The following is a 142,724-nucleotide window of genomic DNA, read 5'->3' as shown; positions in this document are numbered from 1 at the left end:
CTGTCCTCTTGTTGCTAAAAGAACGTTTTGGGGGACTACACTTCGAGCAGCTTGGAATCCCAGTGATTGAAATCAGAATACCTTGCCTTCCGGAAAGCCAAGTGTGATCTCCAAGCTGTCCTGGAGTAAAGCCCCAAAGTTGATGACTGAAAGAAGCCGGTGAGTGCTTAGTCCTGGGGTCCAGCCTGATGACTCAGTGACTAAACCCTCACCTTGCAAGCATCAGGATCCCGTGTGAGCACTAGAGGATACACCAAAGCCTTGGGACACTGCACCAGTGTGAGAGACTCAGAAGAAACTCCTGGCTCCTGGCTTTGCAGCCACTTGGGGAGTGAATTAGTGGATGGAAGATCTCTGTTTCTCCTTCTCTCTGAAGGTCTGAGCTGCCTTTCCATTAAAAATAAGAAGAATTAGCTACGAGGACCACTTGTTTTTATGCTGCAAAAAGGCAACAGATTAATACCCAAGTACTGGAAATAAGTATCTTTAGGGTAATGATTAATTAGAAGACTATAAAACAATGTTTTAAAAAGTATAGATTGCAATAAAAATTAAAATATATGTATATATTAAAATATGTGTTTGAAAGCGAAGCAACAGAGAGAGATCTTTCATCTCTGATTCACTCCCCAAATGATCAACCAGGGCTAGGGCACCCATAAGGCAGGAGGCAGGAATGCCACCCTAGTCTTCTGCATGGGTGGCAGGGGCCCAAGCGCTTGAGCGGTCATCTGCCACTTCCCCTAGGTACATTAGCAGCCGGGACATAACCTGGCATCCATATGGGATCCTGGTGCTTGCAAGGTAAGAATTTAGCCATTGATCCGTTGACCTGGGCCCCAGGAGGTAGCTTTCTTTATCTGCTATGCCATACTGCTAGCCCCTTTGATATCTTCTTTTCAACCAAGCCATTTTTAGCTTTTGGGTTACAGAAAGATAGGTAACTGGTTGTACAGAAACAGACAAAGGGCTGAACTGGCTGGGAATGTTGTGGTTTGTTAATCCGTATCCTAAAGACTAAGGTGCTATACAGTAAAACTTTCTTTTAAAGAATGGTTAGGTCAGTTTACATTGTCAACATGGCATTACTTCCTTCTTTGAGAGTAAAATCAATCATTTTGCACAGTGTTTGGAAATATGAGAATCGAATTTTTTAAAATTTTGACTCCTCCTCAATCCCAGAGCTCTTCCTTCCCCCTCACTGGCTCCGCAAAACTGACAGGACCTCTAGGGACACTGCTCAAACCAGAGGTCTTCATCGGATGCTGAAGGCTCCATGAATTTCATGTAAAACTTAGAGGGTGGAGAGAGTGTGCTTCGGGAAAAGTGCTCCATACTGGTAACATATTCTCCAAGCATGAATTCATGAGCCAAAGCTTGGGTGGCAAGTGTTGGCTTGGTTCTTTTCTGCAGCATTCTTCCCGTCTGCCACAACCATGGACCGGGCTTTGCAATGTGCCACCTAACAGCATCCTAACAATGGAGTAAAAACAGAATGTCACCTCTGGGTTGACAGGTGCCCCGACTGGCTGGAGTTCACAGTCTCACTGGGTACGCCCATGTGTATGAAGTCCCTCGGCATGCCCTGTCATTCCTCCTCTGGTCTCTTGTTCCCTATCTCCTTTTACTTTCCAATACCTGCTATCTACTAATTCACATTCCTTCCCTCAACCCACAATAAAAATATAGATTAGCCTTCTCATGAGCTTCTGTGTCTACTCCCATCATCCTTACCTTGAAGTATTATATTGCTAGCTAATTTGCCTGTGTTCGCCTGACACGCTCCTGTGGAGCTGGGACTGTCTTATTCCCTGCTTTAGCCTCCATGCCAACCAAGTCTATGCACAGCTGACTCCAGAGTAATCATTTGTTAAAGACTTATTTATTTTTATTGGAAAGGCAGATTTACAGAAAGAAAGATCCTCAATTCGCTGGTTAGATCCCCAAGCGGCTGCAATGGCTGGAGCTGAGCCAATTTGAAGCCAGGAGCCAGGAGCTTCTTCCTGGTCTCCTACAAAGTGCAAGGTCCCAAGTCTTTGGTCCATTACTGATTGCTTTTTAGACCACAAGTAGGGGACTGGAAGGAAAGTGGAGCAGCCAGGATATGAACTGGTGCCCATATGGGATCCCCGTGCATGCAAAGTGAGGATTTAGCCACTGAGCCATCATGCTGTGCCCCACAGTAACCATTTTTAAAAATTTATTTATTGTTTATCTTTTTATTTAATAGAAAGTCAGAGTTTCAGAGAGATACCAACAGACAGAACGAGAGATCTATCTTCTGGTTCTCGTTCCCCAAGTGTCTAATGGCTGTAGCTGAGCCAGTTCAAAGCCAGGAGTGGAAAGCATCCAGGTCTCCAGGTCTCCCAGGTAGGTGCAGGGGCACATGCATTTGGGTCATCCTCCACTGCTTTCCCAAGCCCACTAACAGAGAGCTGGAAGAGGAGTAGCAAGGACTCTAACCACACCCATATGGGATGCCAGCAGTGCAGGCGGTGCTTAACCAGTTTCCACCACCACAACAGCCCCCAGATTAACCACTTGATGAACCTGTGAATGAAACCTTACCCAGTCATTTGTCCAAGCATCACACATCTTCATGCCCTCGCATGGCATACAGACCATTTCCACATTAGTGCACAGTTCCATCCTTGTCAGTGGTTCCAGTGGCAAGAATTCTCCTCACTTCCCAAAGCAGATGCTCCCTTCTCCAAACAGGTGCAGCTCATGTATGTATGTAACATCTTGTAAGATTCTAAACATCCCTAATGCGGTACTTCATGTGAATCATCCTGTGCTACTGTAGCCTAGCAACACAGGAGGCACTCGTCTGATTATTTATTGACTCCTTATCAATAATTCATGCCCTTTTGCTCCGACTGACAGATTCTATTGTTCAGGAAGACTCACCATCTCTAAGCATACGATGGACTCCAAAGGCTTAAAAAAAAAAAGCCATTATTTCATAAGACAAACTAGGAGGCAAGATGAAGTGTTTGCATATCAGGCACTGAGATCTCCATGGACTGCCACCTTTTGTGAAGGTTCCAGAGCATCTTAACAGCACCTTCACAGTGAGAAACAGTAGAGTTTGCTCACTCCTTCCTAGCACTCTTCTTTTTTAGAATTTTATCCTTTGTTGAAATCTGCCTAGAGGGTTGAGGTTGATCATACATTGACCCTGGAGGGAGACAAGGACTGGAATTCTTAGGAACCAAGAAAGGCACGTGTGTAAGAATATGGCTGAATTGCTGGGGGAGGCGTGGGAGACCTGCATGTGTCTGTGTCTCCATTAGGCAATCTGCCTGCCCCCACCAGGCTGGCAGCTCCACTACAGCTACACTGCACTGCTCGCCTAATATGGCTTTATTGCCTAGAGCAGTTGCAGGTAGAACAGATGCCTGGTAAATATTTGATGAGTTGACGACTACTGGGGGAGATGTCTCCAGCACATATTGAACCTGATCTCACCTCTGTCTCCCGGTTGGTCTCCCGCGGGCCAGATCTGATTGACTTTGGGGTGCAGAAAATGGTCTCCCCTAGGAATGAGAGCCAAGCCTCCCATAATGGAGCACACCTCCCCCAGCTCAGTGACTGTGGAGAGCAGGTTGGTTTCTCAAACATCTTGGTAGCAGCTCTTAATAAGACATCAACATCCCATGAAGATACAGCATTCACCCTCGCCCACACGTGCCTGTAACCCTGGTTTCACGAAGAATAGTCCTCAAAATTTTCTAATCTTTTAGTCTTCTATGATCCTTATTGTCATTGCTATGACTTCGCTGCCCTCACCCCCTCACCAATTCCCAATGGTAGCCTGAAGTTTAAAGCACACAGATGTGGAGCAACCCTGTTGCTGTGGTGTGTTTTGCTTGTCAGCTGCCGGAGGCCTAGGCAAAGATGATAGAGGGGAGAAAGAGCACAGACTGTAGGCATGAAGTCTTGAGTGCAAGCTCTAGTTCCAGGAGGGGGAAGCTAGGGAGCCACTGATTTCAGTCCGAGCTACCTGCCAACAGGAGGACCAGCCGCCTGCATAACTGGAATAGGAGGATGGGCATATGGGCGTGGAGGTTGGCTGAGGACTCCATGGAAGGTCAGACCAGGGATCTTCACGCTGGCTCTTGGTGCTGGGGAATTCTTGGTTGTGGGAGCTGGCCTGAGTGTTGTAGGATGCCTGGCAGGCTCCCTGGTATCTATCTACCAGGTGCCAGGAGCAATGTCCTGCAGGAGTGGCAACCAATGACCCCCTGCAATTCCTTATGAGGTCTCCCCCTGGGTCAGGGGCAAACAGTGAGAGTCATCATGTAAATAAAGTGTTAGCAAGACTCCCTGGCCAGCTGCTGCTGCTGCTGCTCCCCAAGTGCGTCTTGACTGGTAGACTCCAGTTTGGTCCCTGGAAGCAGACAGAGAGGAGCAGCGCCATCACAAGTGAGGACATGCGCACCACAGTGGTAGGGAGGGCATTAGCTGTGACATCATGATTCCAGCGGCGCCTGTGGGGAGAGGAGAGGAAGAGGTGTTTTAGATTCCATTGGCCCCAAAGAGCATTTAGCATTAGCCTCTGCCACCCAGCTAATTGGGAAATCCATGGGGTTTTGCTGAGCACTGGAATGGGAAACCAAGGGGACAAGATCAAAGGCTCGGGGTGGCATCCCTCCTTGGACCATGGGAAGTACTGGGCGGTGGAGAAAGTAAGAACGCAGCAGCCAAGGGGGGAGTGGAGCAAAGGCAGAATCTGCAGTGTGGCAAGGACCCCTTTGACAGCCCCAGCAACCCATCGTGGATGGCAGTTGCAGGCAGCCACCTGGCCAGTGAATGAGGATGCTGGAACACCTCTGTCTTTCTCTGTGTGTTTGTGATTTTCAAATACAGTGGAATAAATAAATTAAATACATATATATGTATATATGTATATATTTTAAAAGAAATGCTTGGATTAAGCCACTGCTGGCATCTCATCTCCAAGAGCCTATTAGAGTTCTAATTGCTCCAATTCTGATCCAGCTCTTTCTCCTTGGCAAAGTAGCGGGAGATGGCTCAAATATTTTGCCCCTGCCACCCACTTAAGTGGGAAATCCAGGTGGAGACCCAGCCTTGGGCCGTTGTGGCCCTTTGGGATGTGAGCCAGAGGATGGAAGATCTCCGTCACTCTGCTGTGGTGCAGGGTGGGAAACTGCCACCTGGTGCACCAGGATGCCATATATCTGAGTACTTGTTTGAGTTTGGATTGTTTTGCTCCTGGTGCATCTTCCCGCTGCTGTTCCTGGGAAGGCTCTGGAAGATAGCTCAAGTTCCCTGCCACCCATGTGGGAGATCAGGCTAGAGTTCCTGGCGTCAGCTTGGCTCAGGCTTTACTGTTGCAGGGATTAAGGGAGTGAACCAACAGATGGGAGCGCTCTCTCTTTCTTTCTCTCTCTCTCTCTCTCGTGTCATTTTGCCTTTCAAATACATAAACATAAAATCTAGTTCAGAGTATCATAACGGAGTTTACAGTAGCAAGTCTTACCTGTACTACTCTCCAGGGAAGTGGGTGTGAAATCTTGGCCAGATAGAGTTAGTTCCTGCAAATCAGTTGGACGGTGCTTCCCCATAGCTAGGCCTGGGTTTTCCCCTGGGATGTACAACTCTGAGGAGTATGTGACCCTTAAGAAGCCTGCTTCCCATTGTGCCTTTGCACACTGACAAAGGAGTGATTATATCTCTGTTATTCATTATGTGAAGAGAAAATTTGCATTTATCCCCCAGTATGGGTTGTATAGCCTTGACATTGAGATAGCTGGTAATGACATTGTTTCAAGACATGGCAATAATAGATTAAAAAGTGCCAGCAACTTCGCCTTAGAACTATGCTGTGTATTTTTAACATTTTCTTTGGGAGGGAGGGAGAAAGAGTCACACACACACACACAGAGTGTGTGTGTTGCCATCCTGGTTGCAGCTGGAAGTTGAGAACTCAATCTAATTCAGTTCTTGCCCATGTGTAGCAGGGATCCAGTTACATTAACCATCACCTGCAGCCTCCCAGGGAGCCCAGCCCGGGACTGTTCCCACCCCTGGACAATGTTTTAGCATTTTTCTTGCCAGTTATTTGAAGTTAGGGCCAGAGTTGTGTCTTTCACCTACAGGAGATGGATGCAAAGGGAGGTTACACCATGCTGGTGAGACCTTGACCCTGTGCATATTAACAGTACTACCCAGGAGCTCAGCCTGAGCAGTTCCAGGCATGCTGTGAGTGGGTGCTGTTGATGCCCACCCACTGTTGCTCCAACTCCATGATCCCAGTCAAGCCCTGGGATCTCAGGCTCTTGGTACTTTCCAGACTCCTGATACCTCAAATGTAATTGTGAACCTCTCAGATTGTCCACCAGGCCTTAAACTATGGGTTCTCGTGAATTATTTGGGATACTTTCTGAGACTAAAGTATGTGTATAAGGCAAATAGGAAAGATACACACATGCACACACAAAAAGAAGAAGAAGAAGAAATAATTAGAACAATAAATTTTTTTTTTTTTTTTTTTTTTTAAAGATTTATTTTATTTTTATTACTGAGAGGAGGAGAGATAGAGAGGAAGTGGAGCTGCCGGGATCAGAACCAGCGGCCACATGGGATCAAGGCGAGGACCTTAGCCACTAGGCCACGCCGCCAAGCCCTAGAACAATAAATTTTGAAGTATTGGATTGGAATTGAAAGTGACAACATAACTCATGATACTTTTCAAAAGATTTAGCTCCTTGGGCGCAGTAGTCTGATGGCTGAAGTCCTCACCTTGCATGCGCCAGGATCCCATATGGGCACCAGATCACATCCCAACTGTTCCACTTCTCTTCTGGCTTCCAGCTAGGGACCCTGCACCCACGTGGGAAACCTGGAAGAAGCTCCAGGCTCTTGGCTTTGGACTGGCTCAGCTCCGGCTATTGCAGCCACTTGAGGAGTAAACCAGCAGAGGAGTCAACCAGAGATAAAAGATCTGTCTCTCCTCATGCAAATCTGACTTTCCAATAAAAAAATAAACAAATTGGGCACCGGCGGCATGGCCTAGCGGCTAAAGTCCTCGCCTTGAACGCCCCGGGATCCCATATGGGCGCCGGTTCTGATCCCGGCAGCTCCACTTCCCATCCAGCTCCCTGCTTGTGGCCTGGGAAAGCAGTCAAGGACAGCCCAAAGCCCTGGGACCCTGCACCCGTGTGAGAGACCCGGAAAGAAGTTCTTGGCTCCTGGCTTCGGATCGGCGCAGCACCGGCCGTTGGGGTCACTTGGGGATTGAATCACCGGATGGAAGATCTTCCTCTCTGTCTCTCCTCCTCTCTGTATATCTGACTTTGTAATAAAATAAATAAATCTTTAAAAAATAAATAAATAAACAAATACAACTTTTTAAAAAGAGAGGAGGAACAGTGATTGAAGCAGGCACCTGGGTTAAGGACGTAAGCATCTGAAGCAGTGGTTTAGCCTGCTGTGTCCCGGTGCCCTGCTTCATGATTTTTAATTTGAACAAAAACACAGCCATGCATTGGATCATGATGAGGATCTGTTCTAAGAAGCACATCATTAGGTGACTTGTCACTGTGCAAATGCTGTAAAATGTGCTTGCACAAGCCTCGATAGTGCCCATCTATCACCTGGCATGGCCTTTTGAGGCAACCAAGAGAGGTGCTACACGTGAGAGACCTGAGGCTGCTACCAGCACAACACCACACACCATGTCACAGGAATACACTCTAAGGTAACTACAAAGGTAGACTAAGTAAATACATGAAAAGTATATATACATATGGATATATGTATATAGTGTATATACTATAATATGCTAGCACTGAGGATTAGTGTAGGAAGACAATTGATTAGGGGACAATGGGGAACCTCAGCAGTAATCCTGGGAAAAGCTCAGAGAACTCAGGGCAAAGGTCCTGAAGCAGTTGTAACAGAAAAGCATGGGCACAGGAACTCCCTAATCAACAATCTTTGATAACAGGTCTAAGAGAGATGCTTCTTTTCTTAAGATTTACTTATTTTTATTGGAAAGGCAGATATACAGAGAGGAGGAGACACAGAGAGGAAGATTTGATGGTTCACTCCCTAAGCGGCCGCAATGACTGGAGCTGAGCCAGTTCAAAACCAGGAGCCTCTTCCGTGTCTCCCATGTGATTGCAGAGTCCCAAGGCTTTGGGCTGTCCTTGACTGCTTTCCAGGCCACAAGCAGGGAACTGGATGGGAAGTGGAGCTTCTGGGATTAGAACCAGCACCCATATGGGCTCCTGGCGTATTCAAGGTGAGGACTTCAGCCACTAGGCAACTGTGCTAGGCCCAACTTCATTATAATCTTACAGGACCAGAGTAGTCTGTGCGGTGCAGTGTGGACCACGTTGTCATCTACACAACATCTACATTATAGGTCTGTATTGGAAATAGATGTGGATGGTGTGTGTGTGCATGTGTGTAGCCATGCATGTCCCAGCTCTGCCTGCTGATAGAGCCCAGCAGCAAAACACATTGGAAGTGATAAGCACACCTAGCTCCCCAGTGTTTGTTGATTGAATAACATTTCATGAGAGCCATCCAAGAAAGGACAGATCCCAGGATTGGGGTAGCGGAACTGCAAATGAGCCAATAGCATCTGTCTGTATCCCTGAAGGAAGTGCTTCCAGAATGACTGGGATACATGAGGAGGATTCAGAGGTCAGCGTTACTTGGGACTCAGAGTTGAATGCACACAACTGACACCTGGGGGCAGCCAGGGTCATGGCAGGAGGAAACAGAGCTCAGCTTAGACCAGCACCCACCTCCTTGCAGACTACTGACCCCACACAGGTCATTGTCCCTCTTGGGACATCATCATCAGAGCTGTGGACATGTGCACATAGCGTGGAGGTGAAGGGTAACCAGCCACAGCCCAAAACGTCTTCAGGGAAGCTCTGCTAGAGGGGCTCAGCTCAGGGGCTTCAGGAAGTGACCTCACTTCCTGGATGGGACCTCACAGAACTGGGTGCCCAGCAACCAGCACCCACATTCCAGAGCTCACGCTGAGCCAGCACAGCAGTCAGTTTCGACACTCAGGAAGATGATGCTATGTTGTTTCCCCCAATGTCGAGGCCCAGGACCCAGGAAGCCCCACTCTGGGCGCCTGGCGCGGTGCTACAGGCGCTGGGCCAGCTCACACCCCAGACACACCTGCTGCCACCTGCAGAAAAAGGCAAGGGCCACCCTGATGTCCAGGGCAGATGTCTGTGGGCAAGGTCATCCCTGAGGCCCCACCTGGGGAGCCCATAGCCCCCTGGGGGTGTGGACAGGAAGGGGACACTTTACCCTGAGAGGGGGAGGAGGCTGGGATAGCAGTCCATGGGAATCTGAGGCCCTGAGCTGGTGTGGGTGTGGAGTGTGGATGGAGGGAGCCCTAGGATGGCAGGCAGCTCCCCTGACATGGCCAAGGTCCCTGCTTGTCTCTCCCAGCGTCAGGACGCATCAGCCCCACGCCTGGTGCCACACAGCAGCCTGGGGTCTGCCGTGATCCTGGACATGCACAGGCCACCTACGCCGGATTACCTGTGTGTGGTGGAGCAGTGGACAGAGATGGCCATGGCTCAGAAACCTCCGTCAGCGTCCTGCCCTGGAGCCCTGGAACCTCCTGACGTGGCAGTCGGTGACTCAGTCGTGGTGAGGGCACACATGCAGCATGGGAGGCCTGCAGATGCTGGGGCACCAGGGCCTGAGGGCTCTGCCTGGGACACAGTGGACATGCGATCAGGGCCATCCCAGTCCCTAAACCCCACAACAGAGACACAGCAGAGCCCTGACCTGCCAGCTGTGGCCTCCCTCAGGTCACATGAGGATGTGGTTGGGGATGCTTGGGGGACAGTCGTGCCTCGAGGGGCCAGGAAGTGTCCAGGGATGGCCTCGACTGGAGAGGATGAGTCCAAGTTGGCCTTGGAGCTGTGGGGCTGTGAGGCAGCTGAGTCAGAGGCCAGTGTGTCCCCAACCGCCACGGCCAAGGTGGCAGGAGAGGCCAAGGCAGCTCTGGCCCCAGCCCCAGCCCCTGTCCCTGATATTCCTGTGCCAGACCCCTCCCCAGTGATAGCTTTGTGCTCTGTGTTAATTCCCATTTTCTTGATGTTCTATTCCATGTTGTTCATGTTCCTAAAGAAAACCTAATTTGTTTGCTCAGTGTCAAGCATATTATTCAGGGCTGGACATACCATACCAGACTCTTTGCAAAATGGGGATCCCCTGGCTCAGGATATGGGTAACACTGGGGAGGACACTGAGTAGCTCCTTGGGGATCTTCTGGGCTGACGCTCTTTGGACAGGGAGCGATGCGTGTTGGGTATTAAGGATAGCTGGGAACCTGGGACACTGCCGTGGGCTTGGGTGGTTAGTCCTCATGCTCAGAGACCCTAGCACTATGTTGTTTCCAGTCAAGCCTCAGTGTCCTCATCTGTGAAATGGGATGGCAGACCTATCCATATGGCAGCAGGGGGGACATGGGAATGAGACCCACTGCATGTCCTTGCACACACTGGGGGCTCCCAGATGCCAGCCTGTGGGGCACATAATGGGCCATGTGGAAAGCATGGTGATTCCTACATTTAAGGGTATATCCCTGGGCACCTACCTGTACAGCATTGGCGTGGTGCTGCCTTCTGTCATAGCCATTTGAGGTCTAACCTTACCTGTTGCTTGACCTCATTTTCTAGCTGTCATCCATGCATACATCCCCAGGAGAGACCCCTGGGACCTAAAGACCCCACCAATGCCCTGGTCGCTTTTCCTGCAGGAAGTCCAAGTCCTAGCTCACAGCTCAGGTGCTAGGCTGTCTGCATCCAGGTCTCTGACCTGGGAGAGCAGTGAGGAGGAGCCGCTGTGGGCCCAGGGAAGGGCACGTCACCAAGCCTAGAGGAGGGTCATGCCGCAGCAGGAGGCCATCCAGCAGGGAGAGGACTGGAGGGGGGACGGAGGGGAACAGCAGCGTGCATGATGAAGAAAGTCCAAGAGCTGCTGATGACTTTCGGATGAGAGGGCCAGCAAACACTAGGACATGGGTGCCACTCATGTCTGAAGCAACCCTAGGGATCTCCCAAGCTCTAATGGGCATCTGAGTGTGGGAGGCACAGGTCAGTGAGCCGGGCAGACACCTGGTGCCCAGGAAAGCCCTTCCTGACCAGCCAGTGTCAGGGTCCTGCCTTCTCAGGGTCTTCCGAGTACTATATTCCTTTGATGGAGACTTGCTCTCAGGGAAGAAGACTGGGTAATGACCAGCTTGTGAACTCTGGAGGAAATCCCATGTCTTGGGGTCCTTGGGCCTTGGAGTGGGCAGTGGTGTGTTCCCTGGCCCTCCATCACACCTGGGCAGGGAGACCTACCTGGGACAGGCAGCTGTGGGCACTGCTCACAGCCCCATCCCAGCACGAGGGCCTGGCCTCACATCCCTGCTGCAGCTGTCACTCCTGGGCCATGAGGGCATCCTTCCCCGAGGGAAGTTCCTGTGGTTGGGATGCTGGACAGAAACCGTCTTCCTCCCCAGAGTCCCAGCTGCTGTAGCAGGTGCCGATTTCTGCTCATCTCCTTTCTCACTCTCTATGCACCGGGACTCTAAGGGATCAGAAGTGTGGGCTGGGCAGAGGCAGGGCTTCAGATGCTTGCCTGGGATGCCTCAACCCACACTGCAGGGCCTGGGTGGAGGACACCTCTCCACTTTCAGTGGCCTCTTCCTGCCAAGTCACAGCCTGCTATGGAGTTCCGGACTCTTCTGCTTTGGCATCGTGCACCCCAGCTGTGGAGGGCATTGGGAAGAGTGAATGAGATCATGGCAAGTCTCTTGTCTTTAGGCAACAACTTAAGAGAGTTAGGAATGTTCCAGAAATCTCTGGTTATCCATAGCAGAGGGTCCCCTTTTTCTTTTAGATTTATATTGGAAAGGCAGATCAGATTTTGCAGAGAGAAGGAAAGACAGAAACATCTTCCATTCCCTAGTTCATTCCCAAATGGCTGTTAACGGCCAGATCTGAGCTCATCCGAACCCAGGAGCTTCCTCCAAGTCTCCCACTTGGGCGCAGTGTCCCAAGGCTTTGGGCCATTCTTCACTGCTTTCCCAGGTCACAAGCAGTGAGTTAGAATAGAAGCGGAGCAGCCAAGACATGAACCAGCGCCCATATGGGATCCTGGTGCTTAGAAGATGAGGACTTAGCCATTGAAGCATCATGCCGGGCCTATGGGGCGGGGGTGGGTGGGTATCCCTTTACAGTGCATGGCCTGCTAGGCACAGAGGGGCCTTGAATCCTTTCAATGCTGACAATTGCTCACAACCTTGGAAGCCACTATACTTGGTGCCTACAGGTTGACCCAGGAGAGCTGCTCGGCTTGCTTCCTCCTGCCCTGAGGACCTGTAGTGTTTATGCACCTAGTGCTGACATGGCACTCAAGAGTGGGGTCACCAGAGAGGGTATACCTAAGAAGCCGTTGGACTTGACTGGACAATAAGATGCTGGACTCTATGTTTGGTATACGCTTGCAATGGGGGAATCTCAACTGAACTTGAGCTGTGGTTATGCAACAAGGTGGAGGAATCCACCATGGTGGGAGGGTTTGGGGAGGGGTGGGGAGAACCCAAGTATCTATGTAATTGTGTCACATAATACAATGTAATTACTGAAGTTAAATAATAAATATATAAAAAAAAAATAAAAAAAAAATAAAAGTTCAAAAAAAAAAAAAAAAGAAGAAAAAAAAAAAAAAGAGTGGGGTCACCTGGGGTGCTTTTGCCCTTGGGGGGGGAGGGCAGAGAAGTTGTAGCACCAGCAGCCATGGCTGTGGGGTCCTGTATGGGAGTAGGGCTCTTGCCTGGCCTAGAGGGTTGGCTGGGTGCCAGGCTTTGTGCTGAGTCCCCATACAGTGAGTGGCAGCACTATGGGCCCTCCCAGAGGGTGCAGGCACCCGACCAAACTGTTGATGGCAATGCCCACTGAAAAAGACCCACCGGAAATGGGTTTCTGGAGATTGGGAAATCAGCCCAACTTAGCCCCCATCACACCCCAAAAGATGGACTCCAATACATGAAGTGAGTGAAAAGTGAGGTTTTAATCACTTCGAGAGCAAGAACAAAGCATTTATTCCCTAGTGCGCAAGTCCCTCCCCTCATTTCCTCATTGGCTGAGTACTCAGAAGGTCACAATCTTCCCGATGTGGTCTAAGATGCTCCCCTCACCCCCCCCATTGCCCCTCCTCACCCCCCAATCCTCCACTCCACTGTTCATGCACAGCCAGCAGGCTGATTGAATTTGGCAGGTGTGGAAAGACAGCCACTTGGATCGTGTCCAACCCACCTGTGTTAAGTTTCTTTTTCCCCCTTGAGAGCCTTCTATGAGCAGCAGGGGCTGGCAGCTGGGGCAAATGCTGACTGGTCTTGGCACACGGCCCATGGTCAGGCTTACAGAAGCAGTTCTGTGGTTAGACGCGGCACTCCAGTTCTTCTGTCTGGGGACTGGGCTGCTTGCTCTGCTGTGTTCCCTCACCCCCCAATCCAGCTCGTTGTGACATGCCAACTAATGTTACCTTCACTTTAATACTGTGTTGCGTACGGCAGCTCCGTGGTCATTGCCACACCTGCAGCTGGCTGTGATTTTTCACTCAGAGCTATGTATTTTATTCTATAAGAAAGAGGCCCAAACGAGTATGAAAACATGAGTTGTTTAAAAACACTGGATCACTGGATTAAATCAACCAGCTCCCAAACTGCCCAGTGGTGTGCCTTAGAGATAAAGACCATTCTAGGCACGGCACAGCCAGCCAGTCTGCTTGGCACTGACTGCCCCCCGACCCTTTTTCAACACTTTGCCTTTGAAAATGAGCCGCACACTAACAGCGCTTAAGGTATTCTCAGAGAAGCAGCTCTTAAGGTTACATATAAGCCGACAGGTAACTGCCACCAGCACTCAAGCACAGGGTGGTGGCCAGGCCACAACCCCTGCCCCACAGTTGCTGGACTGGGACAGCACTGGCCTTGAGCACCCTGGTTCCCTCCTGGACTTGGCTTCGTGAATATCCAGACCTGCTTTCCAGCTCACTGGCCAGGCTCAGGGGAATTTTCTCCCACTTCTCTTGCCTACGACCTCATCAATTTCAGAAGGCCACAGTGACAATGCCTCCAGCCTGTGTCACAAGGTTTCTTGAGGGTTGTGGGTCAGGTAGGCCGAGGCTCTGGGAACCAGCTCTGCAGGTGCACCAGTGTCACTTCACCACATGGGGTGTAAGAAGCCCATGTCTGCCAGCTGCAGGAAGGGACAAGCACCTCTGCCCGTCCCCGGAAATCTCCCTGATCCGTAGTGAAGCTCAGCTAAGCCCCCCTCTCTGGGTGCCACATGCCCATGGCCTGGCTGCCACTGCCACTTCGTTGCCTTCTAAGTGCCCTGATGCCTTCAGGTGGCTGCTCCTTCCTGGTCCAGGGTTGACACACTGCAGAGACCTGACGCGACATTCTTAAGCCAGTCCTGCCACACCGTCTTGATGCTAACTTGATTTCCACTATTTTCTTTAAAGCTCTCCACCATTTCCTTAGAAAATAGTGTGCCAACTCTCTTCCACCTCCCCCAAAGTATGAAGTGAACTTATCCTTACCTCACAGTATGTGTTCCCACCACCTCTGGCTTCTCTCTATGCACCACGCCCAGTCCAGGCCCAGCTCCTTGCTTGCAACTTCACTCCAGCTCTGAACATCATCTGCGTCTATGGCGTTACCCATTCAGGAACTGGATGGAAATGAAAGTTCACACACAATGACCTAGGACATCTGGCTTCTCTCGCTGACTTCATGCAACCTTTCTGTGGTCCATGTGGGCAGTTGAGGGGTGTAGACCCCGCTCCTGTTCGCAGCTGAGTGCTGCTCTGGTGTCCAGAAGCCCCTGGTTGTGTCTTTCTCTTCCTCTGCAGGGGATGCCAAGGCTGTACCTTCCTGTGGGGACACAGTGCTGCTTCCTGGGCATGCGAGGGACCACTTCTCTGCTCAGACGAGTCTCAGGCCTCTTGGGACCTGCCGTGGATTCCCCTTCTCCTTCCACACATGGGGTGGGTCTCTGTGTCCTCCCTGCTCTTATCTCCTGACCTTGTTGCAGCGCGGACTGACGGCTCCAGGCATTGGGAGGCCAACATCTCCCACAGGAGTCCTGGAGCAGGCTCCAAAGGAAAGCTGTGTTACTCATACAGAGAGCAAAGAACAAAGCAGTCAGGCAGCAACATGCCCTTGTGGCCCATGGAGCCCCCTTCCTAGGATGACCCATCGAGAAACCCAAGGAATCACCATGGGTGGACCGCCAACTCCTGCCCTAAACCATCTCCCAGCCTCTTCTCCCATTGTCCCTTCCTTACATCGGCCACCACCTGAAGCCAGGCCATCTCTAGAAAGAACACAACTGGAACCTCCATGGGATTCGGCCCACTGACGCACAAGGACCATGGACAATGGGAGGCTCCTGGAGCACACCAAGCATGCTTGGCTAGAGTCCTGTCCCTTAGTCACCTTGGTAGGTCACCCCATTCCCTCAAGGACTGAATGCCATGGCCAAGGTCATGCGGTGCTCACATCAGTGATGCACACAGAAAACGTCCATCCCTAGAAGTCCAGGGAGCAGTGAGCAAGGGCAGGGGCCACACAGCTGGGGACACTGCAGGCCACTCACTGACCTCTGTTCCTCAGAGGGCAGGGCCCTGTTCCCAGCTCCCCTGGGAGGCCCAGTGTGGCTCAGCAGCCCCTCCCTCTGGTCACATGCCGTATCTGCAGAGCCCTCAGGGTCCCCCAGGGCTTCTTTTGGAGTGCTGAAGGATGAGGACCCAGGGTGTCCAGTAACTGACAGTTCCACAAGATAGCAGTCCCAGATGTGCCCTGGGGCCATGAACCTGGACAGCAGTGGCTTAGCTCTGGTCTTTAGGTGGAACCAGTTCCAGGAGCCTGTGGGTACAGCTGACCTCAGGATATTGCAAATGGGGTGAAGAGAACATACACAGCAGAAGGGCTCCCACCCGGGGAGGGCTGAGGGCTGTTGCTCATCAATTTCCACATCTGGACAAGGAAAGGCACCTGCCCGCCTCTCCTAGGAAGAGATGCCCAGGGCCCAGAAGGGAGACACAGCTGTCCTGAGAGGGTCAATGACCTGTGCAGGGTCAGAGTTGACAAGGAGGAGGGTGCAGGTCTGCTTCCAGCTGTGCCTTCTCCTGGCTGTGAAATGGCTGCCCCCTGGAGCAGGTGTTGGTAGTGTTGGAGCAACTGTGGACAGAGGGGCACACAGCATGGCAGTGTGGGTGGGAAGGGAGGAGGGAACAGCCCATCAAACCTTTGGAGGAAGTGTTTTGTAACGAAGATATCCAACTGGTGGTCCTCTGCAGGTGAAGTCACTTCCTTGGTGACCCCCTCACATATTTTGGACACCCCGACATTAAACATTTCAGAACTGATCAGAGAAAGCATGTACTTTGGGGATTATTAAAGGAAGCTATTCCTCTGTGGCTCCTGTAAAATCAAGTCTGGAGTTCCAGCAAACACCACTGCGGATACATCGTCCAGTGGTGGAGATGCTGGGACAGCTACCACCCATCACACTCCTTGCACTTTCACCAGAAAAAGGCTAAGGTCATCCCAGCAATCAGGGCAGGTCCCTGTCAGCCGAGGTACCCTCCCACACCTTTAGCCTTGGGGTGTGTGTGTTTGTGTGGTGGAGGGGGCGCATGGGCAACCAGGAGCCATTCCAACCTGGGCAATAAGGATCTAGTTGGAAATCTGAGGTCAGAGCCTGGTGGATGGGACAGGTTGGAAGAGACCCTGAGTGTTTCTACTCAAGGTTCAAGATAAGTTAGCCCAACATCCAGAAGGAGCACGGCACGGAGGTGGGGTGGGGGGTGCCTGGCCATCAATCCATCCTGAGATTTGCTTGTGTGCACCAGCAGTGGGTGGGCCTGCCCACAGACCCTGGGCCTAAGTCAGGGTCATTCCCAAGAGCCTGTTCCCCACCTGAGGTCCTACAGAGGCCTACAGGTAGCAGCAGAAGTGGAGCCAAGGTGTTGCCAAAGATACCCATTTTGCAAACGGTGCTAGGATTGGGAGGTGGGGGGGAGCACGGGCACCCAATGGCTCTGCCTGTGCCACAGCTGAAGCAAGGCCAAGGCCATTCCTGAAACTGGACCTCACAGCTAGATTGGGGACGACCCCTGAGTTTTCAATAACAGCCGTGTTGCAGCCATATTAGTCATGTGCAAATGAACACCTGGCAAGGGGATGCAGAGGGATTACTGAGACCCTGGTAACTGGTCAGGGGACAGGAGTGCTGACAGCAGAGGATGCACAGGCGGCATGCTACAGCCCTATGTTTTGCAGGTAGGCTGGGGACATGTATGACCGGAGCTGCAACCAATCAAGTGGCAGCAGTAGCAAGTACAGCTTTGGCCCCGCCCCCAGACCCAGTTCCTTAGATTCACTGCACTTGGTTCCAACACATCCTTCACCTCCCTTGTAATAATTTCTCTGTACTCTCTCATTTTTCTCATTTTCTCTGCCTTGTTTTCCATGTTCATTAATAAAATGTAGTTTTTTCACCTGGCAAGAAGTGTACAGTTCAGCAAACTGAGAGACTCCCAGGCCGTGACTTTGCCGCCCTAATGTGCACTAGGGGCCCTGAATCCAAGGGCCTGGGTCATCACCACTGCGCCCTCCCTAGGGGCAGAAACACAGCTGTCTGTCTCCTCTCTGGGAGCAGTGGCTGCTGCAAAGGCCAAGGAAGACAACAAACAGGGAGACACTGCCACAGGCTGGGCACAGACGCCTGGTGGTCAGGACCAGGGGCTCAGGTCAGACAACAACAGCCTCAGTGTCATCCTCTGTGAAATGGGACTGCAGCCCTGGCCACAAGCACCATAGGGACAGAGAATGTGATACTCTGCACCTCCCTGCACACACTGGGAGGCCCCGGCTCCCAGGTTGGGGGTGCCCAGGGATGGGGGAGCTTTCTTCCACTGAGAACACAGCTTTCTGGGTGCGGGGACCATGGCACCAGAGCCATCACAGTGCCTGTGAGTGTACTCACCAACAGGATACTGGCAGAAGCCCAATCGTGCAGGCAGATGTCCAAGGCATAGGAGAGGAAGTGGGCCGGGTCTGTGACCTCCATGGGACCCTGTGCTGCCAAACGTCCAGATGGACCCTGGGTGACTCCATGACCATGACTGCTCCCTTTGCTGAGCCCCTGGGAGCTGGGGGTGCCTGGCTAGACCTGGGGCACCACAGCTCAGCCTTAAAGAGGCCACTGTTGTCAGCCCCGGCTCACACATGAGGGAAGCATCTGCCCAGAACACAGCTGTGCCACAAGCTGCGACCTCCCCTCTGCACACTGAGCCCAGCCTGTGCAGAAGCCTCTGTGACCCCGTGGGCAGACACAGAGACCAGCGCCCATTGGCTGCTTTGGTAGAGAAGAGCTCCAGGTCACTGTGCCCCCAGCACTGGGCCTGGCAGCAAGTGCCATGTGGACGGACACCCAGAGTGAAGGGGACACCAGATGTCCACATCACAAGGTTGTAAGGTCATGTTGAGTCACAGGTCCTGGGGGTCTGACAGTTGCAGCCCACCTGTGGAAGCCCCAGGAAGCCAAGCTGAGGCTTATCTTAACCGTGACTGTGGACAGAGCCTGACTGCCCACTGAAACTGTGTGTGGGGTTCAAGAGACAGGCGGACTGCCTGGCACAGGGCTGAGTGGGCAGAGGCCAGAGAGATGGCAGCCCCAGGCTTTTGTGGAAAGGCGTGAACATGAACAGCTGAGGTGCTGGGCCCTGGCAGGCTTGTGTCCTGGTGTGTGTTTCCCTGCACCTGACACGGATGGGTGACGTTTGCCCTGCACTGATTTGGTGTCCGAGGCGAGAGGTCTTGTTCTCTCGGTGCCTTATGCATAGTAGTCCAGAGGTGCTAGGACTCTCCAAGGTTTACCCAGGAGCCTTGGGAAAGATGTCTCAGGCCTTGTAATTCTCTGCTCTGGGTGCTGGGGAGAAGCTATGTCCTATCACACACATTGACCATTCTTGTGACCTGCAGAGTTGAAAAAGAAAAGAGGATACACAGAGCCCAAATTTGAGTGGTGAGTGGGGCATTGGGGACGTTAACCTGACTTCTAAAAAGCCTGCAGGTCAGGAGGGCGTGGACTCTGAGGGATGCTGAGATCTGCCCCATGTGGGTCTCAGTGGGGATTGTGGACAGGAAGGAAGGAGCTCAAATAAGGAGGGCCCGTGCTCTGCCCAGCTGCTAGCCCTGGCCAGGCTCTGCGCCACTGTCTCATCATTAGTGAAGTGGAAAGCAACCAGGTCTTGCTGGACAGAATCCCCTGGGGGGAAGAGACTTGTGGGGATCTCGTCCTGGGTCCTTTGCCCCTGATGAGCCACCCAGTAGTAGGTCACAAGGTCCTCTGGGCTCAAGGGTCAGGGAAGGCCTTCCAGAGATATTCCTTCCTTCTGCCTGGCGCAGCAATGTTCTGCATGACAGGAGGGGGAAAGAGCAGGTGCAGGGTGACAGTCCCCCCAGGAAATAGGACTCAAGAGTGGGGCAGACAGGGAGATGGCCGGAGCAGAGTCTGGGCTGGGCATGCTGTGACCTGTCTCCGCCACTCGCCCCACCACTACCCCGAGAATGCTTCTCTTGACTTCATTCATCTGCCCGTTCATTCCTTCTCTAAGCAAAGAACTCAACGTTGCTGCTGTGTACGCACATTGAGGCTTCCTCAGCAAGCATACCGTGCTGTTGGTCCTGCCCTTGTGGCACCCATGCCCAATCTGTCCTGACATCTGAGGGACGATGAGCTCCAGGAATCACTCACAGTACTGAAGGAGCAACTGTCACCATGAAGAATGACATTGTAAGTTATCAGTGTGAATTGTATATGCCACAGAGTATGGATTGTAACCATGAGTAGGTACTGACTCCAGGAACCCATGAATACTATGTTGGTTGGAGGAATATATTGATTCAACTATAATGAACATTACTCTGATTCAATTATAGAATTATAACCAAAGTCTTCTTTGGCCTATTGAGTTTTCCTGAGGACTCTGTATTGCTGATGTATTGAGGTGTCACCCTCTTTGTTGGCTGTCCTGACTGTAAAGTAGCCTAAATCTGCCAGGATCTCCTCCGGCCCTAGCCTTCCCTGGCCTGGGGGCAGGCTGTTGGAGGGAGCCTAGGAGAGTTTACAGCCCTGACGTTAGGCCAGATATAAGGTGCACTGTTGCATATGAGCCCAGAGGTCCAAAGTAAACATGTACTGCATGAAGAGAGAGGGGCACGGCCAGGAGAGGGAGTGATCAGGGCACCATGGGCTGGGTCACACCATGACACCTCTTCCCACAGGACAGGCAGGCTCTGTCTGTGTGGGGGAAGAGCACCCCAGAGCTTCACGTTTCTGCAGTGCTGACCAGTTCTGATGGCAGACAATAGACCCTGAAGTTCCTGAGAGGGCCCCCAGACAGAGCAGAATGGTTGGTGGATTCTGAGGAATCCTACTGGCCCTGGGGGCAGCTGCCCTGGATGCAGGTGGACTGCAACGACAGGGTCCTGAGAGCATGGCCACGTAAGACTCTCCCAACCTGCGGCACATTAGCCACAAGGTTACATTGATAGATCCGGAATATAAGACAGACACATACATCTTGAAAACCTCTGGTGATCTACAAGTTTCTGTGCATATGGAAGCCTGTGTTATTTCAGCAAAGACAAGAGAAGGTCTTTTCTATCTACCCATCCCTGAGGAAGGGTGAAGACTTGCCCTTCTTTGCAAGACCCAGGAGCAGGCCCAAAGAAAGGACTACCCCGCGGAAACTTCTGAACATGTCAATGGACTAACAGACATCCACATAGCCATCAGTGAGAAATCTCCCTCACAGCTCAGATTCTCAGTACATAAATCCTAAAATATACATCAGCATGGAGAATCTGACTGAGCAAAAATAGAAATCACTTAGAAGAAATTATAGATCATCATAACTTTGAGGGAGCTGCAGACTTGGGGTGCATTACCACAAGTATTATCCAAAAAAAAAAAAAAAGATAAATGGTAATGAGGAACCTCAGTGTTTTCTGCTTTTGCGGTTTCTGCCTTGCTTCTTCAGCTGGGGGGCTGTATGAACTCCAGGACTGACAGTCTACGTGATATCTGACAGGTCACGCTGGTAGGCAGAGCACTCCTCAGGAAGGAGGCCCTGGTGTGCTTTTTAGATAAGACTCGCTCACTACCCCACAGCCCACCCTTTTGTATTATTTGAAGGTTGCTGGCTTCAAAGCCACCAACAGAAGCCTGCCAACGTGCTCTTTTTAAAAGTTAACAGTCAAACTGACCAATCATGAGTGTGGAATTGTGTGGAATTGGCCTGAAGTGTATAAAAACCCTGTGCTGTCCAACCTGGCTGCTGCTGCTCCCCCGGTTCCACTGGACTGGAGGCAGCTGGGAGCCCAGACGAGTCTGAATAAACCACCCTTATGTGTTTGCATCGACTTCAGATTCATGATGATTTCTAGGGATCTCAAAATCTGGGTACAACAGTAACTCCTCCAAATATAGAGTATTTGTGATCCCAGAAATGCATTATCAAAGTGAAAACAGAACCATGGATAAGGACAAGCTATTTTAAAATCATGTATATGATTCAGAATGTTTGTTTAGATAATACAAACAACTCTTAGAATTAAACTAGCAGAAAATCACTAACATAGAGCCAACCGAAGAGTAAAAGGTCTGAATCCGCTCAACAGCGTCTGGCCCCAGACAAAGGCACACGGAAGCCGCAGTGTGACACCCACTCATACTTACTTGGGTGGCAGATGTCACAATGATGGGGAGCAACAAGTGCTGTCAAGGGCTAGAGCAGAGCGACACTCGCCAGCGCAGCCACTGTAACTATCAAGCAGCTGGCCAGACAGAGAAGTGCAGAAGAGTTCCCGGAGAGCCCTTAAGAACCCCACTCCCAGGCACAGGCCGTCCTCTAGACGACTGAAAAACGACTCTGACAATCCTTAGGGCCGTCTGGCAGCAATGGACTTGTGCACAGATCCAATGATAATATACATGGAATACCGACTGACGGTCAAAAGCCATCAGACTTTAAGGACTGTAGGCACAAGCATTGAGTCTGCGGCATTTATCAACAAACAGCAGGAGGGAGTCTCCTTTCCTTGGTCTGTTAGTTCCTGTTTGGGGGGAGGGGAGGGAAGCACCTTTTTGTGTCAAATGATAGCCAATCAATTAGTTTTATGCAGATGATATTCAATCAATTGTCCTCCACCACACTTGGGCCAGATGTCCCTAGGGCACACAATTCCACCTTGGTGTATCGAGAAGAGAGCGGTTGATACCAGAAACCTAAATCTATACCGCTGCTGAGAGGAGCAGACAAATTACGAAATAAAAAGTACCCAGAGGGTGTGGGCGCCTTGGTATAATGCCTCTGTCTAGGGCACCGGCATCCCATAGGGGCACCGGCTCAAGTCCTGGTTGCTCCTCTTGTGTTGCGGCTCCCTGATGCTCACGCTTGAGAAAGCAGCAAAAGATGATCCAAGCCCTTGGACCCCTGCACCCACGTGGGAATCTTTTGGCTCCTGGCTTTGGAATGGCCCAGCTCTAGCTGTTGTAGAAATTGGCAATGAAGAATGAGTCAACAGATAGATCTCTCTCTACTCCTCTTCGTAACTCTCCTTTTTCTCTGGAACTGCACCCGGTCACAATGTGCACATGATGCACTAACTGCTCCTATTGACGATTATTAGTGGGTTGCGAAAGAAATCAAAATGGAAAAAAGAGCTAAATATAAGACCTAAAACATCAGGGATTTTATTCAGGGCAATGGAATGGACAAGGATTTCTTTGACAGACCCTCCAAAAAGCACTCCAATCCCCCCAAAAACAGATAAATGGAATTTTACCAAAGTGAAGGGCTTCTGCAGAGCCAATGACTCAAGAAAGAATATGAATATAAGCCACACATCTGACAAAGGAGTTAATGAAGCGAACCTAAAAGAAACTTAGCACGACAAATCAGAAAACCAAAACAACAAATCATTCAGATTAGCAAATGGCAGGAAGTGTATATAGGCATTTTCTAAAGGGAAACACATAAAAGTGAACAGTGAGAACTGGAGGAAAAGGCTTTTTACTTATGTAAGAAGTTATTCGAATATCCCACCGTGGACTCAGCGCCATTTACTGCTCGTCACAGCTCACGGAATTTGTGCTGGTCCACCAGACTTCACGCATTTAACCTGAGACTCCCTCTCCGCTCTCCCAGCCCCTCCCCAAACCCCGCCCACTTGCCAATCATCCTTAGTCAATCACCTGTGACAGTTTCAGGCACCAATCCCCTGGGGCCTGCCCTCAATCCTTCCCAGTCCCAGTCCCCACATCGTGTGGGCTCACCTGAATGGCATAAAAGAGCCCCCAGGCGAGGTGAGGCTCTTTTCTGTCTCCCTCCTCCCTTGGCCCCTTGCCCCGCTGGAATAAACCAACTAAGGTGGTGCGTTGTGTCTATTGTTTTCGCTCATGGAAAGAACCAGGCAGTAGAAGAACCAGGCTGTGGGAATTAGCTACACGTAATAGTGTAACAACTGTAAGAACTTTTAAGTGCACTAAATAGCAATTTATCTCACAGAAATGCCAGTCAAAGCCATAATGAGCATCATCTTCAAACTGACCATTATTGAAGACAAAAGGTGACAAGTGCCGGCCAGGAAGTGGGTACAGAAAAGGGAACCCTTGCTCTGTGGGTTGGGAGTGTGAGTAAAGTTATTGTGGAAGATAACAAGGAAGTTGCTCAAAAAAGAGAAATAGACTTGCCACCCAGTCCAACAGTCCCATCCCTGGGCATCCGCCCAAGGCGAGGAAGAGATGGCCACACTCCCATGTGGACGGCAGTCCTGCTCCCAGAAGCCAACAACTGCTCACAACCTACATGTCTTCCCTCAAGGAATGGATAAAGACAAAGCAGCACATAATGCACGGTGGGACACTACTGGGCCATAAAAAGGACAAAAATCTTGTCCTTTGTGACAACATGGAGGAACAGGAGGGCCCTGTGTTACATGAAATAATCCCACCAGAGAGACCAACCCCACGTGATCACTCTCACAGGCAATGCGGAAAGTGCTGGTCTCATGCAGGCCGAAACCCAGAGGCCAGCGAGGTCTATGGCTGAGGCTGAGGCTGAGAGAAAGAGTGGGTGCGGTCCTGCAGCAAAGCAGGGACCCCAGGGTGGCTGTGTACTGGGGTCTCCCTGCTGGGAAACATGCGGCCTGCAGGGTGGTGTCTGTGCACCCCTCAGAAATGAGCCCAGTGACTATGGGCCACAGCCGATGCAGAGGTCAAGATCAAGGACTTTCTGTGCCCCTGCCCCCTTCCTGCAGGCCAATGACTGGGGAGCAAGGACGAGGAGATGACACCCTTGACCCACTGTGCCCAGCCCTGACCCTGGGATTCCCCACAGTGCCAGGTTGTGCTCAGATAATCTGAAATGATGGAATTCCAAGCTACCCGATTTGTTTAAAGGAAAAAATTTCAGATCAAACACATGGATAAACAAATTCTGGCAAAGTCCAGGAAGGTTGGGAAGGCAGACCCTAACCAGCATCCCCTCCTCACACATTAACTTTTAAGTCATAGTGGCAGCAGCAGCTACGGGGTGTGGGTGTAGGAGTACAGCTCAAAGCTGGACATGGACTGCCTCCAGCAATCCTTCTGATGGTGTGCCCAGTTTCCAGGCAGGAAAGCTGAGACATAAGGCTAGAAGGCATCAGAACAACATCCGGATCCCAGGTGGCCCTGCCTCTCCAGCTTCTCGTTAGGCTCCGGCTTTTCGTCCCTGCTACATCACACCAATGTCTTTCCCTTGAGCATTGTGGATGCTATTTTCTGGGGCTGGTTTGCCCTGGCCACTTTAGGATGTGGAGCAGCGTTCCTGGCTAGCTATGGGCGCCAAGCCAGGAGCACCTTCCAGGACAGCCAATGAGGTATATCCAGATGTTGTCTTGTGTCCTCTAGGGGGAGCAGTAACAGTGCTTGTAATCACTGCCCTATGATCAACTTCCACGTAGTGGCCCAAGAGGCCCTTCAAACTTTTTTTTTTTTTTTTTTTTACAATAAATTTCCATTTTATTTGCAAAGCAGGAAGAGAGACAGATCTCCTACCCAGTGTCAGGGACCCTAATACTTGAGCCATTGCCTGCTGCCCCCAGCAGCACACTGGTGGAAAGCTGTATACCCAGACTCAAACTCCTGGATCTCCATGTGGGGCATGGGCTTCTCAAGGTGGTGGTTTCACCTCTGTGCCATAAACCACCCTTCCCCCACCAAAAAACTTGTTAAAAACCAACTAGGAGCCAAGGTTGTGGCGTGGCTGGTTAGGCCACCACCTGCAGTGCTGGCATTCCTTATGGGTACCAGGGCAAGTCCTGAATGTTCCACTTCAAAGGCAGCTCCCTGCAGAGGTGCGTTATGTGGCCCATGGGCCAGATGTACCCACTCTTGCTGGGTGTACCCTATCCTTTGCTGAATCTCACCACCATGTTCTGCCCTAGGAGACATAGCAGGCATGCAAATGATGAAAACTAGAGTCTGTTCTTTAAATCACTCACTCCGGGAGCCGGAAGACCCAGGAATTCCCATGTGTGCATGCCAAGAAGCCACAAGTGCCAGGTGGCCCAGGAGGCAACAATTGTGAGCGTCCAGTGTGAGAGGCAGCCCTGGCACCCCTGGGGGCTGGGCCTGGTGATCAGGACCCACGAGGGTGATGACCCTGACTCCACCTGGCAGGGAATACAGTAGGGGGCTGAAGTGTGAGCAGCTCTTGGCTACAAGATATCTTTTGTGTACAGTGTTCTGGCTATGCTGACTTTATTACAATGAGTTTGATCAACCCTTTCCTGAGGGCTTCTAAATCTCACACCACACACACAGACAGCATTCCACCCCCAAATTACTAAAGTATTCTCCTTTAGATTCTTCTGGGTAAGGGGAGATGTTCTGCTCCATGATCCTGAGCCACACCTGGACATAATGTGCAGGAACTAAAATTAATATTAAAAGTAATTTTAACAAATATTTTGTAGTTTATAAAGCCTGGCCCTCCACAGTGAGTGGAACAGATGATGAAATAATGCGAGGCATTGTCACTTCACATTTATCAACAACCCCAGAGCACTCAAACTGACCAGGAAGAAGTGTCTGAGCAGGTGCACCTGCTGTAAAAAAGTCCCAACCAAAACACGCACAACGTCCAACCTGCTTTGCCGCATTCATTTCCAAATAAGGCAAAACTCACCTGACAGATGGGTAAGTGTCCTGCCACCACCTGGGCCAACTTTGTCTCAGGTGGGTATGAAACCACCACCAGTTCTCACCTGGCCGTATACCAGCACACCCTCCTGTTTCAACAGCCCATGGGCAGCCTAAGAGCTAATCCATACCTATCGCATGACCAAGAGAACAGTGCTGCGGGCTAACACTCCTGCATTCTCCACGGAGTCCACCATGGCCTCAGCCAGAACTCTTCCTGGATCACGTTCAGAAACCAAAGCTTGGTTGACCCTGCGTGCAGCCAGTTCTCTGCCTGTCACCAGCCCCTGACACCAGAGGTTCTCCAGAAGTTTCCACGTCCCTACCCCATGGATGAAGCAGCAAAGTAAAACCCTGAAATGAGAGTAGCACAACAGCAGGGCTGGGAAGACGTCAGCCAGGGGGCCCGGGGGCCAGGGCAGGCTCAGTGCCATGCCACACGTGGCCCTAGATGCCTGCAGCTGATGGATAAACGTCCAAGAGTAAAGGTTGACACTAGGAATCCAGCTGAGCAGGGGCGCAGAGGGAGCTGGGGACTCTGGGGGAGAGGCTGCTCTGGGGGAGGACACACCCACTCCCTCCTGCCCTGGGAAGCCTGAGCAAGCCCCATGGCCCACACCCAGTCTACCCCAGGCAGTTGGGAGAAGGAACTGGCCTGTCTGCTGCTGCTTGGGGCAGTGGGCTTAGCTCTCATCTGGAGATTTGAGGGCCTCCCTGTCTATATGGGGTGCCTGTTAACTGCATCACATGACAGCCCCAGCAGCCAATGTCAAGCCCCACTTTTCAGAAAAATAAACCCTCTCCATTGGTCCCAAGCTTCACCTGAGGAGCCCAGGCCCAGGCCCAGGCTGTCCCCTTCCCAAGCACAGCCCACTGCTCTGAGAGGAAGGGAAGGAAGCCTTTGAACCCAGCCCCGGGCCTCCAGCTCTACAGGAGTGGCAGGGAGGGGAGTCAGACGCCCACCAGCTCGCAGGACTTTTTCTAGAACCCAGGCTTTGCCCTTCCACCCAAATCCCTCCACCCCTCTTCCCGGGGCACTGTTCCAAACAAACCCGGGATCCACATGGCCTAGCCCCCTCCCCAAACAACCTGCCCCGCCTTTCTTGGGTGGGAGAGGCAACGCCCCCGCTCTAAATTGGGGAACCCAGGCCTCTCTCGCTGTCCGCAGGGGCTGACACCTGTTCGCAGGGACTCCGGATGCGGTCCTCACCGCGACTGTCTCACTTACCCTCGGCCCAGGAGCAGCGCAGGCCCGGGGCAAGCAGTCAAGGTCGGGAACTCAAATTCGCCATGACCCCTTCGACGGCGTCCAAGTCGTTGACGTTGGCTTTGGCGTTGGCGGCAGTCAACGCCCAGGAACGGCACGCGAGTGCAGCCCCGCGAACCCTCGCAAGTAAGCCCGCCGTCCGTTTGGGTACTCCTGGCGTCGGGCTGGTGCCCGGCACGAGGCTCGCCTCTCCCTTAACCGTTAAGCCCTTAACCGTTAAGCGGCCCCCGGCGGCGGGTGCGGCGACACCCAAGCGCTTCCTACACGTAGTCGGGTTGGGGTTGAGGGACCCCGCCCCGCCCGCTAGACGCTGAGCCGTAGCCTTGGGATTGGGTCCTGGAAGCCACTCTCCCCGCCCCCCTGGAGCCATAACTCCTTGGCAAGGAGGGGTGCGGCGGGCCGGGACCGGGGCTCCCCTGGGAAGGCCAACTTTTCTACTTGGCCTCTGCCAAGTGTTTCTGCAGGGGCGCCTAGGAAGCGTCTTGCTACGGTCATTGCCCCTGGGCCTGGGGAGGTAAGGCAAGGGTCCAGTGGCCAGTGCATCCTCCTTTTGCTACAGACCCTGGGGGCCTTGCACGACATTCCCATGAAAGTGTGTCTACAGGCAGGGTTCCTCTGGCTTGAGGTGTCCTCCAGGAGAACACACAGTACCTGCAGAGTTATCCCCACAACAACCAGAAGCAGCACAGCAACACCAAAAGGATTTAGATAACTTCCCTCTAAATAGATGCGCCCACTCTGGGAAACCACAATGGGACAGGGGCGAAATGGGCTTTTTTTTTTTTTTTTTTTTTTTGATTTATTTATTTTTATTGCAAAGTCAGATACATACAGAGAGGAGGAGAGACAGAAGATTCACTCCCCAAGTGATCGCAATGGTGGGTGCTGCGCCGATCTGAAGCCAGGAGCCAGGAACTTCTTTGAGGTCTCCCATGCGGGTGCAGGGTCCCAAGGCTTTGGGCCGTCCTTAACTGCTTTCCTAGGCCACAAGCAGGGAGCTGGATGGGAAGTGGAGCTGCTGGGATCAGAACAGGCGCCCATATGGGATCCCGGTGTGTTCAAGGCAAGGACTTTAGCCGCTAGGCCACGGCGCTGAAGTAGGCTTTGTCAGTGTTATCCTCACAAATGCTGGAATCAGGAACCTCCAGGGAAGAAATGAGGCTGCTTGGTTCCCACCAACTGATAAGCCAATTCTTGAAGCCAATTCTTGGTAAGCAGGTAACACACCTGCATTGAAATGGTGTCCATAATGAATGTGATATTCACAGGGGGGAGCGGCTGGCTGGGTGGGATGGTGAAGAAGGAGGCTATGGATGTTTTAAAAAGACAACACCTCTTGGGCCCCCAGAGTCTCCTCAGCCAAGGACAAGTTTCCAAAGATCTTCAATGGGGTAATAATTTCCCACACCATGGGGTGAGTTGGGGGGGGAGGTGTGGAGCAAGATCTGAGGGACTCAGCAATCAAGGGAATTAAAAGCAAGAGATCACAAAGTGTCTCAAAGGAATCTGACATTCAAGGTGAAGATGCTCTGCTTTCTCATAGAGGCTTAGAGAGCAGACAAAACCCTGGTCTCAGAGGAGTGGCTGGGGTACCGGTCCTTAGCAGTCACCTTGGTAACTGAAAGCTAGCCTGATAAGAACTGTTAGGAGAAGCCCATGTTGTGGAGGTACGAGTGAAATCATGCCAGACAAGTCTAGGGTGTATTAAGAAATCTTTAGTAACCAAGCTTGGTGACAACAGGACCCACTAGGAATTTGCAAATGACAAGTCAATGTGGCAACCCAGTCTGAATCAAAACCCTGAGACCAACAAATGACCCTGAAGTCCATCCGTTAAACTGAAGACTTACGTTCCAGCTTCCCCAGCTGTATAAGTTATCCTAAGAGACTGGCAGCAGATAACCTGAGCACACAAAGCTGTAAGCATTCACCATTTCCTGGCTCCTCTGCCCACATCCCATTACTGCTAGGCCTCTCCTCTCCTGGAATTCTTGAAAGTACACAAATTAGAAATGCAAAGCATCTTAGCATCCACATTTTCACTGTCTCCCCCAAGCAGTGAACAGAGGGTGAGGAATGCAGACATACAGGGGTTACCTGTTCTCAGACTGTCCGTGGGATGCCAGAGAGCAAGCAGGTACTGGGGAGGCCAAGACTTGGAGAATTGGGGCCCGGCGCCGTGGCCTAGCGGCTAAAGTCCTTGCCTTGAACGCACCAGGATCCCATATGGGCGCCTGTTCTGATCCCAGCAGCTCCACTTCCCATCCAGCTCCCTGCTTGTGGCCTAGGAAAGCAGTTGAGGACGGCCCAAAGCCTTGGGACCCTGCACCTGCATGGGAGACCTCAAGGAAGTTCCTGGCTCCTGGCTCCTGGCTTCAGATCAGCACAGCTCCAGCCGTTGCGGCAGCTTAGGGAGTGAATCAACGGATGGAAGATTTTTCTTTCTGTCTCTCTGTATATCTGAATTTCCAATAAAAATAAAATCTTCAAAAAAAAAAAAAAAAAAAAAAAGAGTTGGAGGGCTAGAGTAACGGAAGCATGTGACCAAAAGAGAGAACGCTCCTCCCTCATGGGCCTTTATGGGGGCTTGGGAAGGGAGTGGTTATGCAACAATACCGCCCCTCTCAGGGTCCAGGTGATGATAAGTGAGCCTCACAGATGGGAAGAAAAGATTACATATGTGGGGTGAGAGGTGAGTGGCTCCCAAGCTCATGACCCTGAACTACCTGCCTACCCTACAACACCCAAAAGTTTTTTGTCAGAGGGAGGAGGAGAAATAGAAGCAAAAGGTAGGAATTACTATGTCCACAGTGAAACAATAATAGACAAAGGGGTTTCTTTTGCTTGTTTTAGAACCCCACCCCACCCTGGGTGGGGGTTGGCTCAGTGGCTCAACAGGCTAATCTTCTACCTGCAGTGCTGGCATCCCATATAGGCACCAGTTCTAGTCCTGGCTGCTTTACTTCCCATCCAGCTCCCTGCTGATGGACTGGGAAAGCAGGGGATGGCTCAAGTACTTGGGACCGTGCAACCATGTAAGCAACCTGAAAAATGCTCCTGACTCCCGGCTTTGGATCTTGGATCAACTTAGCTTTGGCCATTGTAGCCAGCCATTTGAGGAGTGAACCAATGGATAGAAGACCTCTCTCCTCTCTCTGTAATTCTGCCTTTAAAATAAAAATCTTAAAAATTTCTCAAATGACAAGTGATCACAAAAGTATCTATCTATCTATATATGTATTTATAGAATATATATATATTTTTAAAGAAGCCCTTTCATAGGGAAATGGGAGTTTCTGGGGCCCAGGAAACCATTGAGTGGAAAGGAATAGCTCCTGGACTTACTCCTAGAATTACTAACTGTGGCCATTGAGGGAAAACAGAACATTAAAAAAAAAAAAAAAAAGAAAGAAAATGGAGTTAGAGACCCACCACTGTCATGTGGGTAGGTGGAGCTCAGGTGAGTCTGGACTGAGGCATGGGTGCTTGAATCTCCCAGCTGTGTGGCTGCAGCTGGGGGAATCTGGGCTGGGTGGTCCGGGTACCAACGGTGCCGAGCCAAGCCTTTGGGCTGCCTGGTGGTGCACCCTGGGAACTTGTAGGTAAGTGAGGGGACTGAGACTTGGTGGTTTGGAGGGGAGAGACCAGAAGACCTTTATGGGTTAGACCGATGCACCTGCCCACATGGAAGTCCTGAGTTGGGCTTGTTAGCATGGAGCATTGCTGACTGCCACACACCAACCACATGAAAATTTAGTAAGGCTAAATTCCAGTACCTGACAGTGAGTGTTGGAACAGGGGATGGGTCACATTAGGTTGCACCACGACACTAACCAGCACACAAGACAACCAGGTCCAGGGGTAGATTCTGTGGGGAATATGTGGGCCTAACTCTGTGGAAATACAAGTCCTGCTGGTTAGTTTAAAAGTTGAGGTGGTGATGGGCTGAGCTGGGTATGACCATGGAACCCACCAACACTCACGGGTACTAGGGCTGGGAACAAGCTGGGTAGGTCCAGACCTTCATGTGCACCCTAAAGCTGGGTGTGGGGTGGGCCAGCCTGCAACATTCACCAGCTCATACAAAAGCCGGGATGCAGGGGCAGGCTATGCCAGGTAAGGGCCTAGCACCCACTGGGATGTGTGAGATCTGTGCCTAGGAGTAGGCCAAGTGGAGAAACTTGGGAAACTCCCCTAGTGGGTCATAGCTCCCACTGGTGAGCACATGGTCCAGGCTTGGGTATTGAGCAGCCTGTACAAGGTAGCGCCATCCATTGGCAAGTGTTAGGGTTGGTTTTGGAAGGGGGTGGACCAGGAACTGAGCAAGCCTTATCTCACTGGCAAGCGCAGAAACCAGGCTGGAGCGCAGGTCATGCTGGGCATTGATATCATACCTACTGGTTTGCATGAGCCAGGGATGAGAGCAGACTAAGCAGGCCAGATTCTAGCATCCACCAGCAAGAGTTAGGACTGGGTCAGGCCAAGCTACAGCATCCAAAGGCAAAGGCCAAGCTGGGTCAAACCAACCACTGGCATGTGTGAGATCTGTGGCTGGGAACAGGCCCGGTTGGTGAGCTAAGGGTATGCCCTGGCTGGATTGTGGTTCCCAATGGTGAGCATGAGGGTTGGAGTGGGAGCTTTGATCTGGTCTGGACATGGCTGCAATGTCCCTTGGCACAAGTGTGGACTGGGTGTGAATTGTGCCAGACTGGGCTAGATTGCAGCACCTAAGGGGGTTTGTGAGAACCAGAGTGGGTGTAGGACGGGCTAGGCTAGGTCTCTACCCCTGCTGAGCCATACATGAGTTGTGTCTGGGTTTGGGCCAGGCTTGGCTGGGCTATGCCATCCAACAGTAAGAACCCAAATGGGTGAGTGTCAGTCAGGAAAGGCCACTGTTCCTGCTAGGATAGGACTAAGTAGGAGTGGACTAAGTAGGGCTGGCCCGTGGATCCACCAGTATGTGCGAGATCTGGCACTGGGCGAGATTCTGATGAAAAACCTTAGAGAACTCCTCTGTCAGGATACACTCCCTGCAGAAGAACCAAGACAAAGAGCAGCCCAGACCAGGCCAGGTTGCAGTACTCACCAGCATACATTTGGCTCAGGTCAGGGACAAGGCAAGCTGGGTCAGTTCATACCACCCTCTGGCAAATCTGAGAACCAGAATGGTGTGTGGGTCATGCCAGGTCAGGCTGCAATACCAGTCATTTCACATGCAGGCCAGGACTGGAGGCTAGCTGGGCTGGGCTAAGCTGTAGCCCCCACCAGAATGAGCTGAAATGCTACAACACCCAGCCAGATTGGGCCACAGCACCCAACCAGCACATGTGAGACCCTGGGGTGGGTGAGACTGGTATGGGAGCTGTGTGTTGGGGGGATCCCCTACTGGACTGTTACTCCTACTGATAAGCCTGAGAGCTGGGATCAGGGGCAGGCCAGGCCAGGCAGGGCTACAACACCTGTTGGCATCCATGTGAGCTGGACTGGGGGAAAGCACACTCTGCATAAGCCAGAGTGGATATGAGTTGGTTGGGCTTTACCGCAGCATCAGCTGGCCAGTGCTGGCACGGGGGGCAAACTCTGTCAAGCTGAACTGCAGAACCACCTGGAGAGTCCTGGAGTGGGAATGGGCCCATTAGGGAAACAGTGGACACCTCCCTCTGGGTTGCCATTCCTACTGGTGAGCATGAAAACCAGGACTAGAGGCAGGCATGGCTAGACAGAGAATGGCACCCAATGGCACCAGTGTGGGCTGGATAGTGGGGCTGGTTGGGTTGAACTAGGCTCAAATGCCAATTGACAAGTCTGAGAGCTAAAGGGAATGTGGGACAGACGAACTAGTCAGCTGTACATACTGGCAAGCATGCAAACCAGGGGGCTATTGTGGGTTGTTCTGATAGCCTGCAGCTCCCATGGGTGTACATGAGGGCCAAGTGTGTGGTGGGCAGAATCAGGCCGGATTGTAACACTCATTGGTTGTGCAAAACACAGGGTTGGAGGCAGAACTGACCCAGCAATTGGAACCACCAACGTGTACACAGGCCGACTTAGGCAGGTCTGGATGTTTTCAGGTTTACAGATGGGAATGAATAGAGAGCCACAGCCTTGTCAGGAATCAGCAGCTTGAAAGAGGATGCACAGATAATTACTGCACCTTGAACGCCTTGCTATCCACTATCCCCCACCAAAGCCTCCTTGGGAGTCAAGGGTCCCAGCATTGCTTAGGACCTCCCCCGACACACACACATACACACCCCTCCTCCCATCTTCCCCATTCCACCCCCTGCCTGGAACCCTCAGGGAACTGTAGGTTATAGACAAGGCTATCCTGGGCTGCTGGTCCTGTGCTTCAAATCTCCAGTCGCAGGAGGTTCCAGCTATGACAGAATACAGTTTCTCTATGGCCCAAGGATCAAACAGTCAGGGAACTGCAGGGTCCAGAGTCCCCTGCCCCATCCCCCCGGACCGGCAGCTGAGTGTAGCCTCCTTGTCAGGTAAGCTCCTGGGTTCTAGCATGTTCTGAGTTCAACCCACCCTCTGCCATTCTGTAGGACACTGTTCCCATTGTTTCTTCTGAGCCTCAGTTGTCCAATCAGCATAGTGGGCGCATCATGCACTTGGGGCATGGGATGGCCAGGAGGATTCAATGAGGACTGGAGGACAGAGACCCTGCATAGGCTTGGGCATTGCACCTGTTCATGCTCACGTTGCTGTCTGTTTGGTGTCTGCTCATTCAGTCCCCTATGCTGGACAAACCCTCCTACTGCAGGGTGGGCAGGATGAGGCTATATGGGTTCATGGACCTGGCCCACTACCACCTCTATGCTGAAGACATCAATGCTCACATTATCAAGCTTTTGCAGTGCTCCATTGGTAAGCACCAGGACAGCAATAGTGATGGCTCTGGTGCCATGGTCTCCACACCCAAGGCTGCGTTCTCAGTGGAAGAAAGCTCCCCCATCCCTGGGAACTCCTGTCTTGGGAGCTGGAGGCACCCAGCGTGTGCAGGAAGGTGCAGGGTATCACATTCTCTGTCCCCATGGTGCTTGTGGCCAGGGCTGCCATCCCATTTCACAGAGGACGACACTGAGGCAGCTACTGCTCCCTAAGTTGAGACAGACAGCTGTGTCTCTACTCCTGGGGAGGGCCCATGTCCTTTCCAGAGATTAAAATCCCCTGGTTTTTGGCCACCTTGCTGCACAGTGGGGTGAGTAGCGCATGACCTAGGAATTCACCATATGATGAAATGTCACAGGCCTTCCTCAGGTTTTCAAGAAGTCATTGTTCCATGCCTCAGGAGGGCCAGCTCACACTGTGCCTGGGGGGCTACTCAGTGTCCTCCCCAGTGCTACCCATATCCTGAGCGGGGAGCCCAGTAGGCAGAGAGAGAGAGATCCCAGTGGGGAGAACCAGCCCTAGCTCCTCACATTGCCCTAAATCATTCACTATACACTCAACAAACAAATTAGGTTTTCTTTAAGAACACTGACAACATGGAATAGAACATCAGGAAAATGGGAATTAACACAGAGCACAAAGCTATCACGGGGGAGGGGTCTGGCACAGGAATATCAGGGACAGGAGCTGGGGCTGGGGCCAGAGCTGCCTTGGCCTCTCCTGCCACCTCGGCTGTGGCAGTTGGGGACACACTGGCCTCTGACTCAGCTGCCTCACAGCCCCACAGCTCCAAGGCCAACTTGGACTCGTCCTCTCCAGTCGAGGCCATCCCTGGACCCTTCCTGGCCCCTCGAGGCACGACTGTCCCCCAAGCATCCCCAACCACATCCTCATGTGACCTGAGGGAGGCCACAGCTGGCAGGTCAGGGCTCTGCTGTGTCTCTGTTGTGGGGTTTAGGGACTGGATGGACCTATTCTCATGTCCACTGTGTCCCAGGCAGAGCCCTCAGGCCCTGGTGCCCCAGCATCTGCAGGCCTCCCATGCTGCATGTGTGCCCTCACCACGACTGAGTCACCGACTGCCACGTCAGGAGGTTCCAGGGCTCCAGGGCAGGACGCTGACGGAGGTTTCTGAGCCATGGCCATCTCTGTCCACTGCTCCACCACACACAGGTAATCCGGCGTAGGTGGCCTGTGCATGTCCAGGATCACGGCAGACCCCAGGTTGCTGTGTGGCACCAGGCGTGGGGCTGATGCGTCCTGACGCTGGGAGAGACAAGCAGGGACCTTGGCCATGTCAGGGGAGCTGCCTGCCATCCTAGGGCTCCCTCCATCCACACTCCACACCCCACACCCACACCAGCTCAGGGCCTCAGATTCCCATGGACTGCTATCCCAGCCTCCTCCCCCTCTCAGGGTAAAGTGTCCCCTTCCTGTCCACACCCCCAGGGGGCTATGGGCTCCCCAGGTGGGGCCTCAGGGATGACCTTGCCCACAGACATCTGCCCTGAACATCAGGGTGGCCCTTGCCTTTTTCTGCAGGTGGCAGCAGGTGTGTCTGAGGTGTGAGCTGGCCCAGCGCCTGTAGCACCGTGCCAGGCGCCCAGAGTGGGGCTTCCTGGGTCCTGGGCCTCGACATTGGGGGAAACAACATGGCATCATCTTCCTGAGTGTCGAAACTGACTGCTGTGCTGGCTCAGAGTGAGCTCTGGAATGTGGGTGCTGGTTGCTGGGCACCCAGTTCTGTGAGGTCCCATCCAGGAAGTGAGGTCACTTCCTGAAGCCCCTGAGCTGAGCCCCTCTAGCAGAGCTTCCCTGAAGACGTTTTGGGCTGTGGCTGGCTGCCTCTCCACTCCCACGCTGTGCCCCCCTGTCCACAGTTGCTCCAACACTACCAACACCTGCTCCAGGGGACAAGCCTGCGGGAAGCCATTTCACAGCCAGGAGAAGGCACAGCTGGAAGCAGACCTGCACCCTCCTCCTTGTCAACTCTGACCCTGCACAGGTCATTGACCCTCTCAGGACAGCTGTGTCTCCCTTCTGGGCCCTGGGCATCTCTTCCTAGGAGAGGCGGGCAGGTGCCTTTCCTTGTCCAGATGTGGAAATTGATGAGCAACAGCCCTCAGCCCTCCCCGGGTGGGAGCCCTTCTGCTGTGTATGTTCTCTTCACCCCATTTGCAATATCCTGAGGTCAGCTGTACCCACAGGCTTCTGGAACTGGTTCCACCTAAAGACCAGAGCTAAGCCACTGCTGTCCAGGTTCACAGCCCCAGGGCACATCTGGGACTGCTATCTTGTGGAACTGTCAGTTACTGGACACCCTGAGTCTTCATCCATCAGCACTCCAAAAGAAGCCCTGGGGGACCCTGAGGGCTCTGCAGATGCGGCATGTGACCAGAGGGAGGGGCTGCTGAGCCACACTGGGCCTCCCAGGGGAGCTGGGAACAGGGCCTTGCCCTCTGAGGAACAGAGGTCAGTGAGTGGCCTGCAGTGTCCCCAGCTGTGTGGCCCCTGCCCTTGCTCACTGCTCCCTGGACTTCTAGGGATGGACGTTTTCTGTGTGCATCACTGATGTGAGCACCGCATGACCTTGGCCATGGCATTCAGTCCTTGAGGGAATGGGGTGACCTACCAAGGTGACTAAGGGACAGGACTCTAGCCATGCATGCTTGGTGTGCTCCAGGAGCCTCCCATTGTCCATGGTCCTTGTGTGTCAGTGGGCCGAATCCCATGGAGGTTCCAGTTGTGGCTTCAGGTGGTGGCCGATGTAAGGAAGGGACAATGGGAGAACAGCACACACAGCGAGGGGCTAAGGGAGGAGTGCTCAGCTGAGAGCGAGAGGTTTGCACCTCAGCTGTCCCCATGGAGCACGCAGAAGCTGAACACGGTCAGGGAGACAGTCTCAATGCTCCCGGCTTCCTTACTCTGGGTCTTGGCTCTCCAGGACTCAGGAACCTCCCAGAGGTGCAAGTCACACTTTTCTCTGGCCTGGGATGCAAGGGCCATGTAACAGTGTGTCACAGTTGTCCTCCCCTGCATGTGGATGTATCCTAGTGACTAACACATTGAGCTACATTTCTCAGCCTCAGTTGTCCAGCGTGCAGTGGCGGCATTAGGCACCTGGGGTACTACATGGCCAGGAGAATTCAGGGAGATTCCATGGGTCTACAGGGTCTACAGGGTCCCCAACTCTTTAGCTGCTCATGTGGCTCTCCAGTGCAGTTCAGGACTGGAACCTTGTTCTTGCCACAGTCTACTCTGTCCCATTTACGGCGAATCCTCCCATATCCTGGACTTCGATACTGCTCCTGGAAGTCCAGCTATACCCTTCCTTTCTTTGGAAGGAACTGTGGTGCTGTAGTCCTTCTGGTGTCTGAGGATGGAAATGAGGCTGAGATCAGGTTGTTGCCCTGGTTCCTGGGTGAGCCAGCATCCTTTTCAGGAGAGTCCTAGGGCTCCTGGACTAATATACATGAGGGAACAAGACCTCTCGCCTCGGACACCAAATCAGTGCAGGGCAAACATCACCCATCCGTGTCAGGTGCAGGGATACACGCCAGGACACAAGCCTGCCAGGGCCCAGCACCTCAGCTGTTCATGTTCACGCCTTTCCACAAAAACCTGGGGCTGCCATTTCTCTGGCCTCTGCCCACTCAGCCCTGTGCCAGGCAGTCCGCCTGTCTCTTGAACCCCACACACAGTTTCAGTGGGCAGTCAGGCTCTGTCCACAGTCACGGTTAAGATAAGCCTCAGCTTGGCTTCCTGGGGCTTCCACAGGTGGGCTGCAACTGTCAGACCCCCAGGACCTGTGACTCAACATGACCGTGAACTTACAACCTTGTGATGTGGACATCTGGTGTCCCCTTCACTCTGGGTGTCCGTCCACGTGGCACTTGCTGCCAGGCCCAGTGCTGGGGGCACAGTGACCTGGAGCTCTTCTCTACCAAAGCAGCCAATGGGCGCTGCTCAGGACTCTGACCAGACAACCCCCAGCCATATGCATGCCATTCATGCACAGAGCCTGGGGCTGTGGGCTGGCAGGTGGCCAGGGTTGGGGTGGACTGCTGGTGACTCAAGGCCTTTCTCAGAGGGGACTCTTATGGAGTTGGTGCTATCACTGGGTCTAGTTCAGGCCATTCCTGGGAGCACAGCCCTGGAGGCTTCCAGCGATGCTCCCTGCCACCTCGTTCCCTCCACAGCCCAGGAGCCCCTCTAGAATCTCCCAGGGCTGTGCACTCTTGGAGACTCTGAAACCCTTCTTGACTGCTCCCTCCCTGCCACGGCACCCTGTGGTCTCCGTGTCTGCCCACGGGGTCACAGAGGCTTCTGCACAGGCTGGGCTCAGTGTGCAGAGGGGAGGTCACAGCTTGTGGCACAGCTGTGTTCTGGGCAGGTGCTTCCCTCATGTGTGAGCCGGGGCTGACAACAGTGGCCTCTTTAAGGCTGAGCTGTGGTGCCCCAGGTCTAGCCAGGCACCCCCAGCTCCCAGGGGCTCAGCAAAGGGAGCAGTCATGGTCATGGGGTCACCCAGGGTCCATCTGGACGTTTGGCAGCACAGGGTCCCATGGAGGTCACAGACCCGGCCCACTTCCTCTCCTATGCCTTGGACATCTGCCTGCACGATTGGGCTTCTGCCAGTATCCCGTTGGTGATGGCTTTGGTGCCATGGTCCCCGCACCCAGAAAGCTGTGTTCTCAGTGGAAGAAAGCTCCCCCATCCCTGGGCACCCCCAACCTGGGAGCCGGGGCCTCCCAGTGTGTGCAGGGAGGTGCAGAGTATCACATTCTCTATCCCTATGGTGCTTGTGGCCAGGGCTGCAGTCCCATTTCACAGAGGATGACACTGAGGCTGTTGTTGTCTGACCTGAGCCCCTGGTCCTGACCACCAGGCGTCTGTGCCCAGCCTGTGGCAGCGTCTCCCTGTTTGTTGTCTTCCTTGGCCTTTGCAGCAGCCACTGCTCCCAGAGAGGAGACAGACAGCTGTGTTTCTGCCCCTAGGGAGGGCACAGTGGTGATGACCCAGGCCCTTGGATTCGGGGCCCCTAGTGCACATTAGGGCGGTAAAGTCACGGCCTGGGAGTCTCTCAGTTTGCTGAACTGTACACTTCTTGCCAGGTGAAAAAACTACATTTTATTAATGAACATGGAAAACAAGGCAGAGACGGGAGAAATGGGACAGTATATGGAGAAATAATCACCAGAAGGTGAAGGCAGGTCTGGCACTGGGGTGGTGCAGGGTGCACTGCAGGAGTTTGGTATGGGCATGGGACCAGTGCTGTATCTTCTGTCCATGCAACTTTACTGTTGGCAGCTGTGGTTACACTGGTCCCAGGGCTCCGGAGCACATCCTGTCCTTTCATAGCCCCCCAGGTCACTTGGGGCACTGAGGTTCCCAAGATCTCCTCAACCATGTGCTTGATCTGCAAGAGGGCAAATGCAACTCTAGCATGGCTATTTCTCGGAAGTCAGGGCCCTGGTTCCTCAGCTCTGGCTTGGCTTCAGCTGTGGCTTCACAGCTCCATTGTCCCAGATGGGCAACGGCCCATGTGGGGCCCCGTGGGCCCCACCTCTGCTGTTACCAACACAGCAGGCCCCTGTGGGACCTCAGGTAAGTGACAGGCTCTTGGGGAGGAAGCTGACATAAGCTCAGTGCTGGGGGTGGGACACTTTTCCCACTCCTGCATAAGGAAGGGATTGCGGCGTTGGCAGCCAATGCATGCCCAGGACGAGCTCTACTGGAAACCCCTATGATCTTTGTGCTTCTCCAAAAGGGGAGGCCGGACTTGTCCCTGAATCTGTTAGAGACAAACGAAGACCCTTGTCAATGCCCCACCCACCTTGCCTCAGCTTCCCACCAACTTCCCTCCAGAATCCTAACTCTCACCCCAAACCTCTCCAGCCCAGGGCAAAATGCCCTCTCAATCCTCGCAACTCATCCAGGGGGCTACCCAAGGGGGTCAGAGCGGAGGTTCCACCTGTCTGTCCTGGGTCACTTCACCTACCTTAGTTGAAAGCATGTGCAATGTTGCAATTGAGGATAGGTCCAGCATCTCCACCACTGGACGAGGCACCCGCACACTGGCCACTAAATCAGATGCTTCTGTATCTTTACGCCAACAAGCAGGTGGCTGACGAAGTTCCTGGAGGAAGTTGACATCCTAAGCTGGTAAAAGCCTTCAGGAAGAGTGGGATTTGGAAAAGGAGTTCTGAGGCTGCGGCGGACACCCACAGCCCACATGGGGGTGCCTTTGTGTCAGTCCTAGCTCTTCTCCTTCCTGCCCACCTACACTGGGGAGACAGCACAGGAGGGCTCACAGCCCTGGGTCCCTGCCACCCATGTGTCAGATATGCACAAGTGCCCCACCTGTGGGCTTTGGCCTGGCGCAGTTCCAGCCGTGGGCATTTCGGGAGTGAGCCAAGCAGATGGGTGATTTCTGTCTCTCTTAAATCAAGTCGGCCAAGAGAAATGCTGCTAGGATTTGGTTTGCTTGTGACTGGACAAAGTGATAATGAGCAGGTTTTAGGTCCAACGATGGCGGATAGAATTACCCCGGCAAATGAACGATGCAGCAAGACCCTCCCTATAACCTCAGCCAACCTCTGCCAATACAGCTGCAAAAACTGCTTTAAGGTCTTCCCTGGTGCCTCTGCCTCATGTCTGCCCGTTTGTGTTTCCTTCCAGGTCAGGCAGGTCCCTTCACCTGGCAACATGTGGAAACTGGGTACAAGAAAACACGCTATTAGGGCAGGGGGTGCCTGCTCTCTGCCGATTCTTCGGGAGCCGCTGAACCCTGTCTGCCTCTGCTGACCACTCACAGAGAACACAGAGCACCTCGTCTCAACTGAACCCTCTGGCCAAGCCACTCCTCTGAAGGACCCCACTCTGAACGCGTGCGAGGCAGGCTGCCTCCAAATGCCTGGCCAGGAGGCTATAGCTACTTCTGTGGACTGAGTCCTGTCTTTATCTTGTCCCTGGTTCAGCAGGAAGCAGTTTCAGAAGCATGACTTCCTGTCTTACCCCTCAAGAAGTGGGACTGAAACTCAGGGGGCATTTGGTAGCCAAGGGGCAAAGGTGAGGGGACAGGGTCAGGGGACAGGGAAGTTAACCACCCCAAGCTGGCTTTTCACAGGAGAGCTTAATGGGTCACACTGATCCTACCGCAGCTCGGACACTGCAAACATGGAGCCATTGAAGCCACAAGAGACCAGTTGGCAGAGCTTTCCTCCTAACCTGTAGTTCTCCACCCAAGGGAGGAGAGGGCCGCCATTTTCTGAACTTTTAACAGGTATGTCGCTCCCGGTGTGAGCAGGGATGGGGGTGGGGCTCCCTGGCTGGCCTTGGTCACCTTTCCCCCACACACCCTCTGCTGGAGAAGCCCAGGCAAACTGCTCCTCACGCGGTCGCGTTTTCAGGGAGCTCCTGGTGTCGTCTAACTGTCCCTGAGGTTAGTAAGCGTTCCTCCTAGCACCTCTGGGGAGTCCTTATCCGGGGACACCCTAAGCCAGAAGTCCCCCATGGACGTGGGGCTTCCCAGCTGCGACGCCTGGGAAAACAAGGAAGAGGCTGTGCCGGCCACTGTGTCCTTCCCTCTCCTCATGTCTAGGGGGCAGATTCGCCCAAGGGGCCCAAGCAGAAACACTTTGGTGTTTCAGGCCTCCTCAGGTTCCCTTAGCTTTCTCTCCCAATATTAATTTCTCAGAAACCCCAAACAGAAAAGTTGGCCTTCCCAGGCCACAAGCAGAACCCTGTACCCGCAGTTCCCGCCAGGGAGCACCTGGCTGACTCACCTCTCCCTGCGACCACCAGGGTTCCGGCTCAGGACTTTCGTTTCAGCATCCCAACCCGACTGTTGGGGAAGAAGGACGCGGGCTCCGCGTAACGGTCAGGGGCGCGCGCGGCGGGAGAGGCGGTACCCGGGGCCGCGGGCGGCGGCACGCGCGGGGTCGTTACGTGCGCGGGGCGTGCGGGGCTGCGCTCGCTTGCGTTGCTGGGCGCTCGCCGCCGCCGTCGCGCCTTTGAGTCAGCAAATTCCGTGCGCGTCACCTGCTCCAGGCCTTTGCTGCTCCAGCTCCGTCGGTAAGTGACACAGTCACGGTGAGGACAGCACACGGGGTCGCTGCGAGCAGGTGACAGCCCCTGGGGGTCCCGACTTGGAGCTGAGGCGCTGCCTCTCCCCTCACCACTGAGGTGAGGGGCCCCAAGAAAGACGGAACCGGTTGTCTGGGGTGGGGGCTGGGTTGTGTGAATCCAGGGTTTGCTTGGAACGGCGCCCCGGAAGAGGGTGGGACAGGAGGTGGGGTGGGGGAAACCTGAGTTCCAGAAAAAGTCCTGGCTTCCCAACCCCCCCACCCGGTGCAGCGGCAAGCGGTGTTGGGAATTCAGGGAAGTGTGGTGTGGGGATTTAAAGTAGGGAGTGGGGAGGATGGGGTTGGAGGATGGCATCAGTATCTTTTCCAGCTGCGGGATGGAGAGGTGCGGCCTTAGAAGCCATCCCGGGGTGGGGTGGAGGGTGACCAGTGGCAGCTTCAGACTTTGCCAGAGTGGCGGGGGGTCACCGAGGGGTGGTCACACCACGTGATTCACCTGTTCCAGAGACGCAGGTGCACGTAGGAAATATGAGACGCCTGGAGCAGCACGCGGCCTCCGTTAGTCCTTCCGTGTTGCAAAGTGGGTAACTGAGGCCTGGGGAGGGAGGTGTCTGCTCAGATGGGAGCAGAAAGAGGCCTGGGTGTCTGACTCATCCCCACCCCCTACCCCGCCAACCCGGCAGAGCTGGAGGCCCGGGGCTGGGTTCAAAGGCCTCCTTCCCTTCCTCTCAGAGCAGTGGGCTGTGCTTGGGAAGGGGACAGCCTGGGCCTGGGCTCCTCAGGTGAAGCTTGGGGCTGGTGGAGGAGGTTTATTTTTCTAAAGAGTGGGCTTGACATTGGCTGCTGGGGCTGTCATGTGATGCAGTTAACAGGCACCCCATATAGACAGGGAGGCCCTCAAATCTCCAGATGAGCGCTAAGCCCACTGCCCCAAGCAGCAGCAGACAGGCCAGTTCCTTCTCCCAACTGCCTGGGGTAGACTGGGTGTGGGCCATGGGGCTTGCTCAGGCTTCCCAGGGCAGGAGGGAGTGGGTGTGTCCTCCCCCAGAGCAGCCTCTCCCCCAGAGTCCCCACCTCCCTCTGCGCCCCTGCTCAGCTGGATTCCTAGTGTCAACCTTTACTCTTGGACATTTATCCATCAGCTGCAGGCATCTAGGGCCACGTGTGGCATGGCACTGAGCCTGCCCTGGCCCCCGGGCCCCCTGGCTGACGTCTTCCCAGCCCTGCTGTTGTGCTACTCTCATTTCAGGGATTTACTTTGCTGCTTCATCCATGGGGTAGGGACGTGGAAACTTCTGGAGAACCTCTGGTGTCAGGGGCTGGTGACAGGCAGAGAACTGGCTGCACGCAGGGCCAACCAAGCTTTGGTTTCTGAACGTGATCCAGGAAGAGTTCTAGCTGAGGCCATGGTGGACTCCGTGGAGAATGCAGGAGTGTTAGCCCGCAGCACTGTTCTCTTGGTCATGCGATAGGTATGGATTAGCTCTTAGGCTGCCCATGGGCTGTTGAAACAGGAGGGTGTGCTGGTATACGGCCAGGTGAGAACTGGTGGTGGTTTCATACCCTCTGAGTTGAAGTTGACCCAGGTGTGGTTGGCAGATAACTGTCTTTCAGGTGAGTGTTGTTTTATTCAGAAATAAAGCGGGGATGAGGTGGGCATTTGACTTGGCAGCTGCATATTGGGGCATCTGCATTTGGTCCCTGTTCCCTTGCTTCTCATACAGACTCTGAAAGGCAGCAGGGGTGGCTCAAGTGAGTGGCTTTCTGTCACCTGGGGAGGGTTCTGTTCTTGAAATCTGTCCTGGGACATAGCAGGCATTTTGGGAGTAAGCCTACAAGCAGAAACCCTCTCAAGAAATCTTAAAAAATGACAGCCCTCTATGACCCCCAGAATTGCTAACTCCAACAGCGGACGTTGATGGAGGGCTCTCGGGGTCCAGGCTTTGGGAGGGGCTTTGTGTGGCCGTGTCGTGATGCCCCCAAACAGACTTGGGGTGCAGATCCTGTTACATCATCAATTTATGTCTGGGAGCACTAAGGTGCTTCTGACTTTTGTTAAATTCAGCCCAGTGCATTCATGCTGACTAACTACAGCAGCCAGTAATTCTTTAGGATGCAGTGTGTGCCAGGACCCCCCTACCCCCGTAACCTCGCTTCACAGCCCTGCAGCTAAGACACCCACCTGGAAGAGAATGGGAACACCGCAGAGGGCACTCACACCAGTCTCCTCACATCCGGTCTTGTTTTCCATTTCACCTGATGCTGCCCTGAGGAACGAGCCATGTCAGGTTAGAACAGGAGGGAATGGCAAAGACTCCATTCTCCCTTCAGGCTGCTGCTGCCCACGTGAGCCCAGCAGAACCTGCTGGCAGTGCCTGTCCGGGCGCCTGCTGTCTCGGTAGCTCAGTCACCTCTCCATGATTCAGCTTTGCAAGACTCCACCAGCAAAACCAAAACCGTCTGGGAGATGAGGGAAGTTCGAGAACATACCTTGGTCGGAGGCCCAGGCAGCTCTAAATAGAACCTCTTGGTAGAATGGTGGTGTTGGTATGTTTTGGCGGAGAGAGATTTGAAGTCTGAGGTTCTGTGTAACTCATGTCTCCTGAGGTGTGAGGCCATCTCCCAGTCAAAGCCGGTGCTCCAAGCAAGGAGGCCTAGTTGGCCAGGAGACTTTTTTTCAGCTGAGTCCCACCTTTTGAAGACAAGGTTGAAAGGCAGAGGGGCAGTGCTGGTTCACTCCTCAGATGCCCATGAGGAAAGAGAAGAGGGTACCCCAAAGGAAGGGAGGTCAGAAAGAACCCCTGGATTTCTCTTCTCAGCAGATGGATATAGCCTCAGCTGTGTGTGCGGGGTGTGGGTCACCCGCAGGCTCTGCAAAGGCCTGGTGGGGGATGCACTTCACAGTTGGCAGTGTCCTTGCCAGTTGAACCCTTTGTGCTTTGGCTGTGTCTGGGTTATCAGGAAAAGGGACCCTCTGAAGTGCCTTCGGCTATGTGGGGCTCTGTGTAAGGGGTTGAAGGTGGTCAGAGGCAGCTGGCAGGGACTGGCCAGTTGGAACCCAAATGCCCCTTCTCTCTTGGCCTCCGGGGTTTCTGGCCCTTGACGCCCATCCCCTAGGCCCCATAGGGTGTTCTTTCTGGACTTGGGGCAATGGATCTGTCCCAACAGGCACAGGATTTTCTAAAAACTTTATTTGAAGACAGAGAGAGAAAGAAGAAGAGACAGAGAATCTTCTATTTACTGGTTCACGGCCACAACTGGGCCAGACAAGCCTAGATCTTTCTCCTGGTCTCCTGCGTGAGTGCAGGGGCCCAGGCACCTGAGCCATTCTCAGCTGCTTTCCCAGGTACCTCAACAAGGAGGTGCGTGGGAAGTGGAGCTGCCGGGATCTGAACTGTCACTCACACGGAGTAGATGTGGCAGGCGGAGGTGTTGCCTACTCTTTTGCATTTGGTTGCATTTGGTTGCCGTCTCTGAGGGCCTCTTCCTGGACTGTTATTAAATCCCTGTCCCTGAGGTGATGCTTCTCTTCTCTGGCCACGTGTTCTCCATCCCAGACCTGGTCCTCCAACTTGGCCCTGAACCCTGCTGTCAGTAGCTCCCCAGGCCCTGTCCTGGGTCCTTTGGCTTGACTGCACTGTCTCTCCGCAAATCTGGGGCTTTTGAACATTTGTGCATGTACGCACATGCACACCCCTCCCTAGATTCTTCCAGCAGGATTTGTAATTCTGCAGGTCCCAGATGCGGCCTGGGCATCGGTCTCTTGCTCTTGTGTGGTGCAGAGGCAGTGATGAACCTGCCCCAAATGAATCCAGTTGACACCCTGGTGCTTGCTCTTCCCTCCCGCAGCATCGTAGGGTGCCTGTGTAGACAATGAATGCAGACTCGGGGAGAATTCCCTGCACAGGAGACAGTCTTGCAAAGGCAGCTTGGGAGCGAGAGCTTTTCACTCCTGATCACTTTTCCCCTGTGCCCCGCTGTCCCAGCAACCACTTCCCTATCTGAATAAATGCCCAGGCTGTCAGTGAATCCACCTGGAAACCTTGTCCTCACGCAGCTCAGAGCCATCTCAGTGTCTCCATCACTTCTGCCATGTTCTCTCTCGGCCCCCAGACCCAGGCTGCCATCACATACTTTCACGGCAGCGTCTGTTCTTTATCATTCCCCTCTGCCCACCTCCATCCAGGTTACCCCAGAGGGATCATTTCCTGAAAGAAAGCTGGGACCTGACTGTCGTCTTCCTCGTCAAGTCCTACCTGGTGTCTCAACTGCCTGGGACAGAGGGTTGGAGTGGGATCAGAGCACACTGGCTAGACTGCTTGCGGGATGGGGGGTGGGGCCTCAAGGGGGTGGTGATATTGCGGGGTGAGGCCAGCAGAGTTGTCACTGGGCTTGGTTGTGTCTCTCCTGGTCTCCGACTTGTGCCAGAGGCTCTAGGTGCCATGTGTGGATTGTGAAGTGAGCCCAGTGCACCCCTGTGTGGTGTTAAACAGAGCAGACACACTGTATTGCTGTAGGGGGAAGCTGGGTGTTATTGGGGCTCCTGGGAGGGCTGACTCACCCACTGTATCCCCTCCCATTCACCTTGGCCTCATCCCTTGCGCAGCGTTCCTGGCTTCTGTGTGCCTCCTGGGCTTCTATCCCCCATCTCGTCGGTGTCGTGGCTTTCCCACCTGTAGCTGTGGGGACATCTTAGTTCCCCTTGGGCTTACATAGCCCCGTCCGTCAAGGGTGAAGGGCTGTGCCTATAGGAGCCAGTATTGTCTGGAGTCACTAATGCAAACACCCACAGAAGCGTGAGTCGTGGTACAGAAGTGTGTTGCAGTATAGTTAGTTCCTCTTTTTCTTTCTGTTGTGTGGGCTTGAGAGGTGCTGGGGTACCTGGGCTGTCCCCGCCACACCTGCAGGTCACCTCTGCTTTGGAGGCATGTGATCCCAGCTTTGGGCTCCAGGTCTCAGTATGGATAACCGGGAGCCTGAGCCAGGAAGCCTGTCCTGAGGCCATCAGAAGTCCAGAGAAGTTTCCTGGCTGGGAAATCCACAGGATGGTTCCTGGTGACTGCGGGCCAGATACAGGTGTTTTCTGTATTTGGCTCATTTCCCCGAAGGTGAGGAAATCTTGGAGAAACTGTTTGCTGTTTTGAGAACTTTGCCAATAGAGCCTGCAGGCTGACTCATGTCTAAGGCTCAGGGATTACACTTGGTACTTCCGCAAGGCAAGTTTTAAGAATTGCTAGGGCATTTCCTCCACTTCTCAAAGAACTGTATGTGTGTGTCACCTTGGGCTGAGGAACCTGGCCAGGCTTGGACGTCCAGGAGTGGTCCCAGTCTGTCCGTGTATGCGTGCCCTGGTGGTCCCAGCCCGTTTCTGTGAGTGCGTGTCCTGGTGGTATCAGCCATCTCTGTGTGTGTGTGTGTGTAGTGGTCCCAGCCCATCTGTGTGTGCGTATCTTGTCCCAGCTCGCTCCCAGCTGCACTCCCCTGGTATCTGCCTGCCCCCTGCACTCAGGCCTCCTTTGCAGCCTCCTGCTGGTGACTTCAGCCTTCTGTCACCTGCTCTTTTGAGTCATCCTGGGCTCCCTTTTTGCACTGAACTCTGGGGCCAAGTTCTTCCTGGTTTTTTTTTTTTTTTTTCCCCTCTTAAGAGCAGAGAGGTAGGTCACAGCAAAACTGACCGAGAAGGTTGTCTGGAGGTCATCCATTCCCGGTGCCCCACTGCACACAGAGCCGCTGCCTGCTGCCCGGGTCTCCTTCAGCGTGGTGGTGCTGCTTTTGTTATAGCCCCGAACCTGCACTGGTGCCTCCTCCTCACCCCAAGTCTGGGCAGAACTTTAGGCTCCAATCCTGCTGTTGTTTATTTATTTATTTATTTAAGATTGATTTATTGTGACACAGAGAGAAGGAAAGATCTTGCATCTGCTAGTTCACTCCCCAGTTAGTTGCAACAGCCAAGTCCAGACCAGTTCAAAGCCAGGAACCAGGAACTCCACCCTGGCCTCCCACAGGAGCCCAGATTCTTGGGCTCCCTTCCTCTGCCTTCCCAGGTGTGTTTGCAGGAAGCTAGATCAGAAACAGACTAGTGTGCCCGGTGGTGTGGCCAACCGGCTAAAGTCCTTGCCCTGAACACGCCGGGATCCCATATGGGCGCCGGTTCTAAACCCGGCTGCTCCACTTCTCATCCAGCTCCTTGCTTGTGGCCTAGGAAAGATAGGAGGCTTAACCAACAGCCCCTACGCCAGCCCCTATTTTGACAAATGTCTAGTGACACATGCCCATCACTGCAGTATCATCCAGAATGTTTTATTGATGTCTCTCTCCACCCCACAAATCCTCATGATCCAGTTTCTTATTTATTCCAGGCTGTGCCACGCCCTGCCCACCTCATGTCTAGAAGTCCCAACCTGGGACTTCTGTCACTTCACCCCACATCCTGTCCTCTGACTCAGTGCCATAGTATGTGGTTTCTGCTCCTGTGGATTCACCTAATCATGGTTTAAAACTATTCAGGGAGAAAAAAAAAATCCCGTGGGTTCCAAGAAGCAGAACTTGGCCATGCGCAGAGTCCTACGCTAATGGTGTGTGTTGTACTCAGTACTGGGAGTGATCTGGAGGGGCTTCCAGGTATCCAAGAGGACGTGAGCTTTGACATACTCGCAAGCCATTTCCTGTCTGTAGCTCCTTAGCTTTTGGAACTCATGGAGTTCCTTAGCCAGTGAGAATAGACCCCTCACCAGGACCAAACCTAGAGGCATCACAGGTTAGATTCAAGGTGAGTCCATGATACACTGACTTGCTAGGTTCCTTTTGGTATCCTAGTGGCTCGCAAGGAAATGATCCTTAAACAGGTTGGTCACGTGCATGCCCTACGTAGTGGCACCTCCTTGGCCAAGGTGAGGCTGTTGTCTTCAGATGTCTGCTTGCTGAGTCTTCCCAGTGCAGGCAGAACGTGGCTCTCACCCCTGTCTCTGAGCATCTAAGCTGTTCCTAACTTTGTCCATGGTTTGGTGTTTTTCACTCGCTGCTGTGTTCTCAGGAGGTCGTCGGGATCCCTTGTCAGGTGTCAGGTAGCTATGGAGTCGGAGCGAATGTTGCTTTGAGTCCGTTCACCTGGACCAGGTCTGGCTGTTTTGCCACCAGCTGCAGGACCTCGGGCCCTGTCACCTCTCCTGTGGGGCTCCTGGAGCTTTCTGCGGTGAAGGGAGGGGATAATTCGTGTCCCACACTTCACACAGTGTGTGGCATGCAGTCCGTGGTCAGGGATGTTTGGGAGTTTTATTGGTGTCCCCGGTGTCATTCTGCATGGTGCAGGGGTACGTCAGGAGTGAAGATAGAAAATACAAGAGAAAGAATGGACGTGGGGTGGCCGGCAAAGCTACCGCCTAAGATGCCAGCGTTCCTTTGGGGCCCTGAATCGTGTCCTAGCTGCTCCACTGTGATCCAGCTCCCTGCTACCCAGAGAGAGAAGAATCTCCTGGTTTCAGCCTATCCAGTCTCAGCCCTTGTAGCCACCTTGGGGAGTGAACCAGCCCACAGAGCTGCCTTTCTCTCTCTCTCTCTCTGCATTTCATCCCTTTCTGTAACTGACTTTTGACTCAACCTTTAAAGAGAAAAACAGGACATGAAGACACTAAGTTTTAAAAAAAACCACTTCTGCTCTGGCTGACAAGTTCTTGCCAGGTGCAGGGTTAGGGTGCGGGAGGTGGGCTGGCAGGGGCGTCCTGTTCCAAGGCCTGCCCCCCACCTCCCGCGTCCCCATCCCAGCTCGTTGGGCTGCCTAGGAACTTGATGATGATGATGATGCAGAAAAGGAGAAAATTTTGCTGAAAGGCTCTCAGTTCAACCTCATCTACCAAACAGCTCTTGGACACTGATGATTGTGTTAAAGGGCCTAGGGTGACTAAGCCTAGGGAATCTGGACACAGTCCCTGTCATCAGGGGACTTTGGTGCAGACAGACAGTAAAGAAGCAAATAGTCTCCAAGGTGAAATGCTATGGCCATAAAGTCTAGAGAGACATTCAAAGAGGGAAACTGCTTTTGGGGGAAAGCCTCTTGGAGGAGGAGGAGGATTTCAGACAAGGATCTGAGGGCTGGGAGGAAGCCGTCTTGGTGAGCTGGGGTGGGACAGGTGGGCAGGGCCAGTGTCCGAGGGAACAGGGAGTGCTCGACACCTGGTGTAGGACGTTGAGGATCTGACTTGGCTGCTGCCATGGACTCGCTGAGCTGTGTGGAGGAGTTAGGCAGAGGGGATGGCTGGAGACCTGCAGGGCTTGTCTGGATGCAACCCTTGTCCCCTGAACCAGTGGTTGTATTTATTTTCAATTTTTATTCATTTTTACTTGAAAGGCCGGCAGACAAATAGGTGTAGAGAAATTGTCCATCTGTTGGTCCAGCCTCCAAAGGCCCATCGTGGTCAGGGCTGGGCCAGGCTGAGGAAGGAGCCGGCAGCTGCATCTGGGGCTCCTGTGTAAATGCCAAGGGTCACCTGCTACCTTCCAGAAAGCGTAGGTGGTGGGGCCAGGACCAGAAGCAGGCACTGTGATAGGCAATGTGGGTGTCCTGAGTGGTGACTTAAGCATAGTCCTGGAACAGTGATGGCTTGCCCATGATCTGTGCACCGTGGGGCAGGTGGAGAGACTGCCGTGCGGCGCGGGTGTCACGTGTGTGTAACCCACTGTTCCTCGCCTTCCCTACCTGCTCCAGGTCAGGAGGACGTGACAGTCATAGGGATCTGGGACTGTGTGCCCCTCTTATTTCTCAATCAAAATGTGCAGTGTGCTTAAGCCACACTCTGGGGACATGGCCTCCTGTCAGCTGCCGAGCGCATTGGCTCTGAGATCGGAGGATGAGTCACAGCTTAATTGGATCATTGTGTAGTCTGCTGCAGAAATACTGAGTTCACCTGGGAAACAGAGTCACTGATTCTCTGAGGTTGGCTGGAAATGACCCCTGAGCTGTCCTTTGTTTTCTTGCACATGGATGTTGTCCTTTGACGAACCTAGAGGAAGGCAGAGTAGGGAAACGAAACAGCAGCTTCCGGCCTCCACAAGCCCCAGTGTGCCCTGTACCCTGTGGTAGGGCTTGGGGCAGCAGCTTCACCTCTCTGATAAAGGCAGGCTTGCCATGCCAGCTTCACCGAGTGCTATGGGAACACGAGCAAAGGGCTTTCAAAGTGTGAGACCCAGGTTTTGCACGTTGCAGCCAGGACGCAGCTCCTGACCACAGAGCAAAGCTTCTCCCTGTCTGCAGCTGTCAGGACTCCAATCTGGACGAGTCGGAAGATTATTGGTATGACTCTGAGTGTGCTGCAGACTCGAGAGCCCCTCAAGAAATCAATAAAAATAATATCCACACAGCCCCACCGCCATGCACACAAGAGAGCTTGCAAACCAGATTTATGTATTTATGGTTATAGATGCTAGGCTCATTTCCCTAATACAAGAAGAACCAGAAGTCAGGAAAAGAGCAAGAATTCTGGGGACATAGCCCAAAGATCATGAGCCAACAACCCCCAAGAAAGAAGTCTGTGACCTATAAACACATGAGCAGTGCTTGAGCACATGCGCAAGTGAGCCAGTACAGTTAGCACCCATGGAGACAGACCTCCTCACACCTGTCTCAGCAGGATGTTGCAGCCTGAGGCAGGGAGGCTGTGGGAGGGCAGCCTCCCACCAGTGTGGGCCAGTTCCCCACAGAGGGCGCCTGGCCAGGGTCTGTGAGGTTAACACATGGGTTCCTGCCACACCCAGAAATCCTGTGTGCAGAGTGTGTCCTGTGTTCTTCGCAGCTCTGCACAGAAACCACGTGTAGGAGCCCAGGAGAGCCCACCCATGGGGCTGCTGCAAGGAACCAAGGCTGCACCTGCTCCCAGAGGCGCAGCATCCACAGTGCAGAGTGGAGAGGGAGGGCTGTCCTATGGCCTCTGCATGGGGTCACTGTGGGCTGTCCTGGGATGTAGTGCTTGGCTCAGGTGCAGGTGGTGCTGGGGGCTGTGTGAATGTTTTCTGTGTGGGTTCTGCCTGAGTGGACAGCTGAGGGAGGCAGAAAGAGGCAGCAGGGCCTCTGTGGAGAGGCAGAGGAGGGGCTCTGAGCGATGGGAGTCTGGAGGGGGAAGTAGATCATCAGAGGATGGTGGCCTTGGTGGCTGGGCTGAAGAGGGTAGACCCCACGTGCTGGGAGCCTGAGTGGGGACCCGATGGCAGGGAGTGGAATAAGTATGCTCATCAGGTGTGGAGGAGCTTGACTTCTGAGACCTGACTCAGTTCTGCTCCCCCAGTGCCCACTGCCAAGCGGATAACACCTCAGCCCCCTGCTGTACTCCCTGCCTACTGCCCAAGGCAGGTGAATCACCCCCCAACAAATCACCAGGCCCAGCCCCCAGGGCAGCTGGAGCTGCCTCTCAGGCACTGCGGGGAAGGTCTGCCCTTTGAGATTTCTCATTGCTCTTACAACTTCATCTCGCAGGTAGCGGCGCCACCTGGATCCCACGAGCACGCGGTTGCTGCCCAGGGTGCCTGCCTTACTGCCCTTGGCAGCGCTGAGCGTGGATCTTGGTATCTTGGTCTCTGAGCAGGTTCTTTAGGGTTTGTGCTGGTGTACAAAGAGTTAAATGGCACAGGTGTGGGATGAGTTTGAAGCTTTAGGAAATGCTTACCCCAGTGCTCCTCCCCCACCCGCTAGTCTCCACCCCTTCCTTCCCGTTAAGGGCACCAGGCACTTGTGCCTGGAAAAAAAAAATGTGAAAAAGTTATGAAATGCTGCCGATGATCAGACAGAGGAGGTTCTTCACCCCGGAGCCACGAAGGACCTGAATTCTGGCAGGTAGTAGATGGGGTTGTCTTTGGCCAAGCATTGCTGCTTGCTGGTCGTGTTGGATGGACTCCGCGTGTCCCTGGCTGTGCTTCTAAAGTGTGATCTGTGTTCTTACAGGCTTTGTTGCTGTTTCTCGTTCTGTATTTTCCTGTGGTGTGGGGTCGCCAGCCTTAAAATAGACTGCTCAGGGACCCCCTGGGCTGTTCCTCTTGGCGCTGAGTGGTGAAGAAGGGCTGAGATTGGATGGCTTTGGAATCTATAAAGCTCCTTTACCCCTGGTTGCTTTCGCTTTCGGAACTGAGGTCAAGGAATGAGCCTGTTGAATGGCATGTGACTCTGCTTACCGTATTTAAAAAAAAAAAAAAAGATACTGGAGGCAGGGAAGGGAAGCAGGAACTCTTGGCAGAAGAAGGACTCAAGGAAGAAAACATACAAACGGAGATGGGTTTGAAAAACGATTCTAACAAAACGGAATACCGAGGAGCAGAGATGCAGCCGCAGACCCCTGGGCCTGTCCAAGGGAGTGTCTGTTTACAGGAGGCAAATCCAGGAACCGAAACCTGTTGCTGGAAAACCATTATCTGCCATCACATCCAAGATACTGAACTTTATATGCTGTTTAATAGGTCTGCATGAAAATACCCCCATTTGTCCCATCATGTCCTTATAACTTTTTTCCCCCATTGGGTTCTTAAACTGAAAGACAAGACAAATACAGTCTGTATTTATTTATTTATTGTATTTGTAATACAAATGCAATAACGAGTGAATTTGTTTTTCCCTTTGGAAGAACATCTTGAGAGGAGTTATTATTTTATAAAAATAGAGTTGAAGCTTCTGAATTTGAGGTTTGGGTATTGGGTTTAGAATATGCCATTGCGGGCCCTGGCGGCGTGTCCTAGCGGCTAAAGTCCTCACCTTGAAAGCCCCGGGATCCCATATGGGCGCCGGTTCTAACCTGGGCTGCTCCACTTCCCATCCAGCTCCCTGCTTGTGGCCTGGGAAAGCAGTCGAGGACGGCCCAAAGGTTTGGGACCCTGCACCCGCGTGGGAGACCTGGAAGAGGTTCCTGGTTCCCAGCTTCGAATCGGTGCGCACCAGCCCGTTGCGGCTCAGTTGGGGAGCGAATCATTGGATGGAAGATCTTCCCCTCTGTCTCTCCTCCTCTGTGTATCTGACTTTGTAATAAAATAAATAAAACTTAAAAAAAAAAAAAGAATATGCCATTGCAACCCACCTGCCTAACGTTATCCCTAAAACAAGAAGACAGTGGAAGACCAGTTTTCCATAGCACACGATAGTTTCACATTCTTAGTCTAGCTTAAGAAGCAAATTCTGGGCAGGTGTCGAGCAAGAGGCCAAGCTTCTGCTTAGAGTGCCTGGTTCTAGTCCCCGCTGCTCTACTGTCATTCCAATGTCTGATGAGCTTAGAGGCAGTAGGGGATGGATGGAAGCCAAGACGGAGGTCCTGGCTGCTGGCTCTTGGCTTTCTGCTGGCTCAGACCGGGCTCTTGAGGGGTAAGTGAAACGTTCAATGGAAAGTCTCTTTTCTCATTGTCTGTTGCTATACTTTCCTTTTTCACACTTGATCTTAGCCAGAAGGCCAAGAAGTGATATACTTTCCTTTTTAAAAGGGAAGAAGGGTGGCTCAGAATTCCATCATTTCAGATTATCTGAGAACAACCTGGCACTGTGGGGAATCCCAGGGTCAGGGCTGGGCACAGTGGGTCAAGGGTGTCATCTCCTTGTCCTTGCTCCCCAAGCGTTGGCCTGCAGGAAGGGGGCAGGGGCACAGAAAGTCCTTGATCTTGACCTCTGCATCGGCTGTGGCCCATAGTCACTGGGCTCATTTCTGAGGGGTGCACAGACACCACCCTGCAGGCCGCATGTTTCCCAGCAGGGAGACCCCAGTACACAGCCACCCTGGGGTCCCTGCTTTGCTGCAGGACCGCACCCACTCTTTCTCTCAGCCTCAGCCTCAGCCATAGACCTCGCTGGCCTCTGGGTTTCGGCCTGCATGAGACCAGCACTTTCCGCATTGCCTGTGAGAGTGATCACGTGGGGTTGGTCTCTCTGGTGGGATTATTTCATGTAACACAGGGCCCTCCTGTTCCTCCATGTTGTCACAAAGGACAAGATTTTTGTCTGTTTTTATGGCCCAGTAGTGTCCCACCGTGCATATGTGCTGCTTTGTCTTTATCCATTCCTTGAAGGAAGACATGTAGGTTGTGAGCAGTTGTTGGCTTCTGGGAGCAGGACTGCCGTCCACATGGGAGTGTGGCCATCTCTTCCTCGCCTTGGGCGGATGCCCAGGGATGGGACTGTTGGACTGGGTGGCAAGTCTATTTCTCTTTTTTGAGCAACTTCCTTGTTATCTTCCACAATAACTTTACTCACACTCCCAACCCACAGAGCAAGGGTTCCCTTTTCTGTACCCACTTCCTGGCCGGCACTTGTCACCTTTTGCCTTCAATAATGGTCAGTTTGAAGGAGGTAATGCTCATTATGGCTTTGACTGGCATTTCTGTGAGATAAGTGATGAGCATTTTCCTCCCGTACTCACTGGTCACTTGTATATGTCTCCCTTTAGAAAATGTCTATTTAGATATACTGCCCTTTTTGAAATTGGATTGTGTAGATTCTTTGAAAAATGCTGTTGCATTGTGTATGTGCTGCACCCCTGTTAGATTTGTTAATTCCCGTGGCAAAGGCCAGGCTTGCAAGTGTTTTACCCTGTTGTGTGAGTTGTCTCTTGACCCTGTTGCTCCCTTTGCCCGGCACTCGGTGAAATCCTATTGATCTATTTTTGGCTCTTCCTCCAGTGCTCTGGGGGTCTGATCTAAGACGCCCTGGCCTGTCCCAGCAGCCTGAAGCATCTCCCCCGTTGCCTGTGGTCACTCCAAGGTTTCAGGTGGTGTATTTAGATCTTTCTTCCCTTTTGATTTCTTTTTTTTAGCCCAGCATCAATCATCAACAGCAGGAAGTAGTACATAGCATGTTCATTTTGACCCAGCTTTCTTCTAGGAGCTTTTCATGTGTTCGTTTTTCTGTTGCCCACAGTGGCGATATGGAAATTAGTTTCTGTCTCAGAGACACGGATGCAGAAGTGAAAAGCAGGCAAGTGGTCGAGAGCCGCAGTGTCACTGAGCCAGACCAGGGGTGACATGAGGCCAGAAGGCCTCGGGTTGCCATCCTTGACTGTGAAGATGCTGCTGTGTGCCCCTTGTTGGGCTTTGGGCCCCAGGGAGACCTTGGGCTCAGTGTCTTCCCAGCCTTCAAGATGATCAGCTGTCATGGTGGCGCCCACGTGCTGAGGCCCGCCCACACACATTGTTCTGACTGCGCCCTAAGTTGCTGCGTGATTTCCTGAAACAGTTTTTCTCTGTTTGTTTAATCATTCATTCATTTCCTTTTTTAATCTTTTAAAATATATATATATATATATATATATATATATATATAATCAGAAAGGCAGATTTACAGAGAGAAGGAGAGATAAAGATCTTGATCTTGCATCTACTGATTCACTCCCCAAGTGGCTGCAGTGTTCGGAGCTGAGCTCCAATTTTTGAAGCTAGGAGCTAGGAGCTTCTTCTGGTTCTCCCACATAGATACAGGGTCCCTAGGCTTTGGGCCCTGCTCTACTGCTTTCCCAGGCCACAGGCAGGAAGCCTGGATGGGAAGTGAAGCAGCTGGGATGTGAACTGGCACCTGTATGGGATCCCGGCAGGTGCAAGGCGAGGATTTAGCCACTAGGCCATTGCGCCAGGCCTTTATTCATTGAATCTACAGGTATCTGGAAAACTCAGATTGGGCCCAGGAACCCCAAGTGGCCCCAGACCTGGAGGAGGTTTGCTCCCTTGAGCTTACTGTTTGATGATTCTTGCACCCACAGTTATCCACCCCACCTTTGTATTGGGGTAGCGTGGTCACTTCCAGCTTGCTTTGTTCTTCTGTTTTGATGAATTTAGCCAGTGGCCAGTCTTAGCCTGTTTTATTTCTTTAGTGTTTGTTTATTTTATTTTCATCTAATTGAAAGGCAGGGCCAAATAGAGAAACAGATTTTGCATCTCCTGATTCACTGTCCTAATGCCTGCATCAGGCAGGGCTGAGCCAGGTGGAAATCAGGAGACAGGTGGTCTGTTGGTATCTCCCATCTGGATGGCAGGGGCCCTTGTGCTTGAGCCGTTGTCTACTATTTCTTAGCGTGTGTTAGCAGGAAGCTGGACCCAAAGTGAAGGAGCTGGGGCTGGGACTGGTGCTTGGACATGGGACGGCAGGTGTCACCAGGGGTGTCAGCTGTCGGGCCATAGCATCCACCCTGGTCACAGTTTAGTTTTAACTGAGTCCTTGCTAAGTCCTGTAAGTGTATTATTAAGTCTGACTATACATCAGCCCTCTAAGTAAGTTCTCTTTTTCTTCCCGTGCAAGAGCTGAGGCTCATGTTAAGTGGCTTGTCACACGCCTTGAGTGCCTCAGTTGGGATCTGAACGGAGAGATGAATGGACCATTGACCCTCTGAGCTCTGAATGCTCTGCTATGCCTGACCAAGGATGATCAAATTCACGTCTGTGGAACCAGCAGCGGTGTCAGGAGGCTGTAGGGGCGGCTCAGGGTATGAGGCCCCATCCCCTGAGGCAGTAGTGGGGGTCGTGGAGTGGCGAGTTCCTGGACTTAACTTTGGGTATCACCGTGCAGACCTGAGGACCAAGCTTTCGTAAGTAACGAGAAAATTAAGCATGTCTGCGGCGCGGGAGGAGTTTCCGTTCAGAGCAATGGTCCTGCTTCTCCCTGCTTCTTGCCAGTTCTGGCTGTCAGTTCCAGCGGCAGCAGCTTTACCGTTTCCAAGTTAGCTGCTTTTCCCAGCCGTGAATCCTTTCAGGAACCCCCTGAGATGTGCTCGGAGGCCAGGGGAGGACGAACAGCACTTGGCCTGCTGCAGGCGGCTTGGCTGGAGGCCTGAGGGACAGCTCCTCGCCCTGCCTGCCTGCGGGACTAGGGTCCTTGCTGGGGTCTGCACCGCCATCCGCTGCTCGTTTCGTTTTCCTTCCACTGCAAAGTCTGCTTTGAAAAGTCAGTGTCACTTTTTGGTCAAAATGGAATAAAACTTGTACCTTCTGCTGCAGCAGAGGCCAGGGAAAGGTAGAAGGCCACTGAGCGGGGCCATTCCCTTCCTACTGACTGGCTTTTTCCTGATTCAGCCAGAGGACCGAAGAGGACCCCGGAACACTAAATAACAGCAAACAATAATAATTTTAAAAAACACTGAACACAGTAAATAACTGTGCACTTGTGTATGTTCTTGGCTGTTTCAAGTTGCAGGGAGAGACGGAACAAGAGGTCTTCTGTCTGCTGATTCGCTCCTCCAATGGCAGAGGTGGGCACCCAACCTCAGCACTGTGGTCCTCAGCATGCCTCGCTTTGGCCTGGGCCTTTGGGACTCTTGGCTATCTCTGTGCCAGCATACAAACCAGTGTGAATCTGAGTGCTGGCTGTCAGCTGCTTTGTCCTTCCCAGACGGAGGAAGGTCCTGTGTCTCGCTTCAGCTAACGTGTGGTCACAGAGAAGGCTGGTGTGTCATGTCCAGACTGGAGCAGAGCCAATCCTGGGTCTCCTTCTTGGTGCTGTGCTAGTCTTTGGGCCCCGAACTGGTGACAGCATCGCATGATGAGCTTGCCTGGGAAGCAACTCCCGCTGGCTCGGTCAGAGCCATTCAGTTGTGTGGCTGCTTCCTGGGGAGTCTGGTTGTGGTCAGTCCTCCTCTGCTCAGCGTGGCTGCCCACGGGCACTGCAGATCCTCCCAGGGATGGGTACAGCACTGACCACTGCCCAAGGTTATACTGGGGCAGGTGAGTCCTGCGGACCACTCCCTGTTGACTGCACTGCCCTCACTACCTCTATGTCTGCTGAGGACTGGCTAGACGAGGCATTGGCTTTTCTCAGTGGTACTTTGCTAAATGGTTATGTTATCAGACACTGACTTATCTTAGACCAGAGGTGGCCATTGTCTGATGTGTCACTCACATTGCTGTCCTTACACATCACTCTGTGCCGGCGGCCCTCCTTCCTGCCACGGCAGACATCACTAGCAGACCACAGAAACCCTGTGTCCTTGCTGCCCTCCTTTCTGCTGCAGCAGGCATCACTAGCAGATCCCTTAGACACCAGCCTTGTGGATTGAACGTGGATCTGATCTCACAGTGGCTCTCTTGCTGACTGTTGGTTCGTTGATTTCTGTGTTACTCACTGCCAACCTCTGATGCGTGCTGGGCAGTGGGGTGTGGCTGTGACTGATCCCAAGTCTGCCCTAGAAGTGGCGCCCCTGGCCTCCATGCTGCTGCCCATTGTGCTGGAGAGAGCCGGTGCGCTCCAGGCCCTGACGGACTAAGGCAGGTGTGAGGTGGCTGGGAAGGGCTCAGGGGCTGTCCTGTTCGTGAGAAGGGACACGCGAGCTTGCGCCTAATGATTACGGCTGCTTGCCTCCCCCAGGGCAAGACTGGGATTTCTCTTGCGGGTTCTGTACTGATCCTCTGAGCCCCGCCTCACATGCGTTTTCTTGAAATGATCTCAAAGCCCCTGAAGTTTTCAACCGCAGGGGGAGAGGATGAAGAGTACTGTGGCGTGCGGTGACAATGTTGGTGCTGTCATGAGAGCCAGGGATGACACGGAGGCTTGTGACAACACTTAGGCTGATGGTAAGGACAGCTAGGTATCTGCGAAAAAGACTGTGAGGTAATGTATGAAAATCGTGATAACACTGGTGTGTACAGTGGTGGGCGATGGGGAGGGGAAGTGAAACAATTTGTAGTCTAGATCATGGCGTTTTTAATACCCCTTCTAAGTGCTGGTGTTGGGAAGCAGAAGGAGCTATTAATAGTGACACGGTGACAGCAGGTGCGAGCCGGTGCTGTCCTATGCGGCCTCAGATCACACGGTGTGTGGCTGACATTTTGTTACTTCTCTGTTTTTCAAGCTTCCCGAATTACATTTCAGATTTAATTAAAATTAGTATTACATGTGGTAAGAATGACTTAAAAATACTTTCTGAGATCAGAAAATATGTGTATTTTGGGGAGCTCACTTAACTAATACTTAAAAAAAATACAAAGAAGGCAAAACAAAACAGTAACCCAAGCTGTTACTTATTTGAGAGAGTGAGAGAACTAGTTGTCATCTGCCGGTTCACTCATCCAGTGCTCACAAAGATCTGGGCAGGGCCAGTAGAAAACCAGGAGGCCGGGACCTAATCCAGATCTCTCACTTGGGTGGCAGGGAGAGCCATCTGCTTCAGCCGGCTACTTGATTCATCAGCTCTTGTCTCTTAGGGTGTGCAGGGAACTGGAGTTGGGTGCCAAGCTGGGGCTCACACGCAGGCACCTGTATATGTGGGTGTGGCAGTCAGTGTGCTAAGTACCAGGCCAGTGCCTTCTGCCTCTCCTGCTTCTCACTGTGGTGAAGGCCCCAGGTAGCCACTTAGCTGTGGCAGTCAGTTGCCCAGCCAGAATGCATCCTTGGACATGGCAGGTCCCAACAGCCTAGGACCTGCGGCAGGCCTTGCTTGCCACCCCCAGCCCTGCGACGCCTCATGTGTCACCCGATGAGGTGTCTCCTCTGTCAGGCTGGACACCCCCTCATTCTCCCTGTCTCTACACGGCACATGTGGTGTCCTCTGTTTAATCTTTCTATTCATCAATACCCGGCTCTGCTTCTGATTCTGGCGTCTTGGTCACGTGCGCCTTGGGAAGCACAAGATTATGGCTCGAGTGACTGGGCCCCTGCCTTCCTCCCACGTGGGACATGTGGATTGAATTCCTAGCTCCTGGTTTCAGCTTGGCTTACCCTTGCTGTTGTGGGCTTTGGGAAGCGAACCAGCAGATATGTTTTAATGCTTTTTTGTCTCTCTTTCTGCCTCTTGAATTAAAAAACAATATATTTTTTTGAAATCACTGGCTGACCACCTAAATATGTCTGGGCTCTGGGAATCCACCATTACTGCCAGGAGAGTCCAGAAGAGACTTGATAGGAGCTTGTACATGGCTGGTGACCTTGGAGGCTAAGAACAGAAAGTGGACTGTGGGGGCATTTAAGGAGAGGACTGTAAGGGGTTTGGAAAAGAGAGAGTAAGGAGTCTGTATTCCTAGAATTCTTGTTGGAGCCCCTGTGTGAGTGCTGGCTTCGTGAGCTTCTGCAAGCAGCACAGGGTACAGAAGAGTGGCCTTGGCATGCAGGTGCAGGGCAAAGGTACAGCCTGATTTGCGCTCTGCAGGTTTGAAGCACAGGCAGGTCATCCGGATGGAGATGTCCACCAGGAGGTGGCCGGTATGGCCGCAGTTCTGGACTTGTGTGTACGCAATGCGGGAGTGGCAGCTACAGGAAAACAGTGTGGGTTGGAGGGGAAGACCCTGGCGGGGACCGGTGGGTTACTGTCCAGCTGACTAAAGCAGGAAGTGACCGTGGCTCTGTCTTCTGGGGATCCCTGCGTGATGTCGCCCGGCTGTGACACCGCTCACATCCCCACCAAGGATACGCTTAGAGGCCAGCCTTCTTGCCTCTTGTGCTGAGGGTGCCAAACTGCTTCAGGCACCCACCTGTTTGCCCTTCACCCCTTCTCCCAGATCGCTTCCTGAGGACCTGCTGTGGACCCTTCCTCCTGAAAACCGCCTGTGCCCATTCTCCTGTCCTCTAGTGGATAGGCACAGGTTCAGCGGCATGCTAGTACCCCTGCCTCCCCTCCGTCTGAGCCGCCAGCACCCCCAGCCTGCACTGTTGGGCATCTCCCTGACTCCCTCCAGCCGGTTTCCCAGAACCTGCTACAGCTAACCTCAGCCTTGTCCACGTCCTGGTGGAATGGTTCCTACAAGCAGGCCCCGCCTCCCTCCCTGAACGCCCCGCCCACCACTCCGTCTGCATCCGACTCCAGATTCTGGTCAGCTGTGATGCCTTGGGGCTTTGGCACGGGTTGCACTTTGCCCTGACTGCCTTGTACTGGCTTTGTCTTGCCCCGTCCCCACCCTGTGCCGCCCTCCCTGTCCACCCAGGTCATTTCCACAAAGCTCCAGCGTCAGTCGCCTCCCCAGCAGTTTGTTTTGTTCTTGAGTCTGTTTATCGTGTCTCTGATGTCTACAGCAGTGCCTGGGACTTAATCCCTTACCAGATATCTCTGGGCTCAGTTAGTCAGGGCTGCCCCGCTGCTGTGGTGACAGGGTCGGGGCAGGAGAAAGGGATGAAGAGGGGAGGCGGAGGCTGGAGTTGTTAGTGACCTGCGATAATGATGGACTTAGGTCTTGGGAAAGGCAGGGGCCCCGTCATGAAGATGGGAGCACTTGGCACATCTCTTTTTTCTTTCCATTTATTTTATTTATTTCAAGAGATACCTCACACAGAGTTCTGCCACCCATTGGTTCACTCCCCAAAAGGCTGCAAGAACCACGACTGGACCAGCACAAAGCTGGGAGCTGGGAACTCAGTCCAGGTGTCCCATCACAGGTGGCAGGGCCCCAGGTCCTGGAGCCAGCACCTGCTGCATGTTGGCAGGAAACTGGAATTGGGAGCAGATCCAGGCAGGCCAGTAGGGGAGGCGGGTGTCCCAAGCAACGTCATAGCCCAGCCTGGAGCTGTTATCTGGCACTAAGAGCACGTGGGTGAATATCTGGGTGGACTCAGGCAGGCAGAGAGGTGGGTTGAAGTGGGAGGGCTGAGTATCAGCTGGCTGAGGGGTGGGGTGCTGCTGGTGGGAGGGGGGCCATGAGCTCAGCAGTAGACCCCCGGGGTGGTGAGCAGAGGGTTAGACTGTAGGTGTGCCCAGGTGTGACACCTCGAGCCAAGGCAAGGCCAGCAGATGCTGTCTGGATCCTCCCCGGACAAAGACCCCCGCTGGGAGGAGCTAAGATAAAAAGTGGGGCTGAGCAGGTAGCAGAGTGGGGGAAAACCTGGGGATGAGGATCAGGAATGGCAGAGCCACAGGCCCTGGCAGAAAGCGAGGACACCGGCTGCCCTCCTGCGCTCCAGACCCTCCTTGGTGGGTGGTGTGTGGAGGGGTCTCTGGGACCTGGGAGTGAGCGTGTCAGATGTTGGGCAGCTGATGCTTGGGAGAGCGCAGGGACCATCCCCACCCCCAGGCTCCTCCTGAAGTCCAGCAGAACATCTCAGCCTGCCTGCTCACCCCAGGGCCAGAAGGTTGGCCCTAAACATTCCTCTGCACTGATGGAATGATCCACAGCAGGGAGGAAACGGCCCCCACCTCCAGCCAAATTCCTCAGCTGCTCCCGTCAGTTACACTCCCTGAGCCCCTGGCCAGGCCCCGCTCCGTGGGACATTCCTGTCTGTTGTGCTGGCCCTGGCCTGGGTCAGTGGCCGCCGTCCATAGGTGAGCTTCCCTACCCCACCTCTCTCAGTGCAGTCCCCTTGTGTCGTCTTGGGACACTTCCTTGAGGGAATTTCCCTGCTGCTGTTTGTGGGGGGCGTCCCCCAGCAACCGGTGGACAGCAGGGTACCAAGGGTTTCAAGGCGAGGGAAAGGAGAAGCCACTCCCAGCTAAGAGGAAGCTGCTGACAGCTGAGGCTGTGCAAAGCCAAAACCAGGAGCCAGAAGCTTCTTCTGGGTCTCCCATGTGAGTGCAGAGGCCCAAGCACTTGGGTCATCCTGTACTGCTTTCCCAGGTGCGTCAGCAGAGAGCTGGTTCAGAAGGGGAACAGATGGGTCTCCAGGCGGCATCCCTGTAGGATACTGGGGCCACAGGTGGTGGCTTCACCTGCCAGCCCCAGTGCTGAGCTAGTTTTGAAACTTAAATTCAGAAGCTGCTGACTTCTTGCTTTGAGGCCTTCAGGGTATCGGGCCACGGGGCAGACTTGAATTCAGAGCTCAGGCTGGTGCCCGTGTCCATCCCCGCCCCTGTGGGTGGCACTGTGTGTCAGTCCTGTGTGTGAATCAGGTGGGTGGGCTGCCGCTGCCCCCCTGGGAGTCAGTTCTCTGCCGGGGCTGTAGTGCCTGCTGTTGAGACTTAACCCCTGCTCCTAACACCGCCAGGAGAAGACGGAGGCGAATGTTGTTTTGGTAAAGCTTGCACCCCTTGCCCCACAGTGTGGCTGGCCTTGAAGCTGTTTGCATCTTCTTCCCGGGACACGTGCATTTTCTCTTGGCTTCTGTGTTGGATGGAAATGGCAGGCAGGCTGTGTGTTCTGTGAAATTACGTATGTTTATAGCAGGACAATGACTGTAAATCCGCTGCAAACCCACTTTTCATTTTTGTTAGGGTGTCTTGCCAGCTTTGATGGAAATTCAAATCTAGTTCCATGGCTAACAAGCTTATTGAGTTAATCAGTGTTTGAACAAGGAAGGCAGGTGTCTTGTGCATTTTCTTTCTCTCTCTCTATTTTTAAAGATTTATTTTTATTGGAAAGGCAGATTTACAGAGAGAAGGAGAGACAGAGAGAAAGATCATCTTTCCGCTGATTCACTTCCCAGGTGGCCATAATAGCCGGAGCTGAGCTGATCCGAAGCCAGAAACCAGGAGCCACTCCCATGCGGGTGCAGGGTCCCAAGGCTTTTGGCCGTCCTCTACTGCTTTCCCAGGCCATAAGCAGAAAGCTGGATTCGAAGTGGAGCCGTCGGGATTAGAATCGGCTCCCATATGAGATCCCAGTGTGTGCAAGACGAGGACTTTAGCCACTAGCTATTGCGCTGGGCCCAATCTTGTGCATTTTCTGTTGTTATGACAATGTCTGAAGGTAGAGAAGCTATAAAGACAGGATCGATGGTGTTGGTGCATGCAATTGGAGGCCACCCGTGTCAGGAGTGTGTGGGGTTGAGGTGACTGCTGCCTTGCTTTCGGGATTGAACACGAATGGGCCTATCAGCTTTACGATGGCCCTCACTCCTGGCAGCTGATTCCATCCTGCAAAGCAAGGGCTGACACACAGAGAGAGGCAGAAACTCGCCTGCAAGGGTTGTGCCCCACCGCACAGCCATTTGTTCATCACTCTTCACCGTTTCCAAACCTACGTCTTCCCTTCTTACTCCTTCACACACAAGACTGGTGTGTCAGAGGTCAGAGGAGAGACCGACTCTTGGCCCCTAGACCAAGTGTAGCACTTGCAAATGCTTTTTCCTGCTGGTTACAGAAGCAGCTTTACTAACATGTGAGATTGAAAGCACAGATACAAAAGCAGGGATGAGGGGGGAGGGATCCTATCTGCTGGTTCACTCTCCCCATGCCCAGCATGACCAGGACTGGTGAGACCAAGCCCCCATAATGTAAAAGCAGAACTCAGCCTCCTGTCTGTTTCTTTTAGTGAAACAAATTCCTTTTATCAAAAGGAATGTGCTGACTGAATGGTGTGCTCCAGCTGGTTTCTAATTGCTACACTCTAGGAGTCGTTTGCTTCTCCCATAGATAAGAACCTCAATGGCCAGTATTGTCCTGGAGTGATTTGACTGGGAGTGTGCCAGGTCTGAGCAGAATGCAACTGTTGCATTTACCATAACCCCCAGGCTAACTGGTGTCCACCTTCCTGTTATAAATTTCATAACGAGCATGGCATCACTGACCAATCAAAGGAAGGTCACAAACTCTTACCTCTCAGCCTAGATTCCAATATCTAAGAACCTTCACCCCTAACTCCTTGGGGAGCCTTGGAATTAAGCAATATCTGCCTGGCTCCTGACTTACACTTTGCAATGAAGACCTGCTTTCCCCCACTACCCCTACGTCAGTGATCAGGTGAGTGAACCCAGGTTGGAGGTTCTATAGCAGTGCCTCCAACCAGTTTGGGGGTGTTTTTCAGCAATACTGGGAACTCAATCTGTCTTCCATGTGAGTGGCAGGAGGCAAGTTACTTGAGCTGTTATTGTTGCCTCCCAAGGCTTGCATCAGTAGGAAGTTGGAGTCAGGAATTGGAGCTGGGCAGGGAATCCCGAAACCCTGGTGTGGGACGTGGGCGCTGTCGTCACTGGACACCAGCTTCTGAAGGCTCAGGGCCCGACTGCTGTACTGCAGGGGTCTGCAGACCACTGCTGCTGTTCTTGTAGGGAAGGGCTTCCTGGAGCTCAGCCATATTCCTTGGACCCATCGTCCTTGGGGAGTGCATCCTCACTCTGCACAGTGCCCACCTGGCTGGTGCTGCAGAGCCCCCATAGCCCACCAGCCTCCCGCAGGTCACATCAGAGTCTTCGCAGGCAAAGCCTGGTGACCCCCTGTTCTGTAGTCTTTTCTCTTTGCTTCCCAGGCAGTTTGCATGCTGTAGATGACATGTTCCACAGTGAAGTCTCTGGGTCTTGGCAAATCCACGCATCCCTCCAGAGGCAATGGTGGAGTCATGCAGAGCAGGCCAGGTCCCTTGGGTGGGGTTCCAGAGAGGACGACAGCCCGTGCACCCACCGCCCCAGGGTGTTTCACACTAACCGGACCGGTGGGCTTTGGGAACTGTTGCAGGTGTTTGATACAGCAGTAACTTCATCTTTGTTGCAGCCAGAGTCAGCAGGAGGGACGAAGCATAGGTGCCAGGTGTGCTGTGGCTCTCTGAGGAGAAGAGGGGATTGGACTACAGATGTGGCCCAGCCAAGGCTGCCTCAAGGCGGATTCCACACTGTTGGCATAAAAGCCTTTCCATGAGGGAAACATTTTCTGTTATTATGGCAGACAGATAGTCTGGTGTGGATTTGGAAATACAAATCATGTAAAATTTCATAACCCACTCAGGGGGCAGGCATGATTTTTCTCAGGGGGTAGATTTCAGGTGAACAACATTGATTTTCTGATTGGGCCATTCTACAGATCACCCCACTCATGGCGATTTGATGTAAGATTCTCCAGCCTAATGATGGCGTGGAAGTGAAATATGTTCACGAGAAACCATACTGCGTGCTCTGGTTTTCTCTCAGTCCAGCAGCCTGTGATTCAATATACTGAGACATGATCCTCTTTTGCAGTGCTGGGGGTTCTGGCCAGTCAGGTGAGCCAGAGGATAAGCAGCAGGTACTTGCCTCCCACCAGGGTCCTGGATTATCAAGTTTGGATACTTGATGGGTCAGGTGCACACCGGGCATTTCCAGTTGGTGGTAGGTCACCATGGAACATCAAGGCGCACTGTATCCTCCTTCTCCAGGCCAGCAGATGCCCTGGCAAGATCTACTGCTGGACGGCGCCCTCCCTACAGCCCTGGGAAGGTAGTGTCTTGCCAGAGTAGAGCCTGTAGCTTATTTTATAGGAAAGAAAAGTATTTCATCATTTATATTGGTCACCGTTTCCTGTGACAGCATCATGGGACTTCATTTATTTTAAATAATGATTACTTAATAAAAAGTGTAAAGTTATTCTGTATTTACTGGAAAAATGAATGCAATATAGAAGCGTATTGAGTTAAAAAAAAAATGAAAGTATTCAAGGCTAGTACCATCCCTTGTGGTTGCCAATTTGAGTCCCTGCTGCTCTACTTCCAATCCAGCTTCCTGATACTGTGGCTGGGAAAGCAGCCTGAGTGCTAAGGCCCCTGCACCCACATGAGGGATGCAAACTAACCTCCTGGCTCCTGGCTTCAGCCAGACCCAGCCCCAGTCACTGCAGCCATTTGGGGAGTAAACCAGTGGATGGAAGATCTCTCTTTCTAACTCTGCCTTTCAAATAAGTAAATAAATACATATTTTTTAAAAATGTGAAAGTATTTCTTCCCTCTCCCACCAAGTCCACTGTCCCTTAGTTTTGTCCTCTTCCTGTTGCTATGACCATGTCTGAGTCTGGATGATGGGTAAAGGCTTGGGGTTGTGGAGTGGGTCAGATCCGAGAGTGTGATGCTGGCGTCCACGTGGGTCTGGTGTGGGCCTCACCCACCTCACCCTAGGGTAGAGAGCAGATTGGCAAGTGGGTGGTGCCAATGATCCCGGATGGGAGAGGCTAGAGGCCAGTGAACTCAGGCCCACAAGGACTCCCAAACAAGTGCCACCTCCCAATATGGCTGCAGTGTCCATCCAATTCAACATGGATCTGGGGTCGTGGGGAGGGCACAAACCATAGCTCCCAGGGTGGGGCCTGTGGTGTTTTGAAATGGTTTAAAATCTCCTTAATTCAACTTGGTCTGCAGCATCTGCTGGAAGCTGGTTAGCAGCCCCTGGTAGAACTGAGGAAAAGTGCAAGCCCTTTTGGGGGAAATTAAAACCCTTTGTGTCAGACAGGGCTAGGATGCACATTGGTTTGAGTTGAAAAGCTGTAGCCTTCTGTCTCCTTGAGAGGTCTGACTGTTTGGCCCATGTGACCTGTTTCCTTGCTTGGAGAGTAAGAAGTGGGGGCAAGCAGTTGTGGCGTTTACATAGGAGCACAGGTGTACTCTGTTGGAGGAAGTGATGCAATACAGGTGTAGGGAGGTGGAGCAAGCATGCACACAGTTGGGAAGCACGTGACAACTGCAGGGGGGTGGGGAGAGGGGCAGTGAGGGAGGCTTGCAAAGGGTGCGGGTGCAGGCAGGGAATGCCCCAGGCTTGTGTAGGGAGAAGACCCACCTCCTGTCATTTACTGGGTGGGAATCCCTAGGCGCTGCTCCTCCAGTGAGCCCCTGCCCCACTGCCTAGGCCAGTCTGCATGGTTTGCCTCCTCTTGCTTTCCTGTCTTCTTTCACTGTCTTCTAGGCTTGTGTGCTGTCACAACCCCACCCAAGTGCTCGATTTGGCAGTTAACGTCTTCATGCTGTTTTCCAGCAGTCATCTTGCCACACTTATAACCTGGAGCCATTAAACAACTCCCTAGCCTGTCTCCCTGCTACACCGCTTTCTGACAGCTGGCTCTTGCCTGTGTGGAGCCCCAAGTCAGGTCCCCTACGGCTTCCAGGTTCTTCCGTGTTGTGTGTGGTCTCCCGTCCTTTCCTTGCGCACCTTTCCCTCACCCCCTTCAAGTGTGAAGTCATGGTCAAAACTGAGCACCGCTGTGTGCCTTGCTTCTAGTTCATCAGGTGTGGCATGTGGTCACGATGTGCAATGAATGACAGGCAACTAGTGAGTCTGCTTGAGCTGGAAATATTTACCAGGTACCCTTCCCCCTGCCCCCGAATAGTTCTGTCCTGTCAGTTAAACTTTCCCATTTTCCAGGTTGCATCTGCTTCATCTGGGACCCGGGGAGGGAGGCCACAAAACCTGTATCATTCGGCTCCATCCGCAGGTGGCTTCATGCCTGTCGAGGCTCTACCCCTGCCTCATCCAAGGGGCTAGCGTCGGGGGAAGAGCTGTCTCTCACCACGGACCCCTGCGGGAGTGCTGCACAGCCCCAAGTCATAAATGGACTTTTAATCCCAAAAGGCAAACGGCCTGGAGTCAAGTGCATTGTACTCTCCAGAGCTCACAGCCAAGGGCCTGGCTTTCAGCTCGCTTGGGGTCATACTAACTCTTGTCTGAATTCTCCCAGAATTTCATGGCCTGGTCCTCACAAGGCTGGGTTTCCAGTAAACCCGCCAGTGCCTTGCCCAGGGGTGGCTTTCTCTGGACATGTTTGCTACTCCTTTTTGTCTCGTCCCTGTCCATCAGGGTCCTTTTCCTCTCACCCCACATCTCCAGCCTCCTCTGGTTCCCTAGGACTTCACGCTCAGCCTGCTCACCTGGCCTTGTAGTTTGAAGACCTGTCATCACTCCACCACCCTGGACTTGGCAGTGGCTAGGGGTTTCCCTGTCTCGGGACTGGGGGTTGGACAGACCCTTTGAGAGGAGACCTGGGAGGGAGGCTATACGTGTTCATTCCAGTGTTAAGAATCCAAGTCACATTGTGTTGGTATCTTTTTTGTCTCCCTCACAGGTCAACTGTGTCCTGTGCCAAAGATGTTTCCAGAACAGCAGAAAGAGGTATGTCATCCCAATTGGAGACCCAATATCCCTGTGTGTAACTCAGTGCTGCATTCCTTCACCCATGGCCACCGAGAGGAGAGCCTTCCCGTACCCCCTGCCCACCCACTGCATGTCAGTGACCCTCATGGCTTGAGCCTTCCCAGGCACTGCCTGCCACCTATACCCGCTGTGCTTTGTCTCATCCCTGAATGTCACCACCTTTGGGTAGCCATGTAGGGGAGCTGTCAGCCGCAGGGTTCTTTTGTTGATGCTTGCTGCCTCTGGAGGTCTCTGAGTTTGATGTCACAGAAACCCAGGCAAGTCCCTCCCCCTCTCATGGTAGCCTGGCCTCCTGGGTCTCCTGGCCCAGTTTCCAAAGCTTCTGATTGGAAGGAGCATTAGGACAGCCACCTCACCAGCCTGTTGCTAAGTGTCCCTTCAGCCCCCCCAACCCCCATACTACAATGCGTATCATCACTCGGGGAGCCCCATGAAACAGAACGGCAGCCCACGGGTGTCCAGTGCACATGTGCAGACATACATGTATGTGAGTCATATGTACACACACAAGGTACACACGAGCACCCGCACACACTGATGAATCATGTTTACACACATGAACATAGGTGCACACAAACATGAGTTACATGTACACACATGAACATAAATACACACAAGCCTTGCACACATACACGAGTTGCGTACACACACGAGTCATGTACATGAGGCATGCATGAATGAGTGTGCACATATGAGAGTCATGTGCCCATGTGTGTGCACACAGGTATACATGAGCATGCACATATATGTCACATGATCATTTGGCTCACAGCTCACCTCACCAAGTTTAAAGCACTAAACCTGTTTCAGAGACTTTTCAGAAACTCAGTTGCTGCACCTCACCTCCTTTCAGCCTTTCCTGTTGGTTCAGGGTTTGTTCAGGAGCCCAGACCATTCTCGCCTTTATTTCCGGGTTGGCCTCTCCGATTTTCAAAGGGTGTTTCCCTATCCGTATCGATATCATCTGCCATCTATATGTCCATATCTGTATGTCTATGTCTGCATGTCTTTCTCTATATATAGACCTATTTACTTTTTCGAGTTGGGTTATCCCATGGTCAGGATGCAAGCTTATCCCCTAACGCCCCCTCTCCCCCTGAGCTGTGATGGGATCCCGAGACTGAAGAGGGAAGAAGGACTCTCCCCGTGAGGAGCAAAGGGCTCATCGCGGCATCCTGTGCGTGGGATTTCAAGCTGGACTGACAGGTGGCCTGGAATTGTAGCAAGCCTTTGCCGCACAGTACTGGAAGAGGCCAGGTGCTGGGTGTTTGCAAGTCAGTGGGAGCTGGACAGGAACCTGTGCTGCAGGGTTTCTCCTCCACCCTTGGGGCTGATCCCTCAGACATCTCACTCCCTTGGATCTAATCAGCCTGGCATGTGATAGCCACTTCAGTGGTATGGCTGGGCGCAGGTGCTGGGCACAGTGGCTAAGCAGCAGCTTGGAGTGGCTAAGCAGCAGACTTCCCACCATGGATTGCCTGCCTTGGAGTCCTACCTCTGTCTCCAGTTGTAGTTTCTGGGCAGTGAGCACCCTGGGAGGTAGCAGCTGACAAGGGCACAAGGATTTTTTGGATCCCTGGCACCCATATGGGCAAACCTGGACTAAGCTCTGGACTCCTGACTTTAACCTGGAACCTGGCTGCAGCTGTTGTAAACCAGAAAAGTTAGCAAGGTCAGTGTCTTTCTGAGAGAGAAAAAGGACAAAAAAAAGGGGCGAGACTTCCGAAGGGCATCATGTGATTGGCTGTCTTGTGGATGGACATGCACAGCAAGATGCATAAGATGCCTTCCCTGCTTGTATGCAGCTCATGCATAACCCACACTCAAAGGTTTAGAGCCCAGGACCCCAGAAGGTACTCTGGGGTCCAACTGGGGACCCTACACCCAGCATCCCTTGTTCCCATCCTGTGCTAAACGGAGCTAGGACCGAGCTGCTTGCCCCAGGGACACCTGTTCCGTGATGTTAGCTGAGCTGCAGGGGGAAGGCACCCACACTACCTCCTTCCCTCCTAACAACTTTCAAGGTTAACTGCTCACAAGGAGACAAGTTTATCGCAGGGAAGGGATATGACACAGCACCAGCCGATGGGAGACATGGACAGGGAGGGTGCCAAACGTGGAGCTTCTGCCAGCCCTCTCCCAGGCTGTCATGGAAGGGGGATCCACCCGGCCTCGCTATGTGACAGTGGTCCTGAGGATTGTCAACCAGGGAGGGGCAGGCTGCACAGCCTTGGTGGTCAGACTTCCTTGGAGTCCATTACGTCCTGTCTGTGGGACTCGGCTCCGATCTCTGCTTTTTCCTATAGCCCGAGTTAAGACGGTCCACGCTCAGTACCCCAGAGCGGTTAGTGCCGGAACCTGCTTTGGATGTGGCAATCCCTGGGCGCTCAAGACCCTTTGTGAAATTGTGTACTGTTTGCCAACAGCCTGTGTACTGTAGTCATCCCTTGATTACTGAGAGTACCTAGTGCAATATCCATGCCACTCCATCAGTCAGGGAATGACTTGCTAAGTACAGGTGCAATTTGAAAGATTTTTTTTCTAATCTTTGTTTATTTGAGCAGCAGAAGCCAACCCAGGTCTCCTCTGTGAGTGGCAGGAACAGTTACTTGAGCTGTCATTGCCGCCTCCTAAGGCCTGTGTCAGACAGAAGCTGGGCCTAGGAGGCAGAGCAGGGGATTGTATGCGGGTACTCTGATGTGTGGGATGCGGTGGGAGTGGCTAGGTCAAATGTGTCCGAATATTGTCCCCACACAGCCGGGTGTACTGTTAGGCTGTGTTTCCTGAGAGAGAGTGGCCCAGTATTCATGCCTTAGTCCCAGGCAAGCTGTAGTACTCCCTGCAGGCGGGACCCTGTGGAGGGGACACTTGTCCTAGCAGTACCATCCCAGAGGCACCTGCAGACTCCCCGTAAGAGAAACTGAGCCTTTTTCCTAAATATCAATGAGAACCTTGTCATAGTTGTTGCTGTTGTGGGTGTCATCATTTGGTTTTTATTATAAGCTCAGTTCAGAGCAAACGCATGAAGAAAAGGGCACTGGCTTTGAGGAAGTCCTTGTTCAGCAGTAATTATAACAGATTAGCATTTAGGGATTGTATCTGTGAGCTCATTCCATGGGAAAGGAAAACAATACGTTCTGCACGTGGGAAGACGGGCAACGTCCAAAACCGTGCTGTGAGCCTGTGGCAGCGAGAGGCAGACAGGGCACAGCAGGGTCCGGGTGGGTGGCACTGGGTTTGTGTCCGTCCACCACCGCATCTCTGTCCTACCCGTAGCCAGGGTGACCGTCTGGCTGTTAGTCCACCGCCCTCAGCCTGTGGTTCCGACTTCTCCCAGGTCCAGAGCTGCCTCTGGCTGCATGCTCGTCTCCTGCTCCCCGTCTTCACTCCCCTGCCCCGCGTCCCAGTGTCCCCTTTGTCCCCTGGCTCCTGCCACCATATGTGTGCACCCTGGCACCCCTGGAACAGTGTGCCTCCCACTGCCTGGAACCTTCTCTTCCCGTGCTGCCCCGCCCCCAGTCCCCACTACTGGCTTTCACCTCTCCACCTCCTTCAGGCCTCACTTAGAAAAGTCGAGAAGGGACTTGTGTGAAGGACGTCTTCCACCCTTCGCCTTCCCAGCACTGGTCAGTCCTAGGGAAGAGCAGGTGAACCGTTCAGTATGTTTGTGGTTAGTGGTTGCTCACTAAGAAGTGATTCAGGCCCAGCTCGTGGTGGGTGTGAGGGTCAGGTACAATGTCACTAACTGTGTCCGTGGCTGCCACTGCTGTGTTGGCGTTGAGTTCACTCCTATCAGCATCCTTGTTCAAAAATCAGGCAGCCTGGAGTGACAGCTTGGTTCTGTCTAACTGGCAATGCCAAGCCTAGAGTTTTGTACATTTTTTTTAAGGATGTGGTGGCTAAAGAACCAAATGCAGTCTCTCTTGTTCAAACAGCTTTATTACTGTAATAAATCTAGAGCGAGGAGAAGAGGGAGCCAGCATCTCCCTTGTTAGTTAAACATGTTCCATTTGCACATTGGCTTGAATTCCCAGGAGAGCAGTATCGGGCATGATGGATCTTCCCCATAAAAAGGCCCTGGCATTGAGCCATTGTAAAATTAAAATGAATTCAGGTTCAGTCATGCATGCAACTTTAATTTACAATTAAAATATTATGGTTACATATTTTAATAAGAATAATTAGATGGACTCAACGGACTCAACACTGCTGTTTAATGAGACAGAACCCAGAACCCAAATGGAAAGGCAGGTGGCTGTGACGGGGCTGTGCTTCAGATGGCGTCTTGTGCGGAGTCAGGCCTTTGGGTCCTTTCTGTATCTAATGTGCAGAACGGGCAGCTGGCTTTTTCTGCACGGCTAAGGACCCTCCCTCTGGCCACTCGGGACTTGTCCTCTGTGCTGGGGAGGGACAGGCGGGCTCTTGGGTTTACACCTGCCAGCAGGCCCCGAGGTCACCAAGGGTGAGGTGACGCTGTGTCAGCAGAAGAACACCCCACCAGAGACAAGCTGATGAGGAATATCTGCTTTGTTATGCATAAGTTACAAAGTTTTTTTTTTAAAGATTTATTTTATTTTTATTGGAAAGTCAGATATACAGATAGAAGGAGAGACAGAGATCTTCTGTCCAATGATTCATTCCCCAAGCGGCCACAATGGCTGGAGCTGAGCCAATCGGAAGCTAGGAACCAGAAGCCTCTTCTGGGGCTCCCATGGGGTGCAGGGTCCCAAGGCTTTGGGCCGTCCTCTACTGCTTTCCCAGGCCACAAGCAGGGAGCTGTATGGGAAGTGGAGCAGCCCAGGTTAGAACCAGTGCCCATATGGGATTCCGGCGTGAGCAAGGCGAGAACTTCAGCTGCTAGGCTACCATGCCAGGCCCATAAGTTACAAGTTTTAAAGGCTAAGGAAGGGGAGTTCAGGAGGGCATCTTCTGGCAGGACCCCCACCCACCTAAGATGCTGTAATTGGCTATAAAGCACATCTGTTTCCCTTGACCTTCTAGTCATGCCGGAGGTCATGCTTCATGTGTAGGCCTGGAAGCTGTGCCTCGGGTCATAGGCAGGCACTCTAAGCCATGCCCATCAGGTAGCAGGCAGGGGCCCAGGGGTGATTGCCCACAGCGGGTTTCTCCTGCTGGTGGCAGTCTGACCTGTTAGGCCACCACACCCTCTGGAAAGGCACTGTGCTGGTTCTTTGGCCTCAGGTCCCAATGGTGTAGCCAGAAGGTTCCTTCTTTGTGGTGTGATGGTTGGGTACCTTGGGGCCCCAATGGCTTCATTCTCCCCTTAGAGATTTGCACCTTACAGGAGTGGGGAGTGTGAGATGATTGGGTCTGCAGGCCAGACTAGAAATTCAGCCCTGAATACAGACTTGGAAGTCTCTGTTGTCCATCTACCCAGATAGCCGTTGAGTGAATAATGGTTTCCCATGCATGCAGGGGACATGCTGCATACTGGGGGTATTAACCCAGTTTATGTTACTATGACAAAGTACCCGAAGCAGGGAACTTTTATTAATAATGGGGTTGTGTAACTCACAGTTTCTAAAGTTCAAGGGCGTGCAGTGACCTGGACTCTGCTCTGGTGGAAGTGCATATGGGTAAATTGCAGGACAGCCAGCGAGAGGCTGGGCTCGGATGGCACTGCCCAACTGGCCTAAACCTCCCATATGACCCCATCTTAAGGTTTGTCTACAGTCCCTGCCAAGCTGCAGACTCTGTTCCCAGGATCAACCTCTTGGGTGCGTGCATGCGCGCACACACACACACATGCACACAAACATGCTTAATGCACACACGCACGTGCAGACCCTGGCATGCTGTGTGTAACAGCAGTTCCGGATCCCCAGCACCTTAGTGGCAGTAAATTCATCAGCTCCAGTGGAACAGGCCCAGGTGGACCCCCAGGAGCTCTGGGCTTGCACTCTGAGTGGAGAAGGAGAGATGGAGGGCTCTGCTTGCCTTGGGGAGATAGGGCTTAGCCCCCTACATGGCCACGCTGGCCAGTGCTGACACCGTGGACTTGTTCTAAGAAAGTGTGGTTTCCAGACTGGGAAACTGATTGGCAAGTGGCTGGGTTGGAAGAAAAGCAGCCAAGCCAAGCCCTGAGGAGCTCCCAGGGCTCCAACATGCTCTCCTGTGTCCGTGCCAAAGGAGGACCTTCTTTCTCTTTTTTCCTTTTATATTTTATTTTATTTTCTAAAAATTGTTGTTTATCTATTTCCGTTTTATTTGAAAAGCAAAGACACACACACAGAGATTGATTTTTCATTCCTGGTTCACGTTCCGAATTCCCACAACAGCCAGGAGCCCAAAACTCCTTTGAGGTCCCCTGTGTGGGTGCCAGGGACCCACATACTTGGCCCTGGTCTCCCAGGCTGCATGTTAACAGGAAGCTGGATCATAAGCCCGGCTTGAGCCGGGCACATAGAGGGATGTGGGCCTGCCATGTGGCAGCTCAGCCACTGCGCCAAATGCCTGCCCTTCCTTGTGGGTTTGAGAGGACTGTTCACTGCCCAGCACGGGAAAACCCAAAGGAAGGGGCCTAAGGGTGGGCTCCCTCCTCCCGGTCTCTTTTCCTGTGTGTTTTTCATTCCATTTTAAGAACAGAGGCAGAGCCAACGATCTTGCTCTCGCAGCCCAGTGTTGCTGGCTCACTGCAGGAGAAACTTGGCCAGCTGTGATTAGATCAGACAAGGCTTAGTGAGAGAGAGAAAAAGTAGTGAACAAAAACTCAGCCAAGAATTGGAAAAACATGGTCCCTGAGAAGTGTGGGCAGGGCCTCGTGAGCAGAGGGCCATAGTCGTGTGGTGCCAGGAGGGCAGTGCTTTGCTTGGGCGAGCACCAGGGAGCTGATCTCGGGACCAGTCCTGACTCAGGAACCCTCCATCCTCCTCACAGTAATCCATACAAGCCAGTGATGGCTGACAACCCGTCCCCCTGGCAAGGGGAACCCAGGGAGACCATCTGGTGTCCTGCTGAGTCCCTAGAGCAGAGAAAGGATGGCAGGTGCTTGGGAAGGGATGTGGGTGAGCCAGGCATCCCCTGATGTTTGCAGTAAGCGGGCCACACTCAGGCCAGATGGTAGTGAAAGGAGCCGCACGGGGTGGAAGCAGAGGTGTTCTGTTCTGCCTTTGTGGTTTTTCTCTACATCTTAAACTTGTCCATTTAAAAGGTTATTGGCAAACCAAATAGCACCAAATCATGGCTAGCCACATGCAAACATTTCTGAAGGATTATGCAATGGCTCAAGTACTTGGGTCTCCCTGGCAGCCTCGGCTTTCCTCTGAAGGATGGTGGCAGGTGGCAAGGGCTGTGTGTCATTCTGAGATGCCAGGGTACCGTGGTCGCCCGCATGTCCTGCTCCTGGCTAGAAGCATGGGGAAACCTCCACCAGCACCTGCTAATTGCAGGGTAGAGACTAGTTTAAAATAAATGTGCTTTTATTACATTGTGGTCCATGTCTGAACTCCAGCTAAGGCTGACCAATTGTTGCATGCTGCTTGAGGACTGAGTTACCAGGACAATGATTTTCAGGCATTTCTATGGAAATAGGTGCTGTATAAGTGTGTAGGGTGCCCCAAAACAGTTTGTGCCCAGAGATCTTAAGTACTGTCTCCCTGGTGTCCCCATGTTGTTCCCTGGCACCCTCTTAGATGAGAGGGCTTTGCTAAGTTGAGATGAACTTTGGCCTCTAATTGACTTACTGATTCATGGGGCACAAGAACCCAGGTGCCTGAGGTTTTGGCTCAGCTGACCTTGGAGCTCAGCTTTTCCCTGGAGACCATGTCCCTGTTCCTGCAGGCATATGCTTGCCCATCAAATGGTGCCAACAGAATGCTTCTGGGGCCAGGCACCCAGGTCCACAAGACAGCCAAGGCTGCACTGCGGGAACTTCGAGTGTGCCAGGAGAGGGCCCATGAGTGATGGTGGTGGAGTTCTGGCCAGGGAAACCTGGGAAGGGTTTCCGGAAACACTGGGTCACTGAGTTGAGATGTGAATCGGAATTAGCAAAACGCAGAAGGAAAAAGGAGAGGAAAGGAGAGGAAAAAGAAGGCATGCGGGCAGTGGGGTGGAGTCAACCAGCTTCCCAGGAGGGAAGAGCAGGTGCCATGCTGTGTGCGGAGGCCCTAGCTGAGGTTCTGCAGGAGAGCGTCCTGAGAGTGAGAGGGCTGTGTGGTTCCAAGGAGTCAGAGTGTGACCTTGAGGGTGACAGATGGGGAAGGCCATGAAGGGTGTTTCTTGTCCTCCATTGCTGTGGGGAGGGGGTACTGGGGCTGGGGCTGGGCCTGGGGTGGTCTCAGTAGGCAGCTCCCGTGGTCATGTTGGGCAGGAGGTCCTTGTGGCTCCGTGCAAGAGGAATCCACAGGACTTGGTTGTGTGGGTTTGGCAAGTAAGAAAGAGAGGAAGCTTTCTGGTGTGGCTGCCTGGACGCCCTTCGCCGCGTGACACGAGTCCGACTCTCCACGGATGTTGTGGGGAGACACAGGGTTGGACTGAACCTGGGGTCGTCCTCGGCCTCCACAGCTCCTTGACTGCCTGTGTGAGGTGTCGGTGCTGCACCACAACTCTGCCCCACCCCACAAAAAGATACGTGATGGGTTTGGCTTATCTTAATCGCCAGCACCAGTGTCGGTGGGAAGCCCCCAGCTGAGTTCCTAAGCACTCCCTACGGTGCTTTCCCTAGCATGTAACTGATCCACTTGACAGACGGCTGAGTTGGGTGCTCAGGCGTTACGCCCATTTTTTCAGATGCGGAAGTTGAGGCTCAGAAGTTCATAGGTTAGGAAGTGTATGAGCCAGAATCTACCCCTAGCCTTATGATTGTAAATTCAGTGCTCTTTCCATGAAATGCAGCACTGTACTTAAAGTGTATCTATTAACAGTTGTGTGTTTACTCTTCAGAACTGTTTGTCATTATTACCATCATCCGTTGGTATGTGTCAAGTAATGTGGCATTGTAGTAAATGGATTTTACCATTTTGGATCAGAACCTTTTTTTTTTTTACCTTGAGTCTGTAGTGACTTGACAAGTACATGTCCTGGTGTCCTAGTCTTATCATTTTGGTCTGGTCTTTTTTTTTTTTTTTTTTTTTTTTTGGTTGTATGAATATATTTTCTTTTTTTTATGTTTTTTTTTTTTTTAATTACATTGCATTATGTGACACAGTTTTATAGGCACTGGGATTCCCCCTACCCCTTCCCAAACCCTCCCCCCATGGTGGATTCCTCCACCTTGTTGCATTACCACAGTTCAAGTTCAGTTGAGGTTCTTTCATTGAAAGTATTTAGCAAGCATAAAGTCCAGCATCTTATTGTCCAGATAAGTTCAACGGTTTCTTGGGGAGACCATCTCTGGTCTGAAGGTAGAGCCGGCAGAGTATCATCCCAATCAATTAAAATCCCCAAGATAACATCAGCAACAATTTACAACGTTATGGAATCAATTGGCATGGTATTGAGTAACCAATATGTTTAAAAAAAAATGCAGGTTCCTAACCACGTCCTATTTCTTCACTGACATTTCAATTTTGGTTTATATAGAACCAGGTTCTATACACCTTAGAATGGTAATAGATTAATATTCAGCTGTCTCATGTCTATTTTCATTTTAGTATTTAGCAGTTTATAGCGTTGAAGCATAATTTTGCTGAACCTGGTTGTTTTTCGGGTGGTCTGAACTGGCATATAACTCTGAAAAGACATGTGTCAACAGTTTAGGTGCAGAACATTTTTAGGAGGGGTGTGCAGAGACATCCTCAATACCCCAGTGAGGAGTAACTGATCTTTGTGTCCCACCTAGTGAGGCATGAGTGAATCCATGCTGACCATTTCCTGTCTGATTCTAAGCTTTCCTTGTTGTTGTCTATCTAATCTAGGTTTTTTGTTTGTTTGTGTGTTTGTTTGTTTTGAGGGTTTTCTGGAGCGATCCTGATGGTCATTGCCAGAGAGGGTGGGGACCCAGAGTCGGAACCAAACAAGGACCAGAGAAAGCTCCCCTCCCTGGTCCCGAAGGAAGTTTGTTGTTCTTCTGTTTCTGCGGACCACTCAGGGCTCCTGATTGTCGTTCTGATGACGCTGGTTCCTGCATGGCAGGGTTTGGACTTCTTTCATCTCCTGCGGAAGATCCGGATGGGGTTGGGTGACCTCAGAGGTCTTGGCCTCCAAAGGCACTCCTATTCCCCGTGGTCTCCTTGGCAGCTGGGATGTAGTCCTTGTTGCTCGTATTGATAGTCCTTGGTGAGGATCTGGGAGTCCTCAGGGTTGGGATACAAGCCTCCTCCTGTCCACCTGCTCCACTCTAGAGTGCCCCCACCTCCATGTGCATGCCTTCCTGTTAAGAGGCTGTCAGGATCGCTCCTGATTCCCCCCATATGCCTTTGTAGCTTTGCTATTGTCTAATGTCAACTCGAGTCTGCTGTCTATGGGTTATTCTGTGCTTTTTTAATTTGAAAGGCGGATATACAGAGATGAGCAGAGACAGAGAGGAAGATCTTCTGTGCAATGTTTCAATCCCCAAGTGGCCGCAAGTGCTGGAGCTGAGCCAATCTGAAGCCAGGAGCCAGGAGCTTCTGTAGGGTCTCCCACGTGGAAGCAGGGTCCCAAGGCTTTGGGCCATCCTCCACTGCTTTCCCAGGCCACAAGCAGGGAGCTGGATGGGAAGTGGGGCTGCCGGGATTAGAACTAGTGCCCATATGGGATCCTGGCGCATGCAAGGCGAGGATTTTAACCACTACGCTATCGCGCCGGGCCCTCATTTTGGTTTTTCTGTGAACATAGCACTTGAGTAACAGGTGCATGTCTGCTACTGCCAAACTGCCAGAAATAGATGACTTTGTTTCGCTCTGCCACATCCTGGAACTCCTGACTCCTCAGTGGAAAAAGGAAGCCGCTCACAGCCTGCGGGGTGACCATGGCTGCCTTGTGACCTGGTGAATAGGGACTGGGAGTTGGCCTCCGGTCCCCACACCGGGCACAGTGCCCAGAGGCCACACTCTGCAGGAGCCCATGAAAATATGTGAATTCTTTTAGACAGCATAAGATGAGAATCAGCTTTTAGACCGAAGGGGAGGTTTCGCTGTGTGACACTAACATGTTTGCCTGTGATGTGTTCATGAAGTATGCTTTTTACTTACGGAAAAAGTAGGCAGAGGTCCTGGAGGCGGGGAGCAGCCTCCTGCATGTGTATGTGAGGTCCTGGGAAGGCGCGGCAGGCAACCCTCTAATCTGCCTCCACTTCTTCTTCTTTTTTTTTTTTTTTAAGATTTATTTATTTTTATTGGGAAGGCAGATTTACAGAGAGAAGGAGAGACAGAAAGATCTTTTGTCTGCTGCTTCACTGCCCAAGTGGCCATAACAGCCAGAGCTGAGCCAATCCAAAACCAGGAGCCAGTAGTTTCTTCCGGGTCTCCCACATAGGTGCAGGGTCCTAAGCCTTTGGGGCTTACCTCTACTGCTTTCCTAGGCCACAAGTGGGGAACTGAATGGGAAGTGGAGCAGCCAAGATATGAACTGATGCCCGAATGGGATCCACTAGGCTGTCATGCAGGGCTCCACAGCTACTTCTAGTTTGTCTTTTCTGTTATTGATTCATTGATTTGTTCATTTGATTCATTCAGAGAATTGTGGGTGTGGGAATAATACAACTAGAGACCTCCACATGCATACACCACACACATGCACACATACACACCACACAAACATATACACACAACACACATATACACCTCTCACATCACACATGCTATGTAGACACACGCAGCACACACACCCACAACCATACGTAGCACACACACACCTACACATGCCACACATGCTGCACACATGGACAGGCACACACACCACATATACATTGCTCACATAGATAAGCACACACCACACACATCACACACATCTGACAGGGACAGGACGGAGGTGCCAGGCAGAGGCCAAGGGCAGGGTGCCCGCGTCTGGTTCCTGCCTGCCTGTCTGGACAAGGTCTGCCTCCTCCCTGCCCAGCTCTGCTGTGTAGCAGGAGGATACTGCACATATCTCGCTTTAACTGCTGGGTTTATAGTCGCCTGTGTAGTCAGAACATGCTTTTAAGGACTCGTTGCCAGAGCCGTTAGAGCATCGCTCTAGCGTTACCTCCTTTTGATTTTGTCTCTGTCTCCTAAGAGCCCATGGAAGTCTCTGGAAGGATTCCCTCTTGATGCCTGCCTCCTGGGGTCCCAGCTGCCAGAGCCAAGTGCCAGTTGCCATGCGGTGGTGGGGATTAGAAGTCCCCTCAACCCCGGCAGCCGGAGGCGGGGCTCAGAAGTCAGTAGTCCTACAGTAAGCCCACTACCAAGCAGCTGAAATTGTGTACTGGCTGGAGAATGATGTCACTCATCTCCAAAAGAGCCTTGGCAGAAAAAAAAGTCCCCCTCCCTCCAGAAGGCGAAGCTTGATGGGTGTTAAGAGCCGTTCTTGGAGGATGTGGGTTTGTGAGATAACACCCCTGTGCCCCGAGAGCCCCCTTGGAGCTGCAGCCGAGCTGGGGGTGGCACTGCACTTGCTGGAAAGCCTGGTCTGTCTCTGCCCTGGCACACTTTGTCATTCACACCCCCCTCCGTCCCCTGCCACTCCCAGCAAGTCTGTATCATAGGCTCCCCGCCCCACCAGCAGCACACACTTCAACTATTGAAAACCGAGTTCCAGTAGCAGGTCTACTATCACCCAGTGACTATATCATGTTCTAAAAGGGATCGTGGCCAGCATGGCATCTTTTTCTTTCTTTTTTTTTTTTCTGTACATATTTTCAAACTAACCCTGTTTAGAAAAGAGAACTTTCTGGAAGGCATTGTGCTTTAACTTTTACCCCATATTTCCTATTCTTCTTGTTTTTCCAAAGGACCTAAGATACTTCCTGTGCAGTATCTCTTTCACTGATGGCACAGGGATCTCTAAAGATGAAGTTATTCCTTGTCTGGAAAACATTTCAGAGCGAAAGGATTGTGTCAGAGCGCGCTGCTCTTGCCAGGAGCAGCCTGTCAGCGCTCGCTCACACTCAGGCTCGACCACCACTTCACACCCGAGGACTTCACACCTGATCTTCCAGGCCCTTATCTTTGCGTGTTAGGATACAGTTTAACAGGCCAGGCTTGAACTTGCAATTTACAGAGACAAAACAGGAAGTGGTTGTACCCCAATCTCACCCACCCCCATTGCTTCAAATAGTTAAGAAAAAGGTGAAGCCATTTTTCATGATTAAAAAATTAGAACTCGGTGTTTGAGCTGAGCTGTCTTCCTTGTGCTCGGATAACCTGTAGGACGATCTCAAAAGGCACATTCGGTTTTGTTTTGGATTGTTTTAGAAATTCCATGGTGTCAGAAGTGTGTTTTTTCCAGACTTGCTCGTGGTGCCTGATTCACACTCATCACTTCTTGTTTTTTAAAGGGTTACAGGCACGCTGGCCAAAGCACATTTCAGTTTTGAGCTCGAGTGGTGGTTCCCCGGGGCCCCTCTCAGCTCGGCTCGTGGCTCTGAAGCCCCTCTCCCCGTGATGCCCTTACAGGAGTTCGTGAGTGTCTGGGTCCGGGACCCCAGGATCCAGAAGGAGGACTTCTGGCACTCGTACATTGACTACGAGATCTGCATCCATGTGAGTATGCACCTGCTGGGCACCAGCAGCAGGGGGTGGAGGACGACCGGCCCTGGGGACCTGGCATTGGGCACCTGCAGCCGTAGGTGCGGTGGGTGGTGGAGGACGACTGGCCCTGGGGACCTGTCATCGGGATTCTTAAGTTTTCCTGATTCAAAGAACTGAATCTGAATGATGAACGTTTGTGTTTCTAAAGTTTAAACATGCCTATTTGAATTCTGGATTCTACCTTCATTTCTATGAATGTTTCAATATTTGTTGTCTTCCTGTATGAAGATGCAAATAGGTCTACCATCTATGGCTAGGAAGTCTTTCTTTTAAGTTTTTTTTTTTTTTTTTTTTAATTTGAGAAGTAGAGTTACAGAGCCAAGGCGAGACAGAAAGAGATCTTCTGTCCACTGAATCACTCCCCAAATGGCCACAACGGCTGGAGATGAGCTGATCTGAAGCCAGGAGCCAGGAGCTTCCTCCTGGTCTGCCACACGGGTGCAGGGGCTTTTCCAGGCTCTAAGCAGTGAGCTGGATAGGACGTGGAGCAGCCAGGACTCCAACTGGCGCCCATATGGGATGCTGAGTGCCTTAGCCTACTACGCCATGGCACCAGCCCTTGGAAAGTCTTTCTGGCTTATTCGTGGAATGTCTCTGTGGTGTTTCTGGATGGCATGTTGCCTTGTGAACTCAAGGTTTTGAGAGGATGTGGAGTTCCTTGAAGAGAAGGTAGGCATAGACTCAGGGCTGGGGCAGGAAGGAGTGACTGGGGGCGCTGAATCAGCTCTAGCCTAGATTGAGGGTGATTCACAGGATGGGTCAACACCTAGAAACCACACATGGGATTCAGAAACGAGACCCCACCACCCCTCCTGGAGAGTGAGCGGCCGGTGGGCACCCAGGATGGTTTTGAACCGGAAGCAGTGGGCGTTTCCTTAAAGGGCCAGGTCGTGAGCCGCGTCAGCCTTGAGGCCCGAGGCGCCTCTATTGCAAACTCCTCGTTTCTGGCAGCTGTGGCCAGAAGCAGCCCGTGCGTGAGTCTAACTGTCCCCGAGTGTGGCTTTATCTGCGCCAGCGGAGCGTGGGCTTGACTTGACCCAGGCAGCCGGAGTCTGTTGGCCCTTAATCATGAGGATCCTAAGTTTGCTCATTGGATTTCATCCGGATTTCCTCATGAGGGGATAGAAACAGGCTGTCCAGCACAAGGGAAAGTGAAACAGTGTGTGTGTGCGTGTTCTTAACGTTGGCATTTTGGACACCCAAACACCAGCTGTGTGCTTTTTGCTTTTTTCTCCTTTAGCCCCCCATCTTCCCCTCTTCTCACCCTGTCCCACCTCCAGTTCAGCAAGTTAATCGAGACACCTGGAGCTGCTTGTTTGGTGGCTGGGTATAGGCTGGTGCCAGGATACGGTATCTCTGAGTTTCGTTTTGGTTTTACTTTCGAGTTTACACTAGAAGGTGTATTCTGAGCATATAGGCATTAGCATTGGACCCAAAATGATTCCTTAGTTCCCTTTTTTAAAAAAATTTATTTTATTTTTTGATTTATTTTATTTTTATTGCAAAGTCAGATATACAGAGAGGAAGATCTTCCATGCGATGATTCACTTCCCATGTGGCCTCAATGGCTGGAGCTGTGTGATCCGAAGCCAGGAGCCCAGAGCCTCTTCCGGGTCTCCCACACGGGTGCAGGATCCCAAGGTTTTGGGCCGTCCTTAACTGCTTTCCCAGGCCACAAGCAGGGAGTGGGATGGGAAGTGGGGCCGGTGGGATTAGAACCAGAGCCCATATGGAATCCCGGTGTGGGCAAGGCGAGGACTTTAGCCACCAGGCTATTGCGCTGGGCCCCTTAGTTCCCTTTTTTAACTTCCTCTTGAAGTGTTTTGAGCCTTCAACACACACTTTCCAGTAGACACGAGGTTTAATTATCTTCAGGAAGTGATCAAGGTGTAGGTTCTACCCTGCTACTGGAATATAGGGTATACAGGAAGTTCATGGAAAATGGAATTAAAAGGTAAGTTCCTAGTGGTACGGAACTGCTTGAAATCCGTGCCTCATTTATTATTGATGTGTGTTGCTGTTACACTCTCTGAAGGACGCTCGCAGGGAGCCACGTGACCTGAGAACCCTGCCTTCACAAGCCGGGGATGTCGGGGCCCGCAGACCTCGTCACGGGTGGGGGTGCTCCGGCATTTCTCTGATACGCTAGGACGTTGACCATGGAGAAAGCTTCTAGGCTCAGTGGATGTGCAATCCCAGCAGCAGGGCTGGAGGAACTCAGCCCCCGGCGGTACTAGCAGAGCTGGGTCCTGACAGTCTCCCGCGTGTTGCACAGCTCTTAGCGGCACGGGTGGGCAGCAGCACCAGGGGGTTTCCACCAAGCTTTGCAGGTGGAGTGGCTGGTGGTTGGCTCGGTTGAAATGAACCTCAGGTGACCCGCAGCCCTCGTATCCCTGGATGGGTGTGGTGAACCGGGAGCCTGTGGGCTGGCCAGTGTCCAACAGCTGTTCCCTCCCCTGTGGGCGTAGGACCCAGAGAGGCAGCTCAGTCCACGTGGGCACCATGTGGCTGTTTAGGTGTTGACATACACAGTGATGGTGAGCAGAGAGGCGCATCAGTGACTGCCCACTTTGTCCCCAGGGGGCACGAGAGAGAGAGAGAGAGAGAGAGAGAGAGCGAGCGCCCAGGGTAGGATGCTTTGACATTCACCCTCAGACGTCACAGTGCCCCAGCATTCCCTCCCCCCATCTCCCTATCCTGGCAGGACTGGACACCAGATGGTCACAGAGGATGGGCTCTCTCTTGGGTCAGTGGCTCCTCTGTGTGCGTCCCCCTCTGTGGCTCTGAATCCTGGGGTTTGGGGGACACCGGGGGTTGGCTATGCCTTACGTCTCAGAGGCAGGTGAAATGCTAACGCACAGGCTCACCTGGGTTCCCTGGGGAACAACACGGGGCTCACGGAGTGGTGGGGAAGGGATTTTTGACATCACACGCATCTTAGGCCAAGACATTTGTTTCTCAAACTGTAGGGGAAAGATGATGAAGTCAATGCAGATAGACTATTACTATTGTTTGAAGTGAGTCTGAATGAAGATGGAAGTCCTGCAGGCTGGGTTAGGCTGCAGCCTCTGCGGGTGGCTTTTCCGGAGCAGGAAGGAACCCCACGCGTGCTCGCCACTCCTGTGGCGGGTGACATTCGCCAGGGGCTCCCTGCAGCCCGGCAAGCCAGAGACTCAGCCTGGCCTCCCCTCTTCGGCACCTTGGCCTATGGCTTCCTCCTGTGTGTCATGCAGGTGGGCCAGTGAGAGCGCCCACCCCACACTCCTGCCTTTAGATCCCACTTCTTTAGCAGCTGCCGGGGAACTGGTAGTGCCCTCGGGTGTGCTGGGTGATGTCCCACGAAGGGCCGCGACCAGGGAGTTCCAGTCCCCAGAAGAACCCTCTAACTGCATGGCTGTGGGTTCTCCGAGGGCTTCTCGGTCCCTTACACTGTGGGTTCTGATCCATCCCGGGAAGCAGGACTCGTGGCCTTGAGGGCCGGTCGTGCCTTTCACACAGCTCGCGCCTGCCAACCAGCCTGGCCCTCGGCTCGGCTCGGCTTGAACTTCGGGTGGAATGAATGGCTCCTGGGACCGCCGCGTGGCGTGGCTGTTTGCTGAGACGCCCCTCCCGCTTTGTGTCACTCCATGCAGACCAACAGCATGTGCTTCACCATGAAGACGTCGTGTGTTCGACGGCGGTACCGGGAGTTCGTGTGGCTGCGGCAGCGGCTGCAGAGCAACGCCCTGCTGGTGTGAGTGACCCAGACGGGTGAGGGGTCTTGGGGCTCTGGCATGTGTGTGGTAAAGTCCTTTTTGATGTTAAGTCAGAGGCCTTTAGAGATGGGTTTTTCTTTAAAGTTAGCTAGTTGCTTATTGAATGGCCTTATTATATAACGGTATTATGTGTGTACATGTATATGTAATAGTTATGTAATAGCTGTGAGATAATTACTATCATGCATAATTTGCCTCTTGAGTCAATCTTTTAAAAAAATCCTTTTTTTTTTTTTTTAACCTTCTCCAAAGGCAAGTGCCAGAACTTCCATCTAAAAACCTGTTTTTCAACATGAACAATCGCCAGCACGTGGACCAGCGTAGGCAGGGGCTGGAAGATTTCCTCCGAAAGTAAGTGCCCCAACCAGGGCAGCCAGAAGGGGTGGGTGTGTGTGTGTGTGTGTGTGTGTGTGTGTGTGTGTGTGTGTGTGTGTGTATGTACACGGAGGGGTGGCACAGGCGCCCCAGCAGGTGCACTGCCTGTGTCAGAGCGCCATCTTGTGGCTCCTGCCACGTGGTACATGTGTGGGAGCAGGTCTTGTGTGAAGGAAACAGCGCATCAGGGGTCCCTGAGCCTAGATCCAAGTCACAAACACAGTCTGCTGGGAAACAGACTTGCCTTCTCGCCACAAGGGCGCCAGGCAGGGACAGTCCTCATTTACACAACGTGGGATTGGCCAACCCAGATGAGCTTGCCCCGGGGCTGCCGCAGACGAGCGCTTGCACAAAATGATTGCGTTAACTTTTTAGTTAACCTGCAGTGTCAGTTTCCACTTCCCCACTCCTGAATGCTAGAATACCCACCTCACGGGAGGCCAGCTCTGAGACCGCCTGGCTCGGGCCCTGGCTCTGCTGCTTATCAGCTGGGGACACAGGCAAGCCGTGGGCCTCCTCTGTGCCTTTTATTTTTTTCTATCTCTAAAATGGGGTGATAACCCCATAATGTTCCTAATAGGCTTCAGATGATGCCTGTCGTCTGGGTGTTGGTGCCTCTTTCTATTTTAATCCTCCCAGATAGGAAGTAGCTCTGAGGTTGTTTGTCCGACTTCCCAGTTCATAAACGAGGAACTAAACATCGAGCTACATAGACGTGCCCGAGTCTGGGCTCTTGAATTCCCATCCTTCTTAGACAGATCTTTTCCATCCACTGGCTTGCTCCCCAGGTGGCCACATGTAATAGCCCAGGCTGGGCTAGGCCAGGTCTAGGAGCCTGAACTCCATCCAGGTCTCCCACATGCATGGCAGGTGCGTAAGCAGGGAGTTAGATAGGAAGAGAGGCCAGGACTTGAACTGGAGCTCATGGGATACTGGTGTCACAGGCAGCATTTTTAACACGGTCTGCCGCAATGCTGGCCCCTGATACCATCATTGAGTCAACTAAGCAGGAATTTAGAGCTAGCTTGGGCTTTTCCTCCAGCGTGGCTCGCTCACAGAGGGCTTGGGTATTAAGTATGCACATGAATATTAATGTTTGGTTCTGTGAGATTGACTCAGTGCCGTTTCTTTGAAGGGAGCAAGTGAAAGATCCAAGGTTACACACTGAGGGAGATGATGGAATAAAGATGAGGAGGAGGCCGGCAGAGGCTGTTCCTGGAGCCCCAAGATGTGACAGTGGCGGGCTGGTGTCACAGGTGTGAGAGCACCTGGCTGCGGGCTTCCTGTCTTCCCCCATGGGGACAGTCTCCAGGAAGCCCCACCCCCACCCCCTGCAGCCGTGCCCTGAGGCTTCAGCTGTTACTGTCCATGGTTGCACAGTGGTCTGTCCTGTGCAGGGGAGTTGGGGAATGGCCTGGCAGTTGCTAGTGAGGCCTGGGCCCAGGGCCCACTGGGGAGCTGCTTGGTGCCTGTCTTGTGTTTGAGGTCAGGCGACAGCTTGTGAGTTCACACAGTGTGTTTGTTGTCGTGTCGATGCGCTGACCAGTCTTGGCAGCTGTAATCACTCACTCTTGTGAGATTGGTTGTTCTGTGAGTGTGTCCGGCCCAGCAGGGTCACACCTGAGCCAGGTTATGTGTGTATAATGGTGTGGGCGGCCACTTGTCGGTGACTCTGTTTTCTTCTGATGAGAGACTCTGGACAAGGCACTGGGCGCCATTGGGCTTGGGTTGCCGTTGAGTGGGTTCCTAGAACCCGTGCAGGGCAGTGGTGTCTGTCACCTGACTGCTGGGAAGGACTCCGAGGACCATGTGGGGCTCCTGCATGTAGCGCCTCTGGCTCAGAGGAGCAGAGAGGCCCTGGTCGTGGAGAGCTGGCACCGCACGGAACATGCACGAATGCCTGTCTTGTGGGGCTTCCGTTCTTTCTCTGATTTATTTGAAAGGCAGAGTAAAAGTAAGAGAGAGAGAGAGAGAGAGAGAGAGCGTGAGCAAGAGAGAGATCTATCCGCTGGTTCCTCAAATGGTCACAGTGGCTGGTTGGGATTGGACTAGGCAGAAGCCAGGAGCCAGGAGCTTCTTCTAAGTCTCCCATATGGGTGTAGGGGCCCAAGCTCTTGGGCCATCCTCCACTGTTTTCCCAGGTGCATGGGCAGGGAACTAGATTGGTTGTGAAATAGCCGGGATTTGAAGCAGCACCCTGTGTGGAGTGTGGATGCCACAGATGGCAGCTTGACGGGCTGCACCACAGTGCTGGCTCTGAAGCTTCCATTTTTGCAAACATGCTGCATGTACCAAGGGCTGTGGCTAAATTCATGACATCTGCATCCCAGAAAGACCTGGTGTTCTCCTGTGGTATGACCCGCCCCACTGCAGGGTGTGAGTGTCTTGTTCACCACTGAGTGCCTGTATCCAGGCCTGTCCTGCCTGCTGTGGCCCCTGCTCTTTCCACACCGCTGCCCAGAAGTGGCAGCGCAGGTGCAGTGGTGAGGTCCCGTTGCCCAGAGTGTGGAATGCAGGCTCCCGCAGCCTCGGCGCGGGGGCCCCAGCCATGTCCTGAGTCCGGCCCTATGGCCCAGGTGGCTCTGCCAGTCGCCCATCAAGCAGGACCAGCTTTCCACTGCTTCATCTGACTTTTTTGAGGGCCTCAGGAAATTACAGCACCTTGGTGATAAGAGGCTTATGTCAGAACTTTGTAGTATGGATTTTTGAAATCTGGCTTTTGTGTTTGTTTCATGCCAGAGGCACTGTAGAAGTGAAGCCAAAATGTACCTTTGTGTGTGTGTGTGTGTGTGTGTCTGTGCATTTCATTTTTAGGTCATATATGAAACAATACATACTTAATAATGAAGTATACATCCAGGTGGAATTTCATAGAAAAACGATAAAATTGTTTGACCGGATGCCATTGATCAAATAGTTGTCACGTGTGGCATGTTGTATGTCTTTTTCTAATATTTAATATAGTCTTAGAAGTTGAGTATTACCTCAGGTTTATTTTTTTTTAAGGTTTTGTTTATTTTAAAGGCAGAGTTACAAAGAGAAGAGAGACAGAGAGAGAGAGAGAGAGATCTTCCATCTGATGGTTCACACCCCAAATGGCTACCAGTGGCTAGGCTGTGCCAGACTGAAGCCAAGAGCAAGGAGCCTCTTTTGGGCCTTGCACTTGGGTGCAGGGACCCCAGACACTTGAGTCATCTTCCACTGCGCTCTCAGACACAGCCGTATGGAGGTGGGTCAGAAGTGGAGCAGCCGGGGCTTGAACTGGTGTCCATAAGGGAAGCTGGCACTGCAGGCAGCGCCTTAAGCGCCAGTTCCATTTCAGCTCAGTTTTACAGATAAAGAAATCGTGGGAAAGGCAGAGGCACTGCGTGCAATGGTGAGTTTATAATTAGCAGAACTCTAAGTCTAGCTAAATGTAAGCAGTATGCTTACCAGAGCTTCCAAACACATCCACTTTCTGCTTTCATCTTAAGTATCATCCTCCTTGTGTATTCTTTCTCTGATTATCAAGTGAAAGTCACTTCTAATGTTGCTGGAAGCAAGCTGCGCGCACAGTTCTGCCCCTGGCAGCAGTACCACTGGGATAGGGGGCCGGCCCAGTACTGTAACTCTGACGTTGTGGCTTGGTGCTCCTTAACAGTTTAAAGGATGTTAGTTTTTCTTTTTCACAGATAGCTACTACCACTGGAACACTACCGCTGGCCACATCCACCCCCACCTCCCACATATACCTACAGACACACACACACTGTACACACACACACACACACACACACACACTCCCCATCCCTACACCCCTTTGATGCTCTTATATTCAATAGAGGGCACCACAGCCCAGATCATGAATGTTTTCAGTAAGATTTATGTTTCTCATGGCTAAGAGATGAACAGGTCGGGTGAAATTCTTTTCCTTTATGTCCGTGCAGCTGCTAACTTCCACGCACTACACAGATGTGTGCACCTCACTGTATGGGGCTCAGTAAGGCCGGAACATACTTAGCCGGGATTAAGTAATCCTTCATCTCCTAGAGCATCCTCAACAGAACCTGTTATGTTTACATATATGCATGTATGTACCTATAGCTAGAGATCTATGTAGATATATACAGGTTCAGTTGAGCGAGGGATAGGAAAAATTATTAATAATATATAACATTAATGCATATATGGATTCAGTTGAGGATATTCTAGGATAGGCAAGATTATTAATACATGTAATACAATATATATATAGAGATACAGGTTCAGATGAGAGTATTGTAGGATACGCAGAATTGTTGGATATATATGTGTGTGTGTGTATATATATATATATATATAAAAGCAATGAAATCATGTTGAGGAAAACCAGATTTTCAGTTGTGTTTGATTCAGGGGAGAAAACAACAACCTGGTTTGACCCTGTTGTTTCAGTCTGTCATGGGAAAAGGGAGCCCTTCCACCGGTGCCGTAATTTCTTTTCAAAAATTCCTTCAAAATTTCAGGCACTATATTTTGCTGCTTCTGAAAAGGCTAGAAAACCACATCTATTCCTTTTTCTATGGAAGCGTCTAAGAGTGACATTTTTATGGACTATTCTACAAAGTACCTTTTATATTAAATTTGAACTTGATGTTCCGCTATTCGATTTGTTTGTGGAAAATATGGCCCAGAGATGACGAAGGAAAAAAAATTGCATTTAAACCTTACTGGAGGCGGTAGTCACACGCCCCCTAATGGACACGACACCCCGGCTGGGCTCAAGACACACTGTAATCCACAGGGACACACACACACTTGCATTTTAAATTTCCAGATGAAATACCTGGCTGCAAAATAGAAAGCATAAATACATCGAATCATCGTGGGCTTTTGTCAGAACTCATGTAGGTGCAGTACGGTGGGGGGCAGTGAGCGGGCGAGAGAGAAAGGAGGGGAGGACTGAGTGGGGTGGGGGGAGCCTGAGCGTGGCCGCAGCCCCTGAGCTGGCCCGGCCACTCCTCCCTCCCTCCAGCTTAGCTGTCAGCTGGGCGTGCTTCCGCTGTCCTCCCCTCCGTGTCCTCCAGATGGCAGCGTTGAGCAGAAAACACCAGGAAAGAACGAGTCGCATCCAGGCGCAGTAAAATTAGAAATTGAATTATAGCTGGAGAAAAAAAAAAAAAAAAAAAAAGCACAGTCGCCCTGAGATCCCGATCAGCCTGGACTCAGATCACTCGTGTTTGCTGTACCCATGTGTTAGGTTACCAGCAAGTTAATAACCGCGCGCCAGTCGTCCCAGGCTCAGTAGAATTGCTTCAGACGTGAAATAAAGCTAAAATGAATTTGTGTCCAATATCATTGGCATTAGTGCTCATTACTTTTGTGGGGGCAATGCCTCAAACCATCTAAAATCAATTTGAAAGATTACCCATTATTTTATAAAGAAAATAAAACACATTTCCAACAGAAATAAAGCAGCGAGTACTGTGCCAGGAACAGGGACTTGTCAGGAAGAGGCCCGCAGGAAACTCCTGCTGGAAGCCACAGGAAACGCGCGGCCGCCCAGCTCTGGTTCCCAGGGGGCCCCTGCCGCGGGCGCATAACTCTTGTGTTAATTTGAAGTATTTAGAACAAGAATGGTAAACATTTGTAAAGGAAGAAAAGAAATCTCAGGGAGTAGTAAAAGGAGTTTACTGCTGGGCTGGCTCCCTGTTCGGGGGAGGGGGGCAGTCCAACCTTGTCCCCGTGGTATGGTCACCCTCTGGGGTAGCTGGGCAGGGCATGGGACATGAGGGTGGAAGACAGAGTGTCTTGGCCATGCCTGTTAGAAAAGTGGACCCGTTCCCCTTCGGAAGCAGGGAAAGAGCGTGTGCAACAAACGGGAACTCTGGATTCTGCTTCTGTGCCTGTTTAGACAACTTGCCTCTTTGAAGGACAGAACTGTTTAACTTGGAAGAAAAGGGCTTGTTTGCTAACGACCTTGGATTTTTTTTTAAACTGCATTAATATGAATGGCCAAAGGAGATTTTTTTTTCCAGTGACTTATTTAAATATGCAGAACTTAAGGCACATTTGACCTGCAGTGCATGACTGGTTTGTTTGTTTGTTTGTTTTTGTTTTGTTTCAGAGCTCTTCTGTAGGGGTGGGGGGCTCCCATGTGGAGCCAGGGCTTTGTAGTGTTCACCTGTTGTCCTGCACATCTGGGCTCCATGTCTTGAGTTGTATCAAGATTGAACTCTCGTGGTAGACTGCACATCCAAGTGTCAAAATGTTCACATTCTTTGACTTGATTTCCGACTTTCAGACACGCCCGGCTGACAAAACACATGCTTGTGGAGGTGCCGCGCGGGCAGCTACCCCTCCTCTGTGCCAAGCAGTGCGGCTGTGGCTGGAGTCATTTGTAAACCTGGATTTTATGAATGTGGGAAGACCAGCATGCCCTTGCTGCAAAAGCCATATTTCAAATCGGATTCCTTTCATTTGGTTGCTTGTTTTGACAATACCATGATCCAGAAGCAATAAGGATTTCAGAGGAGAGGTTTCAGAAAAGAAAAGTCACCTCTCAAAATGAGCTCCTGCAAACTTGAGCTGACAAAGGTGTTCAAGTTCTGAAATGGAAGACACGCGGTGCAGTGTATCAGCTCTTTCTTGTAACGTTTAATAGTAGTTGAAAGTTTTGATGTTTTCCTCACAGCCTGTGCGGTGAGGATCACTGGGTTGACATGCTATTGGCAGCAGTAAGTTTTTTGTTTTTAAGTGGCATACATTTCTGGGCCCACCTAATCAAAACATTTCTGTAATTAATCCACATGGTCATAGCAGATGCTTAAAGTGAAGAAGTGCCCTTGAAGTTCTTGCTCACGCAGATGGCCCCCACAACCAATGTTTCTGCTTACTGACATTTCTGAATAAAATGCTCAAAGTTAACATAGGGTCCTACACCCCTAGAGGGGAGGTGCCTGGGAGTGGACGCGAGGTGGATCCCAGGAGAAGGAGGCCTGGAGCGGCACGCGGCTCCCACCCCCACTCTCCGGAACACTGGGTGCGTGCCCGTGTGCGCACACGGCTACTGACCCTGCCCGCTTGTTCTCTCGCACCCAGGGTCCTGCAGAACGCGCTCCTGTTATCCGACAGCAGCCTCCACCTCTTCCTGCAGAGCCACCTCACCTCGGAGGACATCGAGGCCTGCGTGTCCGGGCAGACCAAGTACTCGGTGGAGGAAGCCATCCACAGGTTCGCCCTGATGAACAGGCGCTTCCCGGAGGAAGACGAGAAAGACAAGAGAGACCACGAGGCGGATTACGACTCGGAGAGGTGGGGGTCCCTGCGCGCCCAGGCTCCCACACACGTGTGTGTGTACAGACCCTCACACTCACTTCCCTTCCGTGTTGATGCAATCCTCAGATAATGAAAAAATTAATTGACTGAGATTTTATTGAGCTGTGACAGCTCATCATCGCAGTCTTCACACACACCTCCACACTGAATTAATGAATGCAGTCGGAATTCAATTATCTGCATTCTGATTATGTGACTTTCATTTAGTCAGACTTGAATTATTCGCGTTTAAATTATCTAGCTAAAAAAAAAATATCCAACCGCACTCCAAATGGCTAATTAAAAGTCCAAATTTCCTGTCTCTCTTTGTGACTGGAGATAATTAAAGTTCTCCTCTGTTACTCAGGCTTTGAGTGTGTTGTGAAAACCAATTTCCTCTTTTTATTATTTTTCCCCCCTCTCCCTTCTCTCCCAGTTCGTCCTCCGGGCTTGGACACAGCAGCGATGACAGCAGCGCACAGGGATGTAAAATAAGCACCGATGGCCAGGAATCCTGAAGAGGGGCGGTGGCGACGTGACCGGCCGAGGGAGAACAGATCGTGTCATTTCAGAGAGAGAAGGAAGCTTGTTAATAACACGCTCTTCACCTGAAGCTCACTGCCGCCACGCGGAGCTCTCCAAAGTCTTACAGGCGGTGGCTGGGTCGCTTGTTAGTAGTCTGTTATTTCCATGTTGTCTCATCTCAAGCCAAGCTTCCACAGAAAGCTCCAAGCCTGTGAATGTGAAATTACCCTTTCCAGCCAAACCCTCCCCGGCAAGCGGGATGCTGCCCTGAAGTGAAGCGAGTTAACATACACACTGAAAATGACCTCGTGGGTTTTGTGGACTCGTAAGATGGGTAAACAACACAGGGTTAGGGTTAGGATAACCAGGATGGGGTCGGGGGGCAGGCAGCAGCATGCTTACAGAGGGATTTGATGGTGTCCTCACCATCCCAAAGGGCAGCAGTAGGGGGACCCCAGGCCCCTGACACATGTGGGGGAGCCTCTCTGACAGCAGAACACGTTCCTTTTGGGCGCTGGAGAGAATCAGTTACACGTTGTGGAACCTTTGCAGTATTCTGTTTCCCACTGAAATGGAAAAATGGTCCCTATGAAGAGACACTTATTAAAATCATGTTTACACGGTAGGAAAAAAAACAAATAATGCTGGTCATTGTCCTCACATTTGCCTCCTACACACTCAGAAATACAATCTCCCTGTCCCCAATCAGCTTAAATAAACGGTTTCTGGAAGCCAATCATTTGTTTTCATTATCATCGTGTAATTAGAGTTGCAGGTTAATGACTTACTTTCTGACACAATGTGCAATTTCTTATCACTAGATAACCCAGGATCAGGAGTAGTTGCTTATTACTTACAGGAAGAGTCTTACAAAAATTAATAAATTCAGTTTTCTCAGTAAGTAATGCAAAAACATTTTTAGACAAGGAGACCAGCTTGCTCATTTCAGCTCCCTTCTTTTTTGATGTGCTCCTGAACTGTGACCTCATTTGGATAAAATGTCCTCCTCCCTTTTCCTTTTTTAGTGGTCCAAAGATAAGATGTCTTAGATAAACAACTTTGAACTTCACATTTCAGCTGAGGCAGCATTTCTTGGGTAATTCCTGAAGTCCCTTCTGTGTCCAAAGGTACAAGATGTGTCTGTGGGACTAGCAGGAAGAGTGTTTGTAAAACTGGGGTACCGTGCTTTAATTACCCAGCCAGAGTTTTGGCGAGGTTGCTATATTAAGAACAGCTATTTTATTTAAAGAGGAGATTAAGAGCTCTCGTATCAAGTGTTTGGAAAAGCCAATAGACATGCAACAGAAAGCTAAGAAGCAACAGCAAAAAAAGATGTAAATTTCTAATGCCATCTTTAATTTTTCCATTTTGGTTTGCTCTGAAGCATTACACTTTATGCTACTATTTTAATGTGTTATTTTATCATCTGAAGTTCGTTATTTTAATACAAGCAAACAACAACAACAACAAAAAGATTCAGCGATCCCTTAGGCTCAGGAGGGTCTCCACGTGGGCCTCCCAGAGCTGTGCGCTGCCTCTGAGTGTTTGAACTCACAGCGTTTCTGTTCCACAGCAGCTTTGAAAGGCCAGCTCGTGCCACCCTGTCATGTTCAGATGATAGAACGCGGCCGCAAAATTAATAGGAAGCATTGCCTAATGCTTGCTTGGCGTGCAGACCCCACGAGGTCACAATTTTCACATCAAACACAACCTCCGAACCCTGAGTTATATGGTAGGATCGCTTATTTTAAACAAACGTACATTTCCTCTGGCGTCTCACGGTACTTCTGCATTACCAGCAGCTTTCTGTGAAGCACCTCGGTGCTTGGTCTAACAATTGCCACCTGTGTGCCCATCCGAGCCTGGCCGCAGCCATCTCCCTGGGCTGCCGGGGAAGCCAGCTTCTTGGCAGCTGGAGTGTGCAGGTGAACTTCAGCTGCCAAGTAGGCTTGCTGGCTTTGATCTCCTACCCTCCTACCATACACTCCTAACAATGTTACCACACGCTACTTACAATGTTACCATGCACTGCTTTTCCGTGTGCCCTGGGTTTGAAGAATGATAGTCCCGAATGCTTTCTGAACTATAGAGGGCTAACTGTCCCCCTTACTGCTGCTCCAGGAGCCAACAGTCAGTCCCAGAAGCCAGCCTGGGGTGCAGAGTTGTCAGCCTTGAAAGGCAGCAACCTGTTACTTTAGAGCCTGGCTTTGCTGTCTAGATACAATTGCAACTGGTAAATATCACCAGGAAAAAAAAAAAAAAACTCCAAAGGTTTAATTGGTTACTGTCCCTTCAGACACCAAATACCTTGCCAGAGCTTTTCAAGCCTTGTTCCTATTTTATCGAGTGCTCAAACACAGACAAGGGATACGCAAAATGAAGTAAAATCAAACTTTTATATATAGTGTAAGAATGTGAACAAATCTATTTAGTTTACTGTAGACAATAACAATTTAGATATCGTTTTAATGGTTTTTTGATGTCTTAAGAATTTTTCATTATTGAACCCATGTCTTACAAATAAAGGTTCTTAGTAGTACAGCTGTGATAGAATACCCTTTCCCAGGAAAACCTCCCAAAGTTTAAGACAAAGGTAACATTAGCTTATTCTGTCTCTGAGCAGTCTTTCTCCAAACCTTGCGCTAACTGCTATCCTTACAAATACCACGTGGCATCTTTTCAACACATACACAAAACGATGTATTCCAATACAGTTTTGTGGTTTTTGTCTGGGATATAGATTTCTTCTTCTTAGTTTGTTATAAACCATTGTCACAAATAAAATGCCGTCTGAAATAGGCTGGTACACGTTGGCAGAAGCATGCCACGCTGTTTCTCTTCACAAATAAAGATCACTAAGAAATGGATGCTTTTGTTGTTGTTTTAGCGGAGTTCAACATTTTAGAAGGATGTTAGCAAGCAGCAGTGCCTTTGACATTTGCCACCTTTACAAAGTCATTTTGGCTCAGTTCCCCACACACATGTCACCATTGTCCCTCTGCGTCATACCCAATGGCTCTTCCCTCTTGAAAACTGTATATCTTTGTTTAAAAACAGTGCATTGGACACTCATTTATTTTTAGCCGCGCAAACTTTGATACTTAATGAGTCTTTCTCCAAAATTCAAAAAAAAGGGAATATATATATATATATATATACACATATATATATATATATATATCAAGCTACCATTTTCTGCTGAACTGAAATCTCCGATCTAAAGACAGTATGCAAATGGCTTATGGCAGAAGAGGAAAATACTCCCGCACTGTTCGTTTGGACTGCCAGACTGCATAGCACGGACACGACTAGTGGTGGTGGTTAATTATTTTTTGCTCGTTTCTTACCTCGGGCCTTCTTTAATAGCCTTGCCCCCACCCGGCCCGCAGGCGGCGGCGCTCCCGCGGCTGCACCCCGGGGTCGCCGCGGGTTGACTGCGGCGCCTCCCCAGCTCCCGCACCGCATCCCGCACGCGCGTGCCCCTCCCGCCCGTGGCTGCAGCGGCGGCGGCGACTGGGTGGCAGGTAGCGAGCCAACCGGCCTGGGTCCGGTAACCCATGGCAACCACCCGGGTAACCCATAGCAACTGCGCGGTGGAGAGGGAAGGAGGAAAAAAAAAAAAAAAAAGGAAGAACGATGGAGGGGCCGGCGGGCGCCGCCGGCGCAGAAAGCCGGCGGTTCCCGGCGCGGCCCCACCTGCGATCGCGGGCCTCGAGGCGCCCGGCCAGAGTCACGGTGACCACTCGGAGGAGAAAAATAAAATAATCACGCCAGCGGGGGCAACTTGCGTGGTGCGGGTCGGTGACCCCAGCCCCCGGGTCTCCCGCGGCCCCTCCACGCCTGGGAGCTGCCGTGGAACCGGGACCTCGCTGCGCCAGGGCTGTGTCCCGGTCGCCCGACTCGCGCCCATCGGGGCCCAGGCTTTGTTCTGCAGAGGCGGCTGGCGCAGCGCTGCGGACCCCAGTGTCCCGCCGCCCGGCCGGCCACGCCGCGCGAGTCCGAGGGTGGCAGAGGCCTGCACTGCCCCTCTTGAACGCCTGGGGCAGGTGTCCCTGCGCACACGCCCCGCGCGCTGCTCACTCTCCCCAGTTCTTTCTGTGTATCCGCTCCTGGGGATCTAAAACCCTCCCAGCAGGTTCACTGTCGCGTGAATCCGCACCTCGCCTGGGTCAGTGTGTGTGTGTGTGTGTGTGTGTGTGTGTGTGTGTGTGTGTGTGTGTGTGTAGTGGGGAGTCTCGTCCATCAGGCTGGGGGTCAGCATCTGTGTGTGTGAGTCTGAGGGCGCAGAGGCCCAGCCAGACCGAATGCCAGGCCGTCGGTGGACAGAGGGCGGCGCTGCGGGTCCGACGCTGCACACCCGCGGGCTTGGCTCGCTCTGGAGAGTGATCTACAAGGCAGGCTGGCAGGCGGAAAGAACCTGCTCCCTACTGCATCTGAGGGAGGGAGGACCGGCAGGCTGGGTCGTGGGTTTGCGGAGGCCGCAGCCCCGTTAGGGAGACCCAGCACGCGCAGCCGGGGCTGGGAGCCTTGGGGACAAAGTACCTGGAGTTCTCAAGGGCACAAAGAAAGGTCGTGAGGATGCACAGAGGCTGTGGTGGGAGTCCACGGACGGCAGTGTCCAGCCGCACCATGTAGTCAGCTGCGATGACACGCTTCCAAGGAAAGAGATTTGGTTGGGACGATTTGGGGGTCCTCAGGTCTCCCCCTCCATTCTGCCCCTGCTGGTGTGCACATTTACAAATCCAATTAGCAAAGCCGTCAGGGATGGTCGTTTTGAAAGGGCAAGACTTACACAGAGTGTGGGATGCGCATTGGTGCAGCACACACTCCTGAAAAAAGGCTGGGTCTTTCACGGGGGTGGGGGAGCGGGCAGGAAAGGGTCCTTGGCTGTGCAGAGTCTCATGTTGAGCCCCTGGGTGTGCATTCCTGCTGTCTGTTAGTGGGGAGGGCATGATTGTATGACCAGAGAACACATGCCGGGTGCTGCTGCCTGCTCAGCGCAGGTGCTTAGCAGTGAGGGAGTGCCCCCCTTAGCCTGGAATCTAAGCAACCCATTCCCAGCCCTTGGCACAACCCCGGGCAGGTGGGGGTGGAGGGAAGGCAGGGAGTGCGCCCTGGGCTTTCATTTAATTTTATTTTTTTTAAACAAAAGCAATTACAGAAAAGTGCAAATTTAATGTGTGACATTTAACATTTTGCCGTGGCAGGCAGCCTGCACGTAAATGGGGCTTTTCTGTGAAACAACAGGAGCCAAAAGGCCTCGTGTCGCCTAGTGATGTAAGACAATCTGGGCTGCGAACGCACAATGAATCGGGAAGGATTTATGTAATTAATTGACCAGTCTTAACCTGTTATCGTGATGTAAGGAATTTGGAACTCATTAATTTGGGCCCTGACAGGTCTCATATTAGGGCTGGCAAATATGGATTGAGGCTCTTATTCTTGTAGTAGCTGGAATTTCCATGACAGCGAGGATTAGTGAAGAAGACCTATTGCCCAAGTCAAACTGCCTTTTTTTGTAATCAGTAGCCCCTGCTCTGCATTAAAGGAATAATGGGGAAAAAAAAAAGGAAGGAGGTGTCTTACCTGGCAGAGGGAGCCTGAGGCACTGTGCTCGCCCTGGTTAACACATGGGTCGAGCTTGAGCGTGTGCAGTGGAACACAAACTTTCCATCAGAAAGTCATGCGACACTTCAACACCTGGGGACAAGAGCAAGTGGGAGGTTCCCAGGGGCAGGTGTGGCATAGTCGTCAAGGAGAAAAGGAGATTTAGGGACCAGGGAGCCGCTGTGTCGGAGTGGCCACTGTGTGTACATGGAGGCCGTAGCAGGAAGGAAGCAGGCAACTTAGGCAAGGGAGATGGCACTTCTGTCACTGTGACATCTCAGAGGCCTGAGGGAGCACCTGGCCTTCTCAGGACCTGCTTCCTGTCTGTGGCGACAGCCCCGAGTCAACCCTGTGAAACCCAGAAGTCCTATGGTCAGCATGTAGTTAATGGAACCTGTATCCTCGCCCTACTGTGCAATGGGGAATGCCTAAGCCATCTGCAAATGTCTGGCTTCTTTGAAAGTGTAAGATAGTCAGGTAATGAATTAACTAATTAATTAATGTCCTTTCTCTTTCTTATAATTTATTTTGTTTTTATTATTTGAGAAAAAAAGCAATTACAGAGAGGAAAGAGAGAAAGAGATCTTCATCCTCTAGTTCATTTGCCAAATGGTCACAGTGGTGGGAAGTAGGCAACCCAAAGCCAAGATCCAGGAGCCTCTTGTGGGTCTCCCACACAGGTGCGGAGGTCCAAGGACTGGGGACATCCTCCACTGATTTCCCAGGTCTTAAACAGAGAGCTGGATCAGAAATGGAGCAGCGGGGACATGGACTAGTGTCTGTAAAGGATGCCAGGACCACAAGCTAAGACTTACCTTGCTATGCCATTGCACAGGCTTCCCTGAATATCTAACTTTCATTCTTCTCACCCTTTGGCAATCAGAAACTTCCTAGGTTGAGAAAAAGATGTCAGAGAAGAAATGATTTTTTTTTTCTTTTCTGTTTCACCCTTCTCCATAGTGAGTTGCTCTATTGCTGGACTTATGTGAAACGATGAATGCAACAGGTGTCCCGAGGATCACTCACACTGTAGGAAGCTGAGCAGAGTCCTCCATTGAAAGCACTGGCAGGGTATCAGCTGCCTCCTCTGCTTGCTGGCACCCAGCACAGGCACCCACTGCATGGAAGGCTCATTGGCCTTGCCTAGTGTGTTGCTCAAAGTTGAGAACTCACACCTCTTGAAATGTTCCTAATTTATTTCATTTCATTTGAAAGGTAGAGTGTCAGAGGAAGAGAGAGAGAGCTTTCTATTCACTTTCCAAATATCCCCAGTTGCAGTCAGGAGCCAGGAACTCCATCCAGGTCTTCCAAGGGTACCCAGGTACTTGCACTGCCACCTGCTGCCTATCAGGAGCATAAGCTGGAAGCTGGATCGGACGAAGAGGCAGAACTCAATTCCAGGCTCCCTGATATGGAAGGGCATGTCCCTGGGTTGGGGGGAACCAGATTATCCACTCTTTGAAATTTTGTTTTTAGTTTGTATATTTCCTCTAAGAATTTCCAAACAGAACTTGAATTTTAATGTAACAAATATAAATCTTTGAATCTTTGTAAGCACAAAAAAATTGTATCATTTTTCCCCTCCTTTTTTTTTTTTCTGTCTTGATTCCAGCCAAATTCCACCACCACTGCGCTTTTTTTTTCAGTTAATGATAATGAGATTTGGTTTATCAAGGAAGCACTTGGTACAAAGATTTGTGTGTGATGATCTTGTTAATGAGTGATTTATCCAGCTTTGATTCTATTTACAGGAGGGCATAAACACTAGAAATTTACACCAACATGTTGTTATCCTTCACAGGGTGAAAAGAGCGTTGGTGGGTTGCTGGTGTTATGACTTCAGTGGGATGGTGATGAAGATAAACAGTTGATAGCAATGTGACTTGGAGACCCATTAGCAACTTTGACAAGGGCGATTAGCTGTGTGTATAAGCACACTTCAAGTTTGTGTACATGATCTCAGCTCTCACCTTGGGGTTTCTTTGTGTTTTTTTAAAAAGGGTGATTTGTAAGCTGACGTTTACAAGGTTACTGCTCCTGCGATGTGTGTACTTTCTCTATCAGAAGTAGGGCTTAGACAGACGTACTGAAACGGGTTTTGCAGGGAAGTGCTGGCCTGGAAGGAAGTTGGGCTGAGCTGCAGGTACACCCCTAAAGTTAACTTCTTTCTAAGTGCAAGAAGACAGGGTGTGGAAGGGTGTAAAGTGTTTCCCAGAGCTCTCAACTGCAGGGAGGTTAACAGGTGTTATTGGACAAAGAGGAGGGGCAGAGTGGAAGTCAACCGATCAAGGTCAATCCTGTTTCAGACATATTTGGGTTCTTGAAAAAAAGTTCACAGAAAGTACGAGCATTTTATTTTGGTGCAAAGAGAAAAAATGAAATCCATGTAGAGTTTTGCACTATTTGCATTTCCCACAGATTTCTTCAAAATCCATCTTAAGTAAAAGAAACTGCTTTGAAATAGAATGGAAATTGGCAAGGGGTTAGGATTATCTGGATGATCAAGCTGCAAAGAGTGAGACATCAAAGTCTTTCAAGTAACCACCCTAGGGAAGTGAATCAGCCCTGTCCCAGGAGGTCATTCAGGGTCTCAGGCTGGGGGAGTGGTGTGTGTGTGTGTGTGTGTGTGTGTGCATTTGACGTTCACTTTCCAAGACTGGCTTGGGTAACTTGCTTTCCCAAAGGAAAGAAAATCCTGCTGTTGTAATCCTCTTCTCATTGATTTCTCAGGAAGACCTAACAAACACACACCAATGTAGGAACAGTGTGGTCAGTAACCCACACATTCTTTACTCGGTGTGAACATTTGGTTTCATGTGGTTGAATTCACACCATTTATCCATCCCCTATGCTTCCTCTCCCAGTGCTGTGTGATGTGAAGTCAAATTCCAGATAGCTTTAAGAAGATAATCGGGAAGCTGTGTGTGTCACTACATCATGTGGTAAGAACTCAGCCTCATGACCACGCCTAGCCATGAGTGAGGTTGGCGAACGTCCCTACCTAGGCAGCTGTGTGTTCAGCAAAGAAATGCCACATGTAGGACATAGCATTTTTTAAAAAAAATATTTATTTGTTCTTAAAGCACTAGAGAAAGGAGGATACACACAGAGAGAGACAGAGATCTTAATTCACTGGTTCCTTCTCCCAAATAGCTGTGATGGGCTGGGCCTGGCCAAAGCCTGGAGCTTGGAGCTTCATCCGGGTCTCCCACATGGGTGGCAGGGGCTCAGGTGCTTGGGTTATTGTCTGCTGTTTTTCCTAGTCTGGGACAGGGAGCTAGGTTGGATATGGAGCAACTGGGACTTGAACCATTGCCCACATGGCGTGCCAGTATCACAATTGGGGGCTTTATTCATGATGCCCCAACACTGTCCAGAAAGTATAGCATTTTAAAATGCATGTCATTATTATTGTTGTTTGAAAGTAGAGAGCAAAAGCAAACTCCCATGTGCTGCATCACCCACTCACCAAATACTCTATTTTTTTTTCTTAAGGACTTATTTATTTTTATTGGAAAGTCAGATCAGATTTTACAGAGAAGAGGGAAAGGGGGAAATTTCTTCCATTTGCTGGTTCACCCCCCAAATGGCCACAATAGCTGGCACTGAACCAATCTGAAGCCAGGAGTCAGGATGTTCTTCTGGTGCTCTCATGTAGGTGCAGGGTCCTAAAGGACTTGGGCCATCTTCTTCTACTGTTTCCCCACGCCAGAGCAGGGAGCTGGAGGGAAGTGGAGCAGCTGGGACATGAACTGGTGCCCATATGGAATCCTGACTCTTGCAAGGTGAGGATTTACCTACTGGGCCATCATGCTGGGCCTACCAAATGCTCTTAATGGCCAGGGGTAGTCTGGGCCAAAGCTGAGACTCAGAAACAGAACCCTAGCCTCCCAGGTGAGGACAGGAACCCAACCACCATGCAGCCACCATGGCCTCCTGGGATGTGCATTAGTAGGAAACTAGAGTCAGGAGTCAGAGCCAGCTACTGTTACTGGGGCTATAGAAGTCTTAACCACCAAGCTAAATGAATGCCTCCACGGAGATTCTTGGATTTAAGAGCAAGTGCTTGCAAAAAGCCTCAGAAATTAAATTCCTGAAGGAAAGACCAGGGATCTATCTACATGGCGCTAAAAACACAAAAGATGACCATTGCATACTGACACCAAGTCTTACATACTTGCATTCTGGCCAAGGCAACATTTTTATGAATGAAAACAGAACCAAAAATGAGGTGCTCAGGAAGGTACCACCGAATCTTTATCCTTCTCCTCACCTGCGTAAACTTAGTTAAGTGTCTCAGAGGAAAGGAAGTCCATTTACAGGCACACGGAGAGGATGCCTTCTTTGTGTCTGTAATTGGAATTCGGGCCTTTCGAGGTGGACATGTGTTTGAGACGTCATGCTCTCTGTGTAATAAAAAGAGAAATGAGATCCCACAGAATTTAAAATGAATGAAAGAAAGTGAACCCAATCTGTTCTTAATGAATCATTTCAAGTTTGAAAAACGTATTTAGCATGTTCTATATTCAGAGAACTGTTCTGGTGTGATGTGAAACATGCAGTCCTTAGTCTAGCAATGTTAATCGTAAGGCAGATGCACATGATGGCATCTGTTACACAGACAGAAGGAGTCAGGGGACATGGTTGAGGACAGTGGACGTCCCCTGCCTTGCCTGTCTACTACCCATTCATATCCTTCGAATCTCGGGGATCACTGCTCTTGGATTGTGGTCCTGTTGTTTGAGGAGAGCCCACTCAGCCTCCATCCCCAAGAGGGGCTGTAACCCAAGCCCAGCTGATCAGAGGACCAGTATTTTCCTGACTCCAGTGATTGGTTTAGAAGTGGGCACATGACGCTATCAAAAGCAGTGACTTTTTTTGCACTTGTTGAGAAAAGTTAACTCTTCTTCCATCACCTGGGGTAGCTGGAGAGGAAGCAAGTTGGGAACTTGGAGGGGTTGTCATGCCACTGCTGAGCCTGGTGTGCGCACAGAAGAGGACAAGCTGGGAGATGGACAGGAAACCTTGTTGGCTTCACTGGAATGTGCATGTCACCTGCCAACTCACTTACTCCCTCAGTCGCCTCCTCAGTTCACCTGTGTTGTTGCATGTGATTCCCATAACATTGCTGCGAGGTGGGTTCCATGACTCCCACTGTGTAAGAGGAACCTACCACTAATTAATGGAACAATTGGGATTGAACACAGATCTATTTTGAAACTCTTAATTATTTCCTTGGACATAGGTTCTTCTTCTTTTAAAGATTCATCTTATTTATAGACACATAGAGAGAAGTCTTTCATCTGGTGGTTCAGTCCCCAAATAGCTATAATTGCTAGGGCTGAACCAGGCTGAAGTCAGGAGGAGCCAGAAACATCTTCCAGATCTCCCATGTGTAGGGGTCTAAAGAGTTGGGTCATCCTTTGCTGTTTTCTCAGGCACATTAATAGGGAGCTGGATCAGCAGCAGAGCAGTTGGGATGAGAACCAGCACCCATATGGGATGCTGGTACTACAGGTAGCAGTTTAACCTGGCCCTGACTGCTTAAGGAAAACAACAACAACCCTCTTTTAGGACCCATGCAGCCTCTCCATTACCTGAACAGTCACGTGCTTAGAAGGTTCTCTTACAGATTACTAGACTGGGTGCCTATCCGCGTATAAAAGATGGCAGTACTGGTACTGTTGGCCAGAGAGGGGGCAGGGCTGGAAAGGCAGGGGAAGATGGGTTCAGGGCTGGCAACAACGGGTGAGGAAGAGATGACACACACGGAAGTGGGCTGGAATCAGGAGGAGCACAGAGGCAAGGCCAGAAACCCTTGGAGAAAAGAAGGAACAGAGAGCATCCCGACGTACACATCCTCTCTGTGAGACCTTCAACATCGGAAAGTGCGGTCTCCTTCTCGCCTCACCTCCCTCTCCCCTGCCATCCATCTTCCCCACTTTGCATTCCCCTTAGTACCTATCGCCTTGGTCTAAATAGAAAGTTACTTGTTTTCTGTTGATTGCACTGCACCTGCGCAGTGCGGTAAGCTCCCTGGGTGTGAGGAGATGAGCAGTTGCTCCATGTCCTATCCCATGTGCCCCAACTAGTGCTTGGAACAGGGGCAGGTGCGCAGGGGATGTTTGCTGGGTCCATAGATGAGGTGGGCATATGGCTCATGAAGGGCAGAGGTTTAGAGTGGGGTGGACAGAAGGCCACAGAACGGGCACATAACATCTAGAAGGCAAAAGGTAAGTTGATGCAGTCTCCAAGAATCGGACAAGCAGAGGGTTCAAGAAGGCAGAACCAGGCAGCAGGGTCCGATGCTTCTGCATGCATTACTGACTCACTTTGGTGAGGACAACTTCAATGCATTTATGACCTAATCACTTCTTTGTGGTCCCAGCTGGCACTCTGCATTGCAGCCAGCAGGAGTTTGGAGGGGACTTTGGAATCAGCGTGGTGTTTGTGCCTGGGATCCACAGTCAACCAGGACACTTTGCCTTCCTGCCTTGTCACCCTCTTCAGTTACAGACATGTGGGTGAATCACTAAATTTCTGAATCTGGGACTTCTATCTGTAAAATGGGTCTAAACACTAACCCCACCTCAGAGAACAATTTTTAGGATGAACTGAGCTGGGTTGTATGTGAAAAACCATCATGTGAATTATTATCATTCTCATGGGGTTTGTAGAGTGCAGAATTAATACATTTGCCGCGGATAGAATAAAGGAAATTTCTATAACCGTTATTGTTTGGGTTTCAATTGATTTCAACATAAAATACATGGTGATTCTTGCTGTCATTTTCAACCACCACACATAATTACTTGAAAATGAGCACTTTACACTTATGATGATACATTTGGAACCTTTTCTTGGTCATGCTCGTTTTGGGTTCAGGTTATTCATGTCAATACGGCCAGAAGACAAGATACAGCAATGCCAGTTCCCTGTCAATGGGCTGCAGTCATCTCTCTCCCCACCCCCTCCCAGGGCCTCTGGCTTTCTCATCCTTTGTAGCCGAAGGCTCCTTTATCTCCCGTCTTTCCAGGAAATCACTGCCTTTGTTTATGCATCAGCTTTTGAGGTTATAGATTTTGTGTTAGATTTAGTTCTGGAGACTGAATGGTCCACATTTTTCTATTTTCCTCCAAAACCCTAACCCACATTTGGCTGCAAGGAGGCAGGAGGCTTCCCCGTGGCTGGGTTAAATATACAGAGGGGCTGGCCAACATTGCAAGCATTTGCATATATACAATTGTCTGTCTGGTGTTTGTGTTCATGCTTGCTCTCCTCCTGGGCGCCCTGTTCTCTCTGCGCAGCGAATTACTAATACAAACACAGATAATGAAATTTCTGATCCCAGCGTGCAGAGTAGACACGCATTTGGGAGGGTATCTGGGGTGGGGCCCCCCCATAGGTTTCCCTTGATCTTGCTGCTCTAGCCAGACAAGGAAATGAAGAGGAGAAAGTAATTACGAAGCCTTGTCTTTGAAGGTGGAGTGAGTGGCACTGACAAGGGTTTCTTTTCAGGGACTCTTGTAGAGATGCTATTTGCTTGCTAATACCTATAGGTGTTATTCCTGGAAATAGAATCTATGCATTACAATGGGAGTTCAACAGAGGGGACGGGCACTGTCCACAGGAAGCAGGACAGGTTCTGTCCTTGTGGCTACAGAACAGGATGGGCGGGTGGGGGGAGGCAGGGGATGAAATTTGCTCCTAGGCTTGAGGCCGTCTCCAGGACAGTGCAAAAACCAAAAGCAGGTAGGAAAGCAAATTCACCCCTGAATGTGTGTAAGATTAGGCACTGCACCTGCAGATTCAAAATTCATGGGTTTGCTAAGCAGAAACGGGACTTGGACACTGAAGGCCACAACTTGGTGGCCCTACGAGGTTGGCAGTGTTGAAAGAACTGCTCAGCTTGTCTGACGTCAAAGTGTGTGCCCACCAGCCCTTAGGAGCTCCCCAGAGAGAGAAGAGTTGAAAAGGACCTTTCTTTAATTGGGACAGATTTAGGGCAACCAACAACATTTTCTTCTACTGAGTCCTTGCAGTGGACCAAAAGTTAATACTCTGGTAAGTGAGCAACTAAATATAACTATCATTAGGTCCATGCTGTCTTTTAAAAACATTTGAAACTTAAATCATTCATTCTAGAGGCAGAGAGAGACGAAGAGATAGAGATAGAAATGGCTAGATAGATGATGGACAGTTAGACCAGTTAGACAAAGCACGCCTGCATCTGCTGATCCCCCACACTCCTGCAAAGGCTGGGCCTGGGCCAGTCTGAGCCTGGGAACTGGGAACTCAATCCAGGTTTCCCATGGGGGTGATAGGAGCCCAGCTCTTCGAACCCTTTTAACCAGTGTTTTCTTCAATGAAATTTCCACTGCCAATGTACTCTGTTATTTATGGCATAATAGGATCACCGTTGGTTCCAAAAATATATGTTGGCTGTACTTTCCTTTTAAAATATTCTTTGCTGTAATATATTGTTAACCTTTGTCTTCTGTTGCATAAGAATGCCGATTCTGTTGGGCTAAGCAGGTTTCTAAAGAACCCCCATTTGTACTGACAGCTTGTATGGAAAAAAAAATATTTGTTTTTTTATTTCATGTAAATATTGCATGCTGTCAAACACGACAGGCTTAAGGAGGCGAAGATTTTGTCTTTCATAGCTCACTAAGGGACAGCTAATCTATAGCAGAAATAATTTTCAGTGTAGAACTGCCGTGTGGAAAATATAGGCCTCCCACTGGTTGGGATGACAGTAGCAGCAAAAAAAATTTCACCGGAAAAGGTTATGAAATGTTTATTTTGTCATACAGCTGAAAATACGTTGGGAAAAGACTGGCCAAAGAGAAAAATGGTTTAGAAGACAGTTCTAACTGCTATTGCTCCATCGGAAATTAGTTTAGTGGTATTATAACACTTTAAATAGACATCCATGAAATGATGTAACCACGCAAGAAGATGGTTAAGTAATAACATTTATCTTGGGTGAATGGAAATTACCAACACTGAGGAATTCCGTGAGCAAAGCACTGCGTTCTTTGCCATCTCTTTCGGCTCTTTCCTATCTTAGCTTTGGGTAGCAGGGCACTTTGCGTAGCAGGGTAGGCAGTTTTGTGGCAGGCAGCGAATGACAGCATTTCTCTTAAACGCGCAAACGCTGTTCATGTTTGGACTACCCGCTATGGAGATGTAAGCTCATTGTAGGACACGGGTTGGCAGATACAAGGGATACCAATCTGACTATGAAATATTCATTACGTCCCGTCTTGCTGCTGGTCGCATTCCTGCTGTCTGTCGTTTTCAGGGGGACGTGGGGCCTGATTTCCCCTCTGACTCATTTCCTGCCTCTCCACACCTCCCGTGCGATCTTGCTGGGATGTGTCAGCCTCGGAGCTCTGTCACCGTCGTGACTGCTAGCCCCGCTTTGCTCGGACGATGAAGAATGAACTGTTGAGGTTCTGTCATCTGCCGTATACAAGCCACTTTATAACGCAGAAGGGGGATTTTAATAAGACCTCCAAGGGGTCCGCTGCCTTGTGTGGAGGGAAGTGCATGGTAGCTCCCCAGAGGAAGCTGGGAGAACACTCCCCACCGAGAGGAGCCACGTCAGCCCATTTCATTGTGGACCTGTCACAGGCGGCCCTCAGTGGATTCTGACAACACGCTCTTTCCTCTTGTAGCCACTGCTGCTTAATGTCACTTTCTTGGTTGAACATCTTTATTTCTGACTTGTTACAAGCCATTAACTAGTTTCCAGGTTTCAATGTCCTGGCTACTTTTGACTAGTAAGTCATTTGGCATAACAAGGTTTCCTTTTATCTTCTTGCTAAGGGAAAAACTCGAGAAATGATCAATGTTCTCATTTTTACGAATCCAAGCAGATAGGAAGTACCTGTCATCAGATGCGAGGCGTCTTTTCTGGAAGCAGGTTCAAGTTCATATAATAGAACTTGACAGGCGCACTGGGTAACCATTACGCTGCAGAAGGCTTCAAACAAAATAGGCAGAAAGCAGGGCGTTTTACCCGCGTTCTTGCTGCGGACTGCTTTGGGCTAGCTTTCAAACACGGCATTTTTTGAAATATATTGTGAAAAGCATTCAGTTACTGAGCAGTTGTCATTCCCTATGAACATCCTTTCCAAGCATCAGTTACATGTAGCATTGCTAAAATGAGGACTGGCTGCTTTGGACATTGATGTTAAAAGAAATATAAACAGACATATAGCTTGAAGACACATTGCTATGGCATTAATAAAAAATTAGATTTCAATTTCTGGATGCATAAAGCTACCCTCACATGAAATTAATGTAACTAAAACGTCAATTATTTCCTTAAATTACTCCATATTATTACTGTTTTTTGAAAGTACTTTAAAAAACACACTTAAATGTCATGAGCATGTTTATTAATGGACTGTGACATTAATTAAATCCCAAGTGGAAGTATTTAGTTATTCTCGCCTAGCTAATGGATTAAAGAGATTTTAAAAAATATTAGTTACAGATGTAACAATTCCACTTTTTAAAAAAAGATTTATTTATTTTTATTAGAAAGTCAGATACACAGGGAGGAGGAGAGACAGAGAGGAAAATCTTCTGTCCGATGATGCACTCCCCAAGTGGCCGCAAAGGCTGGAGCTGAGCTGATCCAAAGCCAGGAGCCAGGAGCCTCTTCCGGGTCTCCCACACAGGTACAGGGTCCCAAGGCTTTGGGCCATCTTCAGTTGTTTTCCCAGGCCACAAGCAGGGTGTGGGAAGGGAAATAAGGCCGCTAGGATACGAACCGGCACCCATATGGGATCCCGGCACGTTCAAGGAGAGGACTTTAGCTGCTAGGCTACCATGCTGGGCCCAGCAATTCCACTTCTAAGACACAGCAAGGGCACATAAGAAGTTCACATCCAATTTAATTCAAAGATAAGTTTATTTTGGTGCAAAAATTTCCTGAAATTTAAGCTTAGCATTTTCATTACCATTGTTAGTTACACAAAAGTTATACATGCATTTAATTTTTTTCTGCACACAAATAAACTGATTTTTGAATTCTACATTCCATACATTTTTTGAAATAATTTCACATCTTGGTGGAATAGTTAAGCAAGTTCATATACATGCACATCCAGTGGATATGTCTTTTTTTTTTAATTGTGAAAAAAAATCTGAAACAGCTCATCTATTTACTAATAAAGGCATAGATAAATGAGCCTGGGCAGGTCTAACAAACAACACCATATTTTGTTTAAAAGATAATGGATGTGCCTGATATGGGAAGATTTCTTTGAAACACTCTTGAATGAAATAAGCAGGTGGCGGTGCAGTATATAAAGTGTGGTTTCAGTTTTGAGAGTGGAAAGAATTTTCTCTCCATACTCTTTGTCTTTGTGTGACTGTAGAGAATAGTCTAGAAGGATGAGCCCCAAACAATTTCCGGATGTAAAGGCATGGGGAAAACAGAAGCCAGTCTCTGGTTCGTACCTCTGTATTATCTGAATTCAGATTCTCAATTGTTTTTATGGAAACTATCAGTTAAATGTATCAAGCTAGTGAAATGATTTGAAAAGGAATCTCACATCACAGAAAAAATCAAATGAAGTGAGATGAACATAGCTGCTTGAAATGGCTAAAAAGAAGTGTGGCTTCCCCCCAGCCCCACTCAGTGGATTCTGCACTGGAGCTTTCTGTCTCCTCATTTTACCAGCCAGAACCTCAAAATCTGGGTCTGCATGCTGTCAAGTTCAAGTCTGTGTGCTTGTAGGCAGCAACCATAGTCCGTGGCTCATTTCTCGGTGCTGCATCTCCAATCAGCTTATAAATTATTAATAGTTCATGAGCAGGTCAGAGGCACACGAACCCTGACAATCATCCCATAATATTCTCTCTTTAGTGTTGGAAGAGAGTAATCAATATGGATCATCCGTAGCACGCCTCACGTGGACATGGTATATGCACTTAGAGAAAAAGAGTCAGATCTTTACAAAAACCTGTCAGCCCAGCATTAATCTTGTATTATGAATAATGTGGTTATCTATGAATCTTTAATATGTTTTAAATGATGAAATTGTATGGTGAGCTCCACCAAAGCAAATTTGATCAAATGTGTGAAGAATTGATCAATGAAGATGCTGATCTATATGCAGAAAAAATTTAAACCTAGTTCATTAAGGTGGGGAAAAAAAAGCCAACAGCTATAATTGACCTTATGCGAAATTTTTCAGACCAAAGAAATTCGGTTTGATTATCCATAATTTTGAGAAATTATCTTTTAAATAAGTTATAAAATGCATATATAGTTTGGTTAAAAACATCATCCCACAAGACAAGGCCTCTTTGATAATATACTTGCTGCAACTAATATAGTGCTGGCTTCCAGCTCATCAGGAAAACTGTATTTGAAAATTCATAACAAACACATAGATTAATGTTTCATGTATAAGATACAGTGGGGCTTGTGAAAGATTAAGAAGCCAATGGCTTGTTACAACTGCTGCTATGTTCATTTATTTCCATGAAGGAATTCTAGAATAATTTGTTCCAGATTTAATTTTCAGGGAAAGCCAGGAAACTCCAATCAGGAGCTCTGCATATGAAATTTGCCTAATGAAGAAATTTTAATCAGTGCTTGTTGAGCTCAAGATAAAAATATAGTTTATTTGTACATAGTTAAGAAGAATTAACATGTATCTGACTGTTAATATTTGATTCTTATTTAATTATTTATGAGATCAAGGAATGAATCTGTCAAGTAAATAATGAAATGCATACATGCAGCATATGTAATTAGGTTAGGTGCATAAATCCAAGGTGTTCACTTTAGAGTTGTCAGTGCAAAATTTATTAATAATGAGAAATGTTAAGTGAAGAAAATTCTTAACACGGTCTGTCTCATTAGCGTGGCTTACAGCAATTGTTGGTCAAAAAGAAGTGAGGAGAAAGAGAAGGAGGGGGGGTTAGGCTTCATTTTTTTAGTTATGGGTGAATCGCTTAGAAATATCCATGAACTGGAATATGTTGGACCTTCTCCTCTTTGGAAACATCTGACGTGAAGAGGCGAGCTCTGAGTTTGGCTGAGTGCTGCAAGTACAATAATGCCCTCTGGGAAACGAAGCCGTATTTACGGCAGAACCATTCCATAGGACACTGGCGAAGTGAAAATCTGTCATTGAACTGTCAAAGTCTTATTTTGAGATCTTCTGTCCTCTTTGAAGGTGACAAGGTGGCTAGCCCTGGGGCTGCCTTCCTCCCTCGCTCCCTAAGTGACTCAGCATTGGGTGTTACCCTGTGCGAGGAGTGGGGAAGGCTATACGGAAGAAATGATATTGTGCACTTGGCTGCATCCATGACATTGTAGCAGTAGAGAGGACGCTTTATACGTTGGAGTATATGCACTGTGAGGGAGGGGCAGGTGCAACTGTGTGACCTGGTAGATAAACAAGGCTGGGACTGGATGGGGTGCATGTTGTGGAGGGTCTTGGTCGTTTTGCTGTGAACTTGACAGCAGGAGATATCTGAGTTAGTCACTGCTTATGGACTGAGCAGTAAGTAGAGGCCACAGTGTATTTTTTCATAATTTTTTTCCATATTTGTATATTTATTGTGCCTTTTCATAATTAACAGGAAAATATGCATGACTGAAGCAATACAAATCTACAATCCAATTTAGTTTAGATTCCACTTTAAAGTATTTGGCCCTGGGAAAGTAGGAAGTGAATGATGAAATAGTCATTGTTTTCCAAAAATTTCAGAATTAAATACCAGGAGACTTGTGCTGTGGTGCTGTGGGTCATCTGCTGCCTGAGATGCTGACAGCCCATAACCCAGCACCAGTTGGAATTCCAGCTGCTCTGCTCCCTGTTAACGTGCCTGGGAAGGCAGAGGAAGACGACCAGGTACTTGGCTTCGGCCCCCATGTGGGCGCCCTGGATGAAGCTCTGGGCTCCTGATAGTGACCTCACCCCAGCTCTGGTTGTTGCAGGCCAGACTTTCTTACTCAGACTTTCAAATAAATAAGAGGCGAGTGCCTGGGAAGAGAAACTAGAAGTATGAAGTTTCATTGATCTTTTATTCATTTTTTTTTTAAGAAATACTTATTTATCTGAAAGGCACAGTGACACAGAGAGGGAGCGTGCATCTGCTTATTCAAGCAACGAGGATGAGCCAGGACAAAGCCATGAGCCTGCAGCTCCATGTGGGACTTCCCAGTGCATGGCAGAAACCAAGCGCTTGGGCCATCACCCACTGCCTTTCCAGGTGCCTTGGCAGGGAGCTGGTTCTGAAGTGAAACCGCCCAGACTCACACTGGCTTGATATGGAATGCCAGTGTTGCAAGCAGTGGCTTAACATGCTGAGCCACAGCATTGACCCTGAGGTTCCGTTTGGCACCCTAGGAAAGGTACTCAGAGTCAAAAGACAGCAGTGAGGAGCAGGGGAGGCCCAGGGCCAAATGTCTGCACTGTTCACTTCTTTTTAATCTTGTTCCCAACAGAGCTTATCCTCAAGAATATTCCTGAAAAACAACATTAAAACAAAGGAACCAAAAAACCAGGTAGCAGCACAATGTCATTGGACAGGGACAGCCCAGCACTGCTTGTTGCCTGGCCCCTCCATGGTCGCCAAGTGTGGACACACACACAGCAGAAGTCAAAGCAACTGCCAGGCCATCAAGGGTCTGTCTCTTCAGAGCAAGAAAGCAGTTTCCCAGAATCCCTAGGAGATGGCTCAGGCCGCAGGGTTGACCACGACGACGGATCACATGCTGTGGGCCCTAACAGACTCAGAGACTGCAGCAAGGTGGCTAAGGCACTTGACAGCGCCTTGGAAAAAGAAGCCCTCCAAAGATGTTGACTGTGGTTCCTGCTGTTTTCATTATTAATGGAAATGATCGAAACCCTGCCCTCCAGGGCCTGGAGGGGGAAGGTGGGTGGTGGACAACCGGAGCTGTCAAAAGGCGCCACGTGACTTGTTGCCAAGGGCTGCATCCTGCCCTCCTTGTCTTTGCGCTTCCTTCTGTGGTCCCGCCTCAGTTTCCCTAGGGGACACATTCCTGCACCCGGGCTCTCCCGCTGGCCCAACACAGGAACAAGAGACTGTTGGTGTACAGCTGAAGCCCTGCGCACCAGCAGGGCCCAACCTCCTCACCCGGGCCCCTGGTTGGCGGTGGCATAACCAAAGCCTGCCTGTGGCACCTCTGCAGGGGTTCCTGCTCCCACAGCTGCTCCCTGGCGCCGTCAGGCAAGCCAGCAAGTCAGACCTCGGTTCCCGGTGCGCATTTGTAGTCCCGGCTTGCAGTCACAGTGGATTCTGTGGTGCTAATGAAGTTGTCAGCAGTGTCCTGCGTGCGGTGGAGCCTGATATTCAAATTGCCCTGCCCGTTGCCTGCTGTCCCACAGCGACCTGGGCTCCCCCAGCACTGGTTGCCGCAGCCCCCACAAGGCCGGGCCTCTTCCCCCACTCCCCCGTGTCTTTGTCTCCCTCTCGCTGTCTCCTCCCTGTTCCCTTTTGTGTCTCTTGGTAGCCTAGCCTCAGACTGCAGCGACTGTCACCTGGTCCAGGGACTGTGGTGACTGCGCATCCGGAGGTGGAGGGGTGCACCTGGTCTATAAGGGAAAGGCCTCTGTCCCTTCATGCTACAGCCAGTTCCTATCCCAGGAAGATGACGTCAAATCGACGCTGTCACTTGGGAACTAGAGTTCGTTTCCTCTTTTGGATGCACCATTGAAGATCTTTTTTTATGATGGAAAAAATTAAAGCATACTCATCCCCTGTCTCCCTCAGGCTGCTAAGGAAAAGGCTGTGGGAAAAAAAGAAAGGATATGAAGTAGAAAGACAAGACACAGAGCTGCCTGGAAACCCTGACATTGACCTCATCCTGGAGAGTGTCCACCAAGTAGAGAAAACACACTGGGTTCTAAAGAAAACTTGGTTTGGAAGGAAAAGTGCACAGTCTCATTAATTATTAATGCAGACAATGGTTTGGTGGAGAGGCAGAGAGACAAGCCAGCTCTCCTCGCTGGCACATTACCCAAACACCCGCAAGGCCATGGGCTGGGCCAGGCTAAAGCCCAGAGCTGGGGAGCACTCCAGCTGCCCCAAGGGGTGGCAGGTGCGCCGAGAGCCACTGTCTCCAACCCTGCATTAGCTGGAAGCTGGAGTTATGGGCCGGAGGTACAAGGTACATGGAGATCGTATTTAGTGCCTGGGTGTCCTAAGCACTGGACACAATGCCCTCCTAGGACATCAGTTTAGTTATTGATTGGATAGTGACGCTGAGCATTTTTGAAAGGTTTATTTATTGACTTGAAAGAATAACAGAGATTCAGAAACAGAGAGTGTTTCCATCTGCTGATCCCTAGCCCCCGACTGCTGCCAAGGCCAGGACTGCGCCAGGTTGAAGCCAGAAGCCTGAAATGCCATCATGCCTCTCACACAGATGCAGGGGCCTGAGCACTTGAGCCGTCTTTTGCTGCTTTCCTAGGCACCTCAACAGGGAGCTGGATTGAAAGTGGAAGAGCCGGGACTCTAACGCATGCTCAGAAGAGAGTGTTGGCATTACCAGTGGCAGCTTAACCTTTGGTTTAGTGTTAGAATCAGATAAATCTCTTAAAAATGTTTTTTTTTTTAATGTGATGACAAATGGCATTTAAAGCAGTGTATGTTGCAAAGTTTAATGGTGCTGAGTAGAAGCAGTGACTTAGACTGCGAAACGGGTTTCTCTCTTTGCCCTTCATTCTGTGTAAGACAAACCCATACTCTCACGGCAGCCATGGCAGCCAGGCTGCTGTGTTCTACGGGCTGTCCAGCAGTCCGTGTCAAAGTGGGGCCTCTAGGAGCGTTTTGTGCCTTTTAGGAGTTATTTGCGGCACACTCAACTTGCTGACGCGTCATTTAGAAAAGTGAGTACTGTGTATGCACCGGAGCAAGCCACTTGCCAAGGATTTTTTTTTTTTTTTTTGGTGGAGGTTGTTTCCCGGGCACGCACAGGACACAATGTGCTGTCAGTGATGCAAAGCCGAAGTCCCCCGTGTGCACCCAGATTCGGCCTGCCCGGCTGGGACCAGGGCTCCTTGGGGGCTTTTATGGCGCTGCTCGCCAATGATCCGAGTGTGAAAGACTCCCCGAGCACACGTTGACGCGATAGGCTGGAGATGTGTGGGTCTATTGCGGCAATGACCCGAGGATAATGACGGTGTCTCATGTACTTTCCCAGAGACTGGAGGGCTCCCAGTCCTGCTGGCAGAATCAGAGCTGCCCCGGTTAAGTCCCACCATGACTTCCAGGGCAGGGTACCGGGGCCTCTGCCCTGCTGTGTCCCACCACTGGCATGGCAAGTGCTGGCTGAGGCTGGAGCTGACCTAGTTGAGTTGGCCTTTTCCTCTCCCCAAGGCAGTTTCACTAGTTCAATAACCCCGTGAGGGAGTTTGTATACTGATGGTTCATCCACTTAGTCATAAGCTGATGATCTGGGGAGGGTCGTATTTGAGGGCAAAGTGGCTGGGGAAGAACGCGCCTGTGAGTTTGAGAGAAGATGAATGTGAAATAAACAATACCAGCTGTGAGGACGCCAAGTCAGCTAGATTGAGATAGACAGTACCCGAAAAAGGTGGGCACATGGAAGGCACAGTAAACCAAACATCCTGAAAACAATACATCTGCCCTAAAAATCACAGAAGCAACAAATTCAATCAGAAAAGGATTCAACACCACCAAATAGTGTGAAATCAAAACCCCAAATTCTCCTACCCTTTCCACTCTTTCTTCCTATCTCTTCGTTAGTAATTTGAATACATTTCCAGTAAATTTTTGTATGTATACAGATTTATGCATCTCCTCTTTTTGTACACATAGGTTAATTGCTTCTCAATGTCTTGTAAGCTGGCAATGGAAAAAGTTCATGTCAAATGCAATTTAAAGATCAGGTTGGGCCAGGCGTTGGCCTTGTCACTGAGGTTGTGGAAAGTCCCTGCTCCCAATCTTGGCCATTTCAAGCTTCTGTTTCCTGGTCACGCACCTGGGGTGCATGGGTCCTTACCACCCGTGTGGGAGACCTGGGCTGCAGTCCCTGGTTCTTAGTGCATCCATCTGGGGAGGAAATTAGAAGATGGTGTCTGTCGTTCAAGTAAGTGAATCACCCTTCAAAGAAAGAAAAGTGTTGCCCACGCATGGTCAAGTTCATCACCACACATGCATCATCCTCCTAACACTATGTGTACTTACTTTTCCACTGCAGGCTTTGTATTACCAAGGACAGTCCTACTGTGTGCTGGTGGATTTCCCCATCAGGTTTTTGGCAAAGTTGGCAGCTGAAACTCCATACCAGGCTGGCGGGGGCCGGGGGGTGGTGTGTGGGAAAACTACTGTAAAATGCAGAAGTCAGACTGCAAAGGAGCAAGTGCTGTCAGTCAGGATAAAAAATGATGGAGCCACAGATCACACTGAGATCAGTTGGGTTTGGTAATAGCCTATCCACGTGGGAGAATTGGAATCAGACCATACTAATCTGTCATTTAGCAAATATTTGCTGAGAGGTGATAAGCAGTAAGAGTTCTCCGTCTTAACACTGCCCACAACCTTGTTTTGCTTATTGATGTCTGAGAAAATGAGAAATTTCTTCTCAGCAGCCAGACCTTGCTCTATGCCAATGCAAACAGCACAGGGCGAGGCAGGAGGGCCCGTGGCGGTCTTTGTATGGATTCCGTAATTGAGTTGATCTCATAGGAAATCATTTTGGTTTTTTTGGACATGCCCCATGCCACTTACCACTAAGCCTTCAGAGATTGGACATCTTGCTTTCCTTTGTAAAATCCAAGCCTCCCAACAGGGATCAATAGTGCTATGAAGACATCCCTCTTCAGTAATTGCCTTTGCACCAAATTCCCTCTTGTAGGGGACTGTGAGAGCTATTCGGCACTGTGGATCTGGTGCTATGGGCTGTTTCCTTCCTGTGTTTCCTTCTAGAAGGGCTTAAAAACCCTGAGTGTGAACATTGAGAGCGTCCATCTGGATGCCAGTTCTGACTTCTGGCAAGTCTGTCATTCTTTTGGGCAAGACGGGCTGAGTCATGATAAGATTTTTGGGACCTGCAGTGTTTATCTGGACAGCAAAGCCCTTTATTAGGGATCCTGTCCCAGGTGGCTCCGAGAGTTAAGACTGCTTGGGAAGAAGGCCCCAAGGAGAGGAAGGGCGGAGTATGTCACATCCATCACTGGGGTCAGGCACCTGATGGCTTTCTACACCAGTGAAGACCACAAGAGCCACTTAGGGCCATGAACACCAGGTGAGGTTTCTTCACGGCTGTTGGCCAAGACCATTGAGACTAACATCACAGTAGCATAGCATAGCTATGTAACATAGCATAGTAACGTCGCATAGCTGACATTTCTGGAGCTGTGCTGTGGTTATGGAGTTTGGTTCCTTGGTTCCTTTTTGGTTGGGCAAGAAGAAAGTTGTGTTGCTTGGAACTGGTGTTCCAAAAATATCTTACATGCCTGCTGATCTCTCAGAGAAACTAGACTAAACCCGGGTACTCACTGGGACGAGCAGGTGGATGTGAGAAGAAGGAAGGAGTGCTCTCATGGTAGAGCTGTTGCAGAATTGCTTTGATCTCATGTGATAAACCTGTGCATGCAGACAGAAATAACTGAACATTTAAACATGTAGGTGATAGGCCTACAGGAAAAATATATTGAAAAGACCTGTATGTCCCTTGAAAAATCCATTGTAGGAAGATCTCTCAAAGCAGATGGCATTTACATCTAGCCATGTTGTAAATTACAATCACACGTTTCTAATTGCATGAGGCAGCTTAGAGTAAGTTACGTCTAGTTAATGAACTATACCTTAAAGAACAGTACCTGCATCTCAGAACCTGCTGCTTGTGATGCACCAAGAACTGTGGTCAAAACCGAGGAAGATGCCCCCAGCAGAAATCAGCACAGAACAGTCACGATCATGGAAAAATCAGATTGTCAAGGTGAAGTAGGCAAATTCTGAGAATCCGTTTTTTTCTGTCCTTGGGAAACGTGGCATCTTCAGTCAACGACATTTGAACTGTATACAGAAATTGACTTGCTGTAAGAACCACATAACTGGCCAATGTTGTGGCATGATGGATAAAGCTGCTGTTTGCATGGCAGGCATCCTATATAGTTGCTGGTTCATGCCTGGCTGCTCCACTTCTGATTCTGCTCCCTGCTAATGGCCTGGGAAGTGCAATGGAGGATGGCCCTAGTGCTTGGGTCTCTGATACCCGTGCCGGAGACCTGGAGGACACTTCAGGCTTCTAGGTTTGCCCTGGCTCAGCCCTGGATGTTGTGGCCATTTGGGAAGTTGAATCAGGAGATGGAAGATCTCTCTATTGCTGTATCTCCCCCTCTCTCTGTAACCCCAATTCTCAAATAGTAAGTGAATTCTAAGCAAACAAGCAGCTAACACGAGAAAGACCTGGACACCATTGTTCACACCAGTTAGCTACAGGGAATTCATTTTCATGTATCAGGACTGCTTTCCTGGTACAACAGGAGACCTTGAAGATGAAAACTAGATAATAAGCTTCATTCGGCACCAATATGCTTTTTTTTTTTTTAAAAAAAAGTTCATTCATCGTTTTTATTTAAATAGAAAGGCAGAAAGACAGGGAAGGCAGATCTTCCATACAATGTTTTGCTTTTCCACATACCTACAGTAGCCAGGCTGATGCTGGAAGCTGGAAACCCACCTAGATCTCCCCATGAAGAGATCTCCAGGGTGCATAATAGAGGGAAGCTGGCATCAGAAGTGGAACCAGGACTTGAACCCAGGCACTCTAATGTGGCTGTCCCAAGTGTCAGCTGCCAGTTCACTGCCCCATCTTTAGTATTCTAGCATCAGCTCCTTAGGGGCCACCAAAGCTGGGAGACAGAGAGAGCAAGTCATCAATGGCTCATGCAGTTGTTTCAGGATGCACTTATGATCCTTACATGTCCTGATACGTCAAATACTCCTAGTTTGCAGGCTCAAGTGTTCTGTGACTTGATATGCTACTGTTATAGTTTTCAGAGTGAGGTTTTAGAAGGCTTGCTATAAGGTGTGACCATGAAAACTACAAAGTGGTAACCCAAGTAGTTGAGTGCTTGCCAGCCAGGTGGGAGACCTGAGTTGAATTCCTTGCTCCTGGCAGCTATTGTGGCCATGCTGGCTATTGTGGTCATTTGGGGAGTGAGTCAGCAGGTGTGAGAGCTCTGTGTCTCTCTGCCACTCAAATGGATTAAAAAAAAAAAGAAAGAAAATTGTATTTCCTGAGCCAGCACTGTGGGCAGTGGGTTAAGCCACCACCTGTCAGCATCCCATGCGTGCTGGTTTGAGACCCAGCTGCTCTGCTTCTGATCCAGCTCTTGCTCATGCACTTGGGAAGGAAGCAGAAGTCCAACTGCTTTATCCCCTCCCAGACAGAGTTCCAGGTTTCCGGGCTTTGGCCTGACCCAGCCCTAGCCATTATGGTCGTTTGGGGATTGAACCAACAGATGAAACATCAATCTGTCTCAAATAAATGAAATCTCACAAATTTTATTTCTTGCAAGTATTTTTGTTAGATTGCCTTTTATTAATTTTTTTCATTATAGAGCGTTTACATCTTTTATTAAATATTTATTAACCAGAGAGGGTCTACCCAATAAGTAGTTGGACTTGTCTGGACTATGGGATGTTGGACTCTATGCTTGGCAAATACTTGCAGGGAGGGAATTTCAACTGAACTTGAACTATGGTTATGCAGCGGGGTGGAGGAACCCACCATGGGGGGTGGGAGGGGGGGAGAATCCCAGATTCTATGTAATTACAACACAATGTAATTAATGAATAAATTTAATAAAAAAATGTTTATTAGTCCCCCATCCGCCCCTTTTATTTCTGGTCTTTGGTTCATGGAAAGACCTCTGTTTTCCCTGGAAAATGAAAATTTTCATCTGCTTTTACCCAATTACTCTTTCTCGGTTCCACATTTTAGATTGGAATAGCTGTTTCATCTGATTTTTAAAAAAGATTATATTGGGGCCCGGCGGCGTGGTCTAGCGGCTAAACTCCTCGCCTTGAAAGCCCCGGGATTCCATATGGGCGCTGGTTCTAATCCCGGCAGCTCCACTTCCCATCCAGCTCCCTGCTTGTGGCCTGGGAAAGCAGTTGAGGACGGCCCAATGCATTGGGACCCTGCACCCGCGTGGGAGACCCGGAAGAGGTTCCAGGTTCCCGGCATCGGATCGGCGCAGCACCGGCCCGTTGCGGCTCACTTGGGGAGTGAATCATCGGATGGAAGATCTTCCTCTCTGTCTCTCCTCCTCTCTGTATATCTGACTTTGTAATTAAAATTGTATATATAAAAAAAAGATTTTATTTATTTTTATTGGAAATGCAAATCAGATTGATGGAGAGTAGGAGAGACAGAGAGAAAAATGTTCCATTTGCTGGTTCACTCCCCAAATGACTAAAATGGCCAGAGCTGAACTAATCTGAAGCCAGGAATTATGAACCTCCTCCAGGTCTCCCAAACAGTGCAGGGTCCCAAGACCCCCAACCATCCTCTTCTGCTTTCCCAGGCCACAAGCAGGGAGCTGGAAGGGAAGAAGAGCAGCAGGGACACAAACTGGTGCCCATATGGAATCCCAGCTCCTGCAAGGTGAGGATTCAGCCATTGAGTCATTGTGTCGGGCCCTCCCTCTAGAAATTCAGCTCAGTATAAAAACGAACCTGGGATCTAGATATATTGCTTCTTTTCTTTTGGCCAGTGAGTCTTTTCAAAGCCACTTCTTGAATAATTTGTGTTAGTCCTGCTGATATAGAATACTGCTTTGAGTAGGTACTAACTATCCGTACAGGGACAGGTGTTGTGTTGCATTGGGCTAAGCTATTGCTTGGGACACTTACATTCCATAACAGAGTGCAGGTTTGAGTCCCGGACACTCTGCTTCGGATCCAGCTCCCAAATGAAGGCCTGGGAAAGAAGCAGATGACGGTGCAGGTGCAGGAGTGCCTGCCACCCACATGGGAGGCACACATGGAATTCCTGGCCCCTGGCTTCAGCCTGAATCAGTCCCTGCTGTTGGGGTCATCTGGGAGTGAACCAAAGGGATAATCTCAATCTCTCTCTGTCTCTCTCACTCTGCCTTGAAAGAAAGAAAGAAAAATTTCATATAAGATTTACAATTTTTTTTAATTGGAAAGGCAGATTCATAGAGAGAAGGAGAGACAAAGATCTTTCATCTGCTGGTTCACTCCCCAAGTGGCTGCAAATGGTTGCAGCTGAGCCAATTTGAAGCCAGGAGCTTCTTCTAGGTCTCCCATGGGGGTGCAGAGTCCTAAAGGGCTTTGGGCCGTCCTTCACTGCTTTCCCAAGCCACAAGCCGGGAGCTGGATGGGAAACGGAGCAGCTAGGACATGAATTAGCACACATATGGGATCCTGGAGCACACAACGTGAGGATTTAGCCACTAGCCTGTCATGCTGAGCCTAGAAAAAAGACTTCCAAAGAAATGTCCATTCACATTTCCTAATTTTCACTTTAGCCACATGATCTGTTTCTGTGCCAACACCACACATTTTAACATCTCATTGTTATTCAGTTCTAAAACTCTCCAGGCTGTACTTGAATGTTTATTTTTCCCGATAAACTTTAGACTCATGCTTTTGAAGTTTCTGAAGAGATTCTGTTGAGATTTTTATTGAAACTGTGAATATGCATATTTTATAATTTATAAATGAATTTAAGATCAGCGTCATCTTAGGTGAAACTAAGATGTGGTTCTCCAATTACTGGAGACATTGCTAAAAAGCTCTCTCTGTGTGATGGGATATGTGTATGTGATGGTGTGTGTGTGTGTGTGTTATGGAATGTGTATGTGTATTCTGGGTGAGTGTCTGTGATAGGGTATGTGTGTATGATGGTGTGATTGTGTTTGTTATGGTGTGTGATGGGGTGTGTGTTTGTGATAAGAGCACATCTGTGCAGGCCCCGGTCTCCCAAGGATTAACTCCACAGCTTAGCTTGTTTCTCAGAGCATAACAGGATTGGTAATTTTGGCCTGATACATATAGCCACTGGCTTAACCGCAAGTTCCTGCTTCCTATTTGTCAAGTTATCTGCCAGGGGATTGGATAAAACTCAAGGGATTTAGGGTGGCCACGAGAGGATTGGATAAACACTGGGAGGAACTGAAGGGATTTAGGGTTGCCACTACTGGGAGGAACTGAAGGGATTTAGGGTGGCCACTACTGGGAGGAGCTAAGCAGAGTATAAAAGAAAGTCTGGAGTTGCAATAAAGATCAATCAATCTGTCATCGATCGGCATTCGGTGTACTGCGTGTTGCCTTGTCTTGTCTCTCTGCGTTGTCTGCGTTGCAACCCTAGTCCCTCCGCTCGGCTCGGGGTACGTGGCGACGAGGGCGTTGCCAACACATCTGATGTGTTGGAGAACTCTCACAGGCTGCTTGGCTGAGGGCCTGGCTGCCAGCACAGTTCCTCCAAGGCTTTGTCCCAGCCCGGTAACAGTGGGACATCCAGTTCTTTCTTCCTACCCTGTCAGTGGATGGTCAACTGGGGAGTTGGGGGACGGGCTTCAATCTCTTAATGGCTTAGAGAAAGACACTGGAGGTGCGCATTTACAGAGCCCAGTTAAGAATGATTTGCCACATCCAGGAGGGCCGAAAGCAGACTTTCACAAACACAGGCATTCAGCTAAGGCGATAGCCCACATCCTTAATGGCGTAATCACCAACATAACCAATTCAGTGTAACGGCCTTTTAATACAGACACAATTACCTTGGATAATAAAATAACACTTTAATTTACTTGACATCACATCTGACCTATGCGGATCATCTGACGATGAGGTGCAGGGCAGGGGAGTGTGCTGAGTTCTAAAAACGTCACAGAGCCGTAGCACATAATGTCCTTCTGGCTTGTTGAGTGCTTGTTGAGCTCAAGATAAAAATATATTTTATTTGCATACAGTTAAGGTGAATTAACATGTATCTGATTGTTAATATTTGATTTTATGTTAAAATTCTTTGATTGCATCTATTATGGACCGAATGGATGTATACACAATCCATGTGCTGAACCCCCAGTCCTCAGTGTGACTGTGTTTGGATATGGTGCCTTTATACGCACAAATTACAGTCCTGATCACATATAATTAACGTCTTATCTGTAAAAAATACTTGGAAGACAGTGACAGGGAGGGAGATACTGTGATGGAGATCGATTTTTGATTTTCTAGTTCATTTCCCAAATACCTGAAACAGCTAGAACTGGGCCTAGCCAAAGCCAGGAGCTTAGAACTCAGTCTTCGTCTCTCAGATGGAAGCAGGTATCCAAGCAGACGGTCTGTTGCCTGTGGCCGCCCAGCGTGCACATTGGCAAGAAGCTAGAACTGGAAACAGAACTGGAACTAGGTACTCTGGTCGGGGATGAGGGAGGCTACAGGAGTGTTTAACCACTGGACCTTCCCTCCAGGATTGGTTAGTGTCCTTTACAGAAGAGACCCTACAGGGCTCCTTGTCCACCTCCTTATCTGATGTTGTTGGAAGATGGGGCTGTCTGCAAACCAGGAAGAGAGCCCTGAAGTACCTGGAGCTGGGGCTTGTAGCCTGCAGAGAAAATTAGCTTGTGGTGTGGGAGCCACCACTCCAAGGGATCTGGCACAGAGCCTGAGCTGCCACGGTCCTGCAATGACATCTCCTGTCTCAAGGACCGCCTGCACCACAATGATCTTTTCACTGTGTCCCTGTTTGGCATTTGGATCTTTTTGTTTCCTGATGTGAAGGATGCTGCTAGGTCTGTGGACAGTCATTTCATAGGTGTCTCTGCTTGGCAGAGATTTGGCTAAGTAATTTAGATGCTGCTTAGAATGCGAGCATTCCATATTGGAGTGCCTGGGTTTGAGTCTTGACTCTGCTCCCAATTCCAGCTCCCTGCTAATGTACACTCTGGCAGACAGCAGGTGATGGTTCAAGGCTGAGTCCTTGCCCACCACATGAGATACACAGGATGAATTCTTGGCTCCTGGCTTGGACCTGGCTAGTCTCAGCCTCTGCAGGCGTTTGGGGAGTGAATCATCAGAATGGAGATTTCTCTCCTCTCCATCCCTCCATCGCAAACAAAATCTAAACAAATGTTTTTATTTTAAAGTTTTTTTCTTCCTTTTTTTCTCTTTTACATTTGGACTTCTGAAAGTTGGGTTTTCTTTCTTGGGGATATGAGGGTATTTCAAAGAATTTGTAGAAAAGAATGAAAGGTAAGTTAGGGACTGGTGTCGTAGCACAGTGGATAAAGTCACTGATAGCAATGATCCCACGTGAGTGTTGGCTTGAGACTTGCTACTCCACTGCCAATTCTAATCCCTACTAATATGTCTGGGGAAGCATTAGACAACGGCCCAAGTTATTGGGCCCCTGCTACCCGTGTTGAAGATACAGAGCTTCCAGCCCTGGCTATTGCAGGCACTTAGGGAGTGAACCAAATGGTAGAAGATCTCTCTGCTGCTATTGCTTCGGGTCCACAATGAAAGGATACAGAAATGGACAGGAAGTATCTAGACAGCTCCTAGTGATTTCATATTGCTGTGCCATCCATGGAGTGGCCCAAAGATGATGGTCTTGGAAGTAGAGTAGGTTGGGGGATGAGTCTTAGGTGATGAGAGCTTTGTGACATGTTAGAACTCTCAGTCCCAGGAAACTGCACACAACACAGCCGGAGCTTCACTTGCAACACTAGCCCAGAACAAAGTGGAGAACAGAAGTGCCCCAGGCTCCCCAAAGGGCCCCTATTCCTCAGAGAGGGAGTGCAGAGAAGTAGGAGAAAGACTGGGCTGAAACCACAATATTTCTTCATCCGGAGAGTACCATCACATTTTTGCAGCTCTGTATCTTGGTTTCATTGCCTGTAATAAAGAAAATAGTAACAGCATTGACTTCATGATATGATCCTACAGAGGAAAGACTGGCGCATCACCTGGCAGGTAGTAACTGCCCAGTCAATGGAAGTCACCATCACTGAATAGCCCTTCCATGGAGTTCCTGATGTTGGTTCCTGCAGGGGTGGGGACCACATCCTTTGCTGGACAGTCTGGATAGTTACCAGGAAAGAAAATCCCAGGTCCCCTGGATCCCCCAGCTCCAATCCATCCTGCCCCATGGCCCAGCCATCCAAAGCTTGGAGTATTGAGCTCACAGCTGCCAAATGGCCCTCTGTTGGCAATTGTCCTGAAGTTTACTACTTTGACCTGTTTGCAGTCCTCAGGGCACACAATGGCTTGAGGGCAGGTCGATGTACACCCATGATGACATGTCCACGTCCCAGGCTTCTGGAACTTGGCGAAGGCTCTTGTTCTGCTATAATTGCCTGACCTATACCCTATGCTAGGGATACGATTGGGCAGGAGAGGAGATAATGTCAGGGTTGGTGTCAGGAGGTCTGGATTCGGAAGCTGACCACGTCAGGAAGGCCTTTGAGCCCCAGTGTCCTCTGCAGCAGAATGGGGACCATAACAGCATCTTTAGCATAAATTACAGTGAAACAAGGTAGCCATTGAAATGCAATGCCAAGTAGTGCCATATCTCATTATTTTGTCCACACTGAATGTCTTCTCCCTTCTGCTCTGTCCCCAGTAGAACTTATATGCCATAAATAAAGGGATTTGTCTATTTTATTTATGACTCTGTCTCTGAGTTAGTTAGAACAATGCCTGGTCATAGAGGAAACTTAATTAATGTATGTTGAAAGTGAATTCATTATTGAAAGTGAATTATACGCTCACATGCCTTGCTATTTCTTTTGGGACACTTTTGGTTCTAGGCAAAAGAAAATCCAGAAGGCACAGTGCTATGGCTCAAAAAGCTAATCCTCTACCTGAAATCACCTGCAGCTCCTATGAGAGTCGGTTTGCGTCCTGGCTGCTCCACTTCCCATCCAGCTCCCTGCTGGAGGCCTAGAAAAGCAGCGGAGGGTGACCCAACTCATTGAGACCCTGTACTCACATGGGAGAGCCAGAGGAAGCTCTAGATAGCTACAGTCAGGCTCAGCTCTGGCCATTGCGCCCATTTGCAGAATGAATCAGTGCAAAGGAATTTTTTCTTTCTTTCTGTCTCTCCTCTCTATAATTCTGCCTTCCCAATAAAAGTAAATAAATCTTACATGAAAAGGGAAAGAAAATCCTGACTCACAAAACCAACAAGGACATCTACTTTTCTTACACAAACACAAGTTCAGAAATAGAGGAGCCTCTGTGGTTGCCTACTCTGAAGGTTCAGAAACATCCAAAACCTGGCCTCATTGTCCTCAGTGGCTGCTACAGTTCCAGGCATCACACCTAGACATAGTAACAATCACTCAGAAGCAGAGACAGCGTCTCTCTGTCTTGTATCTTTTGAGTGGAGAAGCCTGCTCCAGAAACTCTCTACCTGACTTTTGCTCACTTGCCTACAGTTAGCACTAACTTTGATTCATGCGTGGGAACAGTACATAAGCTTCATAGATTTTGACCTTGACCAGAGGAAGAAGAAAGGGCCATTAACAGTGCTGCTGCACCTGCTCTTCAAAGTCTTAGGGAAAAGAAAGGATGAAATGAAAGTCAAATGCACAAGAAAAGCTGTGTTTACGTTACATGCAGATAAAGCTGGGGGAGAATAAGTGAAAAAAAATTGCATTTTGAGGCAGCAGGGGAAATTGCATTTCTGAGTTGTCTGATTCCCACACAAATGTGTTAGGGTTGTTATCTGGTGCGGTCAAACAGGTGACTATGCGAAAGATTGTGTCAGGGAGACAGTATCTCTGAGACTGCCTTGGCGATTCAGACCCAGCCTCCATCACGCCCCAGCTCCCCATTGTCAGCACATATTTCACGTTAGTAGAATTATCATAGTATTTTCAATTTTCAAGAGGAGAATGGTTTGCATCGGAGAGTGGTAACCCAAGGAGCAGTGCAGGGCATGTGTTAATGTTACTTTTAATGTTCTGGCTTTGGAGAGTCCTAATAAGCTGAAAGATTTCCATGTCATAAGACTCATCGCCTGACCTACCTACCTCCTACCTTATGACCACGCTATGGATGTTCAGCAATGTTGAATCACTGGGAGCTGTCTAGATTACTTCCTTTCTATTTCTGTGTGGTTTCACTGAGGACCAGCAATATCAGCAGAGGGAGACCTTCCACCTGTTGGCTTACTCCCAACAGTGGCTGCAATAGCCAGGGCTGGGAAGTCCATCTGGGTCTCCCACATGGGTGACAGGGGCCCAAGCACAGGGCCTGCAGATGCACATAGAGTTACCTATTTATGGAAGCAAGCCCTTGGAGTCTGTGCTTGACACACTTCATGGTCTGCTTTGAAGAGAAGCAACGTTGGACGCCAATCACACTGGTGTATCCAAAAATACTTTGTCATGCAACTTCCCTGAAGTCAGCCATTGCTCTCCCTGCAGTTAGCTTGAAGCTGGACACTTCTTGGATACCTGACCTCAGGTGTCACAGGGTACCCGCTCTTCTTTCTGGAGGTTCCTCTGTGAGGCTGTGGAGAGCTGGCTAGGGGCCCACATTTCATGGAAGCCACAGGTGGCACCAAGTGGAAAGCATGGGCAGCCAGACCACCTGTGTTCCATGGCAGCCTGGCAGCTCGTTAATGCAAGAACTCGAATGTAGTCTCTCTATGCCTTGTCTGTATCACTCAGTGCCTGTCTGTGAAATGGGAATTACCGTGGTACCCATCTTACATTGCTATTGTGGTGTGAATTGGCATACCAAAGTAGCTACAATAGTGCTTTACTTATGGTAGTATCGGTAGTATCATAAAAACATTTGCCATCTACTGCCACATAAAGAATGTATCAGTTCAATTTGACTAGATGAACTTATATTATCATGACTTCAAGGACAAAGTTTGATCAATGATGTTTCTGTGTGGGGCAAGTCAGATCCTCAGAAATGTGGCATATTTCTTGGCATATGGGCAACATCCCAGCAGCATGCCTTTGGTAGAGCAGCCTCAATGTAGCCGCATGTGCTATGGGTTGCAACATTTCATTTATTTATTTTAAATTTTCATTTGGGAGAGAGTTCTAATTCGCTGGTTCATTTCCCAGACAACCACAGCAGCTGGAACTGGTCTGGCTGGAGTTGGAATCCCAGATCTCAATCCAAACCTTCCACGTGAGCGGCGGGCTTGCAGTCATGTAAGCCATCGCTACTGTCCTTTGGGGTCTGAATTAGCAGGAAGCTAGAGTTTGGAGCTCAAACCAGGTACGGAACCCAGTTATCTCCATACGGGATCTGGGCATCTTAACAGGCTAAGCTGCCTGCCCTGGGTTGCAACATTTTGATAAAATGTATCATTAATTAACTATACAATCCCCTCTCAGTTTGCAGTGATTTCATTCTCATTTCACTTTTGCCTCCAGTGAAACTAAATATAGATGTTAAATAAGTACTTTAGCTTTGAACCATGAAATAAAAATTTTGTTCAAGGGTTGGTGTTGCAGTGTAGCAAGTAAAAACCACCACCAAGGGAGCCAACATCCTACACGGCTGCCAGGTAGAGTCCTGGTTGCTCCACTTCCAGTTCATCTCCCTGCCAATGCACTTGGGAAAGCAGTGGAGGATGGCACAAGTGCTAGGATCCGTGATTGGATCCCTGCATCCAAATGAAACTCCTGGCTGGACTTGTCCTGGCTGATGCAGGCACTTGGGACGTGAACTAGCAGGTGGAAGATGTTCTATCTATATTTATGTGTATATCTATATCTCTATAGATATGTATATATACCCTCTCTCTCTATATGTCTCTCTCTCTATATTTCTCTTTATAGCTCTGCCTTTTAAATAGGTACCTCTTTAATTTTTCTTTGTTTAAGCTTTAATCTGGTTAACTGTGGGTTTTGTTTAGAAATTGTCATTACTTTGTCCCCAAAGCCAGAACAAAATGCCTGATTGGTTCTTCTGCAGACAGGAATCATCAGCAAAGATGAGGCTTGAGGTGGGATTTGCCACTGAACAGGACCCCTCTGTGGTCATTGATCTGGGGCCTTACCCTGGTTCTGAGGCTGTTGAACTCCTGTGGGCTGATGAATCACACGCTGTGGTTCTGAATAGCAGGAAGGATGATTTGGTTCCTATATTCAAGCTGAGCGTGAAGGGGAAGCAACTGTCTTCTTGTCTGTTGCTGCAACGTTTTCAATGCCTCTGAGTGGCTGGACTTTGGGTTCTGCTAGTTTCTGGCTTAGTCTGCAGTGTGGGGGGTCGGTCAGTTTCACACACACAGAACCAGGTGTGGAGTTCCCATTCTTAGTGGTCAGAGAAGAGCCAGGAGCTTAGAGAGGGATGGAGGCTTGCTGAGTGTTGTGCTATGCCCCAACACACTGAGGGACACAACCTGGGTACATTGAGAGCAGAATGTTCTCAGAGCCCTCCGAGTTGTTCTGTCCCCAAATTCAGATGCTGTATTTCTGTCTCCTGGAGTTGTGCTTTCCTGTAGCGCTTATCACAAAATGAGTGGTCCTTTGTGTCTCTTTTCCTGAGTGTTTGAGGGAATGAGTCAGATCTTTCTTGTAGCAGACAGACGGCCCCGGAGGAAAAGGCTGTTATTTTAAGAACTAGCCAGGAATTCCTTTGGGGAGGAGACTGTCTGCCACCTTAAAGAAGCAGTTGGCTCGGAAGATAAGGCATGGAGGAGACAGCCTGCATTCAGGAGCTAGACTCTGAGACAGCCAACTTTGGGGGGATTTGAGGGTGGGAGAGTGGACGAGGGAGAGGAGGGGACAGGGATGACGCGAGGCAGTGAACAAGATGGCAGTAGGTGATGGGAACCTGGGAGGGACTTAGTCAAACGAAAAGTCAGCTTGCTATGACTGCCTCAGTTGAGTGGTGGTTTTAAAAAGTTTTTTTTTAGGTTATTTTTTGATTGGTAATGCATATATATGAAGAGAGAGAAAGAGAGAGAGAGAGAGAATGTGAAGCCAGGAGCCTCATCTGGGTCTCCCACATGGGTGCAGGGTCCCAAAGCTTTGCAGCATCCGTCATTGCTTTCCCAGGCCATTAGCAGGGAGCTGAATTGGAAATGGAGCAGCTAGGACACAAACCAGTACCCCAATAGGATGCCAGGAATGAAGGCTGAGGATTAGCGTGCTAGGCCATTGTGTTGGCCTCCTTGAGTGATGTTTTGACTGAAATTCAGTGAAAGGAGTTGTAACCAAAAACCAGATTCACATAGAACAGCCAGAGTAGGTGAGAGACCAGTGGGATCAGGAATCGGGCTGGGCTTGCAAAGCTATTGGAGGGGGAGAATACGAGCTGTGGGAACTCTCACCGTTGGAGGGCGCTAGCCTTCGCACAGAATGGGGAATGGAAGCTGCCGCCAGGGGGCGTGATCTCAGCTGACAGCGGCATGACGTCTGTACCAGGGTGCCAGGAGAAAACGTGTTTCTCAGCTGCGTGGATTTTTGGAGCATCGCTATGGAGGTGAATGGAACTTTACATTTTATGACTTTTCTGTCTCATCAAAAGAAAAGCAGATTGGCAGCATTTTCAAAAAATTATCTTAAGGGATTTCCTTCTTCTAAAGGCTAGAGACTGTCTTTGGATCATATAAACAATTGAAAAGAGTGAATGAAGTTATCGGAAGCCCTGTAGACACTAATTAAAGAGCCATCATTAGAATTACAACAAAAGAAGCTTCTTGTGGCGAAATGGAGAACGATGTTTTAGGATTTCAGGTTGGCAGAGCTGTTAGGATCTAGTACCTGATACCTTTTCATATATCATGGCTTTCATAATTTTTTCTAAATAACCATTTTGATAGATGCTTAATGGCTTTTGAATTAATGTCAGAGTAAAACCCATTTGTGTGTGTATTTCTTCTGCCTCCTCAAGCCAAATCTGTCTGCTGCCAGTACACACCGCCACCCAAACCGATGATGACATGGAACCCAATCACAAAAGCAGCCTCAAGATGAAAGGTCTCACCAATGAGAACTGAACTTGCTAAAGCACTCCTTCCAATGAATTTGGACAAAACTGAAAAATGTTGTTGAGATCAGATCTTTAGGCTGATTACTGAAGCGTTCGATTTTCCAGCGTGTCAATTCATCACTGTCTACCTGGTTACAGTTAACACTCTCTCCCATTCCCAGCGTGGCTGGCTGAGACAGGCAATCGCTGTCCCATGGTGCTGGCCTCCCTGGAAGGTCAGTGGACTGGCGGGCAGGCCGTGGTTTTCGTCCCCCCACCTCCGACTGCCTCGATTCCTTTCTCGGGTCTTGCTGATAGCAGATGGAGCCTCCATGTCTTGCAGGATCTGAAATATTAATCAGCTCAGGGCTTTTATCCTTCGGGCAGCTTCGCCTTGCCTTTCAGAGGCACTGCAGCGTCTCCTCCATTAATTTATGACGTGGTTCTTCAGGAAGACTTGCTACCACTTCCAGAAACAGGAGACCTGATTCGTGGCACCCTTCCTCCGGTCCGTGCCTTCTAAGTGCCAGGGTTGTGTGTTTTCAATCACTCTTCTCCTTCAAAGACACTTGGATGTGTTGCATTTCATTCCGGGATGAGAGGTCTTGAGGTGCACTTGAAGAAATATATGATGACAATGCTAGCCTTGGTGTGGGTGGGGTCATGGTTATAGGCAAAATTAGAGCTGCATCTCGAAGGAAGGTTTGACTTTGTGTAAGTGGGTGCTGCTCTGTTGTGCGCCCTGTTCCTTCTGCACCCCGGAGTGTGCTGGTTGCCCATGGTTCCATTTTTAGAAATAGTGATTGCATTGCCTAGCACTGCTGTGCATCTTACCAATTAAAATGACCATTGTCTACACTGAACGCTTCATTTTTTTTTTAAATGGAAAGCAAAATTCCCTTTTCTACATATGTCCTACAGAAAAAAATACATTTATCAGATGGTGTGCAATTTAGATCAGTGTAAAAGACCACAATGGAATTCGTTAGTGTGCCTAAGCCATCACAGATGAGCAATGAGCATCAGTTTTGTTCATTAAGAATTTCAGACTCTTTCAATTTATTGTAAATTACCATTTACTTCATTTGAATAGGATCTTTATCCCATGCCATCATTAGCAAAATGTCCACTTACGGTATGCGCTGACAATTGCAAAGGCTGATGGAAGTCACAGGAAGAGTTCACGTTTCTATTTTTGTGTGTCAATGGTTTGTTGGCAGAATGCAATCTCAAAGACTTTTAACTTTAATTTTTCTTTTCTTCTTCTTTCTTTTTTTTTTTTTCTTTTGGCCTAGAGAAAAAAGCCAATTCATCAGATAGGCCTGCCTTCGGTAGTCCCAGGTTCTGCCAGAGACAAATGAGTGTAAAAATTCAAAATCAATCATTAACAGATTAGCTGCAGATCCAAAGTAAATAGCAATCAGCTTATTAGGCATCAGGCTGAGTGAGATAAAGGGGGAGTGTTATGGGGAAGGAGGATGCTGTCTGGGGCTCTGCCTGTAGACCAGCGTGTGAGGCGATCGTTGCTTTGTGGCTGTCAAGGAGTGTGGATAACAAGGTGGCTGGCTGTGGGCACTGAGCTCCTGGTTGTGTTGAACCAGGTCCTGTGGCTTCCTGTTTTACATCATGACTTGATTCACCTTGGTCAGCGTGGACGTTAGTTACGCTCGCTGGGTAACTTCTCTCTGCCTTCTAAGTGAGATTTGTCAGCCTGTTCTGTCCATCCTGTTTGAGCAAGCCCAGTAGCTGCAGCTGAGTCTCCAAGGTTTGGGGAACCAGATCTTGCCTACCCCTTTGCCTGCTGAATTCAGCTCTTGTTATTGGGTAAGTTGGGATGCGGATGCAAAAGGATGGCTCATTAGCTGCTTCCCTCTCGTTTCACATGTATTTAGGTAAACCCCAGTGAAACCTGTCACAGGCTAGCCCCACAGGCAAGTGCTAATACCATCGAATGTTTGCAGGCAAACAGGATATATCTGTGGGCAGAGAGGCTCAAAGCATCTTTTCTATAACACTACTGAAAAGGAAAAACATCACCTTTAAAAGGGCTAACATAGCTATAATAGCAAGATGGGCTCAGCACTGGGGTGCAGTGGAACAAGCCACTGCCTGCGACACCAGCATTCCATTTTCTGTGCAAAGATTTAAGTCCTAGCTACCCTACTTCTGATCCAGGACCCTGCTAAAGTGCCCAGGAAAGCAGTGGAAGATGGTTCAAATGCTTGGATCCCGGTCACCCAGGTGGGAAAGTTCTAGCCATTTCAGCTATTCAAGGAGTGAGCCAACAGAAGAGCTCTTTTTCTCTTCTCTTTGTTATTGCCTCTACTTCCAAATACATAAGATGAATCTTTAAAAATACAATAAACAAGACAAAATCTGCCTGGCGACATTTGGTACAATGGTTAAGATATCATTGGCTGGTGTGATGGCCCAGTTGGTTAACTTTCAGCTTCCAAGCACTGGCATCCCATATGGTTACCAGTTCGTGTCCCGGCTGCTCTACTTCCCATCCAGCTTCCTGCTGTGGCCTGGGAAAGCTGTGGATGATGGCCCAAAACCTTGGGGCCCTGCACTCATCTGAGAGACCTCGGGGAAGCTCCTGGCTTTAGATGAGTTCATCTCTGGCTATTGTGGTCACTTGAGGAATGAAGCGCCGATGGAAGATCTTTCTCTCTGTCTCCTCTCTAAATCTGCCTTTCCAATAAAAATAGATAAATCTGAAGAAAGATGCCATTGGAGATGCCTATATTTCATCTGTGAGTGCCTGGGTTCCAGTCCTGGTGGTGCTCCTGACTCCAGCCTCCTGCTAATGTTCATCCTGGGGACAGCAGGTGATGGCTCAAGTAGTTGAGTCCCTGTCATCCATGTAGGAGACCTGGATTCAGTTTGAGGCTCCTAGCTTCAGTGTCACCCAGCCCCAGCTATTGTGGCATTTTGAGTGTGAGTTGGTGGATGGAAACTCTCTATGTTGCTGTGTCTCTCACATAAATTAAAACAAACTTTCGAAGACAGTGTTCTGGTCTCCCGAAGGACGCATCCGACAAGGCCATTCTACAAAATAACTGTTCCTACTTCGCACGAGTGTTAGAGTCGTGAATGTTGAAGAAGTCCAACAAGCTGTCATACATTGGAGGGGACAAAACAATGTGGAATTCTGGATTGGTTCCTCGTGAGGGAAAGAACATTAGTGGGAAAATAGGCAAAAGGCAAACAGTGCAATTTGGTTCATAGCAATTGGACCAGTTCACTTACTGGCTTTGATAATCAAATAATATAACTCTGGGGTCTCTTCCTTGCCCTGCACCACCTGGCTTCCCACACCTGCCATTTCCAGGCAGAGTCCCAGGGGTTTAATCTGTCTGTGATTTTCCCTAGGACATCTCTCAGCTCCAGTACCTCAGTGGATGTGACATTCTCCAAGGGAGGATGTCCTCGGTCCCAGGTGCCTAGTGTCTTGAAGCAGGGACATTGTCCTCCTGGTGTTTCACCCAGGTGATCCCAAGTGGCATTTGTGTAGTGAATTGCACTTCTGAGTCCTTCCTAATTGAATTCAACCTGGTTTATGCCTTTGTTGCTCTAGCAAGGCCTCCACTTGGTCTGTCCACTGTCCTCACTGCTCATGGCCATGATCATGGCCTTGGGCTCTCGGTGTCTGAGAAGTCCCCCTGTACCTGCCCTCCATGAAAGATCTTCCATCTGCTGTTCACTCTCCAAGTGGCCACAATGGGCGGAACTGAGCCGAACTGAAGCCAGGAGCCAGGAGCTTCTTCCAGGTCTGCCATGCGGGTGCAGGGTCCCAAGACTTTGGGCCATCCTCTATTGCTTTTCTAGGCCTCAAGTAGGGAGTTGGAGCAGCAGGGACATGGATTGGCACCCATATGAGAGCCCAGCGCATGCAAAGCAAGGATCCCAGCCACTAAGGCAATCGCACCAGGCCCTAGGAATAGGATTTTAAGCCTACGGTAGGTTCTCAAGAAATTAATGATCACTCTTCTCTCACAATCTAAATCATAAAATACATCCTTAACTACTTTCTGTATTAAATAAGAATAGAGAAAAACTAGGGAGGAGAGAACCAGAAATCATCTTAATGTGCATATCCCACATTTTAAGGCAAAGAGCAGTCTTTCATTGGGAATAAAACAGATACTTTGAGGAGGAAAAGGCCGTGATTCCAAAGAAAAGAGTTAGCCTGGGCTTATTGTTATAGATGATGAATCACAGTGGATCCTTCCATTCTGCTTTCCCAGTGCTGTGTACCTCTGCAAACGGACCCATTGCTCCCACTGGCTACTTGGTAGGAAGATGCGAAATCAGAGCTCACAGCACTCCTGTGCTTGATGAACATCCCCAGCTGCTAAATAACAGAACCTACGCTGTCCTCTGGCTTCAGGTCTGCAACTCTTCCCACATCCACCCCTGCAGGATGAGTCCTTTCTTTCATGTATTTTGGGGTGTTGATGAAAGATCTGTCCCTCTGAGGATGCGTTGGGCTATCTGGCAGACATTTAAGGAAAGGAAAAGCGCTATATTAGAAGGTAAGTAGATCTTGCTGTTGATGACAGCCTGGTATTCTAAGCAATGACACGATTCTTCCTGTCTATGACTAGACCAGTCACAGAGAGGGATAATAAGCTTTTATGTATTGACAAGCATGAATAAGGTGACTGTTACTCATTAGCACAGGCAGGTGCTAGAATTGGCAACGCACTGTTACCTCAGATAGCATTACCGTGTGAATCAGGCATTCCATCCCCTGTCCAGCCTTCCGTCCAGCACTCCCCTTTAATTTGCTAACCATCCAGCTAAACTGATGGAGCAGGTGTCTGGCCTGGTGCTGAAGGCACCCACAGCCCATAGCACAGAGCTTGGATCCGAGACCTGACTCCAGTTTCCTGCTGGTGCAGAGCCCAAGAGGTAGTGGTGGTGGCAGTACAAATAATAGGCTCCTGTCACTTTTGTGGGTGACCTGGATTTGGCCCCAGCCTCGCTGAGGACCTGGAGAGTGAACCAGGGCTTGGGGGCATAGCGTCTTTCTCTGATTTACACCTTACACAGTTGGGATGCTCAGGGTTTTGCCAACACACTCCCCTTTTCCTTGTCTTCCTGATCGGTAGACGTGTGTGACTTTCTCTTCTCAGCTCCTCCCCGGATGCCACCTCTTCCACGAAGCATCCCGCTCTCCCAGCTGGCCCAGCTGGCCCGAGGGGCCCTGCCTCTGATTCTCTGTCCTCTTGTGATCATCAGCAATGCTGTTATGGCAGAAGCTGCACTTGTCTCTGTCCTGTGAGGCAGCAAACCTTCAAAGCTTGCCAGAGCCTAGCACAGCGTCTGGCGGTGGCGATCCTCTGCGTCATGAGGTCGGGAAAAAAGCTGAGCAAACATTTAAATGTGTGTCCTAGCCAGGCCTTGTGTAGAGCAGATGCCCACAGATGTTTTTTGTTAAAAAGAAAAAAAAATCACCATGTAGACAAGCCAAAGGAATAAAGATTGGATGAATGAAAAAAATGATCCCAGAAACAGCTGGTGTGCAGAGGTGGAAAGTGAAGGTGAACTCCAGTCGTGCTGGACATTGAAGTCCCTGGAAAGGATCTGCACCATTTGAAACTGCAGTCCAGCATGCTGGGTGTCTGAGCAAACCTTCGGAAAGTTCTGTTCTGATTCAAAATACAGGAGTAAGATCATGAATGCGCTTTCTCCCAGTGATGACAAAACCAAAGACAGAAAAGCAATATTCTGTGTGTTTTTTTCAAAACGACAACACCAGTGTTTTCCTGTCCTTTCATAAAAAGATTTATTTATTTGAAAGAGTGACAGAGAGAGAGAGAGAGAGATAGAGAGGTCTTTCATCTGTTGCTTCACTCCCTAAATGGCACCAACTACCAGGGTTGGGTCTGACCAAAGCCAGAAGTTAGAAACGCTACCTGTTCTCCCATCTGGGTGGCAGGGGCCCAAGCTCTTGCATCATCTTTTGCTGCCCTCCCGCATGCGCTAGCAGGATATAGAATGTTAGCTCAATGGATATAGGATATAGGATGTTAGCTCACATAGGATGTTGGCATTACAGGCAGTGATTTCACCTGCTATACCACATGCAGTTCCCTGTGTCTCTGTATTATCTCAGTGTGGTGTATAATGACTATGAAGCTAAAAGCCATTTCTGTCTTGACACACATTCAGGTATAGGTGGTGTTAAGATGTCATCTAACTTGACACCGTCCCCTGCTGAAAGCCCTATGAGGCACCCTACTTCCCACTTCCTGGGTTAACAGTGAACCTGGCAATTTTTGATTTGGGTCAATTACATGCTCCCAAGCCAGCCATGTTCCCAGCCCCAGATGGAGTCAGCCTAGAATCAGAGGTGAAGGTGGGGGCAGCAAGTCTCCGACCTGACCCGGGCTTGTTCCCCTCTCAGTGACCCAGGTGCTCATGGAACCATATGTCACCTTTGATAGTTTGGAATATATTTCCCATAATCTATTGTGCAGTATTTTAATGCCATTGCAGCCATCTGGAGAGTGAACCAGTGGTTGGAAAACTTCTGTCTCTCCCTCTCCGTAACTCTGCCTTTCAAATAAATAAATAGATGTTAAGAAAAAAATTCCTCACTAAATGAAAACCCTATGAAGAGGTGAAGCTGTGTGTACACTCCTTACAGCGTCTCAGAAAACTTTTATTCCCATGTCCTGGGAAGGAAATACAGAAAGCAGAAGGTCGACTAAGGATTTGTTTCAGCGTAGCCTTTGAAACTGCATTGCTTGCAGGCCCCCCAACGCAGTCAGCCACCTGCATGGAGGGGCGGCAGCCACGTTGGTGTCCTTCTGTCACGAACAGCCTTCTTGCCTTCCCTTGTCCAACCATACACATCCCCACACATACATTCCAGCCTTACCGGGCATCAGTGTGGGCAAGACTAATGGCTGAGGCTACAGCACCCAGGCGAATGACAAGCAACAGGTGCTTGTTTTTTGGGGAGCGTGTGGTGGTAAAGATGAGCACATGATTATTTTATTTTGTCTGAATTATTTACCATGGGCGGAAGCAGTTTGGAGGGAAGGGATAGGAGGGAGAGAGTTGAATCCCACTTGCATTGATCCTACCTGGAGTGAGAGTAGCAAACCTATTAAGAAGAAAAATCACTTCCTTTTTCTTCCTCTCTTTCCTCTCCCACCCCCAAGTCTTTGAAAGAAATAAATAACAGCAAGAAAAGCCTTGGGGGTGGGGAGTATGTGCAGGGGGAGGGGGCGGCAAGGGTGGGGCCGGTGTCTGGGGGCTGCTCTCGGTGGTGGAGAATCAACTCCTATTACTGCTAGTGGGCCCCGGATCGGAGCTTTCAACGATTTGCTTCTCTCTCCCTGCTCTCATCATACACATTGGTGCATAATGCACACCGTCTATGGATTTCAATCCCATTTAGAGTGCATCCAGTCACACAATCTGTAATCAGGAGAGTTGGGTTTTAATCCCAGAGGCGTCATTCCTTTATTATTATTTTTTTTAAGTTTGAGATTTATAGAGCTGTGACTTCCTGAACAATCTGTGAATGGTTTATAGAAGCAACTGCAGCTCACGAAGAGACTCCTGAGGATGAAGCAGAAGCGAACAAGCCACCTGACGGAGAAAAGAATGCTTTCAGACACTAGAGGGACTACCACAGAGCACCAGGACTGCTGTGACCTTGTGACGATTCTTCCTGCAAAAACACCTAAGGCAAGGCAGTAGCACCTGTTGGGTTTTGTTATGAAAACTGAAACACCCGAGAGAAGCTGCTTGTGAAGGAAGGAGGTTTATTCCAGCTCATGGTTTTGGAGGTTCTTAGTCCAAGATCTGGCAGCCTTGGTAGTCAGGCGTCTCATTAGGGTGGAGGCTGGCTTCGGAGGAGAGCTCACACGGCAGGTCAGGAAGTAGAGAGTGACAGAGCATGCTCTCCACATCTCCCTACACAAGGTCTCATGGTATGGAACCACCAGGATTTGATCATGGGCTCCACCCTAGCAGCCGGATCCCATCAGATAACTTTCTAAAAGTCATGCTTTCCAACTCCAGAACTGGATTGAGTGTCATCCACTCAGCAGCATTAACTTGACTTTGGGATTTAATTGGCTGCACGAGTTGGGCATACTCACACTGCAGTGCCCACTCTCTTCCATGTGTGGTGACACAGTAATGGTTGCAAGATAATATCTCTATCATTTTGATATGATATGGTATTTTATCATTAAAAACAAGCAATACATTTAATAAAGGCAGAATACCGCATGACTTAAACCTACTGCCAATTTCTGATGAGAAATATTCATCAAACGTTGCCTTG

General features: G+C 50.4%; 1 protein-coding gene and 1 long non-coding RNA gene across 3 annotated transcripts; both read left to right on the top strand.

Annotated features, from left to right (window-relative positions):
• Nucleotides 1-37,681: 37,681 nt before the first annotated feature.
• On the top strand, nucleotides 37,682-39,689 carry LOC131482754 (uncharacterized). Its single transcript, XR_009247268.1, has 3 exons — nucleotides 37,682-37,730; nucleotides 38,068-39,139; nucleotides 39,606-39,689. It is a non-coding gene; the product is annotated as an uncharacterized LOC131482754 (long non-coding RNA).
• A 2,779-nt stretch (nucleotides 39,690-42,468) lies between these two features.
• On the top strand, nucleotides 42,469-96,146 carry SNX10 (sorting nexin 10). 2 transcript variants are annotated; one of them, XM_012926135.2, is made up of 7 exons: nucleotides 42,469-42,567; nucleotides 70,157-70,203; nucleotides 83,778-83,864; nucleotides 87,545-87,645; nucleotides 87,920-88,018; nucleotides 95,102-95,314; nucleotides 95,754-96,146. In XM_012926135.2, exons 2-7 carry the CDS (start codon nucleotides 70,180-70,182, stop codon nucleotides 95,833-95,835), a joined length of 606 nt encoding a protein of 201 aa, XP_012781589.1. In that variant the 5' UTR covers nucleotides 42,469-42,567; nucleotides 70,157-70,179; the 3' UTR covers nucleotides 95,836-96,146. The 2 variants fall into 2 exon arrangements, with proteins under 2 accessions (XP_012781589.1, XP_012781590.1); XM_012926136.2 differs by lacking the exon at nucleotides 42,469-42,567 and adding an exon at nucleotides 53,250-53,397.
• Nucleotides 96,147-142,724: the final 46,578 nt, after the last annotated feature.

Source organism: Ochotona princeps, chromosome 20 (assembly GCF_030435755.1).
Source record: "Ochotona princeps isolate mOchPri1 chromosome 20, mOchPri1.hap1, whole genome shotgun sequence".
Classification (NCBI taxonomy): domain Eukaryota; kingdom Metazoa; phylum Chordata; class Mammalia; order Lagomorpha; family Ochotonidae; genus Ochotona; species Ochotona princeps.
Note: the sequence above shows the minus strand (reverse complement) of the source record. Positions and strands in the feature narration are given on the sequence as shown.

Bases quoted from the DNA above. Each gene is read 5' to 3' on its own strand.
- SNX10 (XM_012926135.2), top strand. From the start codon at position 70,180: ATGTTTCCAGAACAGCAGAAAGAG. The intron at 87,646-87,919 runs GTGAGTGACCCA...CCTTCTCCAAAG, and splicing joins CAGAGCAACGCCCTGCTGGT to GCAAGTGCCAGAACTTCCAT. The intron at 95,315-95,753 runs GTGGGGGTCCCT...CTTCTCTCCCAG, and splicing joins GCGGATTACGACTCGGAGAG to TTCGTCCTCCGGGCTTGGAC.